Source organism: Propithecus coquereli, unplaced genomic scaffold (assembly GCF_000956105.1).
Source record: "Propithecus coquereli isolate 6110/MARCELLA unplaced genomic scaffold, Pcoq_1.0 Scaffold12, whole genome shotgun sequence".
Lineage (NCBI taxonomy): Eukaryota > Metazoa > Chordata > Mammalia > Primates > Indriidae > Propithecus > Propithecus coquereli.
The window spans coordinates 14,601,790-14,745,968 of record NW_012136080.1 but is presented as its reverse complement, the minus strand read 5'-3'; the positions used below and the strand labels follow the sequence as shown (position 1 = coordinate 14,745,968).

General features: G+C 45.5%; 3 protein-coding genes and 2 pseudogenes across 8 annotated transcripts in view; 2 read left to right on the top strand and 3 right to left on the bottom strand.

Annotated features, from left to right (window-relative positions):
• Positions 1-26,285: 26,285 nt before the first annotated feature.
• MRAS (muscle RAS oncogene homolog) lies at positions 26,286-83,127 on the bottom strand. 2 transcript variants are annotated; one of them, XM_012664582.1, is made up of 6 exons: positions 83,027-83,127; positions 59,063-59,273; positions 33,604-33,757; positions 32,190-32,289; positions 28,525-28,604; positions 26,286-27,207 (listed from the first exon to the last, which is right to left on the bottom strand). In XM_012664582.1, exons 2-6 carry the CDS (start codon positions 59,253-59,255, stop codon positions 27,108-27,110), a joined length of 627 nt encoding a protein of 208 aa, XP_012520036.1. In that variant the 5' UTR covers positions 59,256-59,273; positions 83,027-83,127; the 3' UTR covers positions 26,286-27,107. The 2 variants fall into 2 exon arrangements, with proteins under 2 accessions (XP_012520036.1, XP_012520045.1); XM_012664591.1 differs by lacking the exon at positions 83,027-83,127 and adding an exon at positions 82,764-82,819 and having other exon boundaries at positions 26,724-27,207.
• LOC105825386 lies at positions 51,820-53,352 on the top strand (annotated as a pseudogene).
• Positions 83,128-97,184: 14,057 nt separating the features above from the next.
• LOC105826098 lies at positions 97,185-97,432 on the bottom strand (annotated as a pseudogene).
• An 824-nt stretch (positions 97,433-98,256) lies between these two features.
• Positions 98,257-137,894, top strand: NME9 (NME/NM23 family member 9). Its single transcript, XM_012663431.1, has 11 exons — positions 98,257-98,304; positions 98,660-98,696; positions 102,943-103,000; positions 108,373-108,476; positions 109,425-109,496; positions 111,332-111,448; positions 112,608-112,683; positions 115,133-115,326; positions 122,787-122,932; positions 135,722-135,861; positions 137,824-137,894. Exons 2-11 carry the CDS (start codon positions 98,664-98,666, stop codon positions 137,892-137,894), a joined length of 1,011 nt encoding a protein of 336 aa, XP_012518885.1. The 5' UTR covers positions 98,257-98,304; positions 98,660-98,663.
• A 3,051-nt stretch (positions 137,895-140,945) lies between these two features.
• The window catches only part of ARMC8 (armadillo repeat containing 8), a 104,056-nt gene continuing 100,822 nt past the window's right edge, over positions 140,946-144,179 (bottom strand). For 4 of the 5 annotated variants that reach the window (XM_012664300.1, XM_012664320.1, XM_012664309.1 and 1 more), the window contains one exon: positions 140,946-143,488. In XM_012664300.1, the coding sequence (XP_012519754.1) occupies positions 143,455-143,488 (34 nt within the window). In that variant the 3' untranslated portion in view covers positions 140,946-143,454. The remainder of the gene's footprint in view (positions 143,489-144,179) is intronic. The other variant, XM_012664292.1, reaches the window with a different exon arrangement.

Genomic DNA, 144,179 nt, shown 5'->3' with positions numbered 1-144,179 from the left:
GATCAGTCTGCTGCCTGAACAGCCCTGCTTCCAGATGTGAGATCCTGCTCAGAAGCCCTGCTTCTGGCTCCTCCCCAGTCTGGGCTGTGAGGCTCTCTTGCCAGAGCCTGAGGCTCCGCCCTTGTGGCTCCACAGCTTCTGCCAGGCCCAGGACACTGACCCCAAGATTCCAGCTCTATATCTGGACCCCAAGACCCCACTGCTGCAGGGCTGGTGGAACTGCTCCAATGTCCAACACCCCACCACGCACTCTACCCCCAGCCTCAAGCCACCATTACACTGGGACCTGGTTCAAGCAAACACCCACAGCCCAGAAACCTACAACCACTGCTTAGATAGTCTAACCCCGCTGCCATTGTCACCTCTGCAGGGAGACCCCAGGAAGAGCAATCACTATAACACCAGCGTCCATGGACGGGGTTTCACCCAGCTCCCAACTTGTACTTCCTACAAGTATCTGGGAACCACCCAACACCTAGTACAAAGATCATCCAGCACAGGCTTGAACAGTGGCAATCACAGGTGAACAGGACAAATCAGAACAGCTGCTTTATGGGCTTTTAGTGCACATGCCCTTCCCCTGCCATATCAACATTCCAGAGTAGGAAAAAAGTGCCATCTAGGGACCACTCTTCTTCTAATTAAGCAGGAGAGTTCCCAGCAAAGAAGAGGTACCCCACAAACCTATTACCCCTGAGTCATAAAAGAGGTTGCAGATGAGAAGAAACCAACAAAAGAGCCATGGCAACATGAAAAAACAAAACAGTTCAACACCACCAAGGGATCACAGTGGAGCTACAGTAGTGAACTCCAAGAAGGAAATCGCTGAAATGACAGAAATGGAATTCAGAATATGGACGGCAAATAAGATGAATGTAATTGAAGAGAAAGTTGAAAACCAACAAAAAGAAGCCAAAAAAAATCTCAGGATATTAATGAAAAAATCACTAGAGAGCTAGACAACATAAGAAAGGATACAATAGAACTTAAAGAAATGAAAGAGTCATTTGGGGAATTTCAAAACACAGCAGAAAGCTTCAGCAACAGACTAAACTAAGGAGAAGGAAGAAACTCAAAGCTTAAAGACAAGGCTCTCAAGCTAACCCGGTCATTTAAAGAGGCAGAGAAGAGAATAAAAAAGGCTGAGCAATCACTTAGAGGGATATGGGACTACACGAAGCAAACTAACATACAGATTATAGTTATCCCTGAGGGAAAAGAAGAAAGAGCTAAAAGCATGGAAAATCTATTCAAGGGAATTATTGAGGAAAACTTCCCTGGTATCACCAGAGATACAGACATCCAGATACACGATGGTCATTGAACACTGGGAAGATTCATAGCAAAGAGGACATCTCCAAGACACAGTAATCAACCTGCCCAAAGTCAAAACGAAGGAGAAATTTCTGTAAGCAGCAAGATGAAAGCAACAAATAACCTACAAAGGAAAACCCATCAGGCTAACTGCAGACTTCTCAATGGAAACCTTAAAAGCCAGAAGGGAATGGGACCCCATCTTCAATCTGCTTAAACAGAACAACTGCCAGCCTAGAATTTTGTATCCTGCAAAACAAAGTTTCAGAATTGATGGAGAAATTAAGTCTTTTTAAGACAAACAAACACTGAGGGAATTTGCCATGACCAGACCTGCCCTGCAGGAAATACTCAGAACTACATTATACATGAATCAACACAATAGATTCCCACCAGTGTAAAATCACCCGAAAAAGCTAAAGCTCACAATTCTTTTAAAATAATACCACAAGAGGGAAAACAAAGCAATAAGGTACTATCCAACATGATGAAAAGAACAATATCTCCCATATCAATTCTCTCAACATGAACAGTTTAAATGCATCACTCAAAAGACATAGGCTGGCTGAATGGATGAAAAAACACAAGCCAAGTATCTGCTGTCTCCAGGAAACGCATCTAAACCACAAGGACACACACAGGCTCGATGTGAAAGGATGGGAGAAAATATTCCACACAAATGGAAACCAAAAGAGAGGAGGTGTAGCCATTCTCATATCAGATAAAATTGATCTTAAATCAACAATGGCGAAGAAAGACAAAGATGGTCATTATATAATGGTAAACAGAGCAATCCAACAAGAAGACATAACAATCCCAAATATATACATACCTAACACAGGAGCTCCTGGATACATAAAACAAATTCTACTAGAGCTAAGCAAGGAAATAAACAGTAGTATCATAATTGCTAGGGACTTCAACACCCCACTGTCAGAGCTGGACAAATCATCAAAGCAGAAAATAAATTTAAAAAATACTGGACTTAAATGGAACCCTAAAACAAATGGACCTAACAGACAGTTACAGAACATTCTATCCAAAACCTACTGAATATGCATTCTTCTCAGCCATGGGACATTCTCCAAGATTAACATCTCAGGCCACAAAACATGTCTCAAAAATTTTTTAAAAATTGAAATCATACCATGTATCATCTCAGACCATAGTGGAAAAAAACTAGAAATCAATTCCAAGAATAACACTCAATTCTACATAAAGTCATGGAAATTAAGGGGAAAACTTATAGCCTTAAATGCCTACATCAAAAACAAAGAAAGATCACAAATTAACAACCTAATCTCACATCTCAAGGAACTAGAAAAAGAAGAGCAAACAAAACCCAAGGCCAGCAGAAGAAAACAAATAACAAAGGTAAGAGCAGAATTAAATGAAATGGCAAGGGGAGGGGGAAGGTCAGTGAAAAAAAAGTTGGTTCTTTGAAAAGATAAACATTTGGTATATGTATACAATGGAATATTACTCAATCATAAGAAACGACAGTGATCTAGCACCTCTTATATTTTCCTGGATTAAACTTAAACCCATTATCCAAAGTGAGGTACCACAAGATCGGAAGAATGGGCTCCACTTGTACTCATCATCAAATTGGTACTACCTGATGAACACTAGGGTGCTAACATGGCAGTAATATTCTCCAGGGATTAGGGGGATGGGGAGGTAAGCCCACAACTAAAGGACACAGGGAGCATTGTAGCGGGGAAGGGCATGCCTCTAACCCTTGCTTGGGTGAGGCAAAGACATAAATTGTAACCCTGATGCTTGTACCCTCATAATACCCTGAAATAAAAAGAAAAAAAAAGAAAAGATAAACAAAATTGATAGACCTCTTGCTAGATTAACCAGGAATAGAAAAGAAAGGTCTCCAATAAGCTCAATCAGCAATGAAGAAGAAGGCATTATAATTGATACCACAGAAATACAAAACATCATCCATGAATACTACGGAAATCTCTATACACATAAACTAGAAAACACAGAGGAAATGGACAAATTCCTGGAGACACAAAACCTCCTAAGACTCAATCAGGAAGAAACAGAACTCCTGAGTAGACTAATAATAAGCAGCAAGATTGAAGCAGTAATAAAAAGTCTTACAACAAAAACAAAAATCCCTGGGCCAGATGGATTCATAGCCAAATTATATTAGACCTACAAAGAAGAACTAGTACCCATACTGCAGAAATTATTCCATAACATTGAAGAGGGAATCCTTCCCAACTCATTCTATGAAGCCAGTATCACCTTGATACCAATGCCAGCAAAGGACAAAAAAAGAAAACTACAGACCAATGTCCCTTATGCATATAGATGTAAAAATCCTCAATAAAATACTAGCAAACTGAATTCAATAGTACATCAAAAAAACAAGCCACCATGACCAGAAGTGGGCTTATCCCAGGGATACAAGGATGGTTCAACATATATATTAATAAATCAATAAATGTGATTCACTACATAAACAGAAGCAAAAACAAAAACCATGTGATCATCTCAATAGATGCAGAAAAGGCATTTGACAAAATCCAGCACCATTTAATTATAAAAACTCTCAACAAACTAAGCATAGAAGGAACATATCTCAAAATTATAAAAGCCATCTATGACAAACCCATAGCCAACATCATACTGAATGGGGAAAAGTTGAAAGCATTTTCCCTAAGAACTGGAACAAGGCAATGATACCCACTGTCACCACTTCTATTCAATACAGTGTTGGAAGTCCTAGCCAGAGCAATTAGGCAAGAGAAAGAAATAAAGAGTATCCAAATTGAGAAAGAAAGGGGTCAAACTATCGCTTTTCACTGACAATATGATATATTTAGAAAATCCTAAGACTCCACCAAGAGACTCCTAGAATTGATAAATAAATTTAGCAAAGTCTCAGGTTACAAAATCAATGTACACAAATTAGTAGCATTTCTATATACCAATAATAGTCAAGCTGAGAGTCAAATTAAAGACTCAATACCATTCACAATAACTACAAAGAAAATAAAATACCTAGGAATATACTTAACCAAGGAGGTGAAATATCTCTACAAGGAGAACTGCAAAACACTGAGGAAGGAAATTGCAGATGACACAAACAAATGGAAAAACATATCACACTCGTGGATTGATATAATCAACATTGTTAAAATGTCCATACTACCCAAAGTGATTTACAGATTCAATGCAATCCCTGTCAAATACCAATGTCATATTTCACAGATCTAGAAAAAATAATTCTATGCTTCATTTGGAACCAGAAAAGAGCCCAAATAGCCAAAGCAATCCTAAGCAAAAAGAACAAATCTGGAGGCATCACATTACCAAACTATATTACAAGGCTATAGTGACCAAAACAGCATGGTTTTGGTACAAAAATGGAGACATAGTCCAATGAAACAAAAATAGAGAACCCATATATAAAATCATCTACCTATAGCCAACTGATCTTTGACAAAGCAGACAACAATATACACTGGGAAAAAGAAGCCCTATTCAATAAATGGTGCTGGGAAAATTGGACAGCCACATGCAGAAGACCCCTATCTCTCATCACTCACAAAAATTAACCCAAGATGGATAAAAGACTTAAATGTAAGGCATGAAACCATAAGAATTATAGACGAAAATGTAGAGAAAATTCTAGATATCAGACTAAGCAAAGAATTTATGACTAAGACCCCAATAGCAACTACAGCAACAATAAAAATAAATAAATGGGACTTGATTAAATTAAAAGGCTTCTACATAGCTAAGGAAATAATCAACAGAGCAAATAGACAACCTACAGAATGGAAAAAATACACACCCAATAAAGGGCTAATATCCAGAATCTACAAAGAACTCAAGCAAATCATCAAGAAAAAAACAAACAACCCCATTAAAAAGTGGGCAAAATACATGAACAGAAGCTTTTCAAAAGAAGATAGACAAATGGCCAATAAACATATGAAAAAATGCTCAACATCACTAATCATCAGGGCAATGCAAATTAAAACCACAATGAGATATATCACCTTACTCTTGTTAGAATAGCTTTCATTAAAACATCCAAAAATAATAGATGCTGGTGTGGATGCAAAGAGAAAAGAATGCTTATACACTGTTGGTGGGAGTGCACACTAGTACAACCTCTATGGAAAACAGTATGGAGATTTCTCAAAGAACTAAAAGCAGACCTATGCTTTGATTCAGCAATCCCACTACTGGGTATGCACCCAAAGGAAAAGAAGTAATTTTATCAAAAAGAACCTGCACGTGAATGTTTATTGCAGCACAATTCACAATTGCAAAGATCTGGAATCAACCCAAGTGCCCATGAATTCATGAGTGGATTAACAATGTGTGATATATGCATAATATGAAGTATGTATACTCAGCCATGAAAAAGGATGGATTAATGCCTTTTGCAGCAATTTGGAAGGAACTGGAGACCATTATCCTAAGCAAAATATCTCAAGAATGGAAAAATAAACACCACAGGTACTCTCTAATAAATTGGAACTAACCTATAGACATATAAGTGCACAGAGGGAAGTAAAAGTCATTGGAAATCAAGCAGGGGGGAGGAGGGGAGGGTGAAAAAAACCTACCTAATAGGTACAATAAATACTATTTTGGTGATGGGCACACTTGTAGCCCTGACTCAAGCCATGTAACAAAATCATTTATATCCCCTTAATATTTTGAAAAAAAAAAGATAGAATGAAAAAGAAAAAATGAAATAAAAACCTCTTAATTGATATATGTAGGACATTACAGCACAAAATGTCCAATTAAATTCTTTTGAAGTGTATATGATATACCTTATACTAGGCCATAAAATTAAAAGGACTGAAATTAATAGAGTATATTCTCTGGTCACAATGGAATTAAATTAGAACTCAATAAAAATGAGATAATTAGAAAAGCCCAAAATATTTAGGAATTAAACAATACATTTCTATATAATTCAATGGGTCAAAGAAGAAATCACAAGGGAAGTTGGAAAATATTTTAATCTAATGATAAAGAAAATACAACATATCAAATCTTATAAGATGCAGCTAAAGCAGTCCTGAGAAAACAATTTATAGCTTTAAATGTTTATATTAGAAAGAAGAAAAATCTAAAACCAATGATCTGTATCCATACCTCAAAAAGTTGGAAAAAGACAAATTAAACCAAAAGTAAGTGGAAGAAAAATTCATAAAGTACAGTAACTGATTAAATAAAACAGATCAATAATAGAGAAAATCAATGAAATCAAAAGCTAGTTCTTTGAAAATATCAATAAAATTGATACTTTGATAAGTTTTAAACTAAACTAACCAAACAAAAAAGAGGGAAGACATAAAATATTAATACCAGAACTGAAAGAGGGGGCATCACTGTGGTCTCTACAGATATTAAAAGGATAAGAGAATAGGCCAGGTGCAGTGTCTCATGCCTGTGATCCTAGCAGTTTGGGAGGTCAAGGCAGGAGGATCACTTGAGGCCAGTTCAAGACCAGCCCAGGCAACACAGTAAGACCCTGTCTCTACAAAAATTTTAAAAATTAGGCAGGCGTGGTGGTATGGCTGTAGTCCCAGTTATGCGGGAAGCTGAAGCAGGAGGATTGCTTGAGCCCAGGAGTTCAAGATAACAGTGAGCCACTGCATTCCAGCCTGGGCAACAGAGTGAGACTCTGTCTATATTTAAAAAAAACAAAAGGTTAAGAGAATAGAATATTATGAACAACTTTATGCCCCCAAATTGGACAACCTAAATGAAGTGGAAAAATTTCTTCAAAGACAGAAACTATCAGAACTGGCCCAAAAAGAAATAGAAAATTTGAATATCCCTATATTAATTTCAAAAACTGAATTTGTAATTTAAAACTTCCCACAGAGGAAACATGAGGCCCAGAAGGCTTTACTCATGGATTCTATGAAACATTTTAAAAAGAAAATACTAATACCATACAAACACTTTTTTTTCAAATAGGGATGTATAGAACACTTCCCAATTCATTTTATGGGGACTGTGTTACCTTCATACCCAAACCAGGTGAAGACATTACAGGAAAAGAGAAGTACAGACCAATATTTCTCATGAACATGGACACAAACTTAAGTAAAACTGAATGTGTTATCTCCATCCTTCTATCTGTAAATATGCACTGAAAGATACCTGAAATGATGTTTACGTAATATTAACGATGACTGTTTTTGGTTGGTGATTTAAAAAAATTTCATTGTTGCACTTTTTTCCATTGTTTGAATTCTTTTTAACAAATGTATTATGCAGAATAATTTTTCTTTGAAAAAAGCAAATATGCCAACTTATTAGCTCTAGGTGATGCCAATATGAGAGATTTTTGTTTTTCTTTGTACTTTTCTTCATTTTTAAATCAAAAGTAGATACTAATTGTAGGTTTTAGGTACACAGAAAAGCTTTAAATGGTTATTTGATGCCTATTTACCAGAGTTTTCTATTAGGACTGTGTGTTGAATTTTATCAAATGTCTTCCCAACATCTATAGATATGATCACATGGCTTTTAAATTATCCTGATACCCGAGCCACACTTGCATTCCTGGCAGAACCAGTTTGTTGCACAGATGTCTACCCAGTAAGCTGCAAGCAGAAAGTGAAATTTTCCCACACTCAGTTCACCAATTCAAATGCTAGCCCCTTCCCAAAACCCCCTCAGAGACACACCCCAAAATATTGTTCAACCAAATATCTGGACACCCCGTGAGCCAGTCAAGCTGCCACATCGAATTGACCATAGCAGGGGCTTTCTGGGAGAGAGCAGAGATGAGGAGCAGGAAGGTCCTAGTAGCTTGGTACACTGCTATCTGGTGCTGGTACCCGAAGTCACAGTTACTGAGGGGGGCTCTCTCTCCTACAGAGCCTTTGATCCAGGCAATGCCTCCTCAAGGTGGCGGTGTAGACTTCTCCCTCAGCCGCCTGACTGTTGTTCTGCCAGGTGTGGGGACCCCTACTAAGTACTACTCCTTTCCCGGAGATCCGCCTCTGGCCCACAGGAAATGTGCACATGCCGTTCCCTGCTGAAGGCTGGAAACGCAGGCCTTTCTACACAGTCTTCGCCCACAATCTGCTACCAGACCAGGGCAGCTCCAGCCACATCCCTCACCTTGAGTCTGTATTGGCTCCTGTGTCCCTCGAGTTTCAGGAGCCCCTTCTTTGACTTGAGGTGGGAGATGAGGTGGAAGTCCAAGTGGGGGGCATGCTCACTGACTGTACTGTCCGGCAACCTCCTCACTCCCACTCTTCAACCTCTGAAGGGACCCTCATGGTGGGGGCCTCTAAGGGGAGGCAGGGAGGCCAGGTCTCTTTTTATATGTTATCAGGTTTATTAGTATTATATTTTAATGTTTACATTCATTTTCATTTCTTATTTTTTCTGCTTGCTTTACCAGACTTTAATATTAACGTATTTCTAGCTTTATGAAGTGTCTTAGGGGCTTTTCTCTCCAGTCTTTATAGTTTGAATAACGAGGGAATTATTTATTTGGGGAAGTTAACTAAAGCTTAGCTATAAAACAATCTAAGCATGGTGCTTTATAAAGTGATAACTCTTTAGCAAATTTTCCAGGTTTTTCTATTGTTTGCCAAATGGTTGAAGTTTTCTACCTCTCTTTTTTTTTTTCTTTTTGAGACAGAGTCTCGGTTTTGTTGCCCAGGCTAGAGAGTTGTGGCGTCAGCCTAGCTCACAGCAACCTCAAACTGCTGGGCTCAGGCAATCCTCCTGCCTCAGTCTCCCGAGTAGCTGGGACTACAGGAGCGAGCCACCACGCCTGGCTAATTTTTTATTTCTATTTGTAGTTGACTTGCTAATTTTTTCTATTTTTAGTAGAGACAGGGTCTTACTCTTGCTCAGAGCTGGTCTCAAACTCCTGAGCTCAAGCGTCCCTCCTGCCTCGGCCTCCCAGGATGCTAGGATTACAGACGTGAGCCACCGTGCCCGGCCCCTACCTCTTTCTGAGTCATATTTTTGGCAGTATAAATATTGTCAGAGAATTATCCATTTTCTTTGTAGACTTTCAGATTTATCGCCATAAAGTACCACATAATGTTTTTATGTTAATTTCTAGGACTGTTGTAACCAATTACCACAAACTGGGTGGCTTAAAACAACAGAAATTGATTCTCTGTTCTACAGGCCATATGTCCAAAATCAAGATGTTGACAGGATTGGATCCTCTGGAGGCAGTGGGGGAGAGCCTGTCTCAGGCCTCTCTCCTGGCTTCTAGTGGCTCTGGCAATCCTTGGTGTTCCTTTGCTTGCAGACACGTCTCTGCAATGCCTGCCTTTGTCTGCACAAGGCATTCCATCTGTGCGTCTCCAGCCTCCCTCTCCTTTCAGGACACCATTCAGTGGATTTGGAGCTCACCATGACTCCAGAATGATCTCATCTCAAGATCCTTTACTAATTATATCTGCAAAGGCCCTATTTCCAAATAAGGTGACATTCACAGGTACTGGAGGGGTAGGACATGGGCATATCTTCTTGGGGCTACTATTCAACCCTCTACACTTCTAATTACAGAGTGATGACAATTGGGTTGAGGGTTTCTGAGAAACATACATGTCTATTAATAATTGAAAAGAAAATTTTTCGTTTTTCAGCAGCTTCCAGCATTAAAAAGCCTTGTTTACACGATACCACCAGATCCATTTCCACAGGACAAGTCTGTCTTTTCTCTCTTGCTACATGTGTGTGGGGGATTTGGATGGTAATTCTGAGTTCAGTGAAACTCTTCTCTTAGACGTGACTGGCAGGGAAGGGAATTAACTGTTCACATTTTCTGCCCAAAGCGTGTTTGTCTATTTGAGATTGTAAGTTTCCTAAAGAATGTGTCTGGACCTCTTATTCCTCCAGGTAATGTGGCTGCTCCCATCCTCAGCTGGTCCCTCCCCAGGACAGGGGCTGTCATTGACATGGTGTGTGAATGGGTGTGAGTGTGTGAGAGTGTGTGTGTGTGTGTGTAGGGGAAGGGATGGATGGAGGCCTGCAGCTCCTCCCTTCCCCACTATAACAGGGTCACCTCAATGTCTCCGTGCAGCTTCCTCCTGCCTCAGAGGAGAAAAAATATTACAGCTGTCGGATATAAGATAGAGCATGTAATCTGATAATTTGTGGAGTTGGCTGTCACAAGTAAGGGTTCTATTTACTAAGCAACTAAAATGAAAACATTACACATTTTCATCAAGATTAAACATTAAAACCAGTCTGGGTGCAATGGTTCATGCCTATAATTACAGCACTTGGGAGGCTGAGGTGGGAGGATCACTTGAGGCCAGGAATTTGAGACCAGCCTGGGCGACATAGAGAGACCCCATCTCTACAAAAAAATAGATAAATCAGCTGACTGGTATTGTGTGCCTGTAGTCTTAGCTACTCAGGAGGCTGAGGCAGGAGGATCACTTTAGCCCAAGAGTTTGAGGTCGCAGTGAGCTATGATCATGCCACTGCACTCCAGCACTCCATCCTGGAGTGAGACTCCATCTCTTAAAAAACAAACGAACAAACGAACAAACAAACCTCCAAAACCTAAAACCACAATAGCTTTGAGCACCATCATATGGGAAAATACGTACTGCAACCATCTCCAGTGGTGCACTGTACCGTCCACCAACCACACTCCCCTTGGGGATGATGTGTTGGCCTTGCTGGAGCATTGGAGGGAGAGATTTGGCACCATCTGCGGTGACGGACCCTGCAGCCACAGCAGAGGGGCAGAGCGCAGGCCAGTGGGCCTCAGACTTCCCCATACAGCAGCATCACCTAGAGGGCTTATTAACGCACAGCCTGCTGGGGCACCCCGGCGTTTCTGATTCAGTGGGTCTGGAGTGGGGAGAATTTGCTTTTCTTACAAGTCCCCAGGAGATGTGTTGCCCTTGTCCTGGGACCACACTTTGAGGACCACTGGCCCAAGGTGAGGCTTTGGAATCCACCCTTTTCATAAGCTTCATCTGTGATCTGAGGCAGGTGGACCTCACACAACACTGTGAAATGCTGGGTGCAGAGTGAACAGGCCAGAGGCCAGGGCCTTGGGGTCTCCCAAGGTAGAGGTGGTGGTAGGTCTGTGCATGTGTGTGGAGCCCCATGAGAATAGAGCCAAGAGAGCCTTTCTCGCAGTCCTTGGGTACCCCACATTCCTTGTGTCTACCTTGAAAGCTCCAAGCAGGTGGAGCAATCAGTCCCTAGAAAGAACTGGAGTTCAGCCGCGAGGGGGCTGGGCTTGGATTTCCACAGGAAGCGTCCAGAAGGGGCCAGGCTGGCCTGGGGGGGAAACTTTAGACCCAGAGCGTTCATCAAACAGTTCCTGAGAAGGTTCCTTGGCCTGGCCCTGTGCAAAGCATTTGGCAAATACAAATGCTGAACTTGCTATGGCCCGGACACTGGGTCCCTAATGTATACATATATCTGGGTACAAGCAGCTCCAGAGGGCAAGAAGTCCTAGAGGGCAGGGGAGAGAGCAGGAGCAGGTGGGTGGAGGGGTCTGACCTTTGACAGCCCCCTTTCGAAGGAGGCACTGTTTCTCTCCCAGGCCTCTGTGCGAGCTGGAGGGCTTCCCTACAAACAGTGAGCAAGGATGCAGTTGGAAAGTGACCCATCCGCTCTGCAATGGCGCCATTTGGTGGACAAGAAGGGCATTGGTCCAGCTTCCCAGGTGTTCTAGGGCTGATCAGGGGAACCTCAAATAGGGAGCAGATCAACTGCAACTACTGCTACAATTATAATCCGGTAATGCTAAAAATAGTGAATATGAAGTATTGAGAGCTTTCTATGTGTATGCCAGCTACTAGTTTAAGCCCTTTGAATGCATTAATTCCTTTCACCCTCCCAACAACCCTAGAGCTCAGTACTCACGTGATTTCTGTTTTTCGGAAGAGAGATCCCAGGCCCATAGAGTTGAAATAACTTGCCCAAGGCCACCTAATTAATGAGGAAATGTCCTCTGATCCTAGTGTGGGGTTATCACGGAACGGAGTCAGACACACTGAGGTCTGAGTCCTGGCTTTGCTGCTCAGGCCTGTGAGACCTTGGGAGAGTTATTTACCTCTCAAAAGCTCAGTTCCTTGTCTGAGAGAGGTCCACTGTCTCATGGGATGCAGTGAGAATTAACATAGTAAAAGCTCTTGACACATGCCTTGGCGGCCATGAAGATCAGGAGGCGCCTTTCACACAAATGCCATGTCCATAGTGCCCCTGGCCCTGCCCAGCACAGAGTGAGCTCTCAAAAAGTGGCATTTCAGTTCTTTGCCTAACAAAAAGAGGCTCGTCCATCAATGATTCCCATCTCCTTCCCTAACCTTTGATACCATGCCTCCAGAAAAAAATGTGTGTTACTTCTGAAGAACTGCCATGCAGAGGTGAATGTTACGAAAAGAGAGGAATTAACAGTGTTTGAGCTTCAGACCAAGGAAGTTTGGCCCTGACGCGGGCCCAGGAACTTCCGGTGGGCAGAAAGCCCGGCTGAGTGTCCCCTCCGAGGGAGAGAAGCACCCCCACCCCTCGCCACCACCCAGTGCTGGACGGAGGGACTGTCCTCCCCTTGGCTCTTACCTGGCACACCGGCCTGGGAGGAGGGCCACTGGTGACCTTGGCCAAGCGGACTCAGTGGGCTGCGGGGGAGGCTCAGAGAAAATGGGATCTCACTGGCCCCAGCTTAGGCCCCAGCCTAAGCGAAGGGAAAGAGGCAGGGTTTGTAGGACTGAAGCTATGAGACCCGTGTAAAAGCTATCATACTGATTGGGTCATTCCTGTCTTACCCAACTAAGTCAGTGTTGGGGGGCGGAGGTGGGGGGTGGGGAAGCACTCTGGGCACATAACGTTGCTCCAAGAATGTAATTCTCTACAAATCTGGCTGCTGAAACTGCCTGTTGGTTGTAACCTGAAACCAGTTTTACCTAATGGCTACTAAAACACCCTGCTTCTACTCTAAGACTAGTTTTACCCACGGCCCTCACTCACCAATCTGAGCTTGCCAGCTCCCCAACCCTACTAGTGCCAACCAACTTTCTTAAAGAGCAACCCGTAACATTTTTCCTTTTTATAAACCCCCCAACCTTCCTGAAAGGATGGTCAATCTTGCTAACAAAATAACAACAACAAAGCTCTCTGCCCTCTCTCCCTAGCTGACAGACACCCTGCAGGGTTGCATTTTCACAACATCTAAAAAGAGCCAAACTGAGAGACAGACACGCAGATCTTTCTCTTCACATTCGACAACTCACTGCCTTTTACCTTTGTTTTACAGCCTTAAGGAGTTCCCGAGGACAACAGGGGTGCAAACTCCAGGCCTCAGTTCCTCAGGGGCAAGATCACATCCCCAGCCAATAAGCCTTAGTTTCAAAGATAACCAAGTCCAGGGACAAGCAAACAAACAAACAAACAAACAAAACAGAAAAGACAGACAACCTGAAGTCTTACAGCTGCTTCCTGCTAACTACTCCACAGCTGCTTCTGTTATCAACTGACAACAATGTCTATTTTTTTTTCGTTTCTCTTTGTCCCCATAAAAACAAGCTACTTGGCCTTGGGCATGCACCTCCCTTCCGATGTCCTGGGTGCAACACCATCCCTCTTTCTCCGTCTCACCCCTCGACTGCCCTCTCTTTTTCCCTTAATTTCCCTTTTCTCTCTCCCACTCTCTCATTCTGTCTCTCCCCTTCTAAAATGATAAAATAAATTTTATACTTTTATATCCTAATCTCTGTGTGAGAAATTTTTCTCCACCCACGGTGTGAGTACTTACTAAGTTTTCCACCCTAACACTTCCTTTGTTCTTTGGACAGAAATATATATATGCCCCACATTGCAATTTTTGCTTCCCAAATTAAACATTAAATTTAGAGATTTGTCTCCACCTTTTTATGTTGACTTCGACACCCTGAACCTGGGCTGGGCAAGGAGAGAGCAGTCAGGCTGAGCGTGTCTCGGCTCTGCACCCCAGCCTTAGGAAACGCGTGGTGGAACTTGGCACCGGGAGAGTACTGGTGAGAGGATGAGCAAGGAAGTTTGGAATAACCTCGCCCTCAGCACAGAGCTCTGAGGGAGCTCCCCCCGGGGTTCGGCTCAGCAAAAAGATTGCATTCCAGCTACAGGCTTCATGTTGAGGACAGGATATGTTATTCAATAAATGGTGTTGGGACAATTGGAATAACACAAAGCTACTTTACACCTAAGTCTAGAATAAATTTGCAATGAATTAAAGTTTAAATTAATAATAGCTAACAACAACAGAGAACCTACTATGTGCCAGTTACTGTTTCTAAAGCTTTCCATAAATTGGTTCATTTAATCTTCAACGTGATGGTATGAGGTACGGAAAATTCCATTCCCTTATTATATGGATAGGAAGTCATCTGTAAAAGAGGTGTAACCATAAATGTATTACAAAATATTATACTATTTGGATGAGAAGGGACCCTGTTAGCATTCCACCGAAGACAAAAACCATAAGGAGAAAATGAGAGCTTTGAACATTTAAAATTTAAAATTTCTATTGAAAGGGTGAATGAATGACCCAAAGGACACATGTCACACACAGGCTGTGTGAGAACAACATGGCTGGTTTATTCACCCGGGTGCGGGGGAGGGCTGAGTCTGAGAAGAGAGTCAGCAGAGAAGGGGGTTTAGTGAGGGTTTTTATAAACGGGGCTAGCCGACCCCCTCCCACCAGCCCTGTTCAGTTCTTTGTTTCTGGGCCACACTGGCAGGTGAAGAGTTGCTTCCTGCTACGTGCAGCAGAGGACGGTGGGTAGAACAGCTGTTTGTAGTAAATTCTTCTTCAAACAACCAACTCCTACAACCCCTTTGCCCCAGTCCCATGCATCCTTCTGTTCTGGTGGCGTCTTTATCAGGAGAGCTAGGGAGGGATAGCCTGGTCTCTAGCAGGGAGGGAGGAGGAGGGAATGCTGGCTGCAGCCGTCTGCCAGATCTACAAAGTCCAGGGACGCCCCAGACTCCTGTGGCTACTGTGTTACAAGCCTAAGTTTTGCATTAACCACATTCTGTCCTATACATACTTTTTGGGTTCCCACCTGGAATAAACCTAACATCTATAGTGTGAAAAGAAATCATTAATACAATGAAAAAAGAAATTATATTCTAGGAAAAAATCTTGCAATAAATATGAATAAGTGTTCAATAAACTGAATACATAAAAACCAATAAATAAGAAAAATGAAATCTTCAACAGAATATTGAAGAAAGGGCATAAACAGGCAATTTATAAGGAATAAAAATTGAGAAGCCTTAAAAATCCAGTCAAAGAAATGAAAATAAAATAAAAACTGGATGCCATTTTTTTCACGTTTCTACTAAGCAAAGATTTCAAAAAAGATGCTAACATTCAGGGGTGGTGAAAGTGCAGGACACAAACATTTCCTCTGCTGTCACAGGTTAGCCGCGCAATCCTCCATTCTATGGATACAGCGTTATTTATTTAATCATCCCCCAATTATTGTTCATTTAAAATTTTGTACCTTATCAAGTGAAGATCACCTTTGTTCATTATTCTTTGCATCTTTGATTATTTCTTTAGGAGAGGGTCCTAGGAGTGGTATTTTCAGGACAGAAGATTATTTTTGTTGTTGTTGTGAGGTTTTTTTGTTGTTTTGGAGACAGGGTCTCACTCTGTCACCAGGGCTGGAGTGTAGTGGCACAATCATAGCTCACTGCAACCTTGAACTCCTAGGCTCAAGTGATCCTCCTAAGCAGCTGGGACTACAGGCTTGTGCCACCATGCTAAGCTAATTTTTTAAATTTTTATGTAGAGATGAGGTCTTGCCATGTTGTCCAGGCTGGTCTCAAACTTCTGGCCTCAAGCAATCTTCCTGTCTCAACCTACCAAAGTGCTAGAATTAGATGCATGAGCCACCATACCCCACCTAGGATAGAGGATCTTAAGCCTCCTGATACTGGATGCCAAATTGCTTCCTATGAGGGCTGAATCTGTTTTGATTGGCAAGGGGAGCTGGGCAAGAGCAGAGCTCAGAGTAGCCCTGGGACACAGGAGAGGTGAGGGCAATAGGAAGCTGGTTTTTGGGTAAGCAGCATCTGGGAAAAGGCAGGGGAGGCAGGCAGAGGAGAGGTGGGAGGGCAGGTAGGGGCTGTGGTCAGAGGATGAGGGGGAGGCCAAGACTCCTTGCTGAATGTGCAGCCCAGGGCCTGTCCCACAAGAGGCAGAGGGAGTCCTGCTGGACAGGTCAGCCTGGACTGGGAGCCGAGCACCCCTCTTATTAAGGGGAGGGGTGCTTGGGCAAGTCACCTAGCCCCTGCAAGCCTTAAATGAGGTGACCCATTCCAAGCACAATGACTGGTACCTGCTAAGTTTCAATAAATGGTGGCTCTACTTACTAGTAGGCACTCCAGAAATATTTATTGATTTGATTCTGGGATCCTGGCTAATATTTAAATAGAGTTTCTATGTGCCAGCCACGATTTGGAACATATATACAGTCATGCATTGCTTAACAATGGATATATGTGCTGAGAAATGTGTCATTAGGCGATTTCATCATTGTGCAAACATCACAGAGTGTACTTACACAAACCTAGATAGTGTGGCCTCCTGTACACCTAGGCGGTATGGCATAGCCTACTGCTCCCAGGCTACAAACCTGCACAGCATGTTACTGTACTGAATACTGTAGACAACTGTAACACAGTGGTAAGTATCTGTGTATCCACACATAGATGAATACAGAAAAGGTACAGTAAAGATTATAATCTAATGGGACCACCTTCGTATATGTAGTCTGTCCCTGACCAAAATGTTATTTGGTGCATGACTGTATTTAATTCAAATCTAACAATAGCTCAGTATCCCTAAGAGGTAAGTACTGTGATCATCAGCCCAGTTTGACAAATGAGGAAATCAAGGCATGGAGTGTTTGGACAACTTGCCCGAAGCTGTCGGTCAGCAGCATAGCTGGGCTAGATCTAGGCAGCCTGTGCGCTTAACGCACCCCGCACAGCCGCTGTGCACCAGTAATACCAGAAACCTCAGCAATGCCAAGCACAAAGAGGGAACCAAAAGTTTGGATTTATTTGGGGGTAGATGGGAGAAATTACTATATTAACAAGAAAAACAGTAGCAGTGCCTCACATGGAGGGATCCATCTGTAGCAGCCCCAGCCTGCAGGCTCCTTCCAAGGGAGCAGGGCAGGGGTCACAGCCCAGGGCTGTAGGTGTCCCCCTGGGCTGCAGGCCAGAGGCCCCTGGACTGTGCTCATGCTCGAGACCTCCTTGGTCTCACCTGCTGTGCTAACTGCTGGGTTGTCCTGGCCGGGACTTTCTCAGATGGAGGCTAGGGCAAGGCAGCAGGGGCACAGAACTGGAGGTGGTGTCCAAGACCACAGCAAGGGCTGCCCCCGGAGGACAGTCTCTGGAAAATGACCGTCATGGAGGTTCAGATGCTGCTGCTGAGTCATCCAGGGGAAGTCGATCTGCACTCAGCACACTTGAGAGAAGGCGGAGATGTGAGAGATGCATAGAAAGATTTTCCTCAAATAAGGTTGAAATTTAAAAAGGGTGGGGCAGCTAGCTGGGACTAGCTCAGTCCTCTGGATAGCAGGGGTTGAGGGGTGGGTGAATGGAGCTCAGGCCTCAGAGTCAGAACTGGGGGCATGTTCAGGCTCAGTCACTTCCAGCTGTCCCTAGACCTCAGTTTCCCTTTCTGTAAAACAAGCATCATGTCACCTACCTCACAGGGTCATCATGAGGATTCAATGGGATAACATGTAGAACTAGCATAGGGTCTGGCTTACAGTAAGTGCTCAACAAAACGTTAGCTGATAACTTGTATTTCTTGTGCATTTACTCTGTGCCAAGCCTTCTGCTGAATGTGTAATGTAGATTAGCTAATTCAGGGTTCTCAAAATGTGGTCCCAGACCAGCAATATCACATCACCTGGAAACTTGTTAGAAATGTAAATTCTCAGGCCCCACCCCAGAACTGCTAAATCCTAAAAGCCTGTGTTTTAACTAGCCGCCCAGGTGATTGTGATGGTTGCTAAAGATTAGAGACCACCAGCTAATGTATAGTTAGTAGTACTATTATTACAGAACAAGGTGAACGTTTTATTCTTACCAGTAGGGTGAGCAATGGTCCTGGTTTGCCTGGGACTGTACCAGATTTAGCCATGAAAGTCCAGTGTCCTAGGAAACTTCTCAGCCCTGAGCAAACTGGAGGCTTTGGTCATCCTTTTAATAGTTGAAACCATATTTCACCTTAGGATGAGATTATGGAATTATGGCTAAAGGAAGCAAATGAGATTGAGAGAATCCGAGAGATGTGTATTTAACTCACTGGGGGGCTGATGTTGGCCATCTCAGCCTCCTGAGTAGCTGGGACTACAGGCGTGTGCCACAATGCTCAGCTAATTTTTTCTATTTTTTCTTTTTAGTAGAGACGGGGTCTTGCCATTGCTGGTCTGGAACTCCTGAGGTCAAGCAATGCTCCCACCTTGGCCTCCCAGCATGCTGGAAATACAGGTGTGAGCCACCGCACCCGGCCCAGGCAACTATTTTTTAATTAACCAATGATTACTGAAAAGCCTAGTATTCAAAGGACAAGAATAAAACGCAGCCTGGCTAGTGGTCTCAAGCTGTGGCTGCACATCAAATCACCCGGAGAGCTTTAAAGCATCTCGATGGCTGGGCCCCAACCCAGGCCAATCATACCAGACTCTGAAGGTACTGTCTGGGCAGCAGGATTATTTTCCAAGTTCCTGGGGTGGTTCTATTACACAGCCTGAGTGTTGAAACCCTGGTCTAGGTGGTTATGAATTGGAATTCAAGCTGATGGCCTTTGACTTCAAGTGCTGCTTCTACATCCCTTACACCTCTCCCCTGCTCCCATTGCCCAGCCAGGATCCCACCCCGGTGACGGGTTGCCAGGTAGTCCTGGAGCTGTCATGGCACCCCGAATTTCCTCTGCTCCTCTGCCAACTTTGGACCAGGGTTCTGAGGGGCAGAGAGGCAAGTGGTGTTAACCACAGTGGGGGAGGAGGTGGGTGAGTCACATGTGGGCCACACACTTGGCTGTGCGGGGGGAACTGAGAGAAGAGAGCAACCCAGACACCTCCCTTCCCTCAGGATGTTACGGGAGCAAGTTCAGGGATGTGTCCAGCAAGTGAACAATTTAGAATTTCTTAGACGTTGTGGAGTAGATGGATCTATGCTCCTTTCGCCTCCTCTTTCCGCTCTCTGCAGCTGTGAAACTACCAGAAGGGCCTGCAGTACGAAAAAGTTAAAGAAGCTAGTTAATTTTCATGCTGGGAACACTCAGTGGTACAGTGAGAATCTGATAAAACATGATTTTCTCCCCAGAAGAATGCATGTGTATACATGATTTTGCATGTGTTTCAGGGTTGTCAGCCACCCTACCTATAACCCCATGGAGCCAAGGTCAACAACCCCTGTACTGAGGTCCCCGGGTCCCGGACCTTGAGGGACCCTCATTAATCAGACGCAGGAAGGAAAGAGGAAGGACCTGGGCAACTTCGACCAGAGAGCCAGCAGCTGTCTTGCATGTAAGATCAAACCAAGCTGCTATTTACCTTCCTGTGGTAGGAACTTTTATTTTTACCTAAATTTATCTATTATAATTCGGTGGTTCTCAAACTTTAGGGAGCATCAGAATCTCCTGGAGGGTTTAATCAACACGGGTTGCTGGGCCTTACCTCAGAACTTCTGGTTCAGTAGGTGGAGCCAGACGACTTGCATTTCTAACAAATTCTCCAGGGACACAGGAGCTGCTGGTCTGGGGGACACACTTTGAGAACCACTTGTCCAGTGATCTTACCTTTGCTCATCAGCCCAGGTGCAGGTCTCACGACTGACTAGAAGGCTGGACTGAGTCAGAGTTAATGGTTTACTCCATAACTGCCAGGATGTACATTTCACTGAGAGCATCTGTCAGTTCTTTGCTCAAACTCAGCTTTCCATTTTTATGTTTAAATGTTCACATTAGCATGGAAATGAGCTATTTGGTGTGATGTTGGAGCCCAGCAGCTAGCAAAGTGAAAATCCTGGGGAATGAAAGTATGTCCAGCTCTCAGAGAATATCCCACCCTTTAGAGTGCTTGACGAACGCAGCCTCTAGTTCTCAGCTCAGATCGTTAGATTGCTCTTGTTCTTTACATTTAACACAGTCGTACATATTTTAAGAAAAATGCAAGTGTTTGAGAAGCAAATTGGGAGCCCACTTGCCTTTGTGTAAAAACTTCCAATAATTAAAGGAAGCACGTGCTGACCGTGGGAGGATACTTTGGAGCTCACCACCTCCTCCCTAAGCAGAATGTTGCAGCTGTTAAAGGCAGAGGAGGGAACTCTTTGTTAAATGAATGCAGATGAGGCTTCCTCTGCTCGGATGAAGTTGAACTGGGTCCTGAGGCACATTGAGTCCAGGGCCGGATTTCGTTTCCATGCGGAGCTTGGGGGCAGTGGCTACTTAAACTTTATTGTGCACATGAATCACCTAAAGATCTTGTTAAAATGCAGATTCTGATTCGGAAGGTCAGAATAGGGCCCAAGAGTCTGCATTTCCAACCAGCTCCAGGGAGATGACAATGCTGACATCTCTGACACCAGGGAACTCTATCCACAGCCTCTTTAGAAGTGTGCGGGGATGGAGGTGGACTTTATTTAAAGTAGTCCTGGTCTGGACCTAGGAACCTGGGCACGCTTTAGAAAGGGAAACCTTTAATCTTCAAAAGTGATGCAATTAGTAAGCCCCCAATGTGACCAAACGTTTAGTCAGTGAACAACCTTCTCATCTACTGAGTACAAGGTTTACGAGAGATGGAGATTTATGAGAGCCCCCGTTTCAGCTCCCCCGGGTCAAGGGATTCCTCTTAACGCACAGGTCACCACAGCTCCTCATCCCCATTGGCCTGTGAACCCCTGAGACACGGGGACTGAGTTTAATGTTCGTAGCCCTGACGTGGGGCTCAGAGCTCAGTGAGTGTGTCGTTCGCAGGAACCGGCATATTTGACAGCGCTTTCCTTGTGGCTAATGAATATCAGCCCGTTACTAGGTGTTCAGTCCACTGACACATCTTAAAAGTGAGATGGGGAGCCATTGGGCTGGGGGGTTTAAGCAGAGCAGAGACATATTTTGACTTCCATTTTACCCAAAACTCTCTGGTTGCTGTATTGAGAATGAACAGCAGGCATGAATGACGGCAGCTTGAATGTGAGCCGTGGCGGTGGTGAGAACTGGGCAGTTTCGGGATATAGTTAGCAGGTGGAGTCAGGATTTGCTGGCAGATTGGACGTGAGATCCAAGGGAAAGAGAGGCATGAAGAACAAGACTTTTGGCATGAGTAACAGGAAGCATGGTGTTGCCATTAACTGAGCTGGGGAAGGCTAGGGATAGAGCAGGCGTGGGAGGGTGTAAATCAGGAATTCTGTTTCAGACATATTAACTTTGAGACACTGTACCTGAGACATCCAAGTGGAGATGTCGAGTCGGCGGTTGGCCACATGAGTGGAGTTTGGGAGAGTTTCAAGCTGGAGATATGCGAGTGGGAGCCATCAGCACATGAAAGGCATCTGTCTCAAGACCGGGTGAGATCATCAAGGAAGTGTTTAGGCAGAGAGGGGCTTTCAGGTGCTCCAGAGTTAACAGATTGGGTGTTAGAGGAGCCAGCAAAGGTGACTAAGAGTGACCAGTGAAGGAGGAAAACCAAGAGGCGACAGCAGCCTAGAAGCCAATGGAAGGAAGTTTAACAAGGAAGAGGGAGTGGTTGTGTCAATGCTGCAGGGAGGTCAAGTATGAGAAGACTGAGGACCAGACACTGAATTTAGCCACATGGAGGCCAGTGGTGACTTTGGGAACTGTGGTGGTGGCAGAGTGCAAGTGAACACTCATTTGGAGCAGTTTAAAGAGTAAGGAATGAGAGGAATTCATGACAGTGAGTTCAGATTACTCATTTAAGACAGTTGCCTGCAAAAGAGCAGAGAAGCAAGTGGTGTCTGGCAGAGGAAGTGCCTCTGCCAAAACAAAAAAAGGTTTTGTTCTTGTTTAAGCTGAGAAAGATCCAGTAGAGGAAAAATTGATGTTCAGAAGAGGGGTGAAGTGCCCCACGAATGTCCTGGTGTGTTCTGGGGTGCAGGGGAAGGGCTTGCTTTAGCCAGGAGTGTGGAGGCTTCCTCTGTAACAACCAAGCAGGTGAGTGGGTGAAGGTGGAGGGAGGAGTCTGGAAATCCTGTCCAGCTGCCTTCAACTTCCTCAGTGACTGAGGAAGCATCAGCTGAGAGTGAGGGAGATTTGACACTCACGGAGAAGGCAGTGTGAGCACGGAAAATTCAGAGACTTGAAGATACTGGCCTTGAAGTTTGGAGTGATGGGGCCACAAGCCAAGGAATGCCAGAAGCTGGGACGAGCAAGGAGCAGCTTCTCCCCTAGAGTCTCTAGAGGGCATGCAGCCCTGCCGACACCTTGATTTCAGCCCAGTGATACTGAGTTTGGACTTCTGGTCTCTAGAACTGCGAGAGAATGCATTTCCGCTTTAAGCCACTAAGTTTGTGGTAATTTGTTACAACAGTCGCAGGAACCTAACATAGGACTACGAAAGAAAAAACTGACTATCAGAAGACCCCTTGTCCTGTTCACCACCATACAGTTAGCACTCAGCCCAATGCCTGGCGTATGTCAGGGCCCAGTACATACCTGTGGAATGAATGAATGGATGGGCAGGCAGCCAGACCTGAACCACCCAGCACATCACCCCTCTCCCCTCCAGTCTGCAGTCCCAGCTTCTTTGCCCCCAGCCCAGAGGGCATGGGAAGCATCCTCCAGCCCCCAAGTTTACATGTTTCAGAGTTGCCCAAAGAGGTACCAAGAGAGGGATTTGGCTTTTATTCCCTGGAAAAGGAATCCCAAAAAGCTCAGCTTGGTCAAGTACCAATTGGATTCCATCAACAAAGAAATGAAATCACATTGTACAAAAGACTATAACCCTGTGGGTGGAGGAAGGGGTTTAGTTTCTGTGAAGAGGAACGTCAGGCAGATAACCCAATAGATGTCCTGTACAAAGCACAGCATTTCTGGCCTCCTCACCACACGCCTACATTTAGCTTCAGTCCTCAAGCCACTTAGGTGCGTACAATTGTCCTCTTCACAGGCAGAGCAGCTGAAAACTAAAGCAGGTCTTTTGCTCAAAGGCACATAAAGGTTGGTGGCAGAGCTGGAATCCACGTCTGCCCAGCATCAAGAGGCTGGTGCCCCTAAATGTTGTGCTAAAGCTGGGCATGGTGGTGCATGCCTGTAGTCCCAGCTACTCGGGAGGCTGAGGTGGGAGGATTACTTCAGTCCAGGAGTTTGAGTCCAGCCTGGGCAACATAGTGAGACCTTGTCTTTAAAAAAAAAAAGAAAAAATAAAATAAAAATGCTGTGCTAACCTGCCTTCATCCTCTGTTTCTGTGCAGGAAGGAGACCAGTGGTCTCTTCCTTACTTTAGGTTTGGCAAGGCCCAAGGTCATGCTCCATAATAGGTGGGTGTTCTGGGCAAACACTGACAGCTTACAATGTTCTCAGCAAAACTTTAGGAATATTTGAATAAGAGGAATAAGACAGACAAGTATTTCATTTCTTTTATTAATGAGTCAAGATACACAAAGACTTAATAAAAAGTTACATAAAAGGCTCAAGCATCATTGAGATCTTCAGGGATCACTCTCGTTTCACGACAATGGCCACCTGTTAACACTGTGAAACAAGCTGGGCGCTCACAGGCGCTCAATAATTCAAGTATCTTTCATTCTAAGTAAATCCAAAATCGAATTTTAAACCCAATGGGCTGCCAAAGAGAGGAAACCTATTTATGGCTCTAGATTTGCTGTAACATGTCTAAGGGGCATTTGGGTTAGAGTTGCTACATGTGAGTGGGTCACATCTCCTGGTAAAGGGAGATAGGCCCTACTATGCCAACCAGGCCCTCTGTGAAGCAAGTGCCATGAGAAGGTGGTGGGCAAAGTGCTAAGAGAAACTCTCCAAGCATCCTGTGTAGCAAGGTGCCTGGGAAGCAAGCGGCCATAGCCCCAGGCTGTGGGGACAGGGAGGATGGCTAGGATGACCTCTGGGGAGAAAAGCTGCCCTCTAAGGAGGGTTTCAGAACAGTGAAGGAAATCTGAGAGCACACAATGGCAAAGACATAGGGTGAGAGGATTTCAGGAAGAGTGTGCTCCAGGGGACCTGAAGGTAGCACTATTCTCTGGAAAACCAGTGGGAACACGACAATGTCAACAGAGCCACAAGTCCCAGTGGGCTCCTTGGTCATGGTGTTGCATGGCCAACCAGGTTCCCCAGACTGACCCTCCTAGGTGATGATGGAGAAGATGCTCCAGGGTACACTCTATCTGGCCTATCTGAAACTGCCTCTGTCACAAGGGCCCAGGTCTAAAAATGGTGTTATTTACCCTTCTCACCTATGGGGAAAATGAGGTCGTGGGAGAAGAAAGCTCACTGTCAGCCTAACAGCTGCAGAAGGCCAACCCTTAACCAGTAGCTCCTTGGGCACAGCTTAACTGTGGAGTTAAGCTTTGGGCCAAGGCAGGATAGATGCGCAGATGCGGCCACCCCTTCTGCAGGAGGGGCCAAGAGTGGTTGGAACCCCAATATCTGGCTACCTATATGGCTAAGGGCTTCCTTCCAGGTTGTCTGATCTGCTTCCAGTAAGACCCCCGCTCAGTGCTGCCGGGGAGACGCAGCTCCACAGTGAGCAGGGCATGTGCTGGTGCTGCTGGAAGTTTTCCAGCAGTGGACACCACCCTGCGCAGAGCTTTCTGTCCCACTCCACCACGATCGATTCGAAGCCTCTCCATCCTCACTGCTGCCCGCCTGCTTTTCCTCCACCTCCCCTCCAGTTCGCAGCTGCCGTGGAACTGCACTCGTGCCTGCTGCACTCGCAGCTTAGGGGAGCATAAGTGTCGGTTAGAGCCTTGTCCTTTTAGTGTTTAAAATACCTACTAATGTTACAGGATCTTGGAAAACTCTGAAGTGCCTCATCTGGAATGTTCTCTCTTATCCCTCCTTTTAGGAATTAAAAATTCTTCTTCTTATTAGACAAATAAGAAGTTCGATTTCCAACTACCAAGTCCCAACTGTTTCCTTCTGCGGCAGAATCCCTCTTCGGCTGGGCCCCTCGGTGCTGGTGACCTCACTGAGTTAGGAACTCGGCCCATCTCAGAACTGGAGACGAATCTAATTGTCTTGACATCCATTTGGGCACTCGCTTTCCTCGGGATTCTTTCTCCAGAGTGGCCAGGCCACTTGCTGGGCATGTTCTTGTCTGCACAGTGACCTGATTCTAACATCTGGAAAATAAGGTCACTAGCTGTGCCACCTCATCTTTTGACTTTCTCTCAGGGGTCCACTGTTGTTCCTGCTGCCCCTCCACCCCCACCCTGGCTGGAAAAAATCCAGTCTTTGGCTCACAGCAGCAGCACCAGAGAGGGAGGTGAGCCTCAGCAGGGGGTTGGGGGACCGTCCCCTTGCAGAAGGTGTATGGGAGTCACGCCATCGGCCCAACCTCCCTTCCTCCTCTGAGCATGTTATAGTCAAGATCCAACAGGTTAATAAAAATTGCCAAAAAGGCAACCTAATGCTAAGTTTGCAAATACTGTAAGGTTTTTGCTCATTTATTGGGCTTACAAGGGTGGTAGACTGTTGACTCAACGGGAAAATGGCTTCCGGTGTTGGTGCTGTTTGAGTGATAACAGTATTGAATCGTGTTTGGTTAAGATTCGGCATGAACTAGAGTTTTCTGGATGGTGTCCACGTGGGCTTACTTTGATGCATCAATGTGTTTGTATCAGAGAGACACCAAGCAGCACAGGTGATGTGAGAAATCAGTAAGAGACAGATTGGAGAAACCCTCTCAGACATCTGGGAAGAACTCAGAACTTAACCCGCACTGTCTGAAAAATCAACGCTTTTGCACAGCCAATCAAGCTCACTTTAGTTTATACATTTCCAGAATACTGAAAACTCCTTTTAGAACTGACAGGCTTGTGCCAGCCACTCTCCTCAGCAAAATAAAACTCTGTTTTCTAACATCGCCATCCTCAGTCATAGCAAAACATCCGGGTAAGCACATCTCTCTCCGCTCCAGTTTCTAGGCCATGAGTAGGGTCTGTTCCCCTCCAGCTACCATCCCTGTTAACTTCTGTCCTCTCCGTCTCTCTGCTTTCACACGGAGTTGGGTTTTGGCACTGCTGGGAAAACTCTGTTTAAAAAAAACAACAATATTCCAGACATATGACCAGAGAGGTCTGCTGAAAACCTGAAGCTTCACCAAGCAGTGGGCCCAGACCCCTTTAATAAAATAATAATCACTAAAATAATTTAAAAGTCTACGAAATACACCCAAGCTCAGACACTGTGGACTGGAGGCAAGGGAAGGAGGCTTGTTCATGGCTTGTTTTGTACTTTGTATGTGGATAAACACCTCCACATCAAACCAACACTATGCAGTTAAAAGAAACAACACACCCACCAAGACAGGGAGGAACCAGATTGAATCGACACACGGGGGCTTAGAAATGCTGCTTCTGTTTACGGGTGACTTCCTTGTCCCTTTGAGGGACGGGAAAGCCCGAGCCCTTCGGGCAAAGCCAGACCCTGTCTGTTCCCTGCCCACCCTCCCCTTCTCCCTTCCCGTGCCAGCCCCATGCCAAGGGTGGTGGTTAGAAATGGTTTCAGTGCAGTTAGGCAGCGAAGGGTCCCGGGGGCTGGCCAGGCCTCTGTTACTGTGCCCCGGGCCCCAGGCCTGTCACAAGATCGCACACTGCAGTTTGTGGGTGCCAGTGGCCCGGTCTCCCCGCCATTTGGCTTTCTTCTTCTTCTTCTGGCTTTTTTCTGGAATCTGTTGCCTTTTGAAACAATAAAGGACAGAAAGACAAAGTCAGAATGGGTTTTGCTTCTGCTCTGCCCCTGCCCCCCTGGATCTGCAGTAGAGGCGGCTCATTCTGGCAGGGGTGGCGGGTGGGGAGGGCTCAGAGGTGCCGCCGTCCCAGCAGGAGGAGGGCCTGGCCGGCAGCATCTCCTGAGCAGTGAAACTTGGGAGGGAAAGAAGGGACACACTTAAATCACCCCACTGACGGGGATTACTGACATGATGCTATGCTGTAAACCATGAGCAACATCGTGTTTTATGTTTTGTATAGTTCTGGCCTGTTTCTGTATTTCATATTTTAAATAAAATGACAGGTCAACTGAGTGCAAAACCCTTTTACACGTTTTCTCTTAACTTTTCCCATGTCTAAAACCTGCCCTTGGAACTACAGGTCCACACCCAGGCAACAGCACAGGCTACGCAGCAGTAGGGTATCTTCAGTGGAGGCAAATGCCCCAGGGAAAGTCAGCTCAAGAGTGCAAAACTGCAAGCACGTAAAGTGAAGACCACGGCGTTCCCACTACGCTGGGTTATGATGAGAAAACACGCTTGCTGAGTGTTTGGGGCTGGGGGGTGGCAAATAGGGAAGGACGCTGTCAGAGCCCTGGGTCTGATTTCACACCTCACCAGCAGCCCTCTGAGTTGCCAGCATAAGGCTGCACACTAAATGCGTGGTGTCTGCGAACGCTGCTTGGGCTGCTCTGCGTGTTGAAACTGGGAAACGGGATGGGTGCATGGCAGGGGACGCGGCCAGGAGGCTGTTTCAGTCACGAGCACATGAGGTGACCGAGGTCTGGCCCCTGACCATGCAAAGGAACACACCAGGCTATTCACTAGGACTGCTGACAACACATGGGACACCGACAGTGTGTGGAGTCTGGAAAGGACACAAGTGCGACCCCTCTGAAATTTGAGCCCCAGAGTCAAAACTTTGGTTGTTGAGGGGAAATGTCAAAGGGCAGGGAAGAGGAAAGGGATCTACTTTGTTCCGTATTGAAAGCTCCGGTGTGGGGAGAACACTGCAGACAGGCTGGAGGGAGCCTGAGCCGCTGCCCGGGCAGGAAGGCACTGCCACTCGGCAGTGTGCAGCAGACCGCACCTGAGACCTGTCTGTGGTTGGGCACAGGAGGATGGAAAGGGCGAGGGAAAGGAATGGAGGGAAGGACAAGAAACCCCAAACCAGGCCCAGAACTGAGCACGGCCTCAGAGCAGGAGCTGCCTTCCTCAAGCCCTGCAGCTGTGGCCCGGCACCCGCCCTTGCTGCAGGGGCCCTTGGGGGGGCGGCCGCACTCACCTAATGACTCTGACGAGGTCGTGGAAGGCCTTGTCGACATTGAGAGGTGGGTCCTTGGCACTGGTTTCTATGTATGGAATCTGGAAGGCAAAGCTCGCTCGGTCAAAGTGACACTGAGATTTCCAAAGCCCTGCATCACCCTTAGAAATTCTCAGAGGTTCCGAGGAACCCAGGTGCTTTCAAAGCCCCCCACAGAGCCCCTGGCCCCCAACAGCCTCAAGACACCTTTGGTGGCTTCTCACTCTATAAGGTTGGAAAGTTTTACTAATGGCTTTTCTAATTCCCTCTTTTCTCTAGTCACAGAGGTATTTAATAGTTCCCTAAAAATAGAATAAAAATGATCTTTTTATATATTTGAAGACGAAAGACTGTTTCACCGATCAAACTGAAACACATTCTGATTCTATTCAGTTTTCTTTCTGAGGCCTGTTTCTCTACCTTGTGGTGACTTCCACCCCTCTTTCTGGGCCCCGAGGCGGAGGAGAGGCTGGGCCCCGGGCAGGACTCTCATCCCGGGTGAGCTTGGCTAATGCGTGTCGGCCGCCACCCCCGCCAAGCCTGCCCGGCACAGCTCTTGTTTGGTCTGTATCTACGGGCCTGGGCGCTCAGCCATGTTTACACAAGGTTTCTGTCTGCACAGTTAACGCTGAGGAAGCACCACCGGCTGAAAGGGAGCAGCACATGGGGAGACGCGACCAAGGTGACCCCATCGGACGAGTTTCCAGGGCCATGTCTACACCAAGCTGTGGGCTGGCAAAGGGAGAACAAAGGCTCCATGAGGCCAGGACACACTCCCCAGCGCTCATCTCCTACAGCAGGGACCACACAAAGGCGGGAAGCGCTCTCACCCCACGTGTGGGGGGTTCAGGAAAAACGCGCAAGCCTCCCTCAATGAGATAGATGGAAGTAAGCTGACTGTGAGCAGACTGAAGAACGGTGTTATTTTTCATAACTTTTTTCTGATGACAGAATTAATGCCTTTCATTATAATACATTTGGGAAAGAAAAGCACCGTGAAGAAAATAAAAATGATTGACACTTAACATGCACAGTGGAGAGGGACAGAGTGAGCTGTTTTAGAGGAGAACACTATAAGTCACCGCCCAGAACGGAGTCAGTAGCTCCCATCCACCGTCATCGTGTGCAGTCAGATGGTCACACATTGCTGTGGCTTCACAGAGGTCTTGCAGCCAACACACACACACAAGGGCAGAGCTCAGACCTTCGAAATACTCATTCGAGATATTTGAGCCTCTGACAACACCGAATAGAAACTGCCCTCCGTGTGGGCTGTTTGGATTTCCTTATGAGCTATAAAATCAGGGTGTCATTGATAGTAGCTTACAAAGTCATTTGGTCAAGTGACAAATGAGGCAGCAGCATTAGCTACGGCAGCATCAGGCTGAGAGGCTGGAGACCTGGGTACTAGTCGGGGGGCAGTATCACAGGCTGTGAGCCCCCAAAAGTCACTTAACCTCCTGTGTCTCATTCTCTTTATTTGTAAATAAAAATAAAGGCTGCTGGGAGGGACACTGAGAAGGTGTGTGTGAAAGCCCTTGGCAAACCCTCCTCAGATCAGTGGGACTGGTCATTCATGGAGCCCAACACTGAAACAAAACAGCTCCAGCTCCCCTGGCCTATCTCTGCTCACGAGGTCAGATACCCCGTGTACACTCCACAAGGCCTGTTTCCCATACTAAACCTGGGTCAGTTTCTGGGCCTCGTCTGGAGACTTCTGAGCAGCTCCCGTCTTGGTCGACCACTCCTCCTCCTTGAGGCATCTTCTCGACTTGGCTCTCAAGATCCCCCACTTGGGTCCTCACACCCCACTGATGTCTTGGCTCGTCTCTCTTGTGATTCCTCTTCATCTGCCCACACCATGACACGGAAGGGCACCCAGCCTCAATTCCGGCACCCCTTCCCTGCCTACACCTGCTCCCTTGGGTCTCATGGCTTTAAACTCCACCTACCTGCTGATAATGTCCCATGTTTACCTGCAGACAGGTACAAGTGACTGCTGTCCTCACTGTTCCATGCGATTATCCACCAGGCTCTTCAAACTGAAGGGACCCCAAGCAGCTCCTGGTCCTTCCTCACACACTTACTCTGACAGTCCTTCCCTGCTCAGTTACTGGAACTCCAGTCTCCTGAACATTGCTCATGCCTGGAACCTTGGATTCATCCTCGATTCTCTTTCTCTCACCCCACATCCAATCTGTGAGCAATCCTGCTGGTTCTGTTAGAAACACAGCTGGACTCCAGCCCCTCTTCACCACCTTTATGAGCACCACACTGGCCCCGGTCAGCCTGCACCGAGGTCACTGTGCAGCCTGGGACTGGTCTCCCTGCTCTTGCCCTTCCTCCCACAGACTATTTCCATGCGGCCACCAGGGAGCTGTTCCATGGTAGGTCAGACCCCGTCACTCTGCACTCAGCACCCTGCGGTGGTTTCCCTTCTTCCTCACCGTGAAAGCCCAGGAGGCCTCACACCACCTCTCTGCCCTTGCCTCCCACTACTCACCCCCCTGCTCCCCCTGCTGGAACTTTCCTTCTCCAGATACCTGCATGGCTGATTCCCTTGCCTCTGTAAGCCCTTGCTGAAGCAGACCTTTCCCAGCAAGGCCTCCCCTGGCCAGCTACTTGGAAAAGCATGTCTCCCACCGGGCATTCCCTGTCCCCTGCCCTGGCTTGTTTCCATCGCACATCACCTTTGGATGCTAATTTGCTTTGTTTATTGTCCAGCTCCTGTCAGTAGAATAAGCACTGTGAGGCAGGGAGTATTGTTTACCAGGGCCTGGAACCACTGAATGAGCAAGTAAGTGAACGCAGAAGGCAGGGACAGGCACAACTCCTTCCCTGTGCACCCTCCTCCTCTACCCACAGGGCGGCCCGGCCTCCTCCTCTACCCACAGGGTGGGCCCCCTGGGCCAAGGGGAGGGGCGACTGGCAGTAGAGGGCTGGGAGAGGGAACTTGGGCACAACTGACCCCAGGGCCAGGGCCACATGCTGTGCCAATGCTGGGGAGGAGGAGGAAGCCCAGAAACACGACCTAACATCCTCCAGAGGGCAAATGGTCATCACAATAAACTGGAAAAACAAACAAAGATGTCTGCTGACAAGGGCTGTGGGGCCTGGGGTGCACCTCAGGTCGATCAGGTGGCAAATGGGGACGCTCCCTACCGCAGGAGTGGCTGTGACAGGCTGTGAAGTGGTGTTCATGCTCCCCTAGCCCAACGCCGGCACAGCGCGGGGCTGGCAGAGCAGCAGCTGGTCCTGATGATTCTGAGCGCGCCGCTGGCGGCTCAGAGGAGCACACAGGAGTGCACCCCACTGCGCGGCCCAGTGAGGAAGCGGCTGTGCCTGGGCGGGGCTGGGTGGCCCTTGGCCAGGAGGTGGGCTGAACAGCACAGCCTCCACGCCACTGGAAAGCACCCGGACCCCACATCAGAGTCTTAATGACTGACAGAAGGTGCTTTCTCTCTGTCTACTACCTTGTTTCCAATATACCCCCCTCACATATGCCCTCCGAGGCCACTCTGTGCAGGTCGGATGGCTACCCAGGAGGCCCGAGTCCATTTCTGAAGACCAGGGCTGCAGGGGTGACGGGCTATCAACTTTCACACACCCCCTAAGCCCCCAACACACACACACACACACACACCTACATTGTGTTTGGTCGCCATTTCTTTTCCTTGCTCCCTGGTGATTTTCCTCAAGTGCATCAAATCGACCTTGTTGGCCACAAGGATCATCGGGAATGACTCCCTGGGAAACAAAGGAACAGCAGCTCTGTGAGGTTTTACCCCCCACACATCTGGTTACGGTGGGGCAGCCACACCTCAGACATACACAGCCCCCCCACGCCCCCAGTCGCCGGGCTGCAGTCGCTTCTGCCCTCCTCTCCAAAGGGAGGGAAGGGCTTGCGGGAAGGGCCTGGAGGCTGCTGGCTGGCTTGGCTTAAAGCCTGGGGCCTGTGGAAGGCCAGCAGTGAGGTATCGAGGGGCAGCTGCTGGCCAGGGCCTGGCTCCCCAGACCTGGTTCCCTCCTCTCGGTCACTCAGATGTACCAACCATGCGGGGCTGCTGTGGCCTCTGCGACGACTCGCAAAGAGCACCAGGGCCGTGCCTGGCTCACGGCGGGCACCCGACAAACAGCAGCTGCACAGTGGGCTCGAGAGGCAAGTCTATCTTAAAATTCTTACTGACGTGGCCACACTGCCGTCCGAAAGCGAGTGAGACAGTGGTCCCGCAGCCTCTTTGGCTGCACTGGATATTTTCATTTAAAAAATTATAATTTGACAGGTAAAAAAATGGTAGTTTATTATTTTCCTTACGTTTCTTTGATTAGCAAGAAAGTTGAATATTTTCCAACATCTGTGGCATTTATGTTTTCTCTTTTGAGATTCATATATTCAGGGGCTTAACCCATTAATCTGTTGAATCTTTATGTGTATATATGTGTGTGTGTCCCTTTGCCTGGTAAAGTTATTAACACTTTGCCTTTGGAATAGGTGTTAACTGGATTTTTCTGTCTTTACTGGGATTTGTTCAAAGCTTGCTGTTTTCCTGTTATTTTTTTGTCCTTTCATTTTCTTGACATTGTCTCTTTGAAATCCAATTAACTGACAAGACCAGTTGGGTTTAAAACAGCCTCCAGATTATTTAATTACTCCACATAATGCTAAAAAAATGAGCCTTTAATTAGGGGCTTATCGTCTCATAGTCAAATGGGATTTAACCAATTACAATGCATACTGGAGAGAAAATTCACTTTTTCTTTGAACATAATATAATTTGGTTAAATTGGATTTGAAAAACAAAGATGTTACTGATGATTCCTTGATTGAGGGGGCAGTTTAGGAGAGACAGGAGGGAGTGACCCCTTGGAGCCTTGGACGCAGTGTGGCCCTGTAGAAAGAACTAGGGTAGGCGCTGGAGGAACTACCAGGGAGAGAATTCAGTGCGGCCCCTCTGTGCCTCCCTGCTCCCCGAGTATCTGAGAGAGAGAGACAGAGGAAGACTGACGGAGCCCAGATCCCCTCTGAGCCAGGAGCAGGGACGCCCTGCCCCAGGCCCTCACCTGTCCTTGACACGCAGGATGAGCTGGTGGAAGCGGTCCACATGCTCGAAGCTGGCCTTGTCGGTGACAGAGTAGACGATGAGGAAGCCGTCCCCCGTGCGCATGTACTGCTCCCGCATGGCGCTGAACTCCTCCTGCCCGGCTGTGTCCAGAACTAGGGTGGGATGAGGCCACTCAGAAGCTGTCCCTGCCCACCCTGGAGCCCCCATGGCTGCAGACCCTGTGCTGCTGCTGTCCCCACTGTAGCTCGGTCCCAGCTGCCCCACAAGGGGCAGCACAAGCTCCCTGGGACTGTAAAGGGCCTGGCGGGGGGGGGGGGTTTCAGCCGCCCAGATGCTGTTTTGGTGTGAGGCTGTAGCTGACTCATTGTGTACCCACCAAACCCTTCTCCCCACTTTCAACCCACGGTGCTCACTGGGCTTAAACTCTCAGCCTGCAGACAAGCCTCGGGAAGTCAGTGATCAACTCTGCTATAAAGCCCCTCTGGGGAGTCCCCAGACCCCAGCTTGGCTCCCTGCTGCAGCCCTTACAAACTGTGATTCCATGGAAGTTACCTGACTCTGAGGCTCCATTTCCTCCTCTATAAAATGAAACAGTTGCAGCCCCTTGGGGGCCGCCTCTACCTTGCCGAGCTTTCGCGCAGACGTGCCTGGGGGAGCACAGAAGAGGCCATCCCAGGCAGGAGCCCATCTTGAGCTCCTCAGCCCCTGCAGGACAGATACCAAGTAGGCCTTGGGGAAGGAGTGGCCCTAGGCAGCCGGGGCACTCACCTCCTAGGAGGGGGCTGTTGTGGGCGTAGGGCAGGAAGCAGGGTGCTGGGGAGAAAGAAGCTGGGAGGACCACCTCAGCCTAAGCTCTTCCCCATCATGCCCAGCTGGACTCCTGCCGCTCACCTTTCTTCCTACTGAGGTAAAGTGCTCCCCCACTGCTCACAGCCTGCTGTGCAGGCCTGACCCCTCCCACCCCCTGGGGGCATGAAGTCTGAACCTGCAGTATCCCCCCAGCCCCCGCTCATGGTGCAGGCTCCCCTCCATCCTCCAGCTCCCTCTACTCTCTGGCCAGACCCACGTGTCCCCTCTCCCCAGAGGCAGTGGAGTGAGTGGTTACAGATTTTGGAGCCAGACCACCAGGCCGAGTGTGGCTCCTCATTCCTATGGTGTGACCCTGGGCAACCTCACTTCTCTGGGACTACTGTTTCCTAACACAGGGACGGCCAAGGTTGTTTTGAGTTGTTATAGCCAGTGACCCTCAAGCAGTGACTGGCACAAAGAAGTTCTGCAAGAGGGTCTGCTGTGAGCTTGCCACCCTCACCTGGGGTCTTCTCTCCCACTCGACTACCTTCTCGGCCTGGGCCTCCTTCCTCCAACTCCTGCTCCTCTCCCCTTCTCCCCTGGCCTTGGCGAGCTGACTCTGATCAGCATTCTGCTGCCAGAGCCCCCAGGGCTCTCCCCAACCCCTACCGACCTTTCTTGGCACAACATAGCCGGTTGGAGGGTCGCTGGCAGAAGTTGGTGTCCTTTTGGATAGAAAAGGAGGGCCTCTCTCAGGTGACATCTGAGCGGTGACTAAATGAGGGAGGGAGCCACGTGACGTAGCGGAAGGGCACCCCAGGCAGAGGGAGCACCACAAACCCAAGGCTCAGAGGTGGAGCAGAGGTGGAGGTGTGCGAGGGCAGGCCCGGAGGGCTGAGGGGGAGGAGGAGAGGGGCGTGGGGAGGAGGTGGAGGGGGCAGCTCACAGGGCCTGGCACACTGTGTAAGGAAGATGGGGGCCACTGCAGAGTTTGGCAAAGGAATGGCACACTGGAGTACATCCTGAAAAGTTCGTTCTGGTTGCTGGGGAAAACAGACTAAGAGCGGAAGCAGGGGACTGGTTAGGAGGCTAGTGCAAAAATCCAGGCGTGACATGTTGGCAAGCTGCACCAAGGGTGCTGTGGGAAGTGACCAGGTCCAGGCCACTTTCTAAGACAGAGCCAACAGGAGTGGGGCTTTCTGGAGAAAAATGTGGGGATAGGGGGATGACACAGAGTGGCTTCGAGAACGATGCCTGGTGTCGGCCTGAGCGCCCGGTGGATGGTGGTGCCACATAGTGAGGCGGGGAAGGCTGGGTGAGAAACAGGGTCTGGAGGGCTCCGTTTCTGACACAGGCCTAGAACCCATCAGACATGTATACGGGACTTCCAGTAGGCATCTGGGGACTTAAGTCAGACACAAGAAGAGAAGAGGGGCAAGAGGCATAGATGTGGGAGTTGCCAGGGTGTGTAGCTGGCAAGGAGAGCCACAGGAGGACACCCGGGAATGTGCATCTCCTTAGGCAGGCGCCTTACTTATTTAAATTTTTTTTTCTTCCTGAGACAGAGTCCTGCTCTGTTGCCCTGAGTAGAGCGCCCTGGTGTCATCATAGCTCACAGCAACCTCAACCTGCTGGCTCAAGTGATCCTCCTGCCTCAGCCTCCCAACTAGCTGGGACTATAGGCACGCACCACCACACCTGGCTAATTTTTTCTATTTTTAATAGAGATGAGGCCTCACTCTTGCTCAGGCTGGTCTTGAACTCCTGGGCTCAAGTGATCCTCCCACCTCGACCTCCCAGAGTGCTAGGATTATAGGCATGAGCCACCGTGCCCTGCCAGGCAGGCACCTTAGACAGTGCCCAAGGAAGTGGCCCATCCCCACAGCTTGTCAGTGCTGCGCATCCCCCAGAGTCATATAGCACTTCAGAGGCACAAGTGACAGACATGAGAACCCAAGATGTGCCCCTGACCCAAGAGCCGCTCATGGCTATTCTTGTGTATTCCCTGGGCCTCCGTCTCCTGTGGGAAATGAGGGTGGGGCTCCGGGACCCTCAGGCCCTTGCAGCTCTGACTTCCTGGAACTGGTTCATCTGGATGTAAAATGAAGGGGCCAAAAAGACAGGACCAGCTGAGGGCCATGGGATGACTGAGGCAGTTTCCCCAGTATTTCCCAGGGATGCACCTTCATCCAGAGGGAATGTGGCCTTATTTTCCTAAAAAAAATTTCCACCCAGAACTGCAATCAGTAAAACATATGAAAATTGCATGAATTTGGCTAAAGTGGGGATGGAAAGGTCTGAATCAAATAGCAGAAGACATTAAGGTAATATTGTAATTAATATATTTACAGATTTTAAAGGTATATATTATCCAAAACAAAAACCAGTGATCTAGGATATTTAAAAATATGATCATTCAAAAAAATTTTTAAAGACTCAATAAGGAGCTGAAAATCAAAATGGGCCTTGTAGAAAGGTAAAATAGTCATCGCAGGCATTGAAGGTCTTAGAAATTATACTACCCATGCTTTCTGAAGGAATTCTTGCATGTACTCCAACGAAGTAAAAAATAAATCTATGAAAAAGACAAGTGGTAATACAGTGGTAAGCAAAGAAAACAGAAAAACAGAATAGTTAAGTTTAAATAAACGTTACATAATTTGAAGAGAATGGATGATAATTTAGAACTAAAATCTCTGATGACCCACGTGTGAGGGAAAAAGTAAGTTACTACTTAAGTTCTTGCTTCATTTGGGAAGAAGCTAAAGATCCTGATTGTACCCAGATGCTGATAGAAAAATATAAGTATACACATGTCTGTATATAGCATAACTACCAAAAAAAAAGAAATAAAACCCCAAACTTACTAATCAATAGAGGAAAGAAAAACAGAACAAATGGAACCAATCCAACAAAAGGCAAAAATAAACTTAATGAAAATAAGCAAGTATAATATAAAGTAGACATAAAATAATCTGACAAAAGTAAATCTAACTGATTAATTATAGTAAATGCAAATGGGTTAAATTTACTTATTAAAAGCAGATACTTAATACAAAATTCATTTGTCTGCTACTTATAAAAGACACATTAGAAAGCAAAGTGACACTGAAAGAGTAAAAAAAGGAAGGATAAAAAAGAATACATTAGTTACATGCTAAGCAAAAGAAAAGAAGTGCACCCACAAAACAGAATTCAAGGCCAACTCATTAAACAGGACAAAGACAGGGTATTTATAGTGGGAAAAGGTACAAGCGTCAAGAAGTGCCAAAATCATGAATCATAAGCATCTAAGAACATTGCTTAAAAATATACTAATATATGTAAGTAGGGCACAGTGGCACACCTGTAGTCCCAGCTACTCGGGAGACTGAGGCAGAAGGATCGCTTGAGGCCAGGAGTACAGCCTAGGCAACATAGTGAGACCCTATCTCTTAATAAACAAACAAACAAACAAACTGATTTTTAAACAGTAAGAGCTGACAGACCCTATAATATCATGGGAGACTTGAACAGGTCTTAAAGATAGAGCAAATGGGTTCCCAAAAGGACTCATCTGTCATTAAATAATACAATTTAAAAACTTAATCTTAGATACAGAGAGAACAAACTTTACATTCAAACAGTGAATAAGCATTTTTAAACACATGAAATATATTGGCCATATATTAGGCCATAAATAAAAATTTCAACAAATTCTAAAAAGTAGAAATCATATATGTTATGTTTTACCTATACAGGTTGATTATCCCTTATTCAAAATGCTTGGGACCAGAAGTGTTTTAGATTTTGGAATTTTTTCAGATTTTGGAATATTTACACATACATAATGAGCCATCTTGGGGATGGGACCCAAATCTAAACATGAAATTCATTTATGTTTCATATATACCTATATATATAGCCTGAAGGTAATTTTATACAATATTTTTAATATTTAATATTTTTAATAATTTTGCACACAAAATGAAGTTTGTGTTAAGTACTTATGTGTGGAATTTTCCACTGTGGCACCATGTAAGTGCTCAAAAAGTTTCAGATTTTGGAGCACTTCAAATTTCAGATTTTTGGATAAGGGATGTTCAACCTATAAGTTCAGAAATGAACAGAAACAAGAGTATAAAAAGGATCTATCCACTTGAAAATTTAAAAAGCTACACTGCTCTGTAACTCTCTAGTTAAAGAGAAAAGCAAAGTAGAAATTACAAACAATTTAGAGTAGAAGGACAATGAACAGTAATAAAATCTCTGGTTTGAGGCCAAAGTGGTACTCAGAGGAAAATTACAGCTTTAAATGCATTTCAGAAAACAAAACTGAAAATTAACTAAGTGTTTAAACCAAGGGGCTACAAAAGGAAAAATAAAATAAAACCAAAGAAAGAAGAAATCAATAAAAGCAGAAATTACCAAAGGGGGAAGAGAGAGAAAGTAGTTGATATATAAAAATCAAAAGCTGATTCTTTCAAAGGACCAAAAAAAAAAAAAACCAAACCAACCAACAAACAAAAAAAACTTCACCAATTCTTAACAGAGAAAAAAAGAAAAAACAAGTAAGTATTTGAGATGAGAAAAGGCATATGACTAGGGATGCAGCTACATAGTTCATTATGAGAGAAAATTATATAGTTTATAGCAATAAATTTTCAATTCTTGAAATGTATGATTTAAGAAAATATAAGTGAAAATTGGCTCAAGAAAATATATAAAGCCTGAATATGTCAATAATTGTAGATAAAATTGAAGAGACGAAATCTGCCCAGGAACAACACAAAGCTATTCTTTGGCCCAGGAGGGCAGGTGCAAGCAGGGAGCAGGAGGGGAGTTCTGAGCTGGGCCTAGTCTGGTTGGGGGGGTCAGTCCCCCGTCCAGCCCTCCCCTCCACACACACACACACACACACACACACACACACACACACACACACCTGGAAATGCCTGGTTATAGGCCCCCTGTCGGCAGTTCTGCCTCTGAGACTTCCTGGGGGAGGCTGAAGATAATGGGCAGCTGTGCTTTTAAGAAATTATGATTTTGTTTGCATTCCTTAGGCCTGATGTTGTGAAGGTAGGAGGACTCCAGAGACAGAAAGTATTAGTCACTTCGGAGAAGAGGTGTTTTGCCGGGGGTGGGGGAGCCAGACTGGGGCAGGAGGAAGGAAAAAGAGAAACAGAGATTCTAGAGACAGAGAAGGTCAGTGTTGTGCACCCTCATTTGTCCTGCCCCAATCCTCCTACTGGGGAGGGTGGAGGCCAGCAGCGCTGCCGAGTTGGATTTAAGCGGAGACCCTGGGACCACTCTTAGATCTTGTGGATTTCAGCAGCCAAGCCCTACATGCTGGCATGGCATGTGGTCCCAGGCAGGCGGCCAGCCAGCATGGAGGGGCACCAGCCTGTGTCCCATGTGACTGCCAAGACCTCCTCCTCCTTCCCCCTCCTCCCCTCTTTTCCTCCTCCTCCCCCTCCCCCTTCTGCCCCTCTCTCACTCCCCCTCCTTCCTACCTTCCTCCTTCTCCTGGGCTTCCAGAGGGAGGTAAACCCCAGCATGGGGTCTGGCAGCTCTGACAGTACCTGCAGCCCAGGGTACAGAGCCCTTTGGCTGAAAGTAGTCCCATCCACTGTGTTCCTGCTGGCAGCAAGCACTGTGCTTTATACACACCCACCCTCTCAGTCCTCTACAAGCTTTGGAAGAAAGGTATTATTACTCCCTTAGTTTCCATGTTTTTTTTTGTGGAGACAGAGTGTCACTGGTGTCCTGGGTAGAGTGCAGTGAGGGCGGGTCACCGCAAGCTCCAGGTACAGATGGAGACATTAACGCCCAGGGAGTTGAAGGGACGTGCTCAAACTGGGAATGAGGGCATTCCTATTTCTCAAAGGCCCAAGTGTCTAGTCTCTTTTCTTCAACCATAAACACACCATCTGGCCATCCTAAAACTGGCCAGGCTGTGTCTTGGGCAAGCTTTTGCCCAAGCTGTGACCTCCGCCTAGAATGCCCTTTCCCCTCCTTTCCGCCGGCTGTCCCGGTCGCCCTCTAGCTGGAATGAAGTCCAGCTCCCCTCCTCTCAGAAGAGGGCCCAGACTCTGACCTCTGTCTTTGAACCCTTCCTATTGCACGTGTGATCTGTTCCTCCAAGTACGTATCTGTCAGCCTGGCTCAGCTCCCACCATGTGTGGAGCCCCAGAGGGCGGGAGCCTGATGTTCATTTTCCTGGGCCCTCCAAAAGCTTCAGCACCCAGTGAGAGCCCCCAAAATACTTGCAGAATGACTACAGACAAATGACATGCACGCTATAGGAAATGCCATAACCGTGTTAAAACAGCCCACTCCAGCTTTAAGGGAAATTACTAAAAACTGACTTTTTAATTCTTTTTATTTTTTTGACACAGAGTCTCACTCTGTTGCCCGGGCTAGAGTGCCGTGGCGTCATCCTAGCTCACAGCAACCTCAAACTCCTGGGCTCAAGTGATCCTCCTGCCTCAGCCTCCCGAGTAGCTGGGGCTACAGGCATGCGCTACCATGCCCGGCTAATTTTTTCTATATATTTTTAGTTGTCCAGCTAATTTCTTTCTATTATTAGTACAGATGGGGTCTTGCTCTTGCTCAGGCTGGTCTCAAACTCCTGAGCTCAAGCGATCCTCCTGCCTCGGCCTCCCGGAGTGCTAGGATTACAGGCATGAGCCACCGGGCACGGCCTAAAAACTGACTTTTTAATTCTTATGACGCACCCTTCACCGTGAAATAAGGGTGCTGGAATATCAAACAATAGAGATAATATGCCTCCAAGGACCACGCCTAGAGTTTTCTAAGTATCTCTAATCCACAGGCCCACCATGGGAAGCAGGAATGATTATGCCCATTTTACAGAAGAGTTAGGTGAGGAAGCCTGTGCCCTTCCTGGAAACAGATTCAAATAAAATAATGTCACTTAGTTAGGCATACATAGTGAGGTATGCTCTTTATTTTAATTTGTGCTCCCCTTTCTGGGTAAGGGGTATCTATTGAGTAGGGTTGGATGCCAGGCCAAAAAAAAGGCTAGATGCATCTGCCACGCACTGTTCCCAGAAAAAGGGTTGCTTTCTTCAACTTCTCCAAGTGCTGCCAGGGCGTTCACAGCCAGACCCCTTGGGACTCTCCAAAGGGGAAGGAGCTAAAGTCCTATAGCGGGTGTTGGCTGCTCCCTGGCCATGGGGAAGACGCCCTCTTGCAGTGATCCCAACCTCCTCAACATGCTGACTTAAGGACAGCACTGGGGAAGAAGCGATGGCCACCAGCCCCAGAGGATGCTCATTCTAGAGGCCACGCTACTACAGCTGCAGGGAATGGAGTGAGGAGGTGTTAGGAAAAGTTTTCATGCGGTCCACCATCCCCTGAGTTAGTACGCAAACTGCAAGAAACTGAGGCAGGGCAAGGCTAGTGACCTGCTCAGGTTCATACTGCTAATGAGCAGTAGAGGCAGGATTTGAACCCAAGCCTGTCTGAGTCCAAGCCTTGCTCTGCTCCTCGTGCTAGCCTGTCTTTAAGCAGAGAGCCAGCAGCAGCGTCCCCAGGGCCAGTGAAGAGGAGCAGGTCTCAAAGGAGAGGTGAGGATGGAGATGGAGGACGAAGGCCTGGAGGCCATGCTTTCTACACACCCCCTACCTGCTTACACCAAACTCTCTACCCACGCCACACCTGCACCTGGGCAGCCACATGTGGCTGAGAGGAGAAAACTCATGGCTGTGCACTGGCTTGGCTCCCTTTAAAGTCCTGAGCACCAACTTCCAGGGCCTTCCAAGCCCCCGCCACCCCATCCTTCTCTAGTCATTCTCCTGCTCCCTGGGCAACCACTGCCCATCACCTCCTCTTTCATCCAGCTTCCATTCTCAGCTCAGAAACCGCAACAGAGCCATCCGGAGATAAACTCTACATGCCTCCACCTCAAATCAATCCATCCCTTCTACGCTGCTGGTGGGAATGTAAGATGGTGCAGTCACTTTGGAAAACAGTTTGGTAATTCCTCAAAACGTTAAACGCAGAGTTACCATATGACCCAGCAATCCCACACAAACCCAAGAGAATTTAAAACATATGTCCACACAGAAATTTACACAGGAATGTTCACAGCAAAATTATTCATAATAGCCAAAAAGTGGAGACAACCCAAATGTCCACCAATTGATGAATAAAGAAAATGTACATACTAGAATGTCATTTGTGCATAAAAAGAAATGAAATTCTGATAATACTACAACATGATGAACCTTGAAAACATTGTGTTAAATGGAAGAAGCCAATCACAAAAGACTATGTGTTGTATAATGCCATTTACATGAAATGTCCAAAACAGGCAAATCCATAAAGGCAGAAAGCAGATGAGTGGTGTCAGGCACAGAGGAGAGGGAGAGTAGGGAGTGCCCTCTCACGAGTGTGGGGTGTTGAGGGGGTGAGGAAAACGTTCAGGAATTAGATAGTGGTGATTCCAGATTTGTGAATCAATCAGCAATTTGTGGTTGCACAACTTTGTGAATACATTAAAACTCACCGAACTGTATGTGTGAATTTTACATGTGAATTATATCTCAATAAAAAAATTATATGAGGAAAAAACCCATCCTACCTTCATTTCTCTGAAACACCTGCTCCACCTGCCCTCTTGCTACAGTGGCCAACCTCGCCCTGCTGCTGTCTAAGCCCAGCCCCTCCAGCTGGGCACTGGCTCCTGTCCCCCACCTCCCATGCAAGGACACTGCTGCTGCTGTTGTCCCTTCTTCTCCTGCATCATCCTGTTCTCTATCGGTTTATTTCCATCAGTATGTGAACATGCTATAATTTCTCTCATTTTAAAAAATCAAATTAAATTAAAATTTAAAATTACAAGGAGAAAACCCCACCCCCAGCCTTACCTCTCCCTCCAGCTGCTGTCCACTTCTCTGCTCCTCTCTACAGCCGCACTCCTTGACTTGACCAGTCTCCGTGCCTGCTCATTCTCTCCCCTACTCTTTCTTCGACCCACTCTAGTCAGAATTTCATTCTCGACTACTCCACCAAAATCAATCCAGTCAAGTCCCCAGTGACCTCCATGTCACTAAATCCAACGGGCACTTCTCAGTCCTCATCCCACTGGGCCCTCGCCTGCATCTGATACGGTTGATGTTTCTTTCCTTTGTGAAGCGCCTTCTTCACTTGCCGGGGGGACGCCACTCTCACTTGGCTCTTCTCCAACTGCAGGGACTGGTCCTGCTCTGTCCCCTCAGCCTCTACACAATCACTCCTCTCTCATCTCGTGACTTTACACGTGGACTCACAGATTTCCACCTCCAGCCCATGCGTCTCCTCTCCAGACTCAGACATCCAGCTGCCGCCCTGATTACTACTTGTACGTGTGAAAGGCGTCTTGGATTTAACATATTCAAAATTAGACTCTTGATTTCCCCCCAAAATGTGCTTTTTACCAGTCTTCCTAACCTTGAGAAACATAACTCTGTTCTACCAGTTGTACAGGTCAAAGACTCTTCTCTAACACCCGCCCATCCCATATATTCCATCAACAAATCCTGTCGTTTCCTCCTTCAAAACACATCCAAGACCTACCCCCACTCGCCACCTCCTCCACCAGTGCCCTAGTCCACCATCAGGAGCTCTTAACTGGTCTCCGTAATGCTGCCCTGGTTCCCCTATATTCTGCTCTCCACACCGGAGCCACAGAGCCTTGTAAGACATCAGTCAGATCACTGTCGCTCCTTTGCTGGAAACCCTCCAAGGGCTTCTTATTTCCCTACAAGGCCCTACGAGATCAGTCCCCTCCAGCTACCTCTCTGACCTCTCCTACTAGCCTTCCCCTCATCTGCTCTGCACCCTGGCTTCCCTGGATTCCCCAAATAGGCCAGACACACCCCTGCCTTAGGGCCTTTGTACCTGATCCTCTCACTGCCTGAGATTTCTTCTCCCAGACACAGGAACAGCTTTCTCCTTTAGATCCCTGCTCCAACATCACCTTATCAGGAAGGCCTTCCCTGACCAGCCCACATAAGATAGCGACCCTCCCCGCCATCGGCTCCCCTCACCTTGCCTTACTCTCCTTCACACACACCCGACACCACATGTATTTGTTTATGCTCTGTACCGCAGCGCCACTCTAACATAAGCTTTATGAGAGCAGAGGCTTTGATTTGCCAATTGCTGCATCCTTAGAGCCCAAAAGAAAGCCAGGTACATAGCAGGTACTCAGAAGTATTTGCTGGATGACTTAGTGAACACAACCAGGTACCCAAGACTCAGGGTCCAATTCACACACCACTGCGGGAAGATGTGGTATCCCTGAGCCAGGGGCTGGAGCCTCACTCCTGGGCCTCCTCAGACACAGGGGCATGGGTCAGTGGTCCCTATCCACACAGGTGATAGAGCCTGTTCTTGAAAGCACCAAGTCATCCTCATAAATAATATTATAAATCATATGAGAGCAATCACAACAGCAGCATCTACTGAAGTTTTACTATGTGCCAAACCCCTCGCAAGGTGCCTTGTTCCCTCCCTCGCTCAATAAACAATAATTAAGCACCTAATAGATGCCATATCCAACTGGCTTCGGGGATACAATGGTGAGTGAAGGACACAGTCCCTTTCTTCAAGCTTACAATTTGAATTTTTCCATTTATCCTTTGCAACAACTGTGAGGGTATATCCCATCTGGATATAGGTCTCACCAATGAGGGTGCAAGGTCTTTGTCCAGAAGCTGTCTCTGCCTAAAGGGAACAAGAACCCCCCAGTCACCAGACCTGGAGTGAGCACAAAGCAAAAGCTGACAGAAGTGACACTGGGGCCCAGAGCAGGTAGCATCACCCAACACGAGGGCAGACAGGGCAGATCTCACACCCACTGGTCAGGCTGGTGTGCTTGGACCAAACTGGTCACATGACTTCTAACAGTGATCAACATGAAGTTCTGAAATTTGGGCAAAACCCCACATTAACTGTAGGAGTATATGACCTGATTGTCAGCAACAAAAGAGGAAAAACATCTGGAGTCTGGGGTGCTGACAAGTTTGGAATGTGCCCAGGCTGTGCTGAGACTTGGTGGGGGGCATGCGAACTCTACTCACACCTTCATCACCAAGTCCAAGCCTCCCTGGGCTGATTCCGAGCTCACTCTGTGGCTGGTGGTGGGTCCTTCAGCTCCCAGGTTGGCTAGTGGGGCTACGGTGAGCACAGAGCAGGATTAAGATCCCTGGCTTTGCGATCAGAAGGAAGGGGGCTCTAATCAGCTGTGTGACCCGGAACCGGCTACTTCACCTCTCTGAGTCTCAGTTCCTTCACCTGCAGGGGCCCGACCAGTCAGAGAGCTGCTGGACAGGTGCTGGAGCAGGAGGTCTGGGGTCCCCAGGGGAAGGGCCCAGGGGCACAGGGCAGCAGCAGCTGCAGCAGCAATCTTCCAATGGTACAGAGGATTTCACTATCTTACCAACCAGCACAGCAGTACTGAGGTATACTGGCTGCAGAGCAGCTGTGCTCACCTGTAAAGTGATATAATCTCACTTTACTAATCTCAATTTATCTCACTAATCTCAATTTAGCAAAACTGTTACAAAGACGGGATAAAGCAATCCTCGTAAAAGCCTTTAGCATAGGGCCTTAACAAAAAGTCGTGGTCCTTTGTAATAGCTATCATTGCAGAGGGCAGAAGGAGCAACAGCAGGAGAGGGTTTGGGAGGAGATCTGACCTCAGCGTGAGGAAGAGCTTTCTGGGAGCAAGCACTGCCCCAGGCACCATGGAGATCAGTGCAGCATTCAGGCAGCAGGGCCCATGCAGCCAGGACAAAGGGTCAGCGAAGGCCTGCAGGGCTGTGTTCCATAATCTCAGGCCAGCAGCCATGCTGCCTCACAAAGGGAAAAAGGGAAATTCCTCCCGCATCACTGCTGGCAGGGGAAGGGGAGGATGGGTGGGAGGACAGGCCAGCTCTGCCTGCACCCCATTTTTAGTTGGGGCCATGGGGAATGCCCACTCTACAGCTGGCCTAAGGGCTGCTGAGCATAGAAGCCTACTGGGTAAAGCCCCTGGTTCAGAAAAAATCCCTGTCCTTCTACTGTTCTCTTCTCTTGATGCCCAGAAAGAATGTGGATTCAAGTGTTCGGGGAAAAGCCAGGTTCAGGCCCCTTTGGGAAGACAAGAGCACTTGTGTCCAAGGTTTGGGTAGAAGCCAGGGTGGAAATGTCCCAGCTTCTGAGGGTGCAGAAGAGCCAGGCTTTTGCTCTTTGCAGAGACAGAGAGCGCTTTCTGGGAAGCAGGGGACACGGAGGCTGCAGAGCTGGGCCTAAGAGCTCTGAAGTAAGAAGGGGTGTCTGGAGACTCAGACCCCACTGCTGTTCTCCACTGATGGAAGAAAGATGCAAAGTTCCAGAGGCTGGCTAGGTAGAGGGTGGGGCTGGGAGCCATATGGGTGGGAAGGCCCAGAAACACCTGTCCCTCTTGTAAGTGGGCAGAGGATCTGGTCAGCATCCTGCCCTAGAGGCCTGAGGCTTGGGCCAAAGTAGGAGGCAGCAGGACAGGGTGGAGGACACATGTGGCAGGGTCAAGAGGCCCGAGGCCTGGCTATCCTGCTAGCTAGGTCGGATCCTGGGCAAGTCACTTCTCCATCTGCACCTTGGTTTCCACAGGTGTAGAGTGAGGGGCTGACACCATAGAGCTTAGCAGCCTTCCAGCCCTAACCCAACAGAAAAAAAATAGGCACACAAGAACTCTATGACAAAAGGAGGAAAGCAGGGACTTGAACAGATATTGGTACACCTTGTTCATAGCAGCATTATTCACAACAGCCAAAAGGTGGAAACTACTCATGTCTGTTGACAGCTCAATAGATAATAAAAATGTGGTACATGCATACAGTGGAATATCATTCAGCTTTAAAAAGGATGAAAATTCAGACATATGCTATAACATGGATGAACCTTAAAGATACTATATGAATTAAAATAAGCCAGCCACAAAAAGACAAATATTGCATGATTCCACTTATCATAGCACTTACAAGGTATCTAGAGTAGTCAAATTCACAGAGACAGAAAGTAGAATGGTGGTTTCCAGGGACTGAGGAGAGGGGAGAATGGGGAGTTAGTGTTTAAGGGACAAGGGACTGATTAATAACCAGAATATATAAGGAACTCAAACAACTCAATAGCAAAAACAAACAAAAACAAATAATTTGTTTTAAAAAATGAGCAAAAAGGTCGGGCGCGGTGGCTCATGCCTGTAATCCTAGCACTCCGGGAGGCCGAGGCGGGAGGATTGCTTGAGCTCAGGAGTTCGAGACCAGCATGAGCAAGAGCGAGACCCCGTCTCTACTATAAATGGAAAGAAATTAGCTGGACAACTAAAAATATATATATAAAAAATTAGCCGGGCACAGTTGTGTGTGCCTGTAGTCCCAGCTACCTGGGAGGCTGAGGCAGGAGGATCGCTTGAGCCCAGGAGTTTGAGGTTGCTGTGAGCTAGGCTGACACCACGGCACTCTAGCCCAGGCGGGCAAAAAGAGTGAGACTCTGTCTCAAAAAAAAAAAAAAAAAAGGGGGGGGGAGGAAAGGCCTGAATAGACATTTCTCAAAAGAAAGCATAGAAATGGACAGCAGGTATATGACAAAATGCTCAACATCACTAATCATCAGTGAAATGCACAGCAAAACCACAATGAGATGTCATCTCACCCCAGTTAGAATGGCTATCATCAAAAAGACAAAAAAATAATAAATGCTGGCAAGGATGTGGCGAAAGGAGAATGCTCCTACACTGTCGGTGGGAATGTAACAGCCATTATGGAAAACAGTATGGAGGTTCCTCAAAAAAACTAAAAATAGAACTACCCTGTGATCCAGCAATCCCACTGCTTGGTATATATCCAAAAAAAGGAAAACTATCTCAAAGAGATATCTGCACTCCCATGTTTATTGCAGCACTGTTCAGAATAGCCAAGATATGGAATCAACCTAAGTGCCCATCAATGGATGAATGGATAAAGAAAACATCGTTTATATACACAATGGAATATTAAGCCATTAAAAAGAATGACATCCTGTCATTTGCAGCAACATGGATGGAACTGGATGGAGGTCATTATGTTAACTGAAACAAGCCAGGCACAGAAAGACAAATATTGCATGTTCTCACTCACATGTGGGAGCTAAAAAAGTGGATCTCACTGAGGTAGAGAATAGAATTGTGGTTACCAGGGGCTCAGAAGAGATGGGGGAAGGAGAGATTGAAAAGACCTTGGTTAATGGGAACAATAGTACAGTTAGATAGAAGGAATATGTTCTAGTATTTGATGGTAAAGTAAGGAAATTATGGTCAACAATAATTTATTGTATATTTCAAAATAGCTAGAAAATAAGAATTGTAATGCTCCCATCACAAAGAAAAATGTTTGAGGTGATGGATGTCCCAATTACCCTGATTTGATCGTTACACATTGTATAAATGTATCAAAATATCTCCTGTACCCCCCAAATATGTACAACTATGATACATCAATATAGAAAGAAAAGAGAAGGAAGAAAACGGAGAGAGTAGAACGGCAGTTGCCAGGGACGGAGGAGAGGGGAGAATGGGGAGTCAGTGTGTAACAACGGGCACAGAGTTCCAGTTGGGGAAGATGAAAAAGTTCTGGAGATGGATGGTAGGGATGCAGCAGAACAATGTGAATGTACTGTACACTTAAAAATGGTTAAGATGGGCTGGGTGCGGTGGCTCACGCCTGTAATCCTAGCACTCTGGGAGGCCGAGGCGGGCGGATTGTTTGAGCTCAGGAGTTCGAGACCAGCCTGAGCAAGAGCGAGACCCTGTCTCTACTAAAAATAGAAAGAAATTAATCGGACAACTAAAAATATATAGAAAAAATTAGCCGGGCATGGTGGCGCATGCCTGTAGTCCCAGCTACTCGGGAGGCTGAGGCAGAAGGATTGCTTGAGCCCAGGAGTGTGAGGTTGCTGTGAGCTAGGCTGACGCCACGGCACTCACGCTAGCCCGGGCAAAAAGAGTGAGACTCTGTAAAAAAAAAAAAAAAAAAAATGGTTAAGATGGTAGATTTTATGATATGTGTGTGTGTATATATATATATATATATATATAAAACCACAATTTAAAAAAAAACACAAAACCCCAAGGCTTTGGGGCTTCCTGATTCCTGAGGCGAGAACACAACTGAATGCAATGCAGGGTGAGGTGGAGTCCCAGGACAGAGACTGGAGAGAGGACTGGAGGACACGGAGCAGGTGCAGCTGAAGCAAACCCCACAGCAGAGAGGTGGGGACCAAACAGGGAGGAGGAGATGTTCCCAGAGTGGAAAGTGAGACAAAGGTCCCAAACCCTTGTGGGTAAGAATTTCAGAGCAGGCTTGCTCCAAAGCCCAGGGGTCCCACAGACCCCGGAGACCCTGGCTGCTGGCCCCTGAAGCCAGCCATCTCCTGTCTCTTAGATTCTGGGAGGACACAGGCAATGTGACCTCTTGAAAGAAAACAAGAAACAGGTTTGTAAGAAAGCGGGAAGCCTGTGAGAATCCTCAGTGTGAAAAGCACAAAGAAGGCTCCCGAGCAAGCATACAGATCTCTGATGTGAGATTCGGATCACAACCAGAGCACCTGGCCCTCTGGGGGACCTTGGACCAGGCGTAAGAAGCGCAGGTGAGGTGTCTGTTGATCTCAACAATCCAGCCACACTCCCCAGGGGCACAGGGATCAGCTGTGTCGTGGGAGAGGCTTTTCTCCTAGACAACCAGGCTGACCGTGAGTTGGAGTCAAAGGGGAGCTCAAACAGTTGCTAGCCATGTGAAACTGCTTTGTGTTCTTCAGCTACAAAACGGAGGCAACAACAGCAGCCACCACAATAGTGTTTGCAAGGATTAAAAGAGAGCATATTCCATGTGCTTAGCATGGTCCTTGCACACAAGAACTGCCCGATAAACATCACTGTCATCATAATTATTATTCTCCTCTTTGTCCTCCTCATCATGCTGCCATGTTTTCACTCCGAGTTTGGAGGAAGAGAAACGCAGAGTTCAGAGCACCTGGAGTTCAGTGGGGAGCGGGGCAAGCGAAGGCACCTCCAGGCTTAGCACCTCCCCCAAGATGGAATGGCCTCAGGAAGCAGCCCCGGGGCAGCAAGCCACCCCAGAAAGTTCAGCCCCAGAAAGGTTCAGAGTTACACTCAAGCCTAAACACAACTAGCCTTTGATTAAAGTTTCCAAACTATGGATCGGCATTCTTTTAAAGGCCATACTAATTAATATTTAGCTGTAACATTTTAAGCCTTCCTTTTCTTAACAGAAGACCTAATGGAGTAGAGAAGTGTGCTAATCTGGGAATCTGGTATCTACTCCTGAGGAAGGCCTGGGTGGGCAATGCCCTAAATCAGGCCTGACTCAGTGGCAGGATTAGAGGTTTGGCAAATGCATGCTCCTAAAGTAACACCATGGAGGGCCTAGGAGCTTAGGCACACGGGCTTTGCAAATTCATGCTTCTAAAGTAATGCTGTGGCCGTATTTCCCCTCTCCCTGCTGCTACTGTTATAAATGTTATCACAACATCTTTCTAAAAATCACCTTTGAGGAAAACTCTTTTCCCTAGAAAACTAAATTAATGTCCAAAGTTACTTTTAAAAAAGTTAGAGAAGTTTATATGGCTGTAGAGAGAAATAATTGTGACTGAGCTCCAACTATATACCACACATGGTATTACTCTCTTATGTGCATTACGCAATGTGTTTCAGAATATTTTCTATGGAACGTAGCCCAAAATGATATACAAAAAATGGTCCCTTTGGGAAATCCTAAGGACAATATATCCTACCAATATACTTCTAATATGTTTATATATGAAAGGTTCTTATAAGTCCTGCAGTAAAGGAACTTGTTTATATTTATTTTACTCGGTATATCCCAAAGTATGGTATGTATTCCAATAGGTGACGGATGAAATGATTTTAGAAAGTGCATAAATATAAGATTTTTAATTTTAATAGTCATATATACATTTATTTTAATGGGAGTTAGAAAAAAAGAAAACAGGAATATGGATGTAAAGCAGCCCAAGCGGCCCAACGTGCAGTGGGGTGCACGGCAGGCAGGACTCGGTCCCCAGCACTGGTGGCTGCAACTCTCCAGAGTATGAGCTTCGCGAGCTAAACACGCATGCTTTCCATGAGGGTGCCTTTGGGGAACTGTGGTGTGGCCAGCTGCACGGGCCGGGAACTTGTCGCTGAGGGGACTGCCAGGACCTGTGCTGCCTGGGCGTGGAGAGGTCACTGACTCGCACTGGGAGGATGCCTCGGTGGCCCAGGATCTGGGCTGTAGCCAGGAGGTGGCGGCTGAGCTGAGGGCAGCGTGCAGCCTTGATAAACTGAAATGCTTTGAGGAAGGCCAGGATCCAAAAGTCATCCAGAGGATACTGACCTGGTGACTTTGGGCACACATCACATGGAGATGGGCATCAAGAAGTTACCTCTCGCACCAGCTGCTGTGGAGCTTGGTGTAGAAACTCTATAGCTTCCTGTGCAGATGAAGAACCTGTCATCAGAAACTACAGACTGTTGAAAACAATTGACAAGGGGAATTTTGCAAAAGTAAAATTAGCAAGACAAATCTTTACAGGCAGAGAGGTTGCAATAAAAATACTTGACAAAACTCAATTGAATCCATCAAGTCTACAAAGGCTCTTCAGAGAAGTCAGAATAATGAAGAATTTAAACCATCCACATATAGCAAAGTTATGTGAAGTCATTGAAACTGGAAAAACACTCTACATGATCATGGAATACGCAAGTAGAGGTGAAAGTCCTTGACTATTTGGTTGAACATGGAAGAATGGAGGAGGAAGCAGCAAGAGCTAAATTGAGACAGATCGTGTCTGCAGTCCAGTACTGCCATTAAAAACAGATCGTTCACAGAGACCTCAAGGCTGAAAATCTATTATTAGATGCTAAAATGAACACCAAAACATCAGATTTTGGTTTAAGCAATGAATTTACTTTTGGCAGTAAACTGGAAACATTTTCTGTGGCACTCCTCCATACTCAGCCCCCGAGCTTTTCCAGAGCAAGAAACAGGATGGGCCTGCCGTTGATGTATGGAATCTTGGGGTAATACTGTAGTCCTTGTCACCGCTCACTTCCCTTTGCTGGGCAACACCTGAAGGAACTGGGAGCAATCATATAGACAGGGAAAGACACAATCCCTTTCTACATGTCTACAGGCTGTAAAAAACTTCTCAAACGTTTTCTGGTGCTAAATCCAATTAAACAAGGCACTCTGCAGGAAATCATGAAGGACAGGTGGCTCAATGCAGGGCATGAGGAAGATGAACTTAAACCATTTTTGGAAGCAGAACTAGACATCTCAGATCGGATACATGTAGATATTTTGGCGAGAATAGGATATTCACAAGAAGAAATTCAAGAATCTCTTAGTAAAATGAAATATGATGAAATTATAGCCACATGTTGTTGGGGAGAAAATCTTCAGAACTGGATACTAGTGATTCCAGTTCAAGCAGCAGTCTTTCACTTGCTAAGGTTAGGTCGAGCAGCAATCTCAACATCAGCAGTGGCCACTCTCCTCAACACGAAGTGCAGAGAAGTGTTTCTTCAAGCCAGAAGCAGAGGCGTTACAGTGACCATGGGCGTCAACAACTGGAGGACATTGCTGCTGGAGGAAGGGGAATTGCTCCAGCCAGTCCCATGCTTGGGAATTTCCCAGAGAAGAGAAGGACCTCAGTCTCAGCCTTCAGGACTTTCTGTTCCTGCCACTTTTATCCACACGCTGCCCTTCCAAAAAGTAACACAGCATCTAGAGGAATGACATGGCGAAATAGGTACGTTTGCAGTGAGAGAGCTACAGATGATAGACACTCAGTGATTCAGAATGGCAAAGAAAACAGCACTATTCCCGATCACAGAACTCCAGTTGCTTCAACACACAGTGTTACCAGTGCAACCACCCCGGGTTGAATCCACTTCCCAAGAGGCACTGCCAGTCACAGCACTTTCCATGGCCAGCCGCGGGAGCAGCGAACTGCAACGTGTAACAGCCCTCCTGCCTCTCCCAGCCTTTCCCATGAAGCCCCAAACTGTTGCCCCAGACTCAAAGCCAAGGCTCCACTAATCTTTTTAGTAAATTAACTTCAAAACTCAGAAGGAGGTGTCAGGTGATACTAGTTGTTTTGGAGTGAACACATAGAGCATAAGGAGAAATGTTTTTCCTGTTGTGTGAAGCCACTGCCCAGATTATTTTTCATTCTGCCTTCACCTCGTGTTTTTCTGAGCTATATATATCTAACTGTGTACGTTAAAACTGTTAAAATAGAAATTGTAGGAAAAAAAGAAAATAACATAGGTAGCATATCAAATCTGTGACGGCACATGCATTGTTTAGGATTTATTTATTCATTTATCCATTCCACTTTTTTTTTTTTAAGAGATGGGATTTTGCTCTGTGGCCCAGGCTCACTGCAGCTTCAAACTCCTGGGCTCAAGTGATCTTCCCACCTCAGCCTCTTGAGTAGTCATTCTACAAATATTTACTGCGGACCTACTATGTCCTAAGCAGTGTTCTAGATGCTAGGGATACTGTAGTAAGTAAAATAAAGTCACTGTTCTCACACAGTTACATTTTAGTGAGTATAGACAAAAAGTCAAACAAACAAATAAGCATATAATATGTTCAACAGTAAAAGGCAGAATAAAGAAAAAGAGAGTTGGATAAGGGAATAGAAATGACAGGAGGTGGGAGTGGATACTAGTGTAGATGGTTTGGCCAGGGAAGACCTCTTAGATAAAGTGACATTTGAGCTGAGACCTAAATGAGGTGAGTATTTCTGCAGGAAGAAAGTTCTCGACAAAGAGAAGACAAAATGCCAAGTCCCTGCAGTTGGAATGTGCTTGGTATCTGGTGGAACTGTTTAAAGTCCCAAGGCTGCAAACAAGCCCCTGAAGGATGGTGTTTTAAAAATTGAGATATAATTCATACACCATAATATTCATAAGTACGTAATTTGGTGGTTTTTTTTTTAGTATATTCACAGTTGTATTTTTTTAAAGTGATGATTTATTTGGTTCTGCTTCTGACCAAGATGGAGTAACAGGGACCAGATTTACCTTCTCACTTGAAACAACCAAAAAACAGACAAAATATGTGAAACAGTGGTTTGCAAGACATCAGACAACAGGCAATGAAGGACAATGATCCTTGGGAGATGGGATACAAAAGAGGTGAGGGTGTCTATGAATGCCCAGCTGAGAGCCTTGAGAGAATTTCCAGGCTGCAGGGCAGGGAGGGGAAACCCAGGGACAAAGAAAGTCATTTTATAATAATCAAAGGGCCAGTCAAGAGGATATACCAGTTCTAAACATCTATGCACTTAATAAGAGAATGTTAAAATACATGCAGCAAAGATCGACAGAACTGAAAGGGAAAATAGACAAATCCACAATTACACTCTGAAATTCAACAGCTCACTCTCAATAATTGATAGAAAAAGTAGGTGGAAAATCAATGAAGATACAGAAGATTTAGATAATACGGTCAACCAACTTGATCTAATTAACATTCATGGAACACTTCACCCAATAGCAGCAGAATACATGTTCTTTTCACATGCACTCAAAACATTTACCAAGACAGACCATATTCTGGGCAATAAAACAAGCCTCAATAAATTTTAAAAATTCAAATAATACACTGTATGTTTTCTGACACAATGGAATTAAAATAGAGATCAAGAACAGAAAGATCTCAGGAAAATTCCTAAATACTTGACAACTAAATAATATATGTTTCTAAATAACCTATGGGTCAAAGGAGAAATTAAAAGGGAAGTTAGAAAGTATTTTGAACTGAATGAAAATGAAAGCACGACATATTAAAATTTGTGGGTTGCAGCTAAAGGAGTAGTTAGGGGGAATTTATAGCACCAAATGAATATCTTAGAAAAGAAGCAATGTCTCAAATTAGGAAATGACATCAGTTTCCACTTTAAAGAATTAAAACAAGAAGAGAAAATTAAATCCAAAGTAAGAAGACAAAAGGAAATAATAAAGAGTGAAAATCAATGGAACCAAATGAGAAAAATCAATGGACCCAAAAGTCAATTCTTTGAGAAAGTCAATAATGTTGATATATCTCTAGCCAGCCTGACCAGGAAAAAAAGAGAAGACACAGGCTGGGCAGAGTGGCTCATGCCTGCAGTCCCAGCACTTTGGGAGGCTGAGGTGGGAGAATCACTTGAGCTCAGGAGTTGGAGACCAGCCTGGGCAATATAACGAGACCCTGTCTCTATAAAAAAACAAAAATATTAGCTGGATGTGGTAGCATTCACCTGTAGTCCTAGCTGCTGGGGAGGCTGAGGTGGGAGGATCACTTGAGCCCAGGAGGTGGAGACCAGTCTGGGCAATATAGCGAGACCGTGTCTCTATAAAAAATCAAAAATATTAGCTGGGTGTGGTAGCATTCACCTGTAGTCCTAGCTGCTGGGGAGGCTGAGGTGGAAGGATCACTTGAGCCCAGGAGTTGGAGACCAGCCTGGGCAATATAACGGGACCCTGTCTCTATAAAAAAATAAAAATATTAGCTGGGTGTGGTAGCATTCACCTGTAGTCCTAGCTACTGGGGAGGCTGAGGTGGGAGGATCACTTGAGCCCAAGAGTTTGAGGTTACAGTGAGCTATGATCACACTACTGCGCTCCAACCTGAGCAACAGAGTGAGACCCTGTCTCTAAAAAAAAACGGAAGACATAAGCTAGCAATATCAGGTATGAGAGAAGTGATATCCCTACAGATTCTATAGATATTAAAAAAGATAATAATAGAATATTATGAACAACTTTGTGCCAATAAATTCCATAATTTTGATAAATTGGACAGATTTCTGAAAGACACAAGCTACCAAATCTCACTGAAAAATTTTTTAAAAACCTGAATAGTCCTTTATCTATTAAAGAAATTTAATTTGTAGTTAAAAACCCTCCCACAAAGAAAATTCCAAGCCCAAAAGGCCTCATTGGTGAATTCTGCTAAACATTTAAGAAATAATACCAATTTAACTCAAACTTTTCCAGAAAATTGAAGGCTAGGGGATACTTTCCAACTCATTCTATAAGGTCAGTATTACTCTGATATCAAAATCAAATAAAGACATTACAAGAAAACTATAGACCAATATCCCTCAAGAACAAAGATGTAAAAATTCTAAACAAACTTTTAGCAAACCAAAGCCAACAATAATACAGTAAAGGATAATACATCATAACCAAGCGTGGTTTATCCCAGGAATACAATGTTGGTTTAATATTAGAAAAAATTCAATGTAATTTATCATATTAGCAAACTAAAAAAGAAAAAACATATGATTATCTCAGTAGACACACACAAAAAAAAGCATCTGAAAAATCCAACATCCATTCCTAATAAAAACTCTCAGCAAACTAGGACTAGAAAGGAACTTCTTTAACTTGATAAAGAGCATCTACAAAAAACCATACAGCTAACATCATATTTAATGCTGAAAGACTGAATGCTTCCCCCTTAAGATCAAGAACAAGACAAGGATGTCTGTTTTTATTACTTCTTTTCAACAGTGTACTAGAGGCTATAATCAATGAAATAAGGCAAGAAAAAGAAATAAAATCCATCCAGATTAAAAAGAAGTAAAAATGTCTTTACTCGAAGACATGGATATCTATGCAGAAAAATCCAGTAGAATCTACAAAAGAGCCCCTAGAACTATTATGTGAGTTTAGCAAGGTTGCAGGTTATAAGATTAATATGCAAAAATCTATCATATTTATATATACTAGCAACAAACAACTGAAAATTGAAATTAAAAACAAAAACAGGGCTGGGCATGGTGGCTCACGCCTATAATCCTAACATTCTGGGAGGCTGAGGCGGAAGGATCGCTTGAGCTCGGGAGTTCAAGAACAGCCTGACCAAGAGCAAGACTCCGTCTCTACTAAAAACAGAAAAAACTGGCTAGGCATGGTAGTGCATGCCTATAATCCCAGCTATTTGGGAGGCTGAGGCAAGAGGATCGCTTGAGCCTAGAAGTTTGAGGCTGCAGTGAGCTATGATGACACCACTGCATTCTAGCTGGGGCCACAGAGTGAGACTCTTGTCTCAAAAAAACAGAAAAGAAAAGAAATCATTTATAATAGCATCAATATAGATGTAAGTATAAATCTGATAAAATATGTAAAAGCCTATGTTTAAAGCCACCAAAAAACTGAAGAGAGAAATTAAAGACCTAAATAAATGGGAAGAGACACTGTGTTGATAGGATGGAAGCTTCAACATTGTTAAAATGTCAATTCTCCTAAAATTGATCTACAGATTCAAGACAATCCCAATCAAAATCTAGAATTTTAAGTTTTAAAATTCGTATAGAAATACCCAGGACCTGGACTAATCAAAACAAATTTGAAAAGGAACAAAGTTGGACATTTAATACTACCTGGTCTCAAGATTTATTATATAGCTATAGTATCAAGACAGTATGGTACTAAATAGCTCAAAGAAATAGAATATATGGACAACTAATTTTCACCAAAGGTACAAAGGCAATTCAGTGGAGAAAAGACAACTTTTTTCAAAAAATAGTCTTAGAATAACTACATATTCACATACAGATAAATGAACTTTGATTCATATACCATATACAAAATTAACTCAGGGTAAATCATAAGCCTAAATGTAAAAGCTAAAACCATTAAACTTTTAGAAGTAAACATAGGAAAAACCCTTTGTGACCCTGGGTTAGGCAAAGATTACTTAGACCCAATATCAAAAGCACAATGCATAAAAGAACAAACTAATAAACTGGACTTCATCAAAATTAAAAACTCAGATCTTAGAAAGAGACTGTTAAGAGAATGAAAAACAAGCCCATGGACTGGGAGAAAATATCTGCAAATCACATATCTGATAGAGGACTTATACCCTGGTGGTTTTCAAAGCTCCCCTCCTACACAGACATGCTATGATTAATGATCTTTGTGTAAGAGGGAGCCTCAGGCAATACAAAGCAATAATCAGTAAGCATCCAGAGCAGTGGTTCTCTAACCTCAGCATCGCCTGGAGGCTGTGTTAAGACACAGGTTGTTAGGCCCCACCCTCAGAATTTCTGAGTCAGTAGAGGCCTGAGAATTGGAATTTCTATAATAATAAGTTCCCTGGTGCTGCTGCTGCTGCTGTTGGCCTGACCACCACACTTAGAACTACGAATCTAGACTAATTCACACTAAACTAGAAATACAATGTCAGATGCAAGATTTTTCCCTCCAAAGGACAATTACCAAATAAACTATGTTCATTAAGAAATAATGTGTTTTTCACTTTTTTATGGGCTAGAGACATCCGTAACTGTTAATCAGAGATTCTGATCAGCAAGAAATAACAAACATGACATCACTGAGTTGGCATGATTCTAGCTTCGCCTCTTTGTTGAATGCACATTTTGGTTTCCACAAAGCTTTTCAAGTCCTCTAAGCCTAAGGCCGTCCCTGTTCAGAATTCACCCTGGAAACTATGCATGGCCTTAGACTAACCATCCCATAACAGCAACATGAAGGGAACGATCCTGCCATACTGAAGCCTGCCCGATTTCCCTGACCCTCCCACCTCACGTCCCCACGTCCCTCCCATGCAGGGCTGCCACCCAGGTCTCACCATCCAGGATAGCCCACTGATTGTCAATCTCTGTATGTTTCAGGTAGGAGTCCTCAATGGTGGGGTCGTAGTCAGGCACAAAGATCTTCTGGAAAAACTGGATGGTGAGGGCACTCTTGCCCACACCCCCATCCCCCACCACCACCAGCTTGTATGTGGGGAGGTTGTCACTGGGGACAGCGCTGGTTGCCATGTTTCTCGTAGATCAGACCTGGGGAGGCAAAATATGTGGAATGAGGCAGGGGCCTTTTTTCTTTCTCACTTAGGGGAAAGTATTCATGCGTTTTCCTCCCTTCTTATAAAGTAGTAAATAGTCCCAATTATAGAAAGACTTAAAATTGAAAAAAATGATGCAAAAGAAAATAAAAGCATTACCCCTGGTCCGACCACCCAGGCCAATCCCTGTTAAAATGAGTCATTCAAACATTATTTATTAAACACCAACCAGGTGCCAGGCCTGGTCTTGGGGATTCAGTACTAGCAGCCTTGTTTAACAAGTACAGCCAAAAGCTATGTCAAAGAAGCTTTTCAACCACTAAATTTTAGCCCTGGACCTGCACAGGTAAACATGAGGGTATTGGTCTGAGCAGGGATAGCATGCAGGTTCACCTTTCAAATAATCTCTTATCAGTTGGGATGCTATGCTGAGAAGGATTTAAGGCCATGTCGAAGCTAATAGAGAAAGGGGGCCATAATAGCTTGGCACACCTGAGCCCAAGGGACTTCATGGCCCCTTCCCACTCGTGGAATTCTGTGATCTTGCCTCCTTTCCCTCTGTCTCTTTGTCCTTTATCATGTACAAAGTCACGCTGGAATCTTAGGGCATCTGGTTAATCCCATTTTAGTAGGGGAGGAGCAGGCAGAAGTTTTGTTTTGATGATGTTGAGTCTAGCTAAGGCAGTGGTTCTCAACAGGGGCGATTTTGCTGCCCAGGGATATTTGCAACGTCTGGAGATATTTCTAGTTGTCAGGACTGAGTGGGTGCTACTGGCATCTAGTCAGCAGAGGCCAGGGACCCTACCATGCACAGGGCAGTCAGTCCCCCCCAATAAAGAATTATCCATCCTGAAGTGTCAATGGCACCAAGGTTGAGGAACCCCAAGCTAAGGTGATTGGGAGGCAGCTGGAAATGTGGGATGGACCAGGATTCTAAAGAATAATTGGACCTTAACAGATAAAGACTGACTGTGGAGAGGTGAGAACAGAGAAGTGAAGAGTAATCTTTAGAAACAGTGTCACAAAGTGACAAGGAGAAGCAGCAAGCAGGGAGCATGGAAGGAGGACTCAGAGAAACAGGAGGGAAACCAGGATCTGTCGCAATAATAGAGGCCAGTAGTTTCCAAAAGCAGATGGACAGCGCTAAATGTTAAACACTAGTCGGGGTGGGAAGTCACCTAAAGAACAACTTGGGGCTGTTGCCAGGAACCTAACCTGCTAGCCGAGGACCCTGCCAAGGAGAAGCAATGCTACCTCCTGGTAGGGCATTCCTGGGTAGCACAAAAACTGACCGTGAACTGAGGGAGGGAAAGCTTGATCCTACTGTGTGTAGAAGAAAAGATCCTCGTGCAAGTTGGGAGGGGGAAAGGCATGGTGTACGTGTGACAGAGAAACTTACAGTCTCCTTGAGGGCAGGAGGCAGTGTGGCCAGGAGAACAAGGAACTGAGCGCCCTGCATGCTCGGCCAATACTTGGGAAGGCCACTGTCCTCTCGGAGCCATAGTTTTCTTATCTATCAAAGGTCCAGATTAGATGATGTTTATAGTTGTTTTCAGTCGTAAAAGTCTTCAATTCTAGATTTTGACAGAAAGGGTTTTAGACACAAATGTGGGTTATGTGGCCACACTGATTTGCATGGGGCTACAGGCAAGAGTCATTGCAGAATCCTTCGCAATAGCTGAAGCCTGATGTTGACATTTAGGACTTCCCCGAAATGTGGAGGAAGTACAAGGTTTTATACACTGTGATTAGAGTGTATAGCTGCCTGGGCTGGACTGAGAATGCACTTGTATAAATATTTAAAGTCAAAAATGGACATACCCTCTCCTGCAGCTCTACCACATGTGAGAATTCATTCTAAGGAGATAATCACAGAAGTGTACAAAGATATTAAGAATGGGGAAAAATGGAAATAACTAGAATATTGGGGGAAAACAGTTAAAGAAAACATTTATCCACATAATAGAATACTATGCAGTCATTTAAAAGGATGATATTCACTAACCTAGAAAAAGTTTATATTACATATAAACAAGCAAACAGACAAAAAACCCGGCTGGCCAGGCGCAGTGGCTCATGCCTGTAATCCCAGCACTTGGGGAGGCCAAGGCAGGAGGATCGCTTGAGGCTAGGATTTCGAGACTAGCTTGAGGAAAAAGTGAGACTCTGTCTCTACAAAAAAATACAAAAATTAGCTGAGCATGGTGGCATGCACCTGTGATCCTAGCTACTCCAGCGGCTGAAGCAGGAGGATTATTTGAGCCCTGGAGTTAGAGGTTTGCACCACTGCATTCCAGCCTGGGTGACAGATCAAGACCCTGTCTCTAAAAAAAATTAAAAATTAAAAAAAAAAAACAAAACAGGCTGTAAAACAGCCAGTAAATATGATCCCACTTACATGAAGGAACCCATCTATGAAGCTACATGTCCAGGTGTGGATTCAGGCACCAAGAGGTTTGGCAGGTGGTTGTCTCTGAGGCAGATTTCTGGGCATTTTCATTTTCTCAATGTTTTAATTTTCTACAATAAGCATGTATTATATTTGTATGCCAGACACATTTACTAATATTAAAATGTTCCCAACAAATTAACATTTTCATGCCCCCTGAAAAAGTTTGATTCCCCCTCATTTGAGTGGAGATTTAAGCTCCTCTGGGGCAGGATATGACCAGGTGTCAGCTGCAGCCCCAGATTCTGGTGCCAGCATCTCTGGACAAGCTGGGGCTTCCATTAACTGAGCTCTCCCATGACCAAACCCATGACAGTGGTGGCAGTCCAGAGGGGCTGGGGGCAGTCGGAGGGCCAGCTCCCTCTCTCCTCTGCCTCTCAGGGCAGCAGAGCTTGGGGTCAGCCCCTCATCTACCACTGTCCTAGCCTGGGGTAGACCAGGGGAAAACGTGTTTGCTGGTCAGAGAGGCTGTTTTTTTGTTTGTTTGTTTGTTTTTGAGACAGAGTCTCACTCTGTTGCCCGGGCTAGAGTGAGTGCCATGGCGTCAGCCTAGCTCACAGCAACCTCAAACTCCTGGGCTCAAGCGTCCTGCCTCAGCCTCCCGAGTAGCTGGGACTACAGGCATGCACCACCATGCCCGGCTAATTTTTTCTATATATTTTTAGTTGTCCGATTAATTTCTTTCTCTTTTTAGTAGAGACGGGGTCTTGCTCTTGCTCAGGCTGGTCTCGAACTCCTGAGCTCAAACGATCCACCCGCCTCGGCCTCCCAGAGTGCTAGGATTACAGGCGTGAGCCACCGCGCCCGGCCAGAAAGGCTGTTTTTAAAGTTTCCATTCTTTGCTGGTAGCGACATGAATAAAAAATACTGAGTGAGTGGGAAGATACTGGGAAGGAAAACTGTTTCTCTTGATTTTCTTCTCAAAAAGAAAACAAGATAAGAAATATACTACGAAGTATGATGGAAGACATGAATTGAACATGTGAGTCTGTGCTCAGACCACCCACAGCAGATTCACCTGGGGACTTGTTTAAAAATGCCCTCTGCTTGCCAAGGCAGGAGGCAGGAAATGGCCAGTGGAGGGCCCCTCCGTTTTACAGCATCCTGCTCTCTGGGACTGAACTCCTGGAGACCACAGGGAGCCAAGTTGGGGTTCCCTTCCCATTTGGGGTCTCCTTCTAATTTGGACTCAACGGAACAGGGTTAGACTGCACGGTTAGCACAGACATCGGAATGGGTCCCTTGGGGTGAAAAACCTTTCAGTGCTGCTCACAGGTGAGTCAAGTCCAGGCTCCCCCGCTGGACATTCAGGCCCTGTCGCAAGCTGCCATCGCTGACCTCTCCAGCTGTACCCAGGCTGCAGCCCCTCACACGCTACTCCCACCCCCAACCAGCTGTGTTCTCCCAGTGTTTCCTGTGGTCATACTGCATCCTCTGCACACACCCAGGACCCCTGGGAGAGCACACACCTCTTTGTGGGTCAGGATGAGGCCCTGGGGTCGCCTCTCAAGGGAGGCACGGCCTCCATCTGTGCTTTGAGCCCTGAGGTTCCTGGTACAGGGCCCACTATCATGCCTGGAATCTTCTACATCTGGAATCTTGTGTTTACTGCGCACACAAGGTCAGGGACTGCATCTTGTTCTCTCTGTATCCCCAGATCCTGGCACAGCACTGGCACAGAGCAGACACTTGCTGAAGGAACCAGAAGTTGCTCAACACTGGCGTTTCTGAACAATGGTCAGACAAACTACTAGCCACAGAGTTGGCCTCACCATGCACACGGCTAAGGGCAACTGTCAGCCAGGGATTGGGACTACCTCCCTCCCTCTACCCAGAGGTCAGACCAATTGCACAGACAGGACCCCCTGGATGCAAGTGTGAGCCCAGGAAGAAAGATGGGGTTGCCAGGGCAGGAGACTGAGTCCAGGAAGCCTTCCAATTCATAAAGGCTCTAGGCCATATCTTCTTCTAACAGTCATGTTTTTCCACCCTAAAAAAACCTCCTGACCACATGACGTCTTTGTAAATGGGGAGGTTAGCACGCACCATACTCCTGCGTGTGGTCCCGTGTGGTACAGAGAAAGATTTTTTTTACGAAAACCACTCACAAGTAATGATGAAAGTCACCACAGGATAAAAAGTTGGTTGGTGGTTAAGGAGCAAACTGCTTACATTCCCAACACCCTCTGCCCTCCAGCCTTCCCAACTAAAAGGCACTTTAGAGCTCATTCTAGGATGTTGTTTCTTCACTTTTAGAGATCATGAATTGGACCCCTTGAGATGGGAGGGTGGCATAAGGCAGACTTGGGGTTCTCCTTAAAGTTTCCCACTCTTTTGCTGTGCTGGATACTCTCTTCCTGACCAGTTGAGTGACCTTGGGCAAGTTACCTCTTATGTTCTCAGGATCTTACTTGTAAAACGGGGTTGGTTAGAGAATCGTACTTTGCAGTACTGCTACAAGCGTGAAATACAAATGAATGAGACGTGCCCAGTCAGAGAAGGCGCCCAAACATTCACTCTCTCGCCTTGTTTACTGTGTTCCCAGAAGACAGAGCACGCTCACACACACTCACTCCCGGTTCTGCTGCTCTGAGGCTCAGATTCCCAGTCTCCTCCTCCCCATGAGAAGCTCTGCTGCCATCTCAGCGCCATCACAGCCAGATGAAGTAGGCCTGTGTGGGAACGTCACCCATCATTTGGAGCACTGTTTCCATGGGAAATGGCTGAGGTTCCAGACAGCCCCCTCCACGCAGAAACCAACTTTTGGAACAGCAGCCACTTGGCAGTGGAGGTGGCAGAGCTGGTTCCCATGGCAACCACTGCTCTCAGAGCCCCGCCCAGTCCACAGGCTGCATGGCAACCCAAACCATTGCTCATACTGGAAACTTCTTCCCAAAAGGTAATAATGCTCCCACAACAATTTTAATAACATGTACACGAAAACCTTAGGCATCTTTAAACTGAGATGTAAGCTTTTTTGGTTGTCGTCTGTCGTTTGCTCCCTTTTTCCCCCATGGTTAGCAGCACCATCTTGCATGGTTTGAAGCTGTTTCCTGAATGCTAGATTCACCTCCCCAAGCATATCGTAAGCTCCACGAGGACAAGAGCCACATCCTCTCACCCCCTTGCCTCTCCCAGGGCCAGACAGGGCCCAACACATGGGAGGCTCAGTGTCTGCTCATTGACCGACTACTTGTTACTGTCTCAAGGCAGCCTTCCACCCACTGAGCCCTCCCTCCTGACAGGAAGCAAAAGGGTGATGCCCATCCTTCTGATGGGACTGGCTGACACCACTAGAAATGGGTGGCTGGGAGAACTGATGACCCCAGCATAACCTCTTCAAAGTTTGGTGGGTGTGTCCAAGACCTCCTGGGAACAGTCCTGTGCAAAGCCGCAGTGGTTCTCAGTGGGGCAGCCTAGGGCATCAGAGACAGCCTCACCTCTGCAGCCAGGCAGCCCCTGAGTTCCACTCATGCCTCCAATATGGACTCCCTGCGTGACCTGGGGTAGGTTTCTTAACTTCCTGGTACCTCGGTTTCCCCATTTATAAAACAGGGGAACAAAGTCCCCAAGAATGTGTAAGGCCCCAATGAAAAAAACCTGGAGGGTCCCTCGGCAAGGGCATATTTGCATCGATATACAAACCTGGTAGGCTTCAGTGATTTAGGCCATTTCCCTGCCCCAACCCTAGCTAAGAGCACCCACAGCACACAGGACTGTGAGAGGACCCAGTACAGTGATGGATATGAATGTCTAGGACAGCAGTGGGCCCCAGCAGCCCCCCAAAACAGCAGTGCCCAGTGGCTATTATCCCTCACAAAATGTGCCCCCTTCTCCCCAAGTTCCCGGTTCTAGGGCTTCTACGAAGCCTGTTTCCAAAAACAATAGCCCCGAAAGATCGTGTCCATTGTTCTCAGTAAGCTACACATGAAAAAAATGGCTTTGGCTACAGACATTGTCAACGGGTCCATGGGCTCCCTGACCTCTCCATGCACCCCCCTTCCTACTCCCCATCCAGCACCACTTCCAAAGCAGTGTCATATGTCCTGGCCAGAAAAAAATGGTGACCAGGAGGAGTGGCACAGCAGTAACAACCCCACCATTTAGTGGACATCTGCTGTGAATTGGTCAGATGCCAAAGGTCATGCTCAGAACTGTCATGCCACACTGCCTCAATTCTCTTGTCAATTAGTTTTGCAGCATCACATGGCTTTTCTTTAACTGTCATCGTGATTCATTGCCCTATAGGGCACTCTTCATCCTTGCTGCTGCTTCCCCTGGCCCCGACTACAGGAGCACAGATTTTCAGAGGCTGGAGCAGTAGCCAACCCAGAGCCTCTCCCAAAGATGCTGCCAATTTTATTGAAGGTTTGGCCTTCACTGTTTTTTGCTTTTCTAATTCTATACTAATTATTTTAAAGATTTTCCCCTCACCCCATTAATTGAACTACAAGTTTTTTAGGTAAATAAGGCTGGAAGAGGAGGACACATTCATTATTAATGGAGCTCTTAAGAGAGTGAATGGACTTTCATTCACATTGAGCTGAATCAATCCTGGGAAGCCATCTCATCTTTATGATGTCTGGGTGTGCCCAACGCAGGGGGATGAGGATACACTGGGGGGAGTGACCCAACCCATGTGGAGGAAGCAGCTCTGCATTCCAGGAGCTGCCCTTCCCTTCTGCACAATTCCCAGAAATGGGCAGCTTCCCCAGAGCTGCTGACCTGCCGGCTGTGCAAAAACAGTGTGTGACCCCGCTAGGGGTCTAGGCCACTTGGCATCCCTTTAGGCTTCATTTTCCCTTCCCCAAGACTTTGCTCCAGCCCTTTGTTTCATACCTTTGCTAATCCAAGCCCAGCACTGTCACTGGGCCACTCAACTTCTCTGGGAAGCCACCAGTGCTTTTAGCTTACTCCAATATTAAGACTTAACCACCCACCTGACCATGAATGTGACATCATGCTGTAAACATCATCGAGTCCAGACGGCAAGTATGTGGCGTGGGTGCTGCTCCTCCCATTCCCAGAGCCATGGCAGACATCACTGTTCAACACAGTCCTCTTCCTTGCTCAATCTTATTAATAGAACCCTTTTCAACACAGCACTCTTGACAGCCAGAGCAAGGTGACTGATCGAGACAGAAAACTTGTTTGCCACCCCAGATCTAATACTCCACCCTTCTGGTTCCCTCCAAAACATCCCACTTAGTGGCCATCCTTTTCCATGGGAAGGGCTCAAGACCCTTAGGGATAGCCTGCTTAGTTATCTCTGGAGAACTCTATTACCCAAGTCTTCCGTTAATCTATCAGCCCTGCTTTTCTACTAATCCAAACTCCTCTGCCAGGATCCCACTTGAAGTGCTTACAGCAGGGCAGAAATGATCAGACAGGAGTCCAGAGATCCAGGCAAAGGCCAAGGTTGAAGTAAGCCAGGGGAGGGACACTTGCACTTGGGCTTTCCCATGGCCCCCAAGTACCACGTGCTTCCTTATATTGCAACTGTTGACACCTGCGTCTTTCTTACTAGCGTGGGAGCACCTTCTGGACAGGGCCTGGGGCTTAGCTATCTATAACCCACCACTACGAGTCCCAAAGTATGTGTGCAGAAACCATCTTCCCTGATAATTACAATAGTGATGTTGTTAAATTAGAAACAGTAGGAACATTAAATGTAAACAACGTGTCAGATGCTGTTGGAAGATTTTACCAAATTAACTCATTTAATTCTCACAACAACCCTACGAGGTAAGGACTTTGATTATCCCATTTTATAGATGAAGAAACTGAGACGCAGAGCAGTATTAATTAACTAACTTTTCTAAGGTCTCCCAGCTAGAAAGTGGCAGTGCCAGGAACTGAAACCAAGCAGTGTGGTTCCAGAGCCACGCCAGCCCGTCGTGCTGGGCATCCTCTCGTGACTGTGGTGCTGGTGGGCACATGTGTGTGGAGTCAGGCCGGGGCAGAGGCTGCAGATCCAGGAGAGCTGGAAAGAGGTCAGCAGTGAGCAGGTGGGTGCCGCCAGAGTCCAGGAGGCCCCCAAGGCCAGATCACTGCCCCTGTGGGAGGAGCAGCACTGCAGGGCAGGACACTGGAGGCACCCTGGGCAAATACTAGTCATTGGGGACAGAAGCCCCCTGACCCTGCCACCCCAGATCCTGACTGGGACAGACTGCTGAACAAGACGTATATCTCGTACTGGCAGGTGGCCCCCTTCACTGAGGACCAGGGAAGAAGCTGCGGGCACTGGGCAGCTCTGAAACCTTTATTTTCTATCCCCTCCGTCTGGGATCCTCTTCCCTGTACTGGTCCCTGCCCCAGCCCCAGCCCATCTCCTTGTGCTCCCACACACGAGCTGCTCCCCGCCCAGCCCAGGGCTGGCCCCTCACTTGGAACCCCTTGCCAAGGAGCTTGAGCTATGCGGACAGCCTGCCACCTTAGGCAAGTCATTTACCTTCTGTGCCTCAGGTTTCTCTTCTGTAAAAGTGGCGACAGAGGCAGCATTTGCTTCGTGGTGGCTGTGAAAGGCTACGTTTATCTGCTTGGCCTCATATCTGCCACAGAGTGACTGCTCAGTGAACACCAAGTTGTTACCATCATCAACATCCTTCTTTGAAATCCATCCCAAGTCCTGCCGCCTGCAGGAAGCCTTCCTGCTTCTCCAAAGCCCTCCTTGAGCTCCTTGAGCTCCCTGCAAACCAGCCAGTTCCACGGGTGACAGCTCAAGCCGATTCAGCACCCCCCCCCGCACCTGGAAGGCTCTCACACGACGTGCGTGCTGGTCTCAGCTGCCCGACTTTGACTTGGAGGGCAGCACCCGTGTCCCAGCCTGCTGCCGAATCCCTACAGCAATGCCCTAGGACAGCAAGCCCCAAATGCTTGCTGACTGCATGACGGATTAGAGGCAAGCTCCTCAAGCTCCTCTTTTGCATTTTCCCAAGTATTCAGGAGATGCTTGTTTACTAAATAGAATGCAGAAGACTCCAAACTGCTAGCAAACTCAGTGTTGAAATTTCTCCCTTTGGTCCTTAAATGCAGAAATGTTCTCCATCATAAAACCCAGCCCCTCTCTGGATGTCCTGTGGTTTTGGAGATATATCTTTGAAAAGAAAAAAACTAAGAGGCCACATGACATGAGAAAGGGCCCAGTTTTACCTGAGCCCAGAGAAAAATGATCCAGGAGCAGTAAACTGGATGAGGAACTGGCGCTGGCCACCCTCCTCCAAGACACACACATGCTCAGGCGGCACGGGACTTACATATCCAGTCACCGCTCCCAGAGCTCCTCCTGCGTGCCCGGTCCTGGGAACAGGGATACCAAGACAAATGAGCCCAACCCAGCCCCAGTCCTGGGGCTCACTGTGTGTCAGGGGGTGGTGGAGGGGAGGCAGACATAGGGCTACGGTACACAGGGCTAAGGAATGTGGGAGCACAGGAGTGGGGGGCATGTCACCCAGCCTAGGGGCACTGGGGAAGGCTTCCTATAGAGTTAATGCCAGAATGGAGTCTTGAAGGCCAAGGAGATATTAGCCAGGTGAACAATAAGGACAGGTTTGTCCCAGGTGAAGAATCGAAGCTGCAAAGGTATAAAGCACGGAGGCGTGAAAAACCGAGGAGGAACGGGGTACTGCGAGCAACATGGCGTGGCTGGAGTGTGACGTGTGTAAGCGCGTACGGTGGTGGGGTGGGTGGTAAGGGTGGTGGGGAGGAGGTTACTGTTGCCTCCCTGAGAACCAGGGATCTTCTTCTTTGCGTCCCTACACTAAGCACCGTGCCTGGCACACAGTGGCTGCTTAGTAAGCGTTGAATGATGATGAAACAAGTGCCCAAGGCTGCAGGACTAGGCAGGGGAGGGTGCGATGGGCCTCACATGCACTGGGGGCCCCGAGACCCTAACCTGCCCCACCCCGAGCACACACGGCAGTGCAACGTAGGCTTGTGCTGGATGGCTGCGCAGTCAAACGGGGTCCCCACTACTCTTTTTGATGACCACACTGAGGTTAACCAACAAGAAAAGAGACTGGATAAATGCACACAGTACAAACTCCAGAAGCTTAGAGAGGAGGGGACTGGAAAGGGGTATAGGGCTGGGAGGGACAGGTGGACCCAGGGGAGAGCCACCTGGGCCACAAAGGCCTGAGGCTGGGACCTCTGGGGAGGGTTATCATCCCCATTTTACCAGTGGGGAGACAGAGGCAGAGACGTTAAGGCATTTGCCCAAGAGCACAGGCGAGGAAAGGGAAAGGCTGGGACTGGCACCGAGACCTGGCAAGCAGCGAAACTGAAACTGCCCCGTCGCCACCCAGAGTCCACCGAGCCTGTGGGTCTAAGTGGCTCTCGGAGCTGAGGTGTTAAGGGGCCACACAGCCTCCCCAGCTCACCTGGCCCCCTGGCCTCTGGGGTCCCACCCCAGCCCCCACTAACGACAAGGGTGGGAGGAACACAATCCAGGGGGAGGGGAAGGTCGTGGGCTCTGTGAGGGCAAGGCTGCCATCGGGCTCTCAGTTTCCTCGAGTGGCGGCTGAGGGAAGAGAGGAGGAAGTGGCTTTATTTTTAAATCCTCGTTCTCAGTCCCTGGGGGTCTATTAATATTTTCCTAGTGCTGTGGCAGTCTCGCCTGCAGCTTTCCATAGGAATCTGCACACAATTGTGAAGGTCATGCCGGGGGTCCCCCCACGGGAGGGGAGCTCCCCCGACTAAGGGCCCTCGCCTCCCCCAGCCTTGCAGGCTGCTGTCCTGCCTGCCCCCCACTCTCACTCTGCTGAGCCCTCTGCTCGCACGAGCCCCTCACGCTCCTTCCGGGCCGCTCAGGCCCAACCCTGCACAAACTGCACTCAGCCAGCGTCTGCCCCCTCCAGCCGGGCCCCTTTCCCACCTCTCTGACCTGAACTCTCTTACTCTGTCTCCCTCAGCAGCTCAAACATCCGTTTACTTCAAATCCGAGGCCGAGGCCCAGCGCCTCTGCCGTGCGTGGCTTGCCCACCTCAGCGGCTCGCCTGGGGCCCTTCCACCAGCGTCATCCCCCCACTCCAGTGCGATCGCTCCTCAGCTCACCCGAGCACATCGTCTTCCTGAAAAACTGCCCATGGGTGCCTGAAGCTCTCCCCCTGACCGCGGCATTCCAGGCCTTCCCTGAGCTACACCAACACCCCTTACCCTCCCACAGCCTGAGCTCCTGTTCCTAGTCCCCCGTCCTTGAGGACAGGGACGGTGCCCTGGCGGGGTGCCTGGGCCTGGCACCCACAGGCACAGAGTCTGCCCATGAGTGTTCTCTCTGCCCAAACTGCTTCTCGCCTATCCTCTGCCTGTGAGAACAGCCCCTCTTCTAAGGAGTAGCCTCCCCGTTTTCCCCAGGAAGCCTTTCTTAAATAAACTCAGCCTTCAGAAGTGATTCCTCCCCTGGGCCCTCTTCCACCTCCCGAGGCTTTCTTCCACTGGGCCACCTTGCTTCCATCTACGGAATGCCAGCCAGGTGGCAGGTGGCAGCCTGAGTGCTTTGCAGCCATTACTCCATTTGAAGACTCAAGACACCTCACCAAGAGGCATTGTTTAGGTCCTTGCAGGTCGTCAGAGAGGTTCTGTGGTTTGTCCAAGGCCATGCATCTCCATCTGCAAGTTTGACCACAAAGCTTGGTGCGTCCCTCTCCATCTCCCCTCAAATCTAGGAGCTGGGTATTGCTTTACTGTCATATTCCCCTGCTAGAGTGGACGGGGGCTGAGGGCCAGGCCTCATCTTCTTCACCTCTGGGCACCCTAGAGCAGACACAACTTTCTGCACAGAGACGCCCCAGGTCCCTGCTGTCGGCATTTTTACAACGCAGGGATGACACTGGGAGGTGACTGGGAGCTGGCTTGCGTAGATGCTGTGGGCACTCTGTTGGGGCCACACAGGGCCTACAGGAGTGGGGTGGCAGCCTTATAAGGGAGACACCATGTAAGGAGTCCCACTGGACACACGTGGGCACCAGCCCAGCAGGAGAAGCAGTGACAATGAGGAGTCCTTTCTTGCCGCCCGCACTCCCAGAGCACTGAGCCCCCACCAGTGCCCAGAGCCCAGATCCATGACCATCCCTGCCTTCTGAGCTGGGGGTGCCACACCTAGCCCCCACATGGCTACAGGGCAAACTCCTCTCACACTGATCTTCTCGAAGGTGGGTCTGTGTGGAGCTAAACAGAGCACAGCTCCATCGGTTGTGCCCTAGGCTGCCCGAGCCCAAAGCTGCCCACCTCATGGAATTCACAGCCTTGCACCAGCCCCCTTGGTAAGTGGCCCAGGAGAAGGGCAGGGTGGCAACAGAGAGGAAGGGAAGGCAATCAGCAGCCTTCCTGTGAGATGGATGCTTCTCGCGAGGGCAGAGTCTTCCTCCAGTAGCAGAAAGAGGGACTCGAGAACAAAATGCACATCCCAGACTCACACGCTGGCAGAGGCCAGGTGGACAGATGCGGGGGGGGGGGGCCTACAGGTAACAGGGAGTAGCGGGGCCTGTGGCAAACGGGAGGCCACTGTGACCCTGCACCAGCCGGCTGCTGTGCCATGAGAATGTCTCCACTGGGTTGCCAGCTAGTCTAAATTTTTAAATAACAGCCAGAAATCTGAGTTTTTACGTAAAAATTGATTTTTAAATCCTGGCCACCAATTTAAAAGTTTCACACATTGTATAAGCCAAACAAATCTGCCCTCTAGCCCTACCCTAGCTTTGGCCGCAGGAGGTGCTAGCGAAGGGACACTGAGGAGGGCAGCAGCAGGGCTTACTCAGCCTGCAGGAGACGGCAGCCCAGCACTCTAGAGGGGAAGGCGCACAACGCACCCCCGGGAGGGGATCAGAGCCCAGGAGGTGGAGGGCAAAAAGGCACATTCAGAAAGAATCGTTGGTTTGATTTGTTTTCATCATTTATATTCATGATGTTAAACATCATTCATGAAGAATGTGAAAATTTTGATGCTTGACCAAAAATGAGAAAGAAACAGGGTTTAGGCTCTTCCCTAAGGTGAAGAGAGGTGACCTAACCTCCACTGTTAGAGTAACCGGGCTGCAGAGACACGGACTGGAGTCAAATAAAAGGGAAACATCCTGAAAACGAGGTGGGCATGGCAATGAGTGTGGGACTTTCCTCTGCAAAAGCCTGTGAAGCGGACGCTGGAAGGAGGACAGGCCACCTGGCTCTGGAGTGGTGAACAGGGCTGGAGGTAGGGTGGGATGACTTCTCAGGGACCCTTCCAAATCCGGGATTTTAAGTCCACTCGGCTGGAAAGGCAGGAGGCCACTCTTTACATCTCTTTCCTCAGGCCCTAAATGGCTGCTGCGTTCTTCCTGCCCACTTAATGAGCCTGGCCAGGCCAGGCAGCTGCCGTGGCCAGAGGAGCAGCAAAGGCAGAGCTGGCGACCGCTCCGTTCCCAGGGGCAGGGCCCATCCGAAGGCCGGTATTGGCTGGGAGCCAGCCTCCCACTCCTCTGCTTCCCACATACAGCACTTTTGTAAAAAGTCATGAATCAAAAAGCATTTACCCCTCTGCTAGCTGTATAACCCTGGGCAAATTAAAAACCTCTCTGTGCAAAACTACTGTTGGTGGCTGTGTTAACTCAAATAAAATCTTAAGCTCCCCCTGCCCCACACCTGACTGAATGGACCCCTCTTGGCCAAGGGGATACCCTAAAACTGAGTCACTAGCCACGAGAAGGGAGGTCAGACATGCCTCAACATGCCCCACTCCGTTCTTGGAGACATCCTTTGTAAAGCATTAACAGGCCTATGCAAGACAAAGCTTAAACCACACCTGGACATCCTCAATTTACCCATATACCAGGCCACATACCCGGTGGCTTGCCTCTTATTAATAGACTTCCTTATCTTAAAACATTCCAGGCCTTTAGACAAAACTTTATTTCTTTAACCAATTACAAATCAAAGAGTCTTTAAACCCACCTATAACCTGTAAGCACCCACTTCGAGATGTCCCACCTTTTAGGGCCAAACCAATATACACCTTCCATGTACTGATATATGACTTTACATGTAATTCCTGTCTCCCTGAAATGTATAAAATCAAACAGAAACACAACCACAGCAAGTCCATTTGCTCAAGGCTTCTTAGGCGTGGCTCCAGGCCATGGTCCTCAAACTTGGCTCAGAATAAACCTCTTTAAATTAGTTTACAGAGTTTGGCTTCTTTTCCATTGACAGGTGGTAGCAGCAGAACTAGGCTGGGCCCTGTGGTCAGGGTAGATTGTAATGACTATTTATTAAGCCCTGACCACATGATAAGCATCTCACATCATATACTTTCCTGACCCCAATGCACCCCAGACAAGCTGAGATTACTGTTATGTTCTTCCAAAGCACCCAGCTGTCTGCCTGGACAGCACTGTGCATGCTGGCACTTTGCTTAGTTGTTTACGATGTAATGTGTCTTCACCCACTAGACTGTCAGCCCCATGAGGGCAGGGCCCATCTTCTGTTTTATTCTCCACTGTATCTTTGGTACCTAGCATGTGCCTGGCACAGAGAAGGTGTTCAATAAATATTTGTTGATCTACATCATCTCTAATCTTCACAGTTACTCTGCAAAATGCTCTAACAGAAAAGGAAAAAGTTAACCCATGGGTTTGCTCTGGTCATTAGGCAAGAAGGTCTGACTTAAGAATTTGATGTAGGCCAGGCACAGTGGCTCACGCCTATAAACCTAGCACTCTGGGAGGCTGAGGTGGGAGGATCGCTTGCAGTCAGTTTGAGACCAGCCTGAGCAATAGCGAGACCCCCAGCTCTACAAAAAATAGAAAAATTAGCCGGCTGTCGTGGCACATCCCTATAGTCCCAGCTATTTGGGAGGCTGAGGCAGGAAGATCACTTGAGCCCAGGAGTTTGAGGTTGCAGTGAGCTATGATGGTGCCACTGCACTCCACCCAGGGCAATAGAGCAAGACTCTGTCTCAAAAAAAAAAAAAAGGAATTTGATCTAGCTAGTAATGGTAATAGTTTAATAATCCCATAGCTTCTGCTGGTTCTTACTATAGGTAACAGAATAGGCCTAGGACACACAATTCTTCTTTAGACAAGCTCTTTAATAGTGCTTTTCAGATGTATTAATAAAAGGGTAGCCCATAGCCTAGCCTAGATGTCATCATTGTTCTGCAATCAAAAGTAATGGAAATTTGGAGTTTTTGGAAGGTCTAGGGGAAAGTGTCCAGGAAAACTGGTCCCTGGAAAATGGCAGTAAACTAGGTTTGAGGAGACAGCCACGGAGTAATTCTCCAAGGCTGTGACCAAGCAAGGGGAGGATATCTGACATTCAGTTTTAACTTCTGCCCTGTTTCCAGCGCTTGGTGGAAGCCTATTACATACAAGAGCAACAGCTTAGTGGGGCTTAGGGAATGAAGGTGCCAAGCCTATTATACACACATGGGGCGAAGGGACAGCTGACCCTGGAGGCCAGATGGCCAGCGGGCATGGTCCCGACCCGAAATCCTGAGAAATACTGCAGATGGGGAGGGTTTGCACCAACACTTGGGCAATTTTTAAAGAAAACAAATGATAACCTCAAAGAACTTCTACAAGGAGAAAATTCTTTGGGAAGAATTAAGAAATGTGGGGGAATGCACCTCCCATTTCCAAATATGTGGCATGAGGGCTTGAGCCGGCGTAACTGCACTAGAGAAGGAAGGGGCACAGGGGGTGGTTGGGACACACCCCTTATAGGTAAGGAAGAAGAGGCTCACAGAGGTGGGGACTCACTGAAGGTCACAAAGACAACAGGTAGTGGAACAGGAATTGGAGGAGAGGTCCCTCAGGAAGGGAGGATGGAGAGTTTCTGAGGCCCCCAGGCTGCTGCCAATTCTGCAGCCAGGCTAGGTGGCCCCAGACCCCTCCCTGCCTGAACACCAGGCATTGGCAGAGACCCTGCTTGGGGCAAGGGCTGTCCCACCCTCTCCTTCAGCACAAAGGGCTCTCCTAGCCCTCCACCCATCTTTCCTATTCACCCACACCAACCCTAAATAGAAAAAGTCCCTGTTAAATGCTCTCTTAGAATGGCTATTCTGTTGAAGTGCCAAGTGACCTGCTCCTCCTGCTCCCCCATTCCATCCCTCCAGCCATCCCCAGTTGGAGTCCATAAATAAAACAAAAGCTTTGTTTCTTTATTTTGATTTCCTCCTAAAATCTCAAACATGCAGGAAACACCCACCCAGCCCCAGATAAGTGGACTCAGGCAGCTGTCCACTGTGGGTGGGTGGGGCCAGGGGCCAGTGAGTGTGGGTGGCGGTAAGGCTGTGATGCCAGCTGGCCTGAGCTGCCTGGGAGCGCCAACAAGGCACCTGACCTCTCCTGGGCCGGACCTCCTCAGTGGGAAAAGAAGGGCTTGGGCATGAGGAGCGCTAGGCCTTCCAGCCATGTACCCAGGGAAGCTCGACCTGAGGAATGTGGGTATAGCAGGGAGGCTGCGGAGACATATCTCACACAAATTTTTTTTTAATATATGCCCTCAAGGCTTTGGGACAGTGGCTCCACCCTTCTTCCATCATCTCCGGTCACGATAAAGCAGGCATTGAAAGAAGACCATGATAGAGGCTACTCAGAAGGGGACCAGCCAAGAAAGATGACTCTGCCTCTGCCTCCTCCTTGGGCCAACACTTCCAGTGGAGTTAAAATATAAAGGGGTAGCCTTTTGCCTCGTTGCCCTCCTGAGAGCAAGATGGGTCATCAGCAGCTCTATTGGAGCCACCTGCAAAAATTCGGCCAGGGTTCTCGCTCTTGCCGTGTCTGCTCAAACCGGCACGGTCTGATCCGGAAATACGGCCTCAACATGTGCCGCTAGTGTTTCCGTCAGTACGCGAAGGATATCGGTTTCATTAAGTTGGACTAAGTGATCTTCTCTGAATGGATTTTCCACGGCACCCACTAGGTTCGGCAGCACCCACTAAGTAAAAGAGACCATGCTAGCTCTTTGTATATAAAATAACATTTAAAAGAAACTTCAAAAAAAAAAATATAAAGGGGTGAATTTGTGGGTTATTTGAAAAGGGGGAATTTTTAAGAAGGTATATTGAAATTCTAAAGGATAAAAAAAATGCTAAGCTGAACTAAAATTAATTGTGCTTTTGAAATGAATGTATAATGCTTTTACATATTTCATTTTATATTTTGAGAACCTATCCCCAATCCCCCCCACAAATGGTCAGCTCCTAAAGGGCTGGGTGGGCCGCCTGATTCCATCACACCCCAGCAATCTCTACCCAGCTCCCCGTGCCCACAAAAACTATTACTTTTAATTTGTGTACTTGGTATAATAGGGACAGCCTAACACATTGTATGTATAGTAGGTTATTTCTAAACTCAAACTTGCCTTTTAGAAGTGGGCCTGTAAACATAACACATGTGTACATATCTGTATAATCAAACAGGAACTGGCGTTATCCTACGTTTAGCTGCCTTCATTGGCACTGCTTCTATTGCAAGACGAGCCCAACAAAGCAGGTCCTTCTGCGGGTTCCAGGCTCCCAGCCCCTGCTGGCTTTGCAGCAGCGCCATCTGAGTGAGGGAAGAGAACCCGGTGGTGTTATTCTTTGCTGGCATCTCAGGGACAGAAAACATTTCAAGTCCTTGCCACTTAAGGAAGAGGAGTTGGGGATCCTCTCAGGTCCTCATGTTCTATTATGAAACTAGTTCCATAATAATCTTGATCCCCAATTGTGACTCACTGAAAATGGGCTCTGCCTGGGTAAGGAAGGCCTTTCTATAAGTTTTTGAGTCTTTGCTACACAGCTCTAAAAGGCAGTACTTTGCTCACTGCTCGTTTTAACTGGAGCCAAGCTACGCGCAAATGGGACCACGCCAGGCAGCTCAGGAGCCGATCAGGGGGTGGAAAGGAGAAGGCTGCACACAGTTGGGCGAGAAACTGGGTGCTGTCGTCATGGAGCGATTCTAGCCTCTGCAGCTGCAGAGCTGGCTCTCGGAGGAGAGGGGACCCAGTATCAGGCACCTGGTTCTTCTGTGAAAGCTGCAGGAAGGGAAAGCTAGAGCAGGTGAGGCTAGGGATTAGAAAGTACTCTGTCCTGCTTTAGTCTCCCTACATTAAAGTAGTGCTATACTTTAGAATATAAAATGTATTTTGTTAAAGATTGTTTCAGATGAGCTGCTTAACAAATCGTCACCTAATTATAAAGAGAATCATGTTTTCTCTGTCTTCCAAATATACAAATCTACCATCTAAATTACAGTTCAGTTTGGGCAGCTATGACTAAACCATACTCTGCAGCCTGGCCTGAACCCACAATGATCAAGGCGGGGGTGTGAGGGTGGATGAACTTCTCTGAAAAAGGTCGCAGCCAAAAATGCACACTCGTCTGACTCCCCTGTGGCCTCTCCCCAGCGTGGGCAGAAACAGCAAAAGGCTCTTCAATCAACAACCTCCTCGAGAGGGGCCCCGCTGGCATCTTCATCGCATTAGCTGAGGACATGAGGCCCAAGAAGAGAGCCAACCATGGAAACTCAGGAGCAAGGCTCCCAGAGCCCAGCACAGGGGGTCCAGAGCAGCCAGGCCAAATGACCAGGGATCAGTTGTTAAGTCCTGCTCTAGCATGGAAAGAATCAGGTACAGACAAAAAGGTCACATCTGTTCATTCTGGGTAATGGGTACATGGTATTTGTTATATTATCCTTTATATATTTTTTCTTTTTCAAAATTAAAAAAATAAAATGCACAAATGATTTAGGGGTTCGTAGTTGACTATAAGACGACTGCCATCTAGGTGCACTCTGCCTCTTTGCCCTGCAGCCACTTCTGCACCTCTGTGGCTTCTGCCGCCTCACTGGTGCTCGTGCACAGGTTGCTCCATCCCCTCCCCTCATGAGCCTTTGCCCCATGGCAGCACGGACCATGTACAGCCATACCCCCATGGGACATGTCCCAGAAGCACCAGGAGAGAAGGGACCGTGTCATTTGGTCATTCAGCTCTGGGGACAGCACAATGTAACAGAAGGAACGTGTGCTCCAGGAACAGACGGACCTTGGTCAGACTCCTTCCTGGCTCTGCTTCTCTCAGGGTGTGACTGTGGTGACCTACTTAACCTCCCTGAGCCTCAGCTCCCACAGCTGCGAAAGGCTAACAGCATCTAACAATACTGTTGTGAGGCTTAGAGACAGCGAATGTAAAGTGCATGGTACAGGGCCAGCCCAGCAGTCTTTGCTGAAGGAAAGTAGGATGGATGGATGAGTGGATGGGTGGGTGGACAGGAGGAAGGAAGGAAAGATATACATAAGGGCTGTCTTTAAACCGTGACATTTGAGGAGCAGCTGAGGAAAATAAAGCTGCTCATGCTAGAGAAGAGCAAGACTGTCAAAGGTTCATGGGGGATGGATCCAGTGGGGCAGGTTAAGGGGAGAAAGCAAAAGACTTCACAGGGAGAAAAGAATCCCCAAACGGAGTGGACTGTCTTGAAGGGCAGCAAGTGCTCATCTCTAGAAGCAGAAGTCAAAGGCCCACCCTTAACAGGCTGTCACGGAAGGAGGGACTCGCCTGTTCAAATTTCTCCTTGAGCCTTTACTCAGGAGTCACTTTCCCATCTTGGCCATATTTGTCTACTACTGTACTAATACCAGCTGAATCTGAAAATCACCATACTTTTTAAATTCTTTCTTTAGCATTAATCTGAGCAAAATATCCATTTAGAAAAACCAAGTTTGATGCGATGCCTATATTTTTTTATAATATACATTATATAAACCAGTATATAACTATTAATATGAAAGATACTATCTGTGTCTCACCTAAAATTATTTTCCTCACTACTATGAGAAATGTGCTCTACTGGGTGTGAATCTAGGCTGAATGTACTCGAGGGGCCCTTCCTGGTCTAGGATTCTGTTACCTGAAGGTCGCTTGAATACTGATAATGCTCTTCATTCTTACAGTCCTTTTTGGTCTCCCAAGCACATTTTCATCTGTGTGTTTCATCTAATCCCCATGACAACCCCGAGGGCTGGGCAGAGAAGTTGCAGATGGAGCCTGGGGCCACGTAGCACAGGCCACGTAGCACGCCCACCCAAGCTGTACAGAGAGTCACAGAGGGCCAGAAGCTCAGAGCTCCCACTCTCCATCCCACCCTCCTTTGTTCTGCCACTACATGCTGCACAGCCAGATCCACTCTTGGTGCTCTCCAAAACCTTACTAGCAACAAAATCGTGATGTTTTATCCATCGAGGTAGCCTGATGCCAGGTGTACACCCCTCTGAGACCTCAGCAACTGATGATGACCTACCTTGTCATTTGGACATCTGGACATCAGCAGGCCCCACCCAGTGCTATCTGAAGCAGGAGGTGGCAGTGCTGCCCTTTGTCAGAGCTCCACAGGACTGACCTGCTGACGGACAGCACAGGCTGAGCAATAACTGTCCCACTCTATCTGCATCCTTGATCTCTGCCTCTGCCTGCTCAGGCAGCCCTGGAGTGGCATACTGGCTTGGCTGGACAAGGCCACAGAGTAGATCCTCAATGAACATTAGGGAAGTCTGGCCTTTAGACCAGAGGTAGCTAACCCGGGATCCAGGGCTGGTTTTCAGAGCTCCATGAATCTCCTGAATTATAAGCCCAACTTTGTATATCGAACATTTTTTTCTGGACTTCTCATTGGCATATTAAAGAGGCTGTGACCCAAGAAGGTAGAAGCCATTACTCTGAACTCTGGAAAAGCAGCCTTCTTGGCTACCTGTTGCATGCAAGAACTTGCTGGAAGTGGCACTAATATCCCATTCCTGTGTACAGAGATCTCACAACAGTAAGCACATCTTTGGGAGACCTGAGCTCTGCTTAACCTTACCATCATTTGGATTTTGTTACTTGCAGCCAAAAGCATCCCCACTGTGCAGTACCATAAGGCCTCATCCAAGATGAGGGTGCAGGGCCTTGGAGTTCACAAACAAAATTCCTCTCAAAGCTTGAATTCTCTGCTCAGTCACTAGAAAATAGGTACCTGCCAGATGCCCCAAGTCATAGGGAACTCCCCCAGATCCTTCTTTTTTCCCATCCCCAGACAAGGGTGACTGTACCTTATAGCTGGCTGGATGCCTGCCCTGGGCTGGCAGGTACAGAGCCTCTGGAACTCAATGTACACCCTCTGGACACTTGAGAACATTCCAGCTTTGCATAAGAACATGTTCCCACTTAGTTCACATCATCATGGTTTGTACAAACAACACAATGCTCATGAGCGGGTATCAACTGCTTGCGGAAGATGTACTCTGGGGGCGTTTCATTGGTAGAAGAGATTACAACAATTACATCAGATGTAAAATGGAGGCCATATTTCCCTGACAACTCACTAGATCCAGGAGGCTGGTCAACATGTAATCTGACTGAGGTTAGGACCAGTCATCACAGAGACTTAATTTATCAGAGTCCATCAGTCCTTCCTGGTTCCAGATGACCACTCGAGCTCATGAACCAACCCAGAGGTAACTTTATAAGTAGCTTTATAAGTAGCTCAGATCAACTGAAAGGATGAAATACCTGTGACTAGAGCTAATAATAAAATAAAAGTTAAACCTGTCACAAAAATGTCTTACTACATGAAAATATAAGTGAAAAACATAAACTCTTTTGCAGGAGCAAAGGTGACAACCCTGAAAAACAATCACTTGCGTCACCAGGCCTTGACTACCCCTCCAAGGAAATGTCGAGGTCACATCTAGGGGAGCAGTCTCCACGAGAGCACCAGGCTTGTTCAACATGCCCCCCCAAAGAGGTTGGCAGACCTCGAAAACCCCAGAGTATCAGAGCCCCACACCTCTCACCCTGGCAGAGAAAGGACAAACTACACCATAAACCATAAACCACAGACAGAGAAGCTAACTGGCTGCTGGGCAGTATGAACAGACCCAAGGGTGAAAACCATTGCCGAAACATTTTCAGCCCCAGTCAGCAGAGACACAAGATTTACAGGAAATTAGGAGGTTTACAAAATGTTAGCAGCTCAAGTTTCTTCCCTGGGAAAAGAAGCAGGAGAAACTCTAAGAACTGTCTCCGGGAAAGTGCTTTGTTCACTGATAAGCCTCTGACACCAGTTATTAATAACTACAGCTTGCTACCTCACACTTTAACCCACCAGTGAGTGTCTACAGCAAATGCTATGTTACAAAGCATAATACAGGCTGCACTAGAGCCTTCCAGCCCAGGACAGCCAGACCCTCACAACAGGGGCCAGGACAGCTCCATGGCCAAAAGCTTGAGTTGTTGACCCTTTCTTGCCCCAGTTCTTCCACCCTTTCTAATAATAAAATCTTTCTGGAGGCATTTTGTCAAATGATGAACAAATCCACTTCTTTATAAGCCCTGCTGGCTGCTGTTAATACAGTGGAGCTTCAGGGCTTTTAAGTCACATTTTCTTCTTACTCCTGCCGCCAGGCAAACCTCTGGAGGCCACAGTTCTGAGCCTTGTCAGTCACCCTCTCTGGTCAGGCCCAGGACAGAGTGAGTCCTGGAGAAGCCAGAATCACTCTAGCCCAAGGAAGTGCCCTACCAGCAGGGGCCCTCAGGGGAGAAGGGCCAATCCCAGAGCTCTACATCAAGGCCGCAGTGAAGTGGTCTTTGTCCACCTCTCCAGCCTCCACGGTGCCCCAGGCCAGCACAGACCTCAGCTCCAGTCACAGAGTCTAACTGGGTCTGCAGTGGGGATCCCACGACGCCTGGGATTCTCCATCTCAGCACTGACCACGCTGGGTTGTCACTCAGTTTGCACCCCTGCCTTCCCAGCGGGGCAAGACTGGCACTGTGACTGACACACAGTTCAATGTATGAGCCCAGGCCCTAGTTATGACCAGAATCCCATCTCCCCAAGCCCTGGGGCTGCAGCGATGGGTTGTTTATGAAGCAGGCTGCCTTTTATTATTCAGATAAATTTGACAACTCCCTGGCAGATCCCTGCCCCCGTTAACGCCATCTTAAACGAGGGAAAGAGACCCCCACTACCACTCCCACCCCCACCCCAGTCCTGCTACCCATCTCCCCGACAGGTCCTCGCCAGGGCAGCTAAGGAACCCAAGGGTGATTACCCTGAGAGTCTTTTTGAGCGGTGAGCAGGCCCTCCCCACCAGGGTCTCGGTTGTGGCCGGTTTTCCGTTGTCACACCGTTACTCTGGAGCACGCGATGGGGGCAAAAGGCCACGAACAGCCAGTTCCAGGACGCACCACGCGCTGGAAGAGCGCGGCCGAGCTCCGGGGGCGGCCACACCTCCTGCCCCGGAACAAAGCACCGGCCCCGGCCGGGAGAGGCGCGGCGGGGCTCCCTCCCCTCTCAGGCTGCCCGACCACTCACCGCGCGCTCCCGCCCCGGCTCGGCTCCGGCCCTCAGGTCGCCTCCTCCATGCTCGCGCGGGTGAGGAGGTAGCGCCGCGCCAGCCGGGGCCCACGGCAGCCTGACTGACGGCTACCCGCCAGCCGGCCGCCGGCCGCTCCGGCCCGTCCCCGCCCCGGCGCCTCCTTAAAGCGACCGCGCAGCCCGCGCGCGCCCAGAGCGCCTGGCGAGCCGCGCATTCCTTATATTGCCACAGCGCCTGCTAAAAATAGAGCGCTGCGGCGGGCGTGGGGGGAGCCCAGCCCCGGCGCCTGGACCCCGCGGCCCCGCGTGCACCCCGTCCCCCGGGGCGCGAGCCCTGCGAAGTCCGGCCCACCCGCGCCGAGTCCCCCGGGCTGGGCAGAGCGCGCGAGCCGGACCACGAGCCGGGCCGGCGCCACTACCTCCCCCGCGGCCCCGCGCACTTACCCGGGTCCGAGCTGGGGAGCTGGCTTTAAGGTGGACGCCGAATGGCAATTCTGCCGGGCCTCTTTAAGAGCCTCTGCGCTCCAGCCTTTAAATCTCCGCTCTAGCCGGGCCAACTTCTGAGCCTACCGACGCCTCCCTAGTCCTCTGCGGTCCTCGGCCGCCACCTTAACCGCATTCCCTTGGAATCTCCAGACGACTTTCTTCCTAGATCCTGCCCCCAGCATCGCTTACTCCAGGCCTTCTTGGTGTACTGTTCATGGGCCCAAACTTTGTTTGGGTAGATGCGACGGGGACAGGCGACACTCGCCCACCATTTCATTGTTTCAGTTCCCCTACCTCCTCTCCATCGGCGTCATTTTCCCCTCATTTAAAAAATTGAGATATACTCCACATACCGTAAAATTCCATCTTTTAAAGTGCACAATTCAGTGGTGTTTGGTATACTCACAAAGTTGTGCAACCATCACCGTGATCCAATAACAGAATATTTTCATCACTCCCCACAAAAAGAAAACAAAAAAAACTGTACCCATTCTCCCCTCCCCCCACCCTCTGGAAACCACTAATCTACTTTCAGTCTCTGTGGATTTGCCTATTCAGGACATTTTCTATAAATGGAAAAATACAACATGTGGTCTTTTGTGGCTTCTTTTCAGTTAGCATAATATTTTCATGGTCTGTATATGCTTTGGCATGTAGCAGTACTTCATTCCTGTTTATGACTGAATAATACTTCATTGTATGTATACATCACATTTTGTTTATCTGTTCATCAGTTGATGGATATTTAGGTTTCCACTTTTGAGCTATTATGAATAAAGCTGGTATGAATATTTGTGTACAAGTCTTTGCATGAACATATGTTTTCATTTCTCTTGGGTATATGCCTAGGAGTAGAACTGTTGGGTCATATGTTAACTCTATTTAACTGTTTTTTTGTTTTTATTTTTAGTAGAGACAGGGTCTCGCTTTTGTTCAGGCTGATCTCAAACTCCTGACCTTGAGCCATCCACCCACCTTGGCCTCCCAGAGTGCTAGGATTACAGGCGTGAGCCACTGCGCCTGGCCCTCGGTCTATATTTAAGAGAACTGAGAAAATACTTCCACCCAGAGACATGTATAAGAATCCTTATAGCAGCTTTATTCAGAATAGCCAAAAACTGGAGACAACCCAAATGTTTACCAACTGGATAATAGATAAATTGTGGTTTATTCATACAATGGAATACTACACCACAATAAATAAGAATGAAATGCTGATACATTAACAACACAAACGAAACTCATAGACATTATATTTAGGGAAAGAAGCCAGATACAAAGGGCAACATATATGAAGTCCAATAAAAAGTAAATCTAACTGATAGTGAAAGAAGTCAGAGTTATGTCTTGGGGTAGGGGAGTGATAACTGAGTGAGAAAGAAGTACCAGAAATGTTATACATTTTGATCTGGGTGGTTACAGGGATGTATATAAATGTAAAAATTCACCGAGCTGTGCATTAATGATTAGCACACTTTACATGTTTCACTGCATGTGTGTTATACTTTAAAAACTCAAAATATCCCCACTTATGATTAATATATTGAATAAAATGGAGGAAAAGGTAGATAAAATAGATGAAGGGAGAGAGAATCCCACCAAATAAGTGGAATATACAAAAAATAAAAATAAAATGAGCATTCCAGAACTTAAAATTATAATAACTGAAATAAATACTCATTGGATAAGTTTCGTAACAGTTTAAACACAGATGAGCACAGGCTTAGAAAACTAGAAAACAAATCAAAAGAATACAGAGATACTAATGCACAGAGAAAGAAATTGAAAAAACAAAAGAGATAATAGCATAAAAGTTAGGTAGGATATGCTGAAATGTCTAAATTCTTATCATTGGAATCCCAGGAGAGCGGAGAGAGATAATGGGACAGAATACCTCTCAATATTCAGAGAGATAATGGCAGAGAATATTCCAAAACTGATGGAAGACATAAATTCACAGATTCAGGGAGTTTGGTGAACTCCAAAAAGGATAAGCACAAAGAAAACCACATGCAGGCACGTTGTAATTAAACTGCTAAAAACAAAAGACAAAGAAAAAAATGTTAAAAGCAGATAAAGGAAAAAAAGACACATAACTTTAAAACTGACAGGTCAACAAAAATGGTGGAAGCCAGTAAACAATGGAATAATTTATCTAAAGTGCAGAAAGAAAAGAACTATAGCTAGTGAAAATATCCTTCAGTAATGTAGGCAAAATAAATTTCCAGACAGTCAAAATTGAGGAAATTTATCACCAACAAGCAGTAAAAAAAAAAAAAAAAGTTTCCAGCCAGAAAGAAATGATCCTGGAGAGAAACATGGAAATAAAGAAGTGAAGGACACGTGAAGGGTCAGTAAAAAGTGAAAGCAAAGTCTATGGGACCGAGGAAATAAGAGAACCCCAGGCAGGGTTGAGGAACCTGAGAGCAGAGGGAGTTGTGTCCCCCTAATGAGTTTTAGAAGGTAGTGTGTCTCCCAGAGACCTCAGGGCACAGAGCACCGGGACAGGAGAAAACAGGTAGTTTCAGGAGGGTCTAAGCAGGTGGGTTGAGGCACCTCATGGCATTCCCAGTGAGGCAAGGAACAGGGCATGTCTGCAGCCAAGAGCATCACAGAAGTGCCTCAAAAGCCAGAGGGATGCTCCACATCATCTGTCATCAGGGAAATGCAAAGGAAAACAACAGTAAAATACCACTACACGCCTATTAGAGTGGCAAAAATCCAAGGCACTGACAACACCAAATGCTGGCAAGGATGTGGAGCAACAGAAACTCTCATTCCTCGCTAGTGGAAATGCAAAATGGTACAGCCGCTTTGGAAGACAATTTAGTAAACTTAACATACCCTTACCATTCGATCCAGCAATTGTGCTCTTTGGTATTTACCCAAAGGATTTGAAAACTTATGTTCACACAGAAACCTGCACGTGAATGTTTATATCATTATTCATTATTGCAAAAACTTGGAAGCAACCAAGGTGTCTTTCAGCAGGTGAATGGATAAATAAACTGTGGTACATCCGTACAATGGAATATTATTCAGTGCTAAGAAGAAATGAGCTATCAAATCATAAAAAGACATGAAGGAATCTTAAATGCATACTACTGAGTGGAAGAAAATCTGAAAAGGCTACATACTACATGATTCCAACTATTCTGGAAAAGGCAACTATTCCGGAAAAAGCAAAACTACGGAGACAGTAAAAAGATCAGTGGTTGCCAGGAGGTGGGGTTTGGGCAGGGAGGGATGAGTAGATGAAGCATCAAGGATTTTTAAGGCAATGCAAATACTCCATATGATACTGTAAGGGTGGATACATGTCATTATACATTTGTCAAAATGCATTGAACTTGCCAGGCACGGTGGCTCACACCTGTAATCCTAGCACTCTGGGAGGCCGAGGTGGGAGGATCGCTTGAGCCCAGGAATTTGAGGTTGCTGTGAGCTATGATCATACCACTGCACTCTAGCCGGGGTGACAGAGCAAGACTGTCTAAAAAAATAAACAAACAAACAAACAATGCATAGAACTGTACAACGCCCAGAGTGAACCCTAATATAAACTATGGATTTTGAGTGATTATGATCTGTCAATGAGGTTCGGTGACTAACAAATATGACACTCTTGTGGAGGAAGTTGATAATTGGGAGGCTGTGCACGTGATTGGGCAGGGGGTATATAGAAAATCTCTGCACCTTCCTCTCAATTTTTCTGTGAACGTAAAACTGCTCTAAAAAATAAAGTCTTACAAAACAAAAAACAAACAAAGAAACACACAAAGAACAGAGGACCCTACAGACCTTGCTGTTAGCATGAGGAGGCTGTAGCCATCTGCATGGGCTAATAACCTAATACCACCTGATGTGTCGGTCCCTGCAGATGCCAGAGTAGAGAGGTAATCAGTACCAAATGTGCCTCGCACTGTGCACTAACATTAGGAAAGTCCCCTGGAACTGCAAGGTAACTCCAAGAAGAGGGTGTGTGTTGGGAGCGAATAGAGAGAAACAGTGGTTAACGGAGAAAATCCTGAATTAAGTGGTATGATATGGAACTGGCCAAGACTTAATTCGACACCAGGTGAAATGAGAGTTTCAAATAAAAATTAAAGTCGAGTAGTACTGTTTGAGGTGGGTTATTTGGAAGCAATCTTGATGTTCATCACTAGGGAGTGGGTAGGGAAAACGTTGTGAGGGCTTGCCATGGAGTACCAAGGCAACACCTGGACCAGATGTTCACATAGCAACATGTATGAATCTTAAAAACATAGAGATGATTGAAAAAGTTAGAAACAGAATGAGGAATAAAGCACATAACACAATAACACCTATATAATTCAAAAACACATGTACATGCAGCAAAAAATATTTTGTGAATACATATACAAACAAAGAGATACATTAGAATATATCTACAGGGGTATGTGGGGAACGCAAGTAGGAAAAGGGATTGTTTTAGCTGGGGTTCTCTGGAACAGAGGTCCCCAACATTTTTGGCACTAGGGACCGGTTTCGTGGAAGACAATTTTTCCACCGACAGTGGTGGGGGTGCTGTGTGTGGGGTGGGTAGGGGAGGTGGAGCTCAGGCAGTGATGTGTAGCCCGGTTCCTAACAGGCAATGGGCTGGTACTAGGCCACGGCCTGGGGTTAGGGACCACAGCCCTAGAAAACAGGGCCTGAACAAAGCATCTATACTGACACTTTATTGGAGGGAGGTACAATCCCAGGGCAGCAAAAGTACAAGGAAAAGACAAGTGAGGCAGGAAATGTAGGGGAGCAAATAGAAGGTGGTACACTAAGGAGGCTGACCGCAGCTTCATAAGCAAACGCGTTCTTTTGATCTGTCATGAGGGACATCTGGAAGTACTGAGCCCTGGAGTGATTTCATTAGGAGAAGGAGGGAGGAGTTACTTCCTTCCTGTCTTCTGTCTCTCATGGGCAAAGTTCTCCATGGCATGCACTTGCTACGCTCCCTGAGGGAGCCAGATTCTGTGCCTTACCTGCCTGAGGAGGCTCGTGGGTCTGGTCAGCCAGGGTTGGTGGCCAGAGCCGCCGTGGCTCCTGCTGCAGCAGGTGCAATGGAGGTCCTGCCAGGGCTTGGCTGTCACCCCAGCAAAGGCTGGGACAGCTGGTGGTGGCAGGCGAGGAGGAGGTGGTGGTGGCAGCTGGGTTCTCAATTGTGTAAGTGGCTGAGGGCCTCGGGAGCAGGTGGGACCAATAAATTGGGTCTGATACAATGCTTTTGCACAGATTTCCTACACAGTCTTGCCCAAGGTCACAGAGTGATCAGGGCAGACTTCCAGCCTGGTATGTTCATTCCCCCGAAGCCACGGGCTAAGCCTGCGTGTGGGCTGAAGTCCCAGTCCTTGTACATCCTTGTCAGATCCTACCCATGACTGGGGCCTGGGGCTCAGTTTTTCTCCCTCCATCTCTTCTCAGAAGCAAGGCTTCTCTTGGATGGTACAACTTCTCCCTCCATGCTAGGAAATAGAGCTGAAAAGGGAACAGGGCCCAGGCCCAGCCACTAGCATGGACACATTTATTTGTTTGTTTGTTTGTTTTCAGACAGAGTCTCACTCTGTCACCCGGGCTAGAGTGCAGTGGCCTAGAGTGCAGTGGCATCACCATAACTCATTGCAACCTCAAACTGCTGGGCTCAAGCAATCCTCCTGCCTCAGACTCCTGAGCATCTGGGGCTACAGATGTGAGCCACCACGCCCTGCTAATTATTTCTATTTTCAGTAGAGACGGGGGTCTCACTGTTGCTCAGGCTGGCCTCAAACTCCTGAGCTCAAGCGATGATCCTGCCTCGGCCTCCCAGGGTGCTGGGATTACAGGCATGAGCCACCATGCCCAGTCTGTATGCATATTTTAATTGTAGCCACTACTTTTAGTGTTAATAAACTGGTCGTTTTTTCTGGTAGCTATGAATAAATTAATAAATGGGGATGGGGGCAGCAATGGAGCAAAGAGCCTGCAGGCCTTCTCTGAGATCTTACACGATACTACAGAAGCTACATGTCCAGACCAGGCCGATCTCCCAGGTCTGTGCTTCTCACATCCAGGTATAGTGTATGTGTGAGCCTTTGGGCCCAATCACAGGTTATTACTTGGCTTATTTTCCTGGAGCATTGAATTTACTCAATGAGTTGAAGGAATAAAGTTTTAAAATTGCATTCTTGTCAGTGGTTTTGTTACATGCAGATGCAAACCAAATCAAGAGCCTCCTGCTTTTGTCTCAATCATTCTCAAGTTTTTTTATGAAATTCCAGAGTTAACATTCAGTGAGTGATGTGAAAACCTGGTATTTTGGAGTTCTCTGAACACTTGCTGGTACTGGTTCTGTAGACATGGTCAAGTAAAAAGGCCTGCATGGGGTGGGGGCAGGGGGTGACTGCTGGAGAATGGGTTACTGCTGATGTCTCTGGCCCACACAACTAGCTGGTTGGGGGTGGGGGACAGCAAGCTCTTTGGACGGCAAATTCATTGTCTTCTGAACTAAAATAATGTAACTGTTTATTATTTTCCAAATCTTGGGGAGTTGGGTAAAGAGGACTATGAGTCTTTTGAGTAACTTATATTTACCCAAAATCTTACATTTTCAGAAATTTACATTGGATAAAAATGACAGCATTAAAGCTAAAAAATAATTTTTTAAGCATCGGGTATCTTTCTTCATTGAAAAAAAAACCTGTAATGAACATTTCCTGGAAGCTGATAAGAAGCTGAGCTTGGGCGAGAGTCATTCCCTGTCACATGAACGAGGTGTCCTGGACTCTCGACAGGAGATACTCTCAATGACATTCTGCCACCTGTACCCTGGGACCAGCTTCCTGAGCAACTCTTCTCAGTAATTACTCAGTCCCAGCCTGTAAAACGGTGGAAAAATGATTGTCATTTGCAGTCAGATGTTTTCATGAGTTGTAGTACCTTAAGTATTGTAATACAAAGTCAGAGAAAGAAAAATTGCCTGGATGCTGAGCTTCAAGTGCAGGGCTTGCTTGTTTCAATTTAGCTCAATTTTCTGGAATCCAATAGTATCAACCCTGTTTACAAACAAGACAGAAAACTTTTAAATCCCTGATGTTTGGAATTTTAAAATGTTATTTTTACATTAAAACAAATATAGACTAATATGTAATATTCCAAAATCTTTGAGATAAATATTAGCAAAGTTTAGAGCTGCCACAAGGCTATTTTGCATTAATCCCTGAAAATCTCTGAGTGCCATTTAGGAAGCTTCAGAGGAAGCACTGGAGGGGTGTAGTCCTTGGTAATGAGGTCTTGGTGGCTTGACTGAGATCCAGCTCTGCCTTCTTTGGTCGGCCCAAATAGACAGGCAAGGAGTTCTAATGGGAAGTTAGAAGATTGTGCTCTCCAGTCTCCCAGAGGAGCCTAAACAATCAAAGGGCAAAGTTCATTACCTCTCCAGAGGTATCAAGAACTGTGAAGCATCTGAGATTTTATTCTAGTTGCAACCTAACAAGTTATCATTCCATAGTTTCATAGATGCTGGCAGAATACATGAAACTCCTGGGACAGAGATGAAGGACAGTCTATTACCTAAGCAATAGCAGTAGCCAGAGTATTAGCATTTTTGCACACATCTCTTGAACTCTAATTTCCACAGATGGCCAGGTGACACCTGCACATGCAGTGGGCTGTGTTATAGGCGAAGAATCATAGCTTCAAGAAACCAAAGCTTTTATACACTGGAGAGTAAGTTTCTTTTTTAGTTTTTGTTTGTTTGTTTGGTTGGTTTTTTTCATTTTTGTTTTTGGAGACAGAGTCTCACTCTGTTATCTGGGTGGGAATGCAGTAGTGCAATCACAGTTCACTGTAGCCTCAAACTCCTGGATTCAAAGGATCCTCCCCCTAAGCCGCCCAAGTTGCTAGGACTATAGGCATGTGCCACCATGCCCAGCTAATTAAAAAAAATTTTTTTTTGTAGAGATGAAGGTCTCTGTATGTTGCCCAAGCAGGTCTCAAATGACCCTCCCACCCTGACTTCCCAAAGTGCTGAGATTATAGGCATGAGCCACCGTGCCCAGCCTAAATATGCTTTCTATACAGGGAGATGCTATCTCTATCTTCCAAAGCTGTAAGTAAGGTTTCCTTTGCGTCAGAAGGAGATACCACTCTATCTTTCAAGGCTGTTCACTATATAAACATTTCTGAAAAGATAGTTGGGCATAAAGCCTCTGCTTGCAAAATGTACAGAAACATGAGAAGCCCATGGAGAAGTGTCTGCCAACAGGAGGGACCTATGATCAGACTACTGTACAACATGCAGCATGTCTCTTGCCATCTCCTCTAACTTCTCAGTAAGCTGAATGGTGGGCAGCACAGGGCTCATTAGCTCTGGTAATGATTGGAACTTGAGGCTTGGTGATAAAAGAGTCACTAGGAAGTAGCTGGGACTCACAATACAGAATAGCATTTTGATGGTAACTTCCATTGACTTCTACAACATGAAGAAAGTGTGATAAGGTCCCATGCGGGTTGGTAGGCTCAGAGAGACAGGCTACTTCCATGTTATGGCTCACTATCTTGTATTTTCAAAGTCACAATCAACAAAAAAATCTACTAGCACTAAGAAGGGAGTTTAGCAAGATCTCAGAATACAAAGTCAATATACACAAAATCAGTTGTATTTCTGTGCACTGGCAGTACATAATTAGAAATGAAGTAAAATATAAAATCAATTTTTATTCATAATAGCATTAATGAACACAAAATACAAATGACTTGCAAGATTAGTTCAACAACTATAAAACATTGCTGAAATTAAAGAGTAAGTGGAATATATACCATATTTAAGACTTGGAAGACTCAATATCATTAATATGTCAGTTTTCCCCAAGGCAATCTTTAGTTTCAATGCAATCCTAATCAAATTTCCAAAAGGATTTTCCAAAACATTAACAGGTGGACTGTAGTGGCATGAGGATGGACAAATAGACCAGTAGAATAGACTAACAAGTCCTGAAAGAAACTCACACTTACTCGGCAAATTGGTTTTTGACAAAGGCACCAAACAATTCAATGAAGTAAAATAAAGTCTTTTCAACACATGGTGCTTGCACAACCAGAAACCCATATGGGGAAAAAAATGAACCTTGACCCCTACCTCACATATGACACAAATATTAATTTGAAACAAGCTGTAGTATACTGAGACCATGGAATATGCAATAATAAAAAGAAATTAAAATATTGATACACAGAACAACTTGGATGAACCTGCAGGGAATTATGATTCCAAGGGAATTATGCTGAGTGAAAAAAAGCCAGTCCCAAAAGGTTATATAATGCACGATGTCATTTATATAACATTTTTTAAAATTTGATTTTTTTCTGTTTTTTTTCCCCCTGGCCAGGAATTGAATATATAACATTTTTAAATGACAAAATTTTAGAAATGTTGGAGAGAATAGCAGTTGCTGGAAGTGAGGGATGGGGTCGGGAGAGATCCACAGGAGGGAGGTGGGTGTGGTTATAAATGATCCTTGTATTCAGAATCTTGATCATGGTGGCAGATACACTAACCCGTGCAGGTAACAAAATTTTATAGAACTTAATCCACACGTATACACAAATGAGTATAACTAAAACTGGGGAAATCTGACTAAAATGGGTGGACTGTATCAATGTCAATATCTTGTTTGTGCTATTGTACAGTATACTATAGTTTTGCAAAATGTTACCATTGGAAGAAACTGAGCAAAGTGTACAAAAGTGTTTTCTGTGTTATACCTTACAATTGCGTGCATCTACAATTATCTCAATAAAAATTTCAAATAAAAAAACGAATTTGAGATGGATCATAGGCCTAAATGTAAAGGTAACTTTTAAATAATTTTTTGTTAAAATTTTTAGATAATTCCTAGAATTATAACTTTTTTATAATTCTTAGAAGAAAATAGGGGAATATCTTTTTTTTTTTTTTTTTTTTTCAGCAAATTATGGGTGTACATACGTTTAGGTTACGTGTGTTGCCCTTGAATAGGGGAATATCTTCAGACCTGGGGTAGGTAAAGATTTCTTAGAGAGGACAAAAAAAGCAATGAACAGAGAATAAAAAATTGATGAATTAAACTTCATCAAAATTGTAAAATTTATGGCCTTTAAAGTCACTCTGGTCACATCAAGCTGGCAGATGGGGGCAGAGTGTTGAGATTCCACATCTGATACTTAACCACTTGTACCCAGAAGTAACACTCATCACTTCCACCTTGACTGAAGAATACTAAGCAAAAGGCTCCATCTGGATGCAAGGGGTGAGGGCTGGCGGTGCCCATGTGATCCCTGACTGGGCAGCTGCCACCCAGCACGATTCCACCCTGTGAAAGGGGGCATGATACCTTCACAACAACAATACTAATACTGGCTTTAATGTCAAGAAACTTTGAAAGACACTATCTCTCTCTACAACATTCCTGAAAGGTAAGTTATATTCCCATTTAAAGACGAGGAAACAAGTTGGGCATGGTGGCATGAGCCTGTAGTCCCAGCTACTCGGGAGGCTGAGGTGGGAGGACTCTCTTGAGCCAGAGAATTCGAGTCCAGACTGGGCAACATAGAAAACCCTCATTTCTTAAAAAAAAATAAAATAAAAAATAAAAAAAATAGGAAACTGAGACTGAGAAAGTTGTAGTGTTTACCCAAGCTTACATAGGTATCCAGCCCAAGTCTGTCTGACTCTAAAGCTCCCATTTCTACTACTCCCAGCTGCCTTCCTCAGCATAAGTCACAGGAGAGACATGCTGTTACTTGTGGAGAAAAGAAAATGTTATATCTACAAGCAGAGAGGAGTCATGCTAGACAAAGATGTGTATATACGTTCTTATCATCTAAGATGAAAAACCAGAAGTTATCTTGGGAAAGACAGCCTGCTTTGGTCTATGATTTGCTCTTAAAGTGAGTAGGTTCATTCTTGTTTTACATAGTCACATCAGTTCTGAAGTGTTTTGATAAAAGAAAATGCACCTCCAGTCCAATTTGGGTCTCAGAAAGGTTTCCTTTGAGTAAACCTCCACCTTGTGGCAATAAATGTGAGTTGCAGGAAAAAATTTGTTTTTTAATCTTTCAGACTCCAAAACATCTCAGTAACCCTTAAAGTTAGAAGTTTTTGCATTAAAAGAAAACAAAACAAACAAAAAAAAGTACCTCCCTTAGGACAGATCTAATTAAAAACAGATGTCTTTTTCAAAGACTTTTGAACAAAGCAATCAAATCACTGACCCATATCATAAAACATATAAAAGATGGAAGTTTTATTAAATCAAGATGTAAAAAGCAGAGGTGACCCAAGGTAATCCATTTAGAGAAAAATCTGATGAAGTTCCACATTGTCCAAACTGTAGCCTTAAAAGCAAAAGGGATTGCTATTGATTATTACATGGGACAACAGCTGTAAAGTGGAGGTGTCCCAGGCACACTGAGGACATGTGGTTCCCCTAAATTTGTTTCTGAGGTTCAGCCTTAGAAAGATGTGAATATGTTTTGTAATAGCGACCATGTGGTAAGAAATTTAACCCTTTCAGAAAGAATAAAATTCTGTATTTCAGCGTGCCAGCAGTAGGATCTCCTAGTATTAACATCTTACATTAATATGATATTTGTTACAATCATTGAACCAATACTGATACATTACTATGAACTAGAATCCATAGTTGATTCATATTTTCTTAGTTTTTATCCAATGTGCTTTTTCTGTCCCTGAATCTCATCTAGGTTACCACATTACATTTGGTCATCATATCTCCTTGAGTTTCTCTTGGCTATGACAATTTTTCAGACTTTCCTTGTTTTTTGTGACCAAGATAGTTTTGAGGCGTGCTGGTTAGGTATACTGTAGGGTGACCTTATAATGCAATTTGTCTGATATTCTTCTCATAATTGTGCTGGGGTGATGGTTTTGGGGGAGGAGGAGCATAGAGGTGAAGTGCCATTTTCATCACATCCTAACTAGGGTTCATACTATCAACATGACTTATCACTGAGGTTGACCTTGACCACCCAGCTGAGTAGTGTTTGTCAGGTTTCTCTGTTGTAAAGTCGCTCTCCCAGTGACTCTTTCCATACTGTACTCTTTGAAAGGAAGTCACTACACACAGTCCATCCTTAAGGAGTGGCAAATAAAGCTTCCCCTCCTTTAGGGAAGAGTATTTACATATGCAATTTGGAATTCTTATGCATAGGAGATGTGTCTCTTCTCCCCCATTTATTAATTTTTTTCCTGGCTTTCACCATCTACCGACCATTTACTAAACGGTGTAATTCTAGCATACACAGATAGCAGTATCAGAATGTTAACCTAGACCTCCCGGAGAAACAGCTTTATCAGCTATAGCATAGTGCTTTTGTTGAGTTCATTTTACCTTTAGTCCTACCGACTCCGCCCATCTCCAAAGTTACTTAGGTCTGCATCTTTCCTCCTTCCACCTTCAGTTAGGCTGTTTTAAACAGCCTAACTGAAGTACAGTTAGATTCTCTTGTCACAGTCTGCCTTTCTTCCTGGGATCCTCGAACTTCCTACATGATTTTTAAAAAATGTGTACACATTTTATTTCATTTTTTGCACAGTTAAGTTCTATAGGTTTTGACAAACACATAATGTCATGTATCCACCATTAAAGTATCACGCAGAATAGTTTCACCACCCTAAAAATCTCCTGTTCTTCACCTGTAATCCTTCTCCTAACTCCCCTCCTCCCCTGACAACCACTGATCTTTTTACTATCTATATAGTTTTGCCTTTTCCAAAATATCACATTATTGGAACTATCCAATAAGTTGCTCTTTCAGACTGACTTCTTTCATGTAGCAATATGCATTTAATGTTCCTTCATGTCTTTTTGTAGCTTGATAGTTCATTTTAAAAGTTGCTGAACAATACTCCATTGTATGAATATGTCACAGTTTGATTACTCATTCGCTACTGAAGGACATCTTGGTTGTTTCCAATTTTTTGGTGATTATGAAAAAAGCTGCACTAGCCATTCACATGCAGGTTTTTGTGTAGACATAAGTTTTCAAATCAATTTGGTGACAACCTAGGATCACAATTGCTGGATCGTATGGAAAGCTGTGTTTAGCTTTATAAGAAACTGCCAAACTATCTTCCAAAGTGGTTGTACCATATTGTATTCCCACCAGCAATAAATTAAAGTTCCTATTGCTCTGTATGTTCACCAGCATTTGAAATTGTCAGGTTTTTTAATTTTAGCCATTTTAATTAATAGGTGTATAGAACTATTGTTTTCTTTAGGACAGTTACATGTCTTTATTATATAAACATTATAATATTTCTTGTGGGAGTTGGTCTTCAGTTTGCTTCTTGTTTTCACAGAATGTCAAATAGCTGTAGAAATTGTCTAAGAATGATTTATGAAACAAACACTCCCCCATCCCCACCAAAAAAAAGGGTCATTGCCTACATTTCCCAACCAGATTCCAGAGAAAAAAATACGATCTGTTTATTTGACAGTGTAATGCATAAATTTTCTTTTAAGATATAAAAAAGGGCAGACTTTTAAAATACAAATCTCCTTTTGTTTACAAAGTGCTATAAAAATTCATTAAGTATGCTCAGATGTTTATCCTTTGACTTCATATTCCAGCTTATCACAAACAAAAAGTAGCAGTACATAAAGATACTTGAACCAAATTAATCTTGCAGCAATATAATGTCAACATCATCATGAACACCTTGCAAAACTAGCTCTCCCGGTGGTACGTAACAATCTTTCCACGTTTTGCAGCTTTGAGTGTTCTTACCAACACTTCAAAGAGGTTGGCACATTTGTCATCTCAAAAGAGGACCCTACGTTTCACACTTAACCTTCCATCAGCATTTTTTGAACCCAAATGGTAAATTTTCTCCACTAAGAAGTTAACCTCATGATCCACATTCATTGCTGCCTCTCCGCCTTGTTTCCTTTTCCAAGGAACTGGAGCTGTGTTGGTCCGGACTCCCGTTTTCTCCTTCAATGTACTGGGGAGAAAGAGTCACTATTGTTTTAACTACTAATTCCCTAATGACAAATGAGGTTGAGCATCTTTTTCATATGCCTATTTTCCATCTGCATATCTTCTTTGATGAGAAGACTGTTCAGATCTTTTACCCATTTTTAAATTGGGATATATGTTTTCTCATTGTTGGATTTTGTATATTTTGGATACAAGTCCTGTATCAGATATATGTTTTGCAAACATTTTCTCTCCCACCCCACCCCCGCGTCGGCCTCCCGGAGTGCTAGGATTTACAGGTGTGAGTCACTGCACTTGGCTTGCATTCTTTGTCTTAAAGAGAACTTTTGTAGACTCCTCAAACCCTGGAGGCACCCCGCCTGGCACACATTATGCGGGTATGTAAGGGTAAAAAAACTGCACACCAGCCCTGGCAGACCCAGCAGGAGGGATGCATGGATTCAGGGATACAACTGTACAATGCGCAGAGGCATGGGGTCTTCGCCTGGGGGATTCGAAGCCTCCATACAACGACAAGCTCTCGAGCCAATGAGAACGTCTCCACAGTCCGATCCGGCCGGCAAGGGGCGGGACTCCCTCCTGCCTGTCGCCGCGTCTAGAGTCCCGGCTAAGAGACTGCGTCGGGCCCGGGGCGGGCGTGGCTTACGTGTCAGCAGGCTTTCCTGGAAGGCCTTGCGGGGTGCTGGGTCGCCATGACGACCGTGGCTGGGCCGCCTCGGACTCGGTTGGTGACTCCGGCGCGTCGAAGGCCGTGTACCTACCTGGCTGGAGATCGTTCGTGGTGGCTCGATTTCCCGGTAATACGTGGAACAGTAGGAATAACAGTCCCGTGTCCTTTTTTCGCTCGGACGCCGGACAGGCTGCTCCGCGCCGCGCGCTGACTCGGTCCTGTGCGCGCGCCCCCGGGCCGGCCCCGGGGTCGGGAGGGGGCTTCGCAGATCCCTAGAAAGGCTCTGCTCCCCCCGTGGGGTGTTCATTCTGTATCAGTGCGTTGATTTGCTGCAACTTAAAGGCACTTTGAAAAGGAATGGGGGCGGGGTGGGACATCTGTCTGAAGGAGGCTCTGGGCTTGCTGATCCGCGCGGCGGTTTGTCGCGAGGCCGCTGGGGAACGGCCCAAGCCCGCGGTAACAGGGCTCCGTCTTCCTTGCAGAGCCATGGGCAGCAAGAAGAAGGAAGTTGCCCTGCAGGTAAGCCTCAAGGGGCTCTAGCTTCCAGAACTTGGTTGGGGTTGGGGTTGGGGGGCGAGGAGGGTGGTGTGTGCGGGGGCGCAGTATAAAAGTGACCTTCTGTTTGCTAGCAGTATGTGACAGTGTTCTTAAATTTGAATGTTGTTCCCTTCCGTCTTAAAGGGAAAAAACTTATCTCAGATCCCCAGTGATGACAGATTTTTTTGTGCTCTGAAATATATATACACACAAATGAGTAGAAGTTGTTTAATACTTATAGTACTTATACAACTACGCTACCATAAAACCCAAACAGTCAATAAATAAATCTACAAAACCTAGAAAATAAGAACTAACATAATTCGATGTGACTGTTTAACTTTTTTGTTGAAACACAGTTGTAGTTTGCTCAGAGACTATAATATGGGTTCTTTTGAGTCTGGGGATGCATCTGTAACTGTGTGCTCTGTGGAGACCCAGTTTTCCCACCACTGTTCTCTTCAAACACTCACTTGTTAACAATGTCTTGAGATATGTTATGTGCTGCACATGCCATTCTTCATCTGCACCAGGGACAAGTGAATCCATAAAGCCAGCATCTGCTCTTCTTTTCTTCTTGGTCCTGGACAAGAAGTAGTGGTTGGTTCAAAAGGGACGGTCAAAACATGTAGTCATGGGCCCTGGGATTGGGAGGGAGTGCTTTATCATAAGGAGATCATCTGGGTGATCGGTAATACGGGAACATTTCAAAACAAACTTTAAAATGTTTCACAGTCTGCTGGACCCAATAGGATACATACTCCAGCTACACACTCCTCCTGGAGAGTAGGATTTTGGAGGTTTTGAGACATCTGATTTCACTCTTGTAGTCCTCAGTGGGACCAGCAATTTGCAAGTGAATTTCAAAAGCCAGTGATTTAAAAAGGAGGAAAAAGAGAAAGCAGCATTAGTTGAAGGGCAGCCCATGCTGGGTGTGGGAGGGTGGAGTGAGCCAGGGCTTTGGCCTGGAAGTGAGAAGACCTGAGGTAGTTCTTCCAGCTTCTCTTATCCAACTCTGTGACTTTGAATACGTCACATAACCTCTCTGGGCTACAGTCTGCCTACCTGTGGAATGAGGATATTGTGTGAATAATCCCTAAGGGCCTTCCAGCCTTGATATTCTAGGACTCTAGAGTGAGGAAACATTTCATATGTGAATATTGTGTGTGTAATAAATTCTAAGCACCTGGTCCTACCACTTATTGCTGTGTGAATCCTTTCCTCAACCTCCCTGAGCCTCTATATTCTTCATGTAAACCAGAGGGATAGGACATAACCTGCAGAGTTGTGATGAGACTCCTTTAGCTACTTCCTGGCTGGTCTGAATGCTGTCTGTGGTGTCTCTAATATTACTGCTTCATATAATGATCATTTCATGTGTTTATGTCCTATATCCCCTTTGGGAGTAATAAGATTTGTTAGCACTATTATTTTTTTTCATGGGTATTCCTCATATCTCTGAGTACAATGCAGTACTCACAGTATAAGTGTTACTTTTTGCTGAGGGCAGAGGGATAGTGGCCTCCTACGGGGAGTTAGCTACGCTCCCAGCAAAAAATTGGGTCCCTTAGGTAGGGGTTGTTGCAAAGGATAAGAAAATAATAGAAAATGGAAAATAACAGAAATAAAAGAATACACAGAGACGAAGGTATAGTTTTATAGATTTATAAAGATAAAAGGCAAAAAGCGGGGTACTCAGGGGACCTTGTGATTTCTCCGTCAATCACAAGGCCACGAGTGAAGTTTTACATGGGTATTTATAAGTGCAGAGGTCGGCTGTCAGGGGTAACAGATTTACATAATAACAGGTAGTTCATTTTAGGTTACGAGTATTTCAAAAGGCTTCTATAGATCCCTTAACTAACTCTGGTTACAAAAAATTTCAAGGACAAACTTCTAAGTTCTAAGATAAAGCTATTACTTAACAGAAGGGTTAAACAGAGATATAGTGGCTCCATATTTTTTTATCTAGTTATTGCAGATAGAGACAGGTCATCAGAAGTCAAGCAGGAACTGTCCCTTGGGCTAATTATTTTTAGCCGCAGGTATCTGTCTCTCAGGCAGGCATTCTTTGATCAGCTCTCATCCCATGATTCCATGTAGATCTTGCTTTGTCCTTCAAAGCAGGTGAGAACCACAGGTTGAGACCACAGTGTCACCTTGGAAAGCAGCTGCTACTGACCTTTGAGATGCCCTCCTGAGGTGGAGCAGCTTTTGATATGCAAACTAACATGTTCATATATTCTTTCAGGGCAGAGCCCTGCAGAACTTCTCAGACCATTTCTGTCTCTAATATAGTAATATTAATGTATGGAGTGACAGCCTCCCCTCTCCACTCACACTGAGGCATCTGTGTGTCACCTCTCTATAAGGTAAACCCCTTGAGAGCAGTGCCTAGGGTCTGCCAACCTAAGAACCCTCTCCTAGCCCTCAGCAAGGTTATTCGGGGTTCCTTTTGTGATTGAGACAGACAGAAATCATGGATATTAAGAGACAGTCAGCTTGAAAGATGCCACACATTCCTCATTCATTTCCTACCATATGTAGGGTTTAGTAAAGTCTAGATATTTCCCATACTATTCTGCTCTGGCCCTGCTCTTAGGAGTGAGATTCTTCAACTACCCAGAGAGTTCTGGCCCCAGAGCTGGTGTGGCTCACTCCATGACAGGGGTGGGCCACAGAGAGTTGCCTGGGCCTTACAGCTGAGCCTCGGCTGTAGGGGTGGAGGCTCTTCTGAACTCTTCTATCACTTTTCCTCAGCACTGTCATTGTGGGTCCAGGATGACATCAGTGCAACTCTCTTACCTCATTTAAGGCACCAGGGCTTTTCTTGGTTTTCTTCTTTTTTCTTTTTCTCTTACTCCTCATCTTCCCTCCTTCCACCTTCTTCCTTCTTCTTCTTCTTCTTATTTTCATAGAAACAAAAAAGAGAGGAGTATACGTCCCTAAAAAAAGGGACCTTTAATAGAGGATTTGCAGATGTTATGTGTTTCCTGCCCTTATTGCAGATAATGTATCCTGTCTTTTTAAAGGGACACAGACCTTAGCATACCTATATTAAGAACGAGTGATTTTTTTCATAGTCTTTTAATTTACATAGTTTCAAAGTAGCTCCCCACAAAAACTTATTAATTACAAAGGAAAAGTGGAGGAGCCTGACAGACTACCTGAATCCAGAGATTGAAGCGGATATCATGATAATACGGGCAGCGAATGGGCAGATGGACATTGTGTATCACCTGCTAGGATGTAACATTCCAACTAATCCAACCAGTTTCACCAATCCAAAGATGCGCAATCTGAATCTAATCAGGAGGAAACATCAGACACACCCCAACTGAGGGACTGAGGGACAGTCTACGAAATGCCTGACGTGTAGTTTTCAAAAGTGTCAAGGTTATAAATATAAAAGAAAGACTAAAGAACTATTTTGGAAATTCACTAAAGAGACTTCACATAAATCTAGCACATGATTCTGATTCGCTCCTTTGCTCTTCAGGTCATTGTGGGGACGATTGGTAAAACTTGAATGGTGTCTAAGGATTAAATGGTAATATTAGCAGTGTTTTTTCCCCCTGATTTTGATGATTGTATTGTGGTTATGTAGACTAGTGTATTCAGGGGTGATGAGATGTCAGGTTGTTAATTTACTTTCAAATAACTAAAAAAGAAAAAAAAAACCCTAAAATGTTCTTTATACTGTACTTGCATATTTTCTGTAAGTTTGAAATTACTTCAAAGGAAAAACATTATGCAAAAATATATACTATTAATGGAGAGAGCTAATATGTATTTCTCCTTGTATTTCATATCTGACGAAACCAGAACTCTTTGTAGATAAGGGAAAAAACGCAAATGAATGGCAATAAATTCAACTCAACTATTTGTGATATTGAATGAAAACACAAATTGCAAAGGGAAACCTGTAGTATAATACTATTTATGTACATTTTAAGGATACAAAACAATTTTATATACTGTTTTTGGACAAACAACATGTAAAATTATTTTTTAAATGCCTGAGAAGAGTGCACATCATTCTTAGGATAGTGGTTTTTCCTGGGGAGGGAAGCAGGAGGACAGGGAAGGAGAAAAGAAGACTGGGGAAAGAGCACAACTGTATTTGTAAGTATGTCAGAGAAGAGAGGAGAAATCTAGAGCAAATACAGTACATTTTTTCACCATCTGTGCCCTCAGTAATTCAGCCTGTGATCCTCTTTGGCTTTAGGTCAACATCAGCACCCAGGAGCTTTGGGAGGAAATGCTCAGTACCAAAGGACTAACTGGTAATTTAAAATAAAATAACTTTTTAGATCCATTCTTTGAAAAATTGTTAAATGATGTGCTGAATCATGGAGAGAAGGGCTGCAGTGAGCACTATTTTCCTCTTACCTTGAGCGTCATGAACAACAGGTGATTTCTTTGTGTCCGTGTGTGTATGTATGTGTGTGTATATGAGTATGTATGTGTGTATATATATATATATATATATACACATATATATATCTGGCTTGAACTTCAGTAAATTCAGTTCAGGAAACAAATCAGTATTGTTTTGGAGCTGAATGCCATACTCAGGGTTGTTTGGTATTAAGTAACAGAACCTCTTCTAATTACCTGAGGCACAAAAGGAGAATGTATTGGAAGGAATATGGGGATCTCTTGGAACTCAAAGAATCGAAGGAGAACCAGGCATCACAAGGGCTTGGAACCTGGGACTGTGGTCATTAGGAAACAGCACAGCCGCTGTCCACGGGCCTCCTCATACCTAGCCTCCTTGTATCAGTTATGTGTTGCTGCATAGCAATCTATCCCAAAACTTAGTGGTTTAAAACAACAATCACTTGGCCGGGTGCAGTGGCTCACGCCTGTAATCCTAGCACTCTGGGAGGCCAAGGCGGGTGGATCGCTCAAGGTCAGGAGTTCGAGACCAGCCTGAGCAAGAGTGAGACCCTGTCTCTGCTAAAAATAGAAATAAATTATCTGGACAACTAAAAAAATATATATAGAAAAAATTAGTCGGCCATGGTGGCGCATGTCTGTAGTCCCAGCTAGTCGGGAGGCTGAGGCAGCAGGATCGCTTGAGCGCAGGAGTTTGAGGTTGCTGTGAGCTAGGCTGACGCCACGGCACTCTAGCCAGGGCGACAGAGTGAGACTCTGTCTCAAAAAAAAAAAAACAACAATCACTTATTATCCCAGTTTCTTTGGGTCAGAAATCCAGGTGCCACTTAGTTGGGTGCCTCTGGCTCAGGGTCTCTCACCAAGATGCAGTTAAGGTGTTAGATGGGGGATCTTAAAGCTCAACCAGGAGCAGATTTGCTTCCAAGCTCATTTATATGGCTGTTGGAAGACCATAGGAGACCCACTTCCAGGTTCACTCATGTGGATTCAAGTCCTCACTGGCTGTTGGCCAGAGACATCGATTTCTTTCCCTCAGTATCTCCATGAGGCTACTCACAACCTGGTAACTTGCTTCCCCCAGAGCAGGGCTTTGAGAGAGAGCATAAGATAGAAGCCATAGCCTTTTGTTAACCTAATCTCAAAAGTGACATCCATTGCTTTTGCCATATTCTATTCATTAGAAGCTGGTCACTGGGTCCTGGCCATACCCAAGGGCAGGGGATTACAGAAGGGCGTGAGTACCAGGAGGCAGGCATCACTGGAGCCATCTTAGAGGCTGCCTACCACCCCTTCTTTCCCACTATTCCTTTCTCCTTCTCATTCATTATGGATATCTCTGGGCTCAATTCTTCTCTCTACAGATATGCCTGCTCAGTCTGCTTGTATCTGCTCTTATCCCTCCCCTTTCCACCCCGCCATGACTTCAGCATTCCTCATGATGCAATCTGTCTTTCCAGCCCCTTCACCTACTGTTTCCTGAGGTGTATCCTGAGCTCTATTCTCTCCTTTTTTTAAAAAATTTCATCCAAGTACAGTATATGACCTTCGAGTGAGCTCTAACATGTTTCCTGAACATGCCAGAAGTTTTTCCACTTCTTCACTTTATCCATGTCATTCCTATTGCCTGGAATATCGTGGCTCTATCACCACCTGTAGAAATCTTTCTCATTCTCAGGCCCACCTCAAAAGTAGCCTTCCTGTATGGAATCTTTCCTGACCTCTGTATGGTCACTTCTTCCTGGCAACCCCTGGGGCACTTGGGGTGAGACTGTCTCAACTCCCCCAGCACACCCCCAGCTTGGTGTGGCCCCTGTGGGCAAAGTCCATTGTGGTTTTCCCCCCAGACTCTAAACACATGGCATTGGCTTTTTCATCTCAAATCTGTAGTAGACTTGCCCAGCCTGGGGTCGAGTGGGTGCTGAATGTACGCTGATCCAGTTGTGTGGGTGTAAGTATTCCCACACTCTACTATTTGAGGGATTATACAGCCTTTTGATGGTGCCAAGTTTAACTATTTTGTCCATGTGTTTTGTCTGGGCAACTAGAACATGGCTCCAGGGTGAAACAAACCATTACTTCTGTTTCTTTAACAGTGATAAAAGCACCATTCCATAATTTTTTGAGAATTTGTTGTGTACCAGCTATCCTGCTAATCACCCTATGTGACAGTGGCTAACACCCACTGAGCATTGACCCTCTGCCAAGCCTGCTCTAGGTGGGTCAGGGGCCTTTGTTGACTGAAGACAGCAGGGGCTCCTGTCTGCTCCTTCTCATCAGGCAGTCTAGAGGAATACATATTCCCATAGAGCACGTACATATGAATGTGTGTGTGTGTGTGTACTCCTGAATAGACTTTTGCATGTTTGAAGGCAGATGAAAATGAGCCAGCAGAAGGCAAGAGTTTCAAGACGGCGTTTGACTTTGGAAGCAAATTTCTGCTAGTTCTAGAGAGAGGGAAGAGTGTGTGTGTATACACACACACACACACACACACACACACACACACACACACACACCCCATTGTCCCTACCATTCCTTCCAGGCACCTTCTCTGCTTAGCTTCCTCTCTTTCAGAGTCAAACTCTTCAAACACTTCCTCTCCAGTCCCCACCCCCCACTCCCTCCACAACCTCATGAGGTGTGCCTTTGTCCCTACCACTCCTCATTGGGAGCACAAGAGAGGGTGAGAAGCTGGTAGAAATGATGCGTGAACTACCAATACAAATACTGCACAGAGATTTTAAGCTAAGCCCTAACATTTTTGGGGGGGCATTGGAACCTACCCTTCTCAATGGGCCTGTATACAGGGCCTTCTAAGTCTTCAGGAACTTTTTTCTGGCTTGACCCAAATGCCGTTCTTGGCCTCACCCACATGACTGTCACGTATTGAAATCCAAAAATCTGTCAATTGTGAAACTCTTGTCCTCAGAGAAGCCCAGAGCCTTACGCTCTACCTGGATGCTGAGGGGGACCGAATCCCTCTCTCCTGCCCCTACTCTCCTCTTGGGGTTCTCGTTGCTCTTCTGGTCACTTGTCTTAGAGTTTCTGATTGGTACTGGTACTGGTTGGTACCCAGCCTGTCTAGAATTGAATTTGCTTTCCTTTCTCCCTGCAGCAATCTCTCCCCTGCCCCACCCAGTTCATTTTCTCTGCCAGGCTCAAAGGTGAAGTCCTTTTCACATTTACTTGATTTTCCTCACCAGTGTTTCTGCTTCCTTTTCAAGGCCTCATGGATTCCTCCATTCTTTCCCCTCTGCCCACACTGCCACCCCTGTATCTGGCTTCCCCATTCCTCCCATACACAGCTTGGTTCTCACTTTCTGCTAAATTATGCTGCTTGGCTGAACCAACCAACACTACTGAATCTGCACATCTTGCCTCTTTCTGATGGGTCTGTGGGGCTGTGGCATCAGATAACCCGGTTCTACTGTGCAGTGGTTTAAATGCGGCCCCTCCAAAATTCAGGTATTGAAACTTAATGGCCAATGTGATCGTAATAAGAGGTGGAGCCTATAAGAGGTGATTAGGTCATGAGGGATCCTCCCCTCCTAAATGGTATTAGGTGTCCTTATAAAAGGGCTTGATTGAGGGAGTTCACCCCTCTTGCCCTTCTCCTTCCCTCACGTGAGGACACAGTATTCTCCTCTGGAGGATGCAACCCTCACCAGAGAACCAAACCTGCCCGCACCTTCATCTTTCACTTCCCAGCCTCCAGAACTGTGAGAAATACATTTTTCTTCTGTATAAACTACCCAGTCTGTGGTATCTTGTTATAGCAACATAAATGGACAAAGCCATTTTGCTTGAGAATTTATTTTTTCACCTTAGGCCAGTTACTTCACTTCTTTGAGCTTTAGCTTCCTCATCTCTACTGTAGAATAATGTTAACCATCTCCCTGAGCTTTTTGAGGAAAAAGTAAAGTGGAGATGCCCTCTTTCACCTCAAGAAATATTAGCTCCCTCTCCTCTCTTGAACTTTCTGTGGATTCTCTTTGCCTGGTGAATCAGGGTGGAGGTCCTCAAACCAATTCCAGACTCCTCCAGTGACCCCTGCCACTGCTTCCCACTGCACAGCCCCCATGCGGGCTGCCCACCTGTGCCTGGCTGCCCATGCTTCACCCCACGGCTTCCCTCCTTGCCCGTCCGAGCCTGGCCCTTCCACAATGCCCAGTGCAAGTCGCCCCTCCTCCGGGAAGCCTTCCTTCTCTGGATAGTACAGAACAGTGTTAATACAGTGCCACCACTTCTGTGCTAATTTTAATAATGGCAATTTATACTGTGTTATACTGGTAGTTTCACTTGATGTGAACATTTCGAAATGTGAATCTGCACAGAGTAAAATTACAAACTGCACACTATTAAAATTGGCAGGCTTAATAAATTATAAACAATTTCTATGCTATCTCCCAATGACTGCACTGCTCTAGCTGTTGAACAGAATGCCCACCTGTGTGGATTAGGTCCGAACTCTAGGAGTGTTGAGGTCTTTTGGAAGACATCTCTCCTCCAAACTGTGGCCACCAGTATGTCACAAGCCAGCCCTTGTTGCCGCTTCATGACTGGGCTGGGCAGGCCCTGCATGCAGCCGGTGCGCAGGGGCGGGCTTGGCTTGCTTGGCTTCCCTCCAGGTCTCACGGTTCAAGACAATTAGATGATGAAAGGGTTCCCTCACACCCAGCCCTGACATGCACTACAGATAGGGACCAACGAAAAACAAAAGGTATTCAAGTTTCCATTTAGCTGTCAGTTTCACGTTCCGGGAGAAACATGTTGATTTTATAAAGTAAATAAAACTCTACTTCACCCAAAGCAAGTGGCTTTTAATTCATCAGGGGAAAAGGTGAAAGCTGTATTTATTATCCAAGTAGATAAGAGTCAGTTGTATGCTGCTAGGTCACGACAGTGACTGCTTCCTTTTAGAATAGTTTTAGTCCAATTCCAATACTCATTGAGGACCACTCTGTGGAGGCCCGACCCTGAAAAACCCTTAAGGTAAAGGAGCCTTGTTAAGAAAATGGTTTTCTGCTGTACTTAATTCATTATGCTTAGAATTCAGAATACTGAGTTCATAAGAATGAGGGCTAGCTGTGTTTCCATGCTCACTCTAATGTGATGGGGTAATAAATCCCTTTAAACCATTAAATACCTCTGCAAACAGATGTCCATTTGAGGGGGTTAGAGTATGCAGGTATAAATTTTGCCTGACGTGGTGGGCGCTGGTGCCTGCTGAACGCTCCTGCTTCTTGGTTCCACGCAGTTGTTGATGTCTATCAAGGCTGGTGTGGCCCCTGCAAACCTGTGGTGAGCCTCTTCCAGAAGATGAGGATCGAGGTCGGCCTGGACCTTCTGCATTTTGCATCAGTAAGATTCTCTCAGTAAGAAGTCATACAACATTGTAAAAAATTTTTTAAATTTTAAAACAACAAGGAATAGGAAGTGTGAAAGGCCTTTTTCAGACCATTGAAAAGACATTGGTTGTGGATTTTCTGTTGATCTCTGTCATGATACTTTATAGTTTCTCTAGATATGGAGGTCCCTACCCCTCGTCCCTACATCAGTCTTGTCTTGGGAGGTTTCTTGATGCTGTATGAAGGGCAGAAATACACATCACTCAAATGCATATTCTCCTTCTTGGCTTGGGAACACTGTTTACTGAAATGGCACTTTCAGAGCACAGGGTTTCAAGATTTCCATCCTCTGCTCCATAAAGGGAAACTTTTAGCCAACATGTACTTGGATTAATGTATGGAAATGGGACTAAATTGCAGAGAAGTTTGCAAGAGACACTGTTGGTGCATGCATGGGTTTGAGGTTCAGAGACAGTGAAGACAGTGGAAAATACACCTTACACTAATCTCTCAAGGGGCTGGACTTCAAGGACTTTGTAGTTTTTCCCTTGGGAGTCAGTTTGATGCTTCTGTAGAGTGTAGGAGATCCGTTATGTCCATGTGCAGCGGGGGGTTTATTAGAAGGCAACGTCTGAGGACCTGCACCTCAGTTGTTGTCAGTGGTGGCTGCAGAAGGACGTCAGACGGTAGAGCTCCCTTGGCCTGGTGGAGTAGCTGGGTGGGGGGCAGGAGAAACTCTTGCTTTCTCCTTGTTTGATACTTTAAGATAATGCACTGCCCACAGTTTTTCCCAATGTGTTGGCAAGAGATCTCTGCTTAGAAGGAGAAGCATGAGAGCAAGTCAGGGCTTCACCTGGGGAAGGCAGTTGGGGGGCGTGCAGTTCCCTGTGCGGATCTCCCACTGATAGGGGGAGATGCACCCACTGTGCCTGGGTACCTGCTGACAGCTTGTTTTCTTTAGGCAGAAGCAGATCGTCTTGATGTCCTTGAAAAATACAGAGGGAAGTGTGAGCCAACCTTTCTATTTTATGCAGTAAGTACATTTTCAGAATCAGAGCTATTTGATGGTTGCAAATCATTAGAGTTCAAATAGATGCATCTCACTGGCATTAATTCTCCCTGGCAGCCACCAAGAGGCCTCACTGATCCAAACAAGTGATACTGTTTTCTCTGATGCCTCCTCTAGACCGTTTTTATTACGTTGGCGACATATAGACCCTTCCTAAGTCTAAGTGGTGAAGCAGGCCCTTGCTCCCCAGGAGGCAGATAACACAGTTTCCTTGGGGTCACAGTTGGCTGGGCTAGCCTTCCTGACTGGTCGTACACAGGGAAAGAATGTGAGTCATTCAAATGCACATGCTCCTTCTTGGCTCATAAACACTCTAGACTGAGTTTTCACTCTCAGAGCACAGGGTTTCAAGATTTCTATCCTCTGCTTCATAAAGGGAAACTTTTAGCAAAAACAAATACTACTTTATGGAATAGACAAGCCCTGCATTCACCTTTATTTAATCATAAGATATAAAGATATGTTTACAGAAAGTCAGAAATGAGAGGGACTATTGAGGAAAGCCAAGTGGTATAGTGTTTTGAAAATATAATTTGGATGTCTTTGGGTGTGACATCCATGGTGTGGCTCCATGCCCCTAGGGCCCACTGTTTCACACCTGGCTTCCGAGGTGTAGGCCACTGCCAGGCCCTGATGGCAACTGATTGATGTAATACTCCTGACCCAGACCAGCTCCCTCCCTGTACAGTCAGGGAAACTGCGATCTACTCACCCAGGTCTCCTGATGGCCAGGTCAGGGTTGTTTGGTTTGGAAAACTTCTGCTTCCTGGCCTCAACACTGCAAGTATTACAAATTGGAAGCTTATGATAAAACATTATTTGAGCTATGACTTTTAGTAGGGAGACTGAAGTTATACAGTGTAAGAGGATTGGGGCGGGGAAGGGAGGGAGAAGTGGGAAGAAGATCAGAGATGAGCGTGGCCCCAACCACACTTGACATCAGAGCTCAGTTGCAGAAATGGGATCGTTATCATGATGGTTTGATTGCTTGAGCCTGTAGCGATTAAAGCATATATCATAGTCAACCGTGTGAGAACATGAGCCACCATGTCTAACCCTATTGTGGTCCACTGAGGGATAGGATGGAAATGGAAGGAGGACCCACTCTGCTTGAACTTCTCCATCTCCAGATGCACTCCTTTGTTAGTAATACATATAGAGACTTTTGAAAAAGTTAAAGCAGAAAACTCATGTTCACCCCAAACACCACCTCCACTGTGAAGTCTTCCCTGACCACCCCAGATGGTGCTGGGAATTCTTGCCTCAGCTTTCAAGCACCTTGTAAGTTCCCCTATTAAAGCAATTATCTTATTGTAATTGTTTCTTTGGCATGACCACCTCTCTCCCCATTGCGCTGCCCCTTCATGAAGGCTTCAACTATGTCTTTTCGTGTTTAGTGTTTATATTCTCTGCCTCTGCCTTGGTGCTTGGCATAGGAAGTGCTCAATAAGTGTTTTTTGAGGGAATAAGCCACGCGTAAGCCACATGTAGTTACTCACAACTTATTGTGCACTGCTCCTCCCTTAACTAACTGTGGGTTGCTTTGCAAGGAGCAGCATGGAGTAGAAAGTAGAGATCAGAAAAAGAAATCATTGTAGAAACAGGAGCAGACCTGAGGGCGTCCTTCCAGGGGAGGGCAGCAGAGGTGAGCACCCCCCACACTGGAAGTGGATGATGGGGGTTGTGGGCCTGGGGTCGATGGACCTTGACCTTGGGCACATTCCTAAACACTTTTGCTGTCTCTTGAAAGGGATTAATATCTGTGAAGAGGATTTCATGTGATTTGTGATGTATTCTAGGGAGGAGAACTGGTGGCTGTGGTTAGAGGAGCAAATGCCCCACTGCTGCAGAAAACCATCCTAGACCAGCTGGAGGCTGAAAAGAAGGTGCTGGCTGAAGGCAGAGAACGGAAAGTGGTAACCAGAAGTCACTTCTAAAAGCAGCAAACTCATAAGTGGTTGTAGGGCAAGGCTAGCAGTCCCCACCCACGACCTGATTTTCCTAGAGAGTCCCACCTGCATCTGTCCCTCATGGAGGGCCTCGGGAGAGCACACAGTGCTCACGGTGATACGTGTGCATTTTGAAGCCACCTTTTAAAAGTCATCCCTTTCATCCAGAGCCCTTTAACTTTATTTACCCGTTTTCTGTTCATCCCCACGTCAATCTTAACAAACAATGAATTCAGAAATGAAAATAAAATTGTGGAATTGAGTAGTGGGTAGGAGAATTCAGCTACCCAAGCTCCTCTCAGCCTAAGGGTGAAATCTCTCCTGGTAATCTACCCCTCACATTTCTGAAGGTTTTACCTGTGAATCCAGAGGGTTCATTTTTTAAATTTAGAAATTAAGCTCTGACATTATTATGAGAAATAGAATCGGCATAGCTTGTGATTTTAATAAATTATTTCCATAACATAAGACTGCAAGTTCTTCACAAATAATTGGCTGCCTTTGAAATTGATACACCTTAGGTAGAGAGGTATTTCCTGGTGCTTTGAGCATCTGCCAAACTTGCCTTAACATTGTTCAGTGTTCATTATTTAAGTTTTTGTACTCGATTACAAATAACAACACCCCATTTTTATAAATGGATTAGAATCAAATTGTATTTTTTCCCCAAGAAAACTGGCAGTTTTCCCCCAAGAAAGAAAATTGCAAACGTTTACACTTTCATGTGCCTCCTCCAGGGGAAAATGATCTTTCTTTACTACCTCTTTGCACTGTGTAGCTCTGTAGCCAATCTTTTAATATTTTCTTGCATTTCAATTCTTTCTTTGCCTTGTCAACTCTGTCTCTACTTCATGCTTGTGAAAAGAGGCAGAATGTAAAACTTAAGCATGGATTTTGTCTTCTAGCTCTCTCATCCTCCACCATCACCCAACTACCAAAAACGATCTTGTAACATTTGCAAGACTGAAAATTTTGACCTTCTCCTCCTCCTCCTTCTTCTTTTTTTTTTTTTTTTTTTGGCTCTGTATTTTGGACCTATACTTTTTGGATTTCTGCAGGTTTTTGAAGGTTTTAGTAGTAATTTTAATTAGCTAACTACTTTCTGTTCATGACCAATTTGTACCAGATTAAAGATGAGGCTCTTTCTGATGAAGATGGATGTTTTTCCCATGGAAAGGACATTGGTGAAGATGAGGACCTGGGTGAGTACAGAACCAGTGAGCAAGGCAAAAAGGCAAAGCAGACTCAGATTGGATATGTGTTTTAAATATATGAATAATCAGTTTTTTCAGCAATCTAAACTCTGGAAAGATTTTTAATGGTTCATAATCCCCCTGTTTGGGGGGTACATAAGATAATTTGATACATTGATATAATCAAATCAAGGTAATTAGAATAGCTGTCACCTTAAATATTTATCTTTTCTTTATGCTAAGAACATTTGGATTACTTTCTTCTAGCTATATTGAAAGGTACAATAGATTAATGTTGACTATAGTCGCCCTACTGATCTCATAAACACTAGGCCATGTTTCTTCTGTCTGCATATTCGTACACATTAATCAACCTCTCTTCATCTCCCCCTGCCACTTCCATTTCCCAGCCTCTGATAACCACCAATATATTCTCTATTTTCTTAAGATCCACTTTTTTAGTTCCCACATATGAATGAGAACATGCAATATTTGTCTTTCTGTGCTTGGCTTATTTCACTTAACATAATGAGACCTCTAGTTCCATCCATGTTGCTGCAAGTGATAGGATTTCATTTTTTATGGCTAAATAATATTCCATTGTGTATACGTACCACATTTTCTTTATTCATTCTTTCACTGATAGTTGCTTAGGTTGATTCCAAGTCTTGGCTATTGTGATTAGTGCTGCAGCAAACATTGTAGTACAGATATCTTTTTGATATATTGATTTCCTTCCTTTTGGATATACAATTAGTAATGGAATTTCTGGATCAAATGGTAGTTCTATTTCCAGTTTTTTGAGGAACCGCCATACTGTTTTCCATAATGGTTATACTAACTAACATTCCCACCAACAGTGTATGAGGGTTCTCCTTTCTCCATATCCTTGCCAGCATCTTTTATTCCCTCTCTCCTTCATACCAGGCTTCCTGAACCTTGTCCACACTCTGGGCCACCTTCACCTTCCACTCATGCCCCGCCCTGCTGCAATCTGGCCTCTGTGCTCACTGCTCCCTGAAATGGTGTCCACCAGTGGCACCCGTGACTCTCTTGGTGTCAAATCCAATGGGTAGTTTCCAGTTAATATCCTGCGGGCCCTTTTCACAGAAGGGGATGATGTTCACAGTGTCTTCTTAAACCTTTTTCTTTTCTGGTTTCTAAGATGCCGTGATTTTTCTTGTGTTCCTTCTACATCTCTGGCCTCTCCTCAGTCTCTCCTTCACTGGCTTCTTTTCTTATACTCCCCTTTCAAGCTGGAGCTCCCCAGGCCCATGCTTTGGTCTCTTCTCTTCTCACTCTATACCTCTAGGTGATTTCATTCATGAGTGAATTTATAATGGAATTTGTTGTAAGAATCTCTTAAAAGTCTAAGTATTCATAATAATAACATGTTAGAAATAGTAATCATAGAAAAAATTAACAGATTTGTTGCTTTAAATGACTTACACCTTTGTAGTACATGTGTTTGAGAATTTCAGAGTAAAAAACCCCCCTTCAGTGTAGTTATCATCTTGTTTCATAGCAACACAACCAGTGTAAAAGTTGAGAAGCAGAAAATAGGTGATGGGGGAATGCTGATTCTGTGGAAAGTGTAGGTAAGTCACCAAGGCCAAGTTCATGTAAGCAGGGGGACAGTGGAGATGGGCTCATGGACTAGACACAGACCTCCCCACAGCTAAGCAGGAGACTCTGATCCCACGGCCCCTCCCTCATTGCAACAGCTGATTGGACTGGTGGGCATGGGCCCAAGGGCAGTCAACCAGTAGGCCTCGGCTCAAACCAATGAGCTGGCTAATCTGGCTGCTCTCAGGAGAATTTGAACTGAGACAGAGAGGACTGAAGCTGCAGTTTGGTAGTATGTGCTGGAGGTGAAAAGTCATGAAAAGTCATGTAGACTCAGGGCCTGGGCAGCCATTATTGGCCACATGGCAGGAAAGGTGATAAAAAGCAGAGGCAGAGGAGCCAATAAGTGACAGGAGAACAGGGCAGATGGTAGTTAAAGGCTGAGCATCACGAGAGGGTGATAAGAAGGGATGAGGGTGGCTAGGTCTGTGTTGCCTCCATTCCAGTGGCTTCTCCCACTGCCTCCTTCACTGCCCCCCTCTCCCCAGCCCAACTCATTCAGTCGTTTTGGGGCCTTTGCTTCCAAGCAGTCTTTCAGCAAGGGCCTTCCCCATGCTCCCACTACCTGACCTTCCCAGGTTCATTGAGCCAGTCTTTGAGCCTCTCACAGCCAGGTTGAGGATAAGGTCTGGAGCCAGACTGGCACAACCACTAGAGTCCAGACTTGCAGGGACACAGCTAAGAGGCCAGGGGAGGGAAGCCTGGGAGCCCAAGCTTGTGCCTGGCACTTGGTGCAATGGAGTCTTGTGTAGAGGCTACGTTGTCCCTGCAGATGGCCTCCTGAGAGCCCCAAACACCAGCATCTAACAGCACTGTTCTTTGGCTTCTTTAGTTTCCTCAGAGAAGGCCTGTACCGTGGCGATCATTAAACCAGATGCAGTGGCCCATGGTAAGACTGATGAGATTATTATGAAGGTAAGAGAGACACTTACCCTGCACGACTGTCCTCATGTTCTCTGCGGTGGACAACAGGGAGGAACCCTGGGCAGTGGCATTCTAGTGTTGAAAGAAGACTTTGAAGGAGTTGTAACTCAGATTCCATTCAAGTAAATTAAAATGTTAAATCTGATTGGGGCATAAACTGTGGGCATGATGGTCTCCACAGCTTTTAATGTTGCCCTATCTTTATTTTTTACCTTTCAACTAAGTGACAAATAATAGAATATTATTAGAATGTATGTAGAATCTATATTGCCATAGAGTAATAAATGCTATGATGAAAAGATAAAGCAGGATGAGAGGGCAGAGATGGCAGGAGGAGGCATTATATTGTGGGTGGTCAGGAGAGGCCTCTCTGAGGTGAGTTGTGAACTGGCAGTGAGGAAGAAGCCATCTGGAGAATTGTGTTTCAGTCGGAGGAAATAGCTAGTTTAAGAGCCTGGAGGCAAAGAGGCCAGTGTGGCTCTCAGAGAGGAGATGAGGTTACAGATAGGTGTGTTGGGGAGTGGGGAGTTTGAGTTTGGCTGTGTCCTGCACACGATGGTGGACATTGAACCTGGGCTGGTCTGACTTTGGAAAAGCCCCACCTCCCTGCATCCCCTCAATGCGGATGGGTTCCTGGCCCTGATCCCTCCTGGCTGCTTCACAGTTGGGAGGCTGTCAGCATTTTAATTATAGCTCCCAGTTCTCAATGGTTTACAGCTCAACCATAACACAGGCCCTGGGCAACACGTGGCACCTCTAAGTGGTTTACTTGCTCACCATTTCTATATTTACTGCCATTTAATGCTTGTTGGCCAAGTTTTCAGAGAGAAAAAGAAGGAGAAATTACAGGGCAGCAGGGAGATGGTTAAGTTTTGTGTTTTTGGTTTTGGTTTTAAACACACAGACCTATTTTCAGTTGTTTTCTGAGATTATTTCCCAGCCCTTAAAGGTTACAGGGCAGCTGTTGGTGTAGTCTGTGACAGTGCTCCCTTCTAAGCAAGAGAGCGGAATCCCTTGCAAAGCTGCCCTCTTCTCTTTAAAGTGTATGGGTGCTTCCTGGTGAGAGAGCTAGGTTTAAAGGATACCCTGTGCTGAGTGTGTGACTAAGGGACAAAGGAATCAATTACTTAATATTTTACATGATATGGGCTGGGCTTCAGGCCAGGGGTTCCCACCCCCTCTGCCTGAAGATGGGATCCCCTCTGAGACCTCCTGCCAAGGGCTCTGTAGGGCTTCTCAAACTTTAGCGTGTCCATGAATCACGTGGGGAGTGTGCGGAAATGCAGCTTCTGATTCTGTGTGTGGGACTGGGGCGGGACCTGATATTCTGCATTTTCAATCAGTTCCCAGGTGCTGGAGATGCAGCCAGTCCAGGAATCACACTTTGAGCAGCAAGGATTTTGACCAGCGCTGTCCAACTGAAATATTATGTAATATAAACCATGCATGTAATATAACATTTCCTAGTTGCCACATCAAAAAGTTAAAAAAGAGGTGACATTAAATTTAATAAGATATTTTATTTAATCTAATTTATCCCAAATAGTATCATTTCAATATGTAATCAATATAAAATACTGAGATATTTTACATTTTTTTCTGTAGTAAGTCCTTGAACTCAGGCGTTTGTTTTATACTTATAGCACATCGCAGTTCAGACTAGCGACATTTCAAGCACTTATGTGGCTGGTGCTTCCCGGTTTGGAGGGTGCATATCTAAATCTGGCTCGAATACCTCTGGTGATAGGGAGCTCATTATCTTCTGGGAAGTCCACTCAGTAGCTGCATGATCTGAGTTGGGAGTTGACCAACTCAGATGGGAAGACCCAGCTTCACTATCTGGGTCCCCAAGCCAATTGGTATTCTCCGTGCGTCCAGGACCTCACATCCTCTGCCCTCAGATAGGACACAGCAGCCCTGAAATGGCTTCTGTGGTTGTTCTTTTTTTTTTTTTTTCAGCATATTATGGGGATACAAATGTTTAGGTTACATATATTGCCTTTACCCCACCCGAGTCAGAGCTTCAAGCGTGTCCATCCTCCAGATGGTTCGCACTGAATCCATTAGGTGTGGTCTTAATCTCTCCTTTTCTTGTTGAAGAACCTGGCTCAGAGACTCTCAGTGATATCCTCAGGGAGACCCAGCCAGGAGATGGTAGAGCTGGGACTAGAAGTCAGGACTTTGAAACCTCTTCTCCCTCTGCTGTAAGAGGCTCTGGTTCCTCCAGTGAGACATGGTTTCAGAGGACCTTCTAAGTCCACTCACACTCCTGCAGACACGCCTACTTCTATTTGTGTGGTCAATTACACATTTATAGATTTGCGTATGTTGAACCATCCTTGCCTCTCTGGGATGAAGCCCACTTGGTCATGATTTTTTTTTAATAAGCACCTGAATTCAGTTTGCTAGGATTTTATTGAGCATTTTTGCGTCTATATTCATAACAGATATTGGTCTGTAGTTTTCTTTTTTTGTTGATTCCTTTCCTGGCTTTGGGATCAGGGTGATATTGGCATCGTAAAACATGTTGGGGAGGATCCCTTTCTCCTCCATGTTGTGGAATAACTTCTGCAGGATAGGCATCAGTTCTTCCTTGTATGTCTGGTACAATTCAGGTGTGAAACCATATGGTCCGGGACTTTAATTTTAGGGAGATTTTTTATTGCTGGTTCAATTTCGGTACTTGATATTGGCCTGTTCAGGAATTCTATATCTTCCTGATTGTGCCTGGGGAGGCTGTGTGTTTCTAAGAGTTTGTCCATTTCCTCCATGTTTCCAAGTTTATGTGTGTAGAAATTTATATAGTACTCATAGATGATATTTTGTATTTCCATGCTATCAGTTGTAATTTCTCCTTTTTCATTCCTGATTGACCTTATTAGAGTCCTTTCTTTTCCGCTTCTGGTTAATCTAGCGAAAGGCATGTCAATTTTGTTTATCTTTTCAAACAACCAACTGTTTGTTTTATCAATCTTCCATATACCTTTTCTGTTATCAATTTCATTTACTTCTGCTCTGATCTTGGTTATTTCTTTTCTTCTGCTGGGTTTGGGATTGCTTTGCTCATCCTATTCCAGTTCTTTGAGACAATTCATTACATTGTGATCTTCCCATCTTGTGGATATAGGCATTTATGGCTATAAGTTTTCCTCTTAGGACTGCTTTAGCTGTGTCTAACAGATTTTGATAGGTTGTGTCCCCTGTTTCATTTAGTTCTAAGAATGTTTTGATTTCCATCTTAATTTTCTCCTTAACCCAATAATCCTTCAGCAGTAGTTGTTTAGTTTCCATGACTTTGTGTATACATACATGTTTCTGTTGGAGTTAAGATATATATTTTTATTAGCACAAAGGTACATCACAACTTTAATTATCTAAAGGCCTTAATCAAGCCTGTGGCTTCACAATAACCAGCCCTCCATGTCAGGTGTTGATGACAGTGACTCAAAAGTTACATTTGGGATTGGGGTCTTTGTGAAGTGCAAATTCTGACTGGCTTTTAGAAGAAGCCATGACAAAGAGGAGTCAGTTTCTATCTCTAGTATTTTTTGTTCAATAAAAATCCATAGTCTCAAAATATGAAATTCTTTGTGCCTTGATTTACTAAAGCATAGCAGAGCCCCAGCCTGAGATGGAGCTGAACTCACCATGAGTCCTGGGCATAATGAGACCTGTCAAGAGACCCAGCTCTGCCCTAAGGGTCTATTCACATGGGAATCCAAGGAGCTTTGGTGGGAGGTTAGAGGGTCTGAGTTATGGGAAGAGAATGTTGGAATTTGGTACTTTCTTAATTACTCTCACCACTAGTTGGAGCACAATGAGGCTTGAGTTTCCCAGAAGCTGGGGGAGGCAGATACAGTGGGCAGAGCGGGCAAATAACAGCAGGCATAAAGCAAAGGGGGAATATACGCTAAATACCACTAGAGCTAACCTCAGAAAGCAGGAAGAGTCTCAGGTAACTAAGTCCAAAGTGAAGGGACTTAAGAAAAGTTAAATACAGTGGAATGAAAATGTGGTCAACATCGTTAGTCAGACACACAGTGAGATACCACCACACACACAACAGAATCGATAAAAGTTAGCAGTTCCAAGATGTAGTAAGGATGTGGAGTAACTGGAACTCTTATATACTACTGAATGTAAATTGGCACAACCACTTTGGAAAATTCCTTGGCAGTATTATCATAATACCTTGTGATACCTCATGATCCAACAGTCTCATCCCTAGGTAATAAAATAAGTGTATATTCCAGTTTCCATTCCAAAGAGCTTGGGAGTCATCAGTCTGTCCTAACAATTCAAAAGCTGAAGAAACAAAAACCAACAACTCTACCTAGATCTGGCAGAGAAGGTAGGTGACGGGGCAAAGTGTTGCCCCTAAAATTCGAGACAGACAGACACGCAAATACAGAGATCACAACTTACAAAAACAGAACAAAGTAGAAACCTCCCCAGGACCCAGTACCAGGTCAAGAAAGCCTCGCCTGCAGCTGACACATTGCTGGAGGCTCCATGTGAATAAGTCTGACAGTTAAACACTCCAAGGAGGCCCAGTCAGAGGGTGACCCACACTTTTGTGAGTTTTACCTCTAGGAGTCCTACCAGGTTGTTATAGGTACTGTTAGAGAAAAATCCCCCGGTGCCTCCCACAGGGAATTGAAAATAAGCCAGAGCATCTGTTCTTCTTAACAAGGGTCTAACCCACTGGGCTTCATCAGAGTCCGAATGTCTTAGGGGAAGAGAAATTCCCAACTCTAGCCCACTATTTCCATCCTGTTCCACCTAAGGGGAACAGCCAAAAGAAAGGTGGCATAGCAGTTCTGATTTCAGATAATTTAGTTGTCAAATCAACAAAAGTAATGAGAGACAAAGATTGTCACTATATAATGGTGAAGGGTACAATTCAACAAGAAGACATAACAATTCTAAATATTTATGCACCTAACTCAGGTGCACACAGTCTGAGTACCCCTCAGTCTGCTGCAGAGTCCCAAATGAAAAGATCCCATTCCCTGTGGATGCCTCCGGGTGGTGGCTAAATTGTCTCTCTTGGCAGCCACAGGTAGGAGAGGAAAAGCGGAGAATGAAGCATTATGATGCCTGTCGATTGGCTGGGGTCTGGGGGGCAGGTCATGGCTCAAGGGAGCTGGGAGCCCAGTACCCCGTCCGCAAGAGGATCACCGCTCGCTGATGGTAGCCGTCTCTGCACTGGTGGCAGCAGGTGTCTCCAGCAGCTCGGGACCTGCTGATGCCTTTCTCCTTCCAGTCCTGCTCCGCAACCTCTTCCCGTGGAGTCTACTGTAGGTTCAGGGACCCTTCCTTCTGACATTCATATGATCTATGATTCTCTGCCTGTTTTTTTTTTTCACATTCATCTAAAATCTTTCCTTCTTGAAGAGACACTCTGGCTGCAGGTGTTTCTCATCCACCATCTTGTCTCTTTCCTTGGCCTCTGAGGTTTTTGATGAGAAATCTGATGATTGTGTGAGGTTATTATGATGACAATTATCGTCCTGGCAGCTCTATAGCTGTTAATAATGGACCTTATTGTGTATCACACACCACAGAAGTCGTTTTGATAGCATCATGATGTCAGCTATGTTTTAGCATCACCCCGACACCAATCAGAATTTAAAGAAAAAGAAATGGAATATTTCAAGTATAGACATTACGAGGTCTTTAGGAGCCTAAAGATATCACAGATTTTCAAACTGTAAGGAAGGCCTTGCTGAAATAACAGGAAAATATCCAATCCCCTAATTTTCGAATGACAGCTAAAGATCAATCCTATGAGCTCTCTGCTGGCAGGCGACCTGCTGGAACTGTTTTCACAAACATCAGAAGAGCCAAAAGAAAGGAAATGTAAATCTTTTTCTCCATATTTACCAGCTCATTGCCTTTAGAATTTGTTTCTATAGCCTGAAGGTGTTCCTGAGAAAGCTCCCAGAATAGAGGGCAGGAGGGTAAACTCCAGGCCTTCATTTCCTGCCCTAAACCAGATCTCAGGGGCAAAAATCACATCCCCTGTGATAAGCCCGACTATATTTCAGAGATAACCAAGTCTGCAGTAACAGAATAAACAAGAAAGGCAGACAACTTGATGTCTTTCCACTGCCTGCTAATTACTCCACAACAATTACTATTTTTCCCTCTGTCCCCATAAAAGCAGCAAGCCACTTGGCCTTGCTGCTGGCATCTCCCTTCTCTTTCTTTGGGATGCCACTTCATCTCCCTGCTCTCTCCCCCCACTTTCTCTCTTTCTCTCTCTCTCTCATTCTCTCTGTCCCTCTAAAGCATAAAATAAACTTTTTTTTACATTTATATCTTAATTTCTACATGAGAAATCTTTCTCCACCTGCACTGTTACCTCCTACTAAATGGAAAGGTCCCTGAAGCATTGTATAGGTTTAAATTTCTAATAAACTAAATATCAATCTCCCATTCAAGTACTAACTAGACCCAACACTGCTCAGCTTCTGAGATCAGACAAGATTGGGCATACTCAGTGTGGTATGGCCATAGACTTTAATATCAATCTCTATAACCATGCAAACAAAAAACACTTGTTTTCTTTAAAGAGGAAAATGTTCTTATGACCAAAAAAGGAACAAACCACTCTGGGTTATGCCCAGTGATGATTAGCCTATTTCTTGCTCTGACCTCAGAAAGAGCCATTGTTGTGGAATTACTAAAACCTAAGAATTATTAAAACCTACCTTTAGCCTAGGTTTTAGTAATTCCATAACCAGCCCTGATCATCCAGGAAGCTGCTGGTGACTTGTAGAGTTTGACCACAGCGGGACTTTATACTTAGCATTGTCTGTGTAGTTAGTACAGTTAGTATTGTCTGTCACTAGTGTTAGAACAGTATACTTAGTATTGTGAACACAGTTAGTATCAATGGTATTGTTAGCCTGGTTCATATAGCTAGTATTATTAGTATTCCTAGCCTAGGTAGTGTAGTTGCTATTGTTCATTAGTTACTTAGCATAACTACTGTAGAGTTAGCATGGATAGATGTGACCAAGCAGCAGGGCGTGGCCTCCAATTTGTCCACTGGAGTGCTTGACAATTATAAGCTCCTGAAGAAAATTGGCTAATGCAGCTTCACCAAGGTGATGCTGGCCTGGCACCTTCCCACTGGGACACAGGGAGCCATCAAAATCGTGTCCAATCAGAGCCAACATGGCCTGGAAAGTGTCGATATGGAGGTCAAAGCCATCAGGAACCAGAATCATCAAAACATTCTTAAGTTGTTGGATGGCACTGAGACTGAAGACACCCTCTATTTAATAACAGAATGTTCCAGTGGTCAGACTTTTTCCAGCATATACTGAGACACGGCCACAGGGAGGAGAAGGAGGCTAGGGCCAAATTCTGACAGATCCTGGCTGCCATGCAGTAGTGCCATGAGAACCAGATTTTCCACAGGGACCTGAAGCCCCACATCCTACTTGATGACAATGATAGTATCAAGTGAGTTCACTTTCAATTTGCCATGACATTTAGTGAAGGGATCGAGCTGGAAAGGTTTTGTGGAACTCCCTGTTTTTGTGCCCCAGAAGTTCCTGAATGAAGACTATATGGAGCCAGAGGTGGACGTGTGGACCTTGGGGGTTGTGCTCTACACCATGACAGCCAGGACTCTGCCATTCGATGGAGAGAACTGGGGGGACCAGTTCTCTGGAGGCAACATGATACATGGAAGGTATGAGACACCTATTTTCTTCTAAGAGGAATTGAAAACATTTCTGAAATAATTTGTGACCCTTGATACCAGAGAGAGTCCCACCCTCCTTCAAATTATGAGGGGCATTTGCATCAATGGGCAGGAGATGCCAGAGGAGACCAGGAAAGCCACAGTGACTGCCAGTCCTCTACCCAGCCTACTGATGAGTCCCAATCCAAGCACAGCCCCCCAGCATGGCCTCAGGGTCTTCCCCTCCACCCACAGCACCAGCAGCCATCGGGAAGAGTAAGGAGGACATGCCTCTCCCCAGGAAACATCTGGAGAAGCCAACTCTCTCCAGGCTGGGCAGCCAGATGGGAAGACCTCGACCTCTCCCTCTGAGGAGGGCCAGAGCTGGAAGGGGCTCGCTAGGAAATTTGCCAAGTTTTTGTTAACAATCTGCTGTAACCTGCTGGCTGGAAAGATGTGCCACAGAAGGCTAAACAAGTTGGTACCAGGGAATGTGGACAGCTGAAGCAGCTAGAGCAAGTATGTGGGGTGGTCCAGCCACGCTTCCTGAATCTATTTCATTTATTATGGTTTTACTGATATTAGTTTTAATAGACAAGTCATAGTTGCATACATGTATGGGGTACAGTGTGAAGTTTATATACATGTGCACTCTGTGGAATGGTGGCATCAAGCTAATTAACATATCCGTCACCTCAGAAAGGAAAATGCAGCATGATGTCGCTTAACATGTTGAATCTACAAAGCTGACCTCATACAAGTACAGTAGCTTGATGGTCATGAGAGGCTGGGGGAATGACAGGAAGGGCATGGCTCATTGGTCACAGAGTTTCAGACAGACAGGAGGAAGAAGCCCTGACATCTGTTGTACAGCAGGGTACAAGAGTTAATGAGAATGTACTGCACATTTCAAAATACTTGAGAGTATTTTCATAACTACCCTTCAAATGTGTCCTTGCCTTTGGAGTGGTTAGCAAGAAGACCCAGCACTCCCTGGATCCAGAAATCATGGAGTCTGAGGTCGGCCAGGCGTGGACTCACAAGCTCTGGGTGGGAGCCAGCAAGAAGCAGCCCGCAACCATCAGAGGCATCTGAGCCACAGTAGAGTGAGCTGCAGTACGGCCTTGAGCCCTGGAGACAAGAGGGCCCCTCTGCCCACACCGGGTCCCCTTTCTTCCCTAGTGTGGATTTTCTTTATGCTTAACAGCCCAGTGAGTAGTCACCCAGTGCTTCTGTCCCTAAAATCCAACCGTGGCTCTCACCCCTTCAGCAATGCCTGGTTAAAATTTTTTTTTCTTATGTCATCACATATTACTATCCAGATATGGGAGATTCAAATACATTTGAATTATTTTGTGAAGTAATTTAATTTCTAGAGACCCATAGTTTCAATTCTCTGGAAGCTTTCATCCTTCTGAGCTCTTCTGGACTTGGAAACTCCATAGGTTGGCTGACCTATGTTCCTGGCTTCTTTTTACCTCAAGGTCTCAATAGATCATTTTGTTAAGGACAAAGAACATTCCAGATTGGCATTCTATTGCCCTTCAGGTCTTTCCTATTAATAGATGGATGTTGAAGGATCATTCAAACCTGGCTTGTCTTGTTAGTTGACTTTCTGCAGTTTCCAGAGCAGAAGACAGAAGGTGGAAACTGAATCGCACTCTCCTAGATTCTGAAGTTTCTAGTTCTGAATCCTTGTGCCAACCAGGAGAAAAAGGTGAGTGGAGAACTGACTGTATTTTAGTCTATTGCTTTATTTCATATTGCTTTCATACATTGAACAATTGTGAATGGCATAGTCTCTTTGATCTAGTGAGAAGTAGTGTGAGCATTCTCTTTTGTCTAGGAGAATAAGAAGTTTGTTCAGAAGGGAATCCCCGTGAAATCTTATATCATTGCTATCGATTTTTCTTAGCATGAAAGAGGCAAAGGGAAGATTTGGAGGAGTAGAATCTTAAATTTTGAAAATGACAACTTTTTCTGTTGTTTTGCCTTTGGTTTTAATGTAGTGTTTGTACATGTGAAGATAAGCGTGAGGAAAACAATGACATAGCAATCGACAACAGGGCTTCCTTGGGTAAAATAAGAAAGAACTACAATGGATGATGGGATTTACTTGTTTCCCGTCGACAAATTTATGGTGATAGCAAATTGTAACATTTTTCAATACTAAAAGTGTTGTACTTAAAATTGGGAAACCGACAGAATGAGATTATCAAAAAGGCAAAACGAGAATTTCCTCAAGGCTTAGTCTGATTAATTAGGCCAGCTGATTTTGATGCAAGTGAAATTGATTTACATTGTTTATATTTTTTTAAAAGAGCAACTGAAACCAATAAAATGTGACTGTCTAGACTTTGGATATTGTACTCTATAGATTCTTAGGTGTAGCAGGTCTAAGTCTTTTAAAAAATCAAAATGCATGAAAACAAAGCAAGAACCATGACATCCAAATATTTTTCTAGCTCATTTTTTCTACAGATGCGTGATGGACTTGGAGTAGGAGAGTTCTGGCTGTATCCATCATTCATCACATTCATCCCAGTACATGTACAACCTAGTGACAACAGTTATAATAGCCAAAAATTAGTAGCCATCTAAATTTGTCCCTGAATTCAGAACTGAAATATTCTCCTGGTTCCCAAACTCTGCTCTTAGCCTTGTGTTTATAGGAAAATTGGCAATATTTTACTTCTAAGTAACTTGATTTTCACCCTAGGAGGTTATCTTTTGTATTTTAAATTTTCCCATGGCAATTTTATTCTGTATGGGAATAGCTCCCTGAAGAAGAGACCCTTACTGCCTTGAAATCACGTTGTGTCTCAGTTGTACTAACTATGAATGGGAGCAGGTTGCTTCATCTCCCATTTCTTAAACAGGAGAAGTAAAAGCTTGCCTACCTAAGTAAGATAATGCTGGGATAATGACTGCAGAAACTTATAGAAGGGGTAGGTATTCTTTTTGAGGGTAGCATTTCAAAATAAGGGGAGAGAGAAGAAATTACATTGGACTACCTACTAAATGACATAGCTTCTGTCAGGCACTTTACATATATAGATTAACTCCCTTAATCCTCTGACATGAGCATTATGGTCTTCATTCTGGTGTGTGACTTTGAGTGAGCTATATATGTAACGTATGTAAAACTAAGTTGTTCACCTGCAAAACAAGACAAATAGCTATACCCACTTTATAAGGCTGCTGAGAGGATCAAAGTAACACATGAGTGACTTAGCCCAGTGACTGGGCTGTTTTTAATGCTCAATAAATGTGAGCTAACATTACAACCTTATAGACTTTGGGTTAATTCATGGGACCTGATGAAGTGGAAGATTGGAAAATTCCACTAAAGTGGAATTCTTAGAAATTCCACTACTGGGCTTTCTCCCTTGCGATCCTTACCTGGGCCCCCTCCTCCCCTGCGACCTTCCCCCCCCGCCCCCACAGCTGCCGCCCCCATAAATCACCTGTAGCAATTAGTGTACCAGGCTGTAAAATAGCTTAGGACCCTGCCTCACTAAAGTTAACCCTGTTGTAGCCGTGCCCCTCCTCCTTAAGCAGAGTGTATGAAAGACTGCAGTGCTCTTTGTCTGGTGCTCAGAACTTGGGGAGACCAAATTCCCCTCTGGGCCAATTGCCAGCTGGCGTGAAGTATAAAACCTGTTTTGCCAAAATCTCTGAGTGTGTCTCTTGGTCTATTCCCGGTCAGCCCTGCCCTAACACTGATACATAGTAATGCCAGATTAGGAAGATGTTATTTGGTGAGAAAGCTTGTGGCTTATTGTACCTATTATCTACCTATCAACTATCATCTATATCCATCTATATTTTTACTAAGCAGATGGAAGAGAGAAAGAAGAAAGTTTCATTTCACATGTAGCCATTTAAGCCATGTCATTTCAGTGTCCCTGTACCAAGTACCCACTGACTGCTAACCTAGATAACAAAAGTAAAAGGCAAAGCAAGTTATCCTGGCTCAGGTTACTTTGTGTGATGCAGCCTTGGGAAGATTCTCATAACAGAACAATATGGACTAAGTTTTCTTTATCCTGGAAAGTATAATCACACATTCTCCTATAAGGTATATATGGGGGAGGGTGTTCACGTGTTTTTGTTGTGTTGAGGAATTGGAGTAGGGGTGACAAAATGGGAAAAGCTAATTATTAATACTTGATTGATAATGTTAAACTTTAATTCAAAAGGGAAAAAGAACTGTGTTAACAGAAAAATTCATGAAGTAAAGCAATGAAACCAATTGTCAAGATAATTGGAAATATATTCCTGTCAGGTCTGTGTTGAGTGTGGAATTACAGTTAATAATGTACATTTAAAATTAATTCCAATATTTTTAGACACTCATACTTTCCATCTCTTGAAGGAACACTGATGATTTCTGCCAGCTTTTTTCTCCCTCTGCTTTAGGTCAACTGATTGACAGGTGATTGATTTTGGCAAGAAACAGGAAATTGATCAAGTAAAATTGTGCAAACATTTTTTATTTTGAATGATTAATAAAATGCTTATGCATTCTATTTTAAATTTAGATTAGCATTTGGCTGCCAATATAGGTTACAAATGCTTTGTAAAGTGAAAAGCAATATATCAACATTAATTTTTATACTTTGGGTTGTGAAATGGGAAGAAAACCTTTATCATTTGAAAACACTAATTTCCTAAAATACGAATTTATGTAATAATGGAATGTGGTGATAATTTTTTAATTATGGACAGAAATAAAAGCATTTCACATCAGATCGCTCCAGGGGAGTCTTTTATGGCAACAGGTTGCATAGACAGCTCTTTACATCATGCAGTGAAAAAAATCTACTCAAAAGTGAGGAAGAAGATGAGACTTAGAGGAGACAGAGGTTGTTAAAATAATCTAAATACCTCAAGTGCAAACCAGAACGTTTTTACTTGAAACTTGTCCTGTAGTGCAGTACTTAAAATAATGTCAGGGAGGAAACTAAACTAAATGACTTCCTTTTTCATGTTGCAGAAAGCAGAAGCCACAGGAGAACAATGGCCAAGAGGCAGACCTAAATGGCTGAGTAATAAGCTTTCATTGATTTCTGTTCTTTTTTTGTAAAGAAAACTTTGTGGTTTTTTAAAGAGAAAAGCTGTATTAATTAATTCCATGAATTTCTATGTTCTGGTTTGATGAATCTTTGAAAGGGTTAAGGCAAGTGACAAAGTAGCACCACTTCTTAACATTAGGCTCCAGATGTTTACTCAGAACACTTTCCTCTCGTGACTCCTTTTTCTTTCTCTTATCTTCATCAAAATAGTCTCCACTCTTCCTTCAAAAGGGCCAACAATGAGGTGACTTGTTTGAATCAAATTTTAATATTATCTATCAAGTATTAATGTTAGTTTTTCTAATTTTGTCACCTCTACTCCAATCCCTCAACACAACAAAAACACATAAACACCCTCCCCAATATATACCTTCTAGGAGAACATGTGTTTATATTTTTCAGGATAAAGAAAACTAAGTCCATATTGTTCTGTTATGGGAATCTTCCTGAGGCTACAGCAACACAAAGTAACCTGAGCCAGGATAACTAGCTTTGCCTTTTAGTTTTGTTATCTGGGTAAGCAGCCAGTGAGTACTTGGTACGGGGACATGAAAATGACATGTTTTAAATGTCTACGTGCCAAATGAAACTTTCCTCTTTCTCTTTTCCGTCTGCTTAGTAAAAAATAGATGGATACAGATGATAGTGGATAGACAGACAGGTGGATAATAGGTACAATAAGCCACAAGATTTCTCACCAAATAACATCTTCCTAATCTGGTATTAGTATGTATCAGGTCCCATGAATTAACCCAAAGTCTATAAAGTTGTAATGTTAGCCGATATTTATTGAGCATTAAAAACAGCCCAGGCACTGGGCTAAGTCACTCATGTGTTACTTTGATCCTCTCAGCAGCCTTATAAAGTGGGTATAGCTATTTGTCTTGTTTTGCAGGTGAACAACTAAGTTTTACTTACGTTACATATATAACTCACTCAAGTCACACACCAGACAGGTAAGTGGTAGACCTGGGATTTCAACTCAGCTCTGTTTCACTCTAATGACCGTGCTTCTAACCTCTTAACAATGTTACTGCCCCTTACTACACAAGCATTTGCTATCAGAAAATATTTTAGGACACTAAAATCATCACTGATTCAGCTAAGTTTCCAGAACGAAAGGAAAGCTGGTACCCTCTAGGAGCTCTATCTAACTGTAAGATTCAGGGACTATGAATTGTTGCGTATTACTTTTCAATGGCTCCAGATGGAATCATTTATTGCCAGGGGTTAGTGGCATTGTCTTACTCCAGTCACATGACCATGAATTAAGTCAAAAACAGGAGTGGCCAGGAAGTCACTCTTTAAAGATTTCTCAAGTCTTAATTTCTAACCTGTATTTCAGATCACTGGACATAACAGAAATCTATCTTGTATCAAGTATTTTATAAATATTTGACAGCACATGGTACTGGAAAAGGTATAAGCTTTGGACTAAAGTTGAATTCAAGCCCAGGTGCCATCATTTACTGAAGCTGAACATCAGACAAGTCATAGTTTATATCTTTGAATCACAGTTTTCTCATTTATCAATGAAGACCTCAGTGCCTATGTCAGAGCAGTAAAGGAACTAATATATATGTAGAGTGCTTGAAAAAAGCTGTGGCATTTAGTGGGTATCCAATGCAACTTCTTCCCTCTCCTCTTATTTTAAATGCTACCCTTAGAAAGAATACCTGCCACTTCTGTAAGTTTCTGCAGTCATTTTCCAAGCATTATCTTACTTAGGTAGGGCAGCTATTACTTCCCGTTTCAGAAACAGGAGATGAAAAAACATGCTCACGTTCATAGGTAGTACAACTGAGACCCAATCTGATTTCAATGCAGTAAAGGGTCTGTTCTTCAGGGAGCTATTGCCATACAGAATAAAATTGCCATGGGAAAATTTAAAATACAAAAGATACCCTCCTAGGGTGAAAATCAAGTTACTTAGAAGTAAAATATTGCCAATTTTCCTATAAACACATGGATAAGAACAGAGGTTTGGAACAAGAAGAATATTTCAATTCTGACTTCAGGGAAAAATTTAGATGGCTACTAATATTTGCTATTATAACTATTCTCACTATATTGGATATGCAGTGTGATGAATGACGGATACAGCCAGAATTCTACTACTCCAAGTCAATCATGCATCTGTACCAAAAATGAGCTACAAAAATATTTGGATGCAATGGTTCCTGCTTTGTTTTCATGTATTTACATGTTTATAAAGTCTAGGATCTGCTGAACCTAAGAATCTATACAGCCCAATATCCAAAGTGTAGAAAGTCACATTTTATTGGTTTCAGTTGCTCTTTTAAAAAAATATAAACAGCGTAAATCAGTGTGCACAGGCATCAAAATCAACTGGCCTAATCAATCAGACTAAGCCTTGAGGAAATTCTCGTTTTGCCTTTTTGATAATCCCATTCTGTAGGTTTCCCAATTTTAAGTACAACACTTTTAGTCTCAGAAAATGTAACAATTTGCTATCACTATAAATTTGTCAACAGGAAACATAAGAAAATCCCATCATCCACTGTAGTTCTTTCTTATTTTACCCAAGGAAGCCCTATTGTAAATTTCTATGTCACTATTTTGCGCACGCTTATCTTCACATGTACAAACACTACATTAAAACCAAAGGCAAAAGGACAGAAAATGTTATCATTTTCAAAATTTAAGATTCTCCTCCTCCAAATCTTCCCTTTGCCTCTTTCATGCTAAGAAAAATCGATAGCAGTGATACAAGATTTCATGGGGATTCCCTTCTGAATAAACTTGTTATTCTCCTAGACAAAAGAGAATGCTCACACTACTTCTCACTAGATCAAAGAGACTGTGCCATTCACAATTGTTCAATGGAAGATCTCTGCCTACTGGGAAATGCAGGAGGTGAGACCTCCAAGAATATATCTAGATACTTTCCCCTTGGCCTAGGCTCTTGATGCTGAGCACCGGTCCCCCTCTGAGGCTTGCTGGCCAGCTCAGGTAAGACACTTCCTCCATCCCCACCCCTGGACCACCATTTTCTTGTTGCCTCAGGCAGAAGTTTTGGCTCTGCAGTCTGCCTGGCCAGGACATTGGTCTTTCCTCCCCTCGCAGTCACCTACTTTGCCCCAGGGCCTCTTTAATGGGGTAGAGGCCTCAGGATCATTCTAGGGGACTGTGGAGTTCCTCCTCTGTCCCTTTCCTCCCCTGCACATGGCACTGTCCCTCCTCCCCACCCTGGACCAGCCAAGGTGCTCTGAGGCCTCTTCTGGTCTGTCTAGGGCTCTGGTTAGTGTTGCTCAGGGGATGCTCATTTGGGGATCTGGGATGGGGCATTTGAGTGTGGGGGCTAGAGGATCTGGGGGAGGCTGAGAACTGAGGCCACCTCTGGGGAGGGCAGGTGGGGTGGTTTTGTTTAACCAACCGGGGAAGAGTCACTGAGTCTCCAAGGCAACTTAACCAGAGAGGAAGATGTCTCTAGGTAGAAACTCGGTCTCCATACATCTCACACAGCAGCAGGGGCAGAGCCCAGTGTTTTCAGGAAAACAGCACTGGGGGTCATGGGCCAGTGGACTTGGAAGGTGGTGGGGTGGGGAGAGCGCTGGGCTATAGGACTGTCCGCCCTGGGAAGTCACAGGGTGGAGGAGGTAGAGCCTAGCAGGGAGAGGGTGGAAGTGAGGCCCAGGGAACCCCGGAGGCAGTGGGTGCTGGGGATCAAGGAGCTTGGCCTCCAGGAAAGAACCAGGATTGCTTGTGGTTGGAGAAGGTAGCCACCCGTGAGGTGTGGCCTGAGAACTGCTGGGCCTCACTGGGCCCCACTGACCTACTGTTGGTGTCTAAAATTCCACTGCAGGACTCAGCTCCTAGTAAAGATTCCTGGGGAACATCTAGCTTTTTGAGGGGGGTGCTGGAGAGAGTAGAAGGTGGAGAGAAGTCCCCTACAGGCATGTCTCCACCCCCCACCCAGGGCAGGCTGAGGTAGGATGAGCTCCGGAGGGCCTCTGGTGCACAAGGGGAAGCAGGCCAAGAGCACCTTAAGGTGGAAGATGTAGGTGTCGAAATAAATAAAGTCACTTAGAGCTGATGGACATGAGGACATGGACTTTTAGTTTCTTGTGTGTATGTCTTCCCAGCAACAGTTGCCGCAAGAATCACTACTACCACAGCTGCTGCATAACACCAGGAAACAGGGCCTCATCTCCCTGCGTCCATGTGCCCAGGTGATGGTGCACTGGGCATCACCTTGGGTACGGGAGCATGTCCGGGGAGGCCATGGGTAAAGGGAATTCTAAGGGTGCACTGCTTCTTGGACGTCTGATTGCCTGGTTCTCATGACTGCTGCCCTTATTTAGGACACATGCACTCACACGCTACGGTGGGATAGGACCTGGGCATCTTGGATTTTCACATGGAGAATGAATGGATGCCTCCTTTCTCTGCCCTGCCCACATGGAAGTTTTGTCCCCCACATGAAGATAAATCTAGTGCTGGTGGGTGACCACGGTGGATGTCAGGGATTGGGCTACCCAACCTCTGCCCCGCCCTGCTAGGGAGCTTTCTGTCCTGCACTGCAGACTGAAAGGCCACACATTCTGTTACCCAGACTCCCTTGCAGTTGGGCTCTGGGTGCAGACTGGATTCTACTGTTTGGATGCACTCCTGGAAGGGCTGGAAGGAAGTGGTGGAGGCCGTCCTCCTGCACCTTTTAGCTATTGTATTTCCAGTGCACAGGCAAAGAGGTGGAGATGAGAGGTATTCTGTAGCAGGCTCCAGTATCCACTTCCTAGCTTCCTGGGTCCTGAATGGCTGCTGTGGCAGACACGGTGGCTGGACACTGACTCCAATGCCCAGTCGCCAGCTTTGTGATGGTTGAGAGGTGGCTGTGACAGTGGAGGCAGCCACAACAGTGACAACAACATCCTGATCCCTGCTCCATTTGTGGTTCTTGAACTCACAACCCCAGTGGCAGCCTCCAAGGTCATGGTATTCTCAGAATTGTTCCTTGAGGCTCAGCCTGGAGCAGACTCCTCCAGCCCTTCCAATATATATTTTTAAAAACTTTCTATTTTGAAATAATTATAAATTCACAGAAGTTGCAAAGATAGTACAGGGAGGTCTTGCGTAGCCTTCATCCACTTTCGCCCAGTAGTTACATCTTTCTTAATTGCAGTATAATACAAAAACCAGGAACTTGATGTTGGTACAACATGTGTAATTTCATAGTCTTTTTATCACATGTGTACATATCAACCTGAGTATCAACCACCATGGCAATCAAGATATACCATTCCATCACCATGAAGATCTCTTGCACCCCATATAATCACACTCACCCCTTTTACTCCCTCCCATCCATAACCCCTGGCAACCAGAAATCTGTTCTCCAACTCTGGCATTTGCAAGAATGTCATACAAATGCAATCACACAGCACATAAACTTCTGAGATTGGCTTTTTTCCCCACTCCTCACAATGTCCTTGAGATCTGTCCAAGTTGTACTGTATGTCAGTAGTCCATTCCTTTTTATTGCTGAGTAGTGTTCCAGGGTATGGATGTACCACAGTTCAACGACTTACCTACTGAAGGACATTTGGGTCATTTCCATTTCTTGGCTATTGTCAGTAAAGCTGCTTGGAACATTTGTGTACAGGATTTTGTGTGAACAAAATTTTCATTTCTCTGGGGTAAATGCCCAGTAGTCCAATTTATGAGTCATATGGCAAGTACACATTTAATTTCTTAAGAAACTGCCAAACTATTTCCCAGAGTACCATTTTACATTCTTAGCAGCAATGAATATAAAAGATTCAGGTCTCTGCTTTTCTGGCATTTGGTATCGTTGCTATTTCTTATGTTACCGAAGGCATGATTGAGTCTTCCCTGTCCACCAGTGTCTCTGTATTTCCACTTGGAAAATGGAGGTGCTTTGAGGATGCTGGGGGACTATCAACCTCATGGTTATATAGTAACCCATCCCCCACCCCCATTCTCCATTAGTTGGAAAAGGTAGTGTTACCAAATAGTCATTGTTTAACAGATATTCAAGTTTAAGCGGGTGTCCTGTATTTTTGTTGCTAAATCTAGCAACCCTAGAAAAAGGTTGAACTACTTGAACCAGTCAAAAGTCTGACAGTACCGCACTCAAAACCAGATCATTTGTGTACTTTTACTAGATATAAGCTCCCAGAAGCAAAGATTACATTTTTTTGTACTTTTTATTCCCGGGATCCAGGACAGAATTATCTCAGATTCTAAATTAATTGTGTGTAACTTCATGAAGTTTTTTCTTTTTTGAAAAGAAAAATGAAAATCCTTTGGTTAAAGGACCCACACAAACAGCTTCCTGTCTATACCACTGTTCAGAGTGTGGGGGGGGAGGTTAAAAATGTTAATTAGAATTTATTTGGCTTTCAAAAACTCATACATAAAAACTAATGAAAACAGAAACAACATGGAGGCTTCAGGCCACGTCCCTTTAAGGTAACTTACTGTGCCCGCCCGCTTTCCCAGACAGGCTCAGTGTGGCCAGAGCTGGCTGCGTGGCCACCCGTGTTCTGCTGCTGGAGAAGGGCCTGGAGCCTCACAGCCTGCACACAGTGAATACAGTGGATGACAGAGAGTTTCCAAGTCCAGCTTCTGTAGTTTGAGCAGCAATGTTTTTTGCAACATGTGGTCTTGCAAGAGGATTGGCCAGTGTCTATTGGCCAATATCGGTTGCTTAATCACAAGCATCCTCATCATTCTGTCCAGTTGGCTGCAGTAGGCATCCACTGTAATCGATTAACCAGGTTTCACGAAGCTGTAATGGATAATACCAGCGCCGGACCACCAAAGAGACACCATTAGCTTTTTTTAATCAATATTCAGTTTTGGACTGTGTTTTGGCACTTTATCTTTATCCAACCGTTGTGCCGAATGCTTGCGATTGTCAAAAAGAATCCATTTTTCATCGCATATAACAATACAGCGTAGAAATGGTTCGCCTGTATGTTGTGACAGCAAAGAAAGGCGAACTTCAAGATGATTTCTCTGCTGATGCTCATTTAATTCATGCGGAACCCATCTATCCAGTTTCTTGACCTTGCTGATTTGTTTCAAATGGTCCAATACTGTTGGAATAGTAACGTCAAACCTTGCTGCTAATTCACGCGTAGGTTGAGATAGATTAGCTTCCATCACAGGTTTGAGCTCATCATTATCCATCTTGGTCTCAGGTTGCCCATGTGGCTCGTCTTCAAGATTAATATCACCAGAATGGAACTTCTCAAACCATCGAAGTACTATGTGTTCATTAGCCACGTCCTTCCCAAACACCTCCGTCATGGAGCTGTCTGTGCTGCATTGGTTCCATGACAGAACTCATATTCAAAAATAACACAAATTTTTGACTTATCCAAGTTTTCACAAAAATTGCTCTAAAAAAAATTTGAAAGATAATTGCAAGCCAAAATGTGTATTTAAAAGAATGGGGATGTACCTTCACAATTAAAAAACAAAAGAAGTGTCAAAGTGAAATGTCAGAGATCTTAACTGTCAAACTTAGTACTTAAGGAAATCAGACATTCCACACTTAATAACATAACAAATGTCAGCTACTATTATCATTGCTGCTGTTCTTGGTATTTCCTGCAAAGAGAAAGCAATTTCACAGGAATGCAGAGTGCTGATTGGTAGTTGGTGATCATGTTGCCAGAAAGCAAAACATTTCTTTTCAAATGAAACAATCGTTTCTTTTACATTTTGCCAGTGTTCCCAGTCTCCATGCTCAGTACGGCACAGAAATGCCCTTTAATGCTGTCCATGAAAGCCGGGACAGAGAAGCCGCCCACAGAGAACTGGCATTGCTCTTCCCCAATTCGAAGTTTTCAGACAAAGACATAGAAGCCCTCACGGTAAGTCATCAAGGCAGATTTGGTGTTTATTAAACCTGAGGTGAAAAGGAATTTGTGACTATGTGTTTGAGTGTGTGGGAGGACTGGTAATAATTGTTTGGCAAATAAGTATTCCATCTAATAAAGTCCTTTTCTGAAAATACGGGTCATTATATAACTTGAGTATCAATACTAAACTGTTTTGTGTTTTCACAGAATAACAGTGTTGCTTTTTAACACTTCATTAAATCTTTTGCTGCTTCTGATTTTGGAGTCATATATTCATTGCAAAAGAACTTTGCATTTCCCCATGGAAACCACTGAGAAAATTTAATTAACTTTCCGGAAGCCTACTTCAAAGCCAGTCAGAGGCCAGACGTGGCTCCCTCACATGCTCTGTGCTCCACAGGCCCTATGCCAAGCCCCTAGAGGGCTTGCTGAGAAGCAGGGGCTGCACAGAGCGGCCCTCTGCCTGGAGCCTGCTGTGACCCTCAAATCCCTCAGCCCCACATTTGAATGTGAGATGATAGTTTAGGACCTTCCCCTTCACGGGAGCAGTCTCTGGGAAAGGAGTGCTGGATCATCGCCACCTCCCAATCCAGGTGAGAACTCCAAGGGGTCCAGAGCCCATGTGACTCAGCCCATTTCACATCCAGTGGGAGAACTGGGCCTGGCCTGTGCTGTTCCTGTCACTGGGTTCCATATCTCTGGTCTGAGCCTGAGGTGAGGTAGAAGGGGTTGGGGATGAATATCCTGGGAAAAACCAAAGGATGTGAGAGTTGGATTCTTGGGAGAAGGCCACATGAAGCTCTGAAATGGTAATAACCTATGTGTGTCTAAATGTTTGGGTTTTGATCAATGTATTGCCTAAATGTTTGATATGCTCATGGTCTCAAGATCCGAAATCCAGCCAAGTCAGAACAGGTGGACAGAGGGCAAGGTAAGGTGGGGCAGGAGCTGACCTGTGCCGTCTCTCGCTTAATCCTTGCTACTGCCAGCTGAGGAACAAGCTGATGGTGCCACGGAGTTTAGGGAGTCAGGAAATCCTGGGCAGTGTGGCTCCATGTAGAGACCTGTTTACACATCCTCTCACTCTGGAAGGTGAGCCCTGTAGAGCCAGCTTTCCTCTGGGACCTGCCCTCAGAGAGAGCCCATGATGCATTTTGTTGTGTCCAGGTTTCATGAAATATCTTCATCCTTTTGGGGTGATTAGAAGTAAATAGGTGTAACTCAGGGTCAAGTCTAAAGCAGGTGACTCTGTTGGGAAATACTTAATTGGGACTGTGGGGGAGATTGTGAGCCTGACTTTTTGGCCTGAGGTGATAAGGAGCAAAGGGGACAATTCCAGACGGGTCTGAGCCCAGGCCACATCCTGGGAATACACTCACAGCCTCCTAAGGACGCTAGTTTAAAGCAGCCTTGTTGGGGTGCTGATGTTCTGCCCATTTGTTGTGATGTGTCATACCATCTCAGTTTGGGGGGTGCTTTCAACGTACCCAGTGCTTTTCCTGCTAAGAAAAAGGCACTGGGGGAGGAGTCAAGGGCTCTGGAGACAGCAATCCTGGGTTTGAATCCTGGCTCCACTACTCCTCAGCTGAATAGCCTCCGGAAAATTTCTGACCTTTTCTGGGCCTCAGTTTCCTCATCTGTAAAATTGGAGATAATGATAGACCCATTATAACCCTAAACTAAAAAGTTCAGAATAGTAATCTTTCTCATAGAGCTGTTGTGAAGACGAAAAGAGATAGGACGTAAAGCTCTTGGCCTGGTGCCTGACACGTTAGTGCTCGAGGAATGCTACTCATTCTAATTAATCCCTAGTCTCTAACACATGCCTTAGGCTTCCCTTTGCTGTCCCTCCCACCCTGCCCCCTAACTTCATCTGCAGTGGTGCCGTTAGACCTCCCTTTTCCTGTTTCTTTGTGGATATGGGGGGGGCAAGACCGGGACAGGGCATCCTACAGAGAGCATCTGTCATCCACAGGCGGTGAGGCTGAAGGAGCCGCGGGCCCCACTGAGGCGCTTGGCATCCCCGAGGATGTGGATTGAGATGGCTGTGCTGCTTTTCTGGAGCACGTGACCAGGGTGAAATGGCAGTGCACGTGGGTCTGCTGCACTAAAGGGACCTCCAGAATTGGAACCTATTATTTCAAGCAACAATACTTTTCTGGTTTAGCTGCCTTTCATGGACAATGAAAATAATAGTATATACTTTCCTGCCTTATTTAAATAGTGTACAGAACGCACACTTTTGTCTCTGGGATTTTACAAAATAAATGGACATCAGTTATTATACTTTGCTGTGAGATATGGTGTCATCTCAGAGGATACTGTATTACATGGGACAGTGTTTCCCCAACAATAAATCTACTGTATGGATGGAACAATTTTATTGCTTAACTTAGTACAATGAACTTGAAAACAGTGCAACGAGATGGACTAAGACACTTGCAGGCACACTGATGTGGAGGCAGATACAAATCAGCTCTGAGTACCTCCTCATGCCGCCTGCCCAAGTAATGTAACAGTCATTGAATGCTGCCAGACTTGCCCATCTGTGGTTCTCCATGAATCAGGGCATGTTCATAAGCAATGCATGCAAGTTGCATTTGGGACCAGGGTTCATCTAATTTTCTTGATGCTTCCCTCCCCCATTTTTTTGGTTTTTAATTCTGACTAAAGTTTAATTTTAAAATCTGAGAGCTCCTAGTGGGGCCAGGTTGCCTTCAGTTTTCACCAAATTGCCTGGCATAGCCATCCCTCCATGGTTCTTCCCTTAAGGGGCACAGGACTTCAGTAGAAAGTAATTATTATGACCCCCTGGGAATATTATCATATAGTGTCACTACTTCTTACCAGTTCACTCTTCGGTATATTTGTAAATTCATCAAGCCCAGGCCTACTCATTCCTTTCTGAGGAAAAGGCCTACACCGTGAGGCAAATGCTGCCATCTCCTTGTCATTCACTGGTTTTCTCCAGAAGAGTTCACTCCTATGACTTGAAGCATTCTTAATGGGCAGTCAGCTCCCAGAAGACTTCTTCATGGGTACATTGCATTTCCTGTCAGCCTGGCATAAGGCACTGTGTGCTAGGCCCTGTGTTGGTTCTGGGGACAGAAGGATGAGTTAGGCTGCTTAAAGGTGGGAATCAAGGCCTGCGACATTGGGTGGGCCCTGCTGTTTAAGGCTACTGTTTCCCATGACCTTGTGTGACCTCTGTATGGAAACACACAATGTCCATAGCACTCATCAAAATCTATACTGGGCCCCCACGAGAAACAATGTGCTCAACAGAGTCCTCATGACAGGATTTGTCAGGAAAGCTGGATCCACTGTTCCAGACCCCCAGACACAGCCCACCACGGGGCTATGCTCTCCCCTTTGTGAGTGGGCTTTGTGCCCACCTCATAGCTGGCAAACAACTTGGAGAAGCACTAGAGCCCTATGTCTGAGCTGCCACATCACAGGAGTTGTGTGGCTCTGAATGAGCTACTTGGAGGAGGGGGTGCACCCAGCTGACAGCTATCTGATCTCCCCAGAATCCAGGAAGCCAAGGATCTTCCATCACTGGTGGTAAGAGATGGAGCCACCAGGGCTTCTGAAAGCAGGAGAGAGGGGAGGAGTAGGTGGGGGAACTGAGCCTGTCAGGAAGATATGTTTGTCAGTGATGGATCTTTAACCCTTCCCAGGAAGCAGCCGGGAAGGTCAGAGCAGGTCAGGTGGAGGGCAGGAGGGGTGCTAGGCGACAGGACCACAATGGGAGGGGTGATGTCATGCCCCTTTCTCTCATTACTGGTAGCTCAGGGATGCTGTGGGTTCAGCAATGCTGGGCATCTTTTCCCTAAGAGTCCAGAAGGTTCACGGCGTAAGGAATGCAGGGAAGGTAGGGGGTTCTTGAGAGTGGCCCAAATGTCAGCTCTCTCTCAGAGATGGAATGCTTTGGCAGAGACCCTGGGCCTGGTTTCCCACAACAGAAGCAAACCAGGGGCTGCAGGATGGGTGCTGTATTTGGCTTTAAAGCCTCTCAGCTCCTGGGTGTGAGTGCCTGACAGGGAGGAGGGCAGGCTTAGCCCCATGAAATCAAAGAGAGTGGTTCTATTCTAAAGACTTGCTCTTGCCCTCCACACAGCGAGAGAATTGACTGCTTGACAAAGCCACAGCCAGGAGCCAGGGGGTACAGAGATGGAGGGAGGAAAGGTGGCTCAGTAGTCTACTCTATGACCCTTGGGAAGCTCCCTTTTAGCTTTCCCTGAAGCCAGATCCTGGACCAAAACTTCTCTCATGCTGGAAATAAACATCTGCCTCTCTGTCCAGTAACCAGGGTAGTGCAAAGGGGCAGGATAGGGGCAGCACCAGCCCCTATCCTAAGCGTCAAGGTGTTGGGACCTCTTTTTGTCAGCCCTCCATCAGCACCTGGGGTGGGAATTCCCCTTTCCTTTCCTTTCTCAGGCCTCACTTCCAAGTTATCCCTGTGGCAGTTATGGAAAAGGGGAGCCTCCACGGCCTTCCTCCCGTTCTTCTGGTCTCACCTTGTGTCCTGAGATCCCCTCCACTAGAATTCCCTCCCTTGCTAGCCCTCTATGCTATGGGGGCAGGTGTCCTTGGCTTTCTGTTTCAAGCGAGGTCCTAAGATAGGAGGTACTATCTACATTTTAGAGATGGGGAAAAGAAGGCAGTGCACAGTAAATGAAGAGCACCTGTGGGTCCTTGCAGAGGGACAGCAGCTGTTTGTGCACTGTGCAGCTGGCCATTTGCCAAACCCTGGGTCTGAGTCCAGCAGGTGGTGGCGGTGGATGGTGGCATACCTACGGGAAGGAGAGGATGGAGGGGGTGGACACAATATTGGGGAAGAGGTGTCTTGGTGGCTGGGAGTGGCCACTTGTAAAGGGTCTGCTGGCCTTCAGGAGGTCAAAAAGAGAGGGGTCCCCAAACTGCTGCAGATGCCTCAGGAGCCATAGTTACCTGAAGGCACCAGCCCCCACCCTGAAATGCAAAGCCATTTCCCAGCCCTTCATTCACCAAGAATCACAGTTTTCAAAAGCCAGTACACATTATCTTCTAATGTTTCCTAATGTTTTAGACATTTGGAAAACAGACTCCTTTTTAGAAGTTGCCATGATTTTTCTTGGCTTTTATTAGCATGTGTTAAAATCATATTATCCAAACACTACCAGAAGAACATGTATTGTTCTGAATAAAGTGCTTAAGGAAAAAAATGCAACTTATTAAATTGGACATTCTTTTCTAGTTCATAAATTTTGGGTTACAATCAGGGCACAAAAGGAGAAACAGAATGCAGTATTAGAGAGAGCGAGAAGCTTAGTTAAGAACTTGGGTGTAGACATAAGACCATGTCCCATTCTTCCCACTTCCTTGCTGTCTGAACACTGCACCTGCATAAAGCAGCAAACAGCTTTGTTTTAATAAATACATTTCCCTTCATTCAAATCAGAGAAGTTAATTATAGTAAAGCATTTTTTATTTGACCATCTGTTTATACTCACAGGCAAGATTTATCCACAGAGTTTAAGTGAGAAAGTGTTATTTCATTGGGCCTTCAACTTTCTAATGCTACTTGGGTTCAAGATTGTCTCAGCAATTAATTATTGGTTTCTTTGTATTTACTGGGTACTTTTTAATACCAACACTATAGTGTTACAAACGTCAACCATGGATATTTTTGCAGTACTACAAACGAGTGGGCCTAAATAAGGCTTTATTCCCAATAAACTAGGTTTCTTCAAATTGTTTTTCTCACATTAGCAGTCTGATATCTGCACAAAACCCAAGTCCTGTTGTGACAGATTTTAAAATATGTGATATTCTGAAAAAATAACAACTTGGAAATCTCTGTGTTTGAATCTTGGGTGGTCATGTTGAGAACACGAAAAATTGTATTAAATACATTTTAAAAACATTCACTTGCATTCGAACGTATTTGATCTTCCAAGGAAGGTGCAGGTTGGTGATGGGGTGGCTGTGACATGAGCAACCCCATCAAGGGTGGCTGGTGGGCGGGGATGGGGCCCCGTCACTGGCACACACTCACCACAAGTTTCTGGACTACAGACCTGCCATTCTGGCCATTATGCCTTTGACTTACTTTTAGCAAAGAGAAAGGAAGGCTGGTTCTACCTCCAAACAGTCAAGAGCAACCTCTGTTGAGTTCACCTTGCAGCTGACCCAGAAGTCGGAGCTGGTGCCAGAGCTAAGGGATGCAGAAGGGCTAACAGCACTCACTGTAAAAAGAAGCCATCTTCAGTCACCCTGGGGAGATTTCATTCCCCACTCTCAACTTGAATGCTTTTAGTTTCATGCAGGAAAAGAGCTTAGCTGCATCTTTTACTAAAATTTCAATCTCATTTTACAGAAGCATACCAACTAACAATCCTGAGCAACTAGTGTGGACTTTGCTGAGTATGGCTAAGAGAAAGACAGCTTTCTAAACTATCCTGTTCTTTGCTTCTTTCTACAGATGTATCTGTAGAACATTCTTTAGTTTCACAGTGATATATGCTGTTTCAGGAAGCACAAGGTGATCTGTTTCCAGGAAGTGATGACCTACTTTTAGTTTGAGCATAAGGTTCCATGACTGGTTCTAAATCCAGCCAGATATTGCTACACCAATGGCAGGATTTAGGACAGTTGGGAGGTTCTCAGTCCTCAGTTCCTGTCAACGGTAGCCTACCAGAGTCCTGGCTGGGCTTTCGCTATCAGTAGTTATATTTCCCTTTGATGGTCCAAAGAACCTACGGTGAATCTGTCACCTCACTATACTCTTCCCTGTACATCTGACATGGAAGCCTGAGAACTTATTGAATTAGGCTGAAAAAAGGCTCTGTACCTGCTAATATTGACGGCAGTAAGATGCTAGCTTACTATTTTGCACAGCACCATGTATAGTGCCTGTTATTCAGGCCAACTATAGCCAACTTTTTCTTTGTCTTTTTTTTTTTTTTTATAAAGAAAATCTATGTAAGTTGAGGTTCAGAAATGCATATATTTTTTACTTACAAATATTCATCTGACCAAAATTCAACATAACCTTTATGGAACACTTAACAATTGTTTTGTTTTTAAAATAACATTTCATTCAAACTGTATATAATTCAGTAAAGTTTTTTATACAGCAAGCAATGCTTAAACCCTGGAAAATCTGTAGAAAAGAGATTTTCACACAAAATAAGAAAAGAAAAATCTGAGGTATCCCACACACACCCATCCATTCATTCTGGCCCACGTGCACACACGCACAAACACACCTGTGCATGCCTGTGTGTTCACACAGACATGTTCATTCTCACAAAGTGGCTGCAGCATAGGCAAAAAATTGTAGGTCCAAAGGAAAATGATTGATTGTTCTAATAAAGAGTCCAGGTAGCTCAGAAAAAAAACCAAAACAAAACACAATAGTCCTCTGAGGAAATCACTACCTCAAAAAAAACTTCTCAAGATGAATTTGAGATCTAAGCCTACTAAATTGCTTTTGCAAAACAGCTCCCTGCAGTCCAAGGTGACTTGTGCAAATAGAAGGAATCAAATGAGGCTAGTTCCTGCACGTCCTTAAACAAGGATGCCGGATGCTCGCAGGTGCCTGGGGGTGCTCCCATCATGCCAGGTATTGCTGCAGTGCTGTCTTTGCCCTGAAATCACAAAGTTCCTGTTAGCCATCATCTCAGAATTATAATGGAGGGAAAAAGCCTGTGGCTATGATGGTAGTTGGGGAGGTCTAAAAAAGTAGAACTGGAGTGAGCCCAGGTGGGAACCCACGTTAAGGAGCAGAGATCTGCAGTGAGCAGATACCTCAAACCCACTCTGGCTATATTCTTCCTGTGGTTCTCTCAGAGGGCTCTTCTTGCTCTTAAACCTGCTGTGGCTCAGTGACATTCCACATCCCCTTGTAAGTGCTGACATTCTATAGTTTTCCTTTGTCACTGACATATAGTTGTGATGGATCTGGAATTCTTTACTTTCTCTTACTGCCATGTGGATTTTACATAGTGATGCACAACACTAAGGGAGGAAAACGTAGGATTCTGGGAAGCTAAAAGGAAAAGTGACCAAGGAAAAAGGTGTTGAGGTACTGATTAGAAGGTGCACGGCTCATGGTTCCAATGCCTCAGGACTGTGGAAGAAGGTTACAATCTCATCTTGTTCTTTTCATTACCCTTGATGACAATGTGGAATGTGGCCTGCTATGGTGATTAGGGAAGAAGGTGGCCAGGTGAGGGAAAAAGAGAAAATGTGAACAGTGACTTAACCCAGCAGTCCCCAACCTTTTTGGCACCAGGTACTGGTTTCATGGAAGACAATTTTTCCATGGACCAAAGGTCG

Bases quoted from the DNA above. Each gene is read 5' to 3' on its own strand.
- MRAS (XM_012664582.1), bottom strand. From the start codon at position 59,255: ATGGCAACCAGCGCTGTCCCCAGTGACAACCTCCCCACATACAAGCTG. The intron at 28,605-32,189 runs GTAGGTGTGTGT...TTTGCCTTCCAG, and splicing joins AAATGGCGACCAAACACAAT to ATTCCATACATAGAAACCAG. The intron at 27,208-28,524 runs GTGAGTGCGGCC...TTGTTTCAAAAG, and splicing joins GACCTCGTCAGAGTCATTAG to GCAACAGATTCCAGAAAAAA.
- NME9 (XM_012663431.1), top strand. From the start codon at position 98,664: ATGGGCAGCAAGAAGAAGGAAGTTGCCCTGCAG. The intron at 103,001-108,372 runs GTAATTTAAAAT...GGTTCCACGCAG, and splicing joins CAGTACCAAAGGACTAACTG to TTGTTGATGTCTATCAAGGC. The intron at 122,933-135,721 runs GTATGAGACACC...ACATTTTGCCAG, and splicing joins GGCAACATGATACATGGAAG to TGTTCCCAGTCTCCATGCTC.